The sequence below is a fragment of the Euleptes europaea genome, chromosome 17, assembly GCF_029931775.1.
Source record: "Euleptes europaea isolate rEulEur1 chromosome 17, rEulEur1.hap1, whole genome shotgun sequence".
NCBI lineage: Eukaryota > Metazoa > Chordata > Lepidosauria > Squamata > Sphaerodactylidae > Euleptes > Euleptes europaea.
The window spans coordinates 9,967,140-10,083,795 of NC_079328.1; the positions used below are offsets into that span (position 1 = coordinate 9,967,140).

The following is a 116,656-nucleotide window of genomic DNA, read 5'->3' on the forward strand; positions in this document are numbered from 1 at the left end:
TGTCTCTCCTGCTACATTCCATTGAACCACTTTGCTCATCAGAGCAATGTACAGGTAAAATTGGCAACAGGTAAAATCTGCAACTTCCTATTCATACACATTCTTTGTGATGGCTCCTATGTAATGGAACAATCTGCCTGAGACTATTAGGACGGCCCCTTGCTTACATAATTTCACAGAATTGTTCAAGAGGGCATACTTGTAGAGGGAGTAGAGCCGTGATGCAGTGGATCACCTTGGGAGGTGACCTCTATTAAGAATAATGTGGGGTTTTTCCTTTCTGTTTTTGAAACTCAGCCCCACTGAATTATGTTGTTTTGCTAGGAATCTTTGTCGTTAAAACTCTAATGTCGTCATATTTTGTAATCCACTTGCAGAATGACTGAAGAGCTTTGTTTTACTAGGAATCTTTGCTGTTAGATTCAAATGTTATCGTTCGAATGTTGGCATATCTTGTAATCCGCTGACTGACTGAATAGTTCTATCGTACTTGTAATCCGCCTTGAGTCCCAGTGAGAAAGGTGGACTATGAATGAAAATAAAGAAAAGTTTTTTTTTTAATGTGATGACTGAAAGTGGGATAAGGGTGAGTTTAACTATGTCTCCTAGCCCAAGAATTCAACGAATGCTGAATTCTACCAGTCCTTCAGCAGTAGATCTTTCTTCCCTTTGAAGGATGGTTATGGGAAGCTGTAGTTTATCCCTCTGCTGGCAGTCAGCAATAGGCAGGAAGGGGGGGGGAGGTAAAATCCACACTGTGGCCTCAGCATTCTACCAACTTATGTGTATAAACCAATCCTGAGGTATATATTTAAAAAAACAAATGTGAGAATTGGCCCTCAGGCCCATGTCACAATCCTTCATAACCGCAGCATGTGTGAATAATCATACCTTGGGAAGAATTGTCATATTGCCTCATCACACAGTACGTTTCAACACAGGCAATTCACATATTTGGCTGTCAGACACCAACTGACAAGAAATCAAGTCATGGTTCTGCATGTGTGAATCAATCCTAATGTCATCTTGCAACAAGCCTCATGAGGCGGACAATACTTCCCGAAAGTGCACAGCTGGGACCTACTCGGGCAAGAAATAACTGACTGCTTAAACACAAACTACTTTCTCTCACACACAAAGAACCACACTACAAGGTATTATGTACAAAACTACCCCTTTATTCTTTACAAAATGCAATACAACATAAAAAAGTGGCAGATGTGTGGCAAATCAACATAACACATACATATCTTTATATACAGAATTTGCTTCCAGAGTCATCTTCTTGTAATGTTAGTATATTAAGGTATAGCCCTCCAAAAATTCAGCATACACGAGCATTCATATGGTTTGGGAAATGATAGAATGGTCCAGCTTGCCAGGGTTCTTGAAAATTCTGGGTCTCAATAAGGGATTTCAGAACCAAGATTTTGTCAAGAATTTGTTAAGAACATTTACCTGGATTTTTTGGGTTTTTTTGTGAATCTGAATGTAGATTCTACCAAGACAGTACTGTTCAGCTGCCTAGATTAACCAATTATCTAGTGGGATCCAGGGGTTCAGTGATCTACTAGTGACAAGCAGCATTCCTCCCACCCAACCCAGGACCATGTATTTTCCTCCCCTTTTCCCTAGGCACAAGTTGACTGCCATAATTATACACTAGAGGTTTGGATGAATGGATTAACTTTTTATTGAGAAGACCTCACCTGAAGTCACACCCAGGATTCTTAGTGATCACCATATTTAAGGCTGTGAAAAAACTTCATCCATATTACTGGATGTCAACCATGTTTCACCTCTATGGCATTCTGAAGAGGCCAGAATTCAGATCTGAAAGTTCTTGTGTACTGTCTAAACTGCACACTCCGTTTCCTATTGCCTCTTCATCCTATGCTTCTTTACAGGGAAGTTAGCCTCTCAGTGCACAATGGGCTTTACCCCTAGGGAAGGGTGCATAGGACTGCAGCTTATTCCTTTGGTTTTCTTGCGTCTTTAGATGAAAACAAACTTACAATTAGTATTTCCATACCTAAAAAAACCAATTGCTTTTTAAAACCACCATCAGATACATTTCATGTTGCTTGCATCATGAATACACTAATTTATTTTCTGGTGTTTAGCATAACGCATGTCAAATCAATTTGCACACCTACGATATAACACACATTAAAGTTCCTTCATCACCTCCTTCATCCACGTTCTGCACGCAGCCTGAACCAGCAGACCAGGGGTACCTTCAAGAGAAGCCTTTATTTAAATTGAGTGATTGTCACCCAGTTTCTCTCCTCAGAAATGTCCAAGAGGAAGAAGAATCAGCATTACACTCACAAACATACAGTGAAATCAATGGAGGGTGAAAACCCTCTAAGCTATTCACATTCTTTGACCCCAATTCTGTGTACAAAGAAAGTTAATACATATTAAGGATCAATCGCACCACTGCGACCCTGACCTGAATGGCCCAGACTAGCCCGATCTCATTAAATCTCGAAAGCTATGCTGGGTTGAACCTGGCTATTACTTGGATGGGAGACCACCAAGGAAGAAGATGAGTTGGTTTTTATATGCCGACTTTCTCTATCACTGAAGGAAGACTCAAACCAGCTTATAATTGCCTTCCCTTCCCCTCCCCACAACAGACACCCTGTGAGGTGGGTGGGGCTGAGAGAGCTCTAACAGAGCTGTAACTTGCCCAAGGTCTCCCAGCTGGCTTCATATGTAGGAGTAGGGAAACAAATCCGGTTCACCAGATGAGAGTCCGCCACTCATGTGGAGGAGTGGGGACTCAAACTCGGTTCTCCAGATCAGACTCCACTGCTCCAAACCACCGCTCTTAACGACTACACCATGTCCAGGGTCGTTACATAGGGGCAGGCAATGGCAAACCACCTGTTTGTTTCTTGCTTGGGAAACCCTACAGGATCGCCACACGCTGGCTACGACTTGCAGAGCTGTGATTGTGAACATAACAGCAATACATTTTAATCCTAAACAGGTTCTTTGTGTCCTCTCCCTATATGCATTAATTTCTTTCAAATACCTCATCTCTCCTTCCAAGCGATAAATAGTCCATATACATTATCCATCGGGCCTGCCAAAGACCGTGGGCAGCTGCCATCCAAAATACAAATGGCTTTTGCAAAATCAGTCATTAAAAATGGAAGTTTGATCTTTTTATAAATCCAGTAAAAGGGTAGAAAGAGGCAACCCCCAAAAAACAAAACCCCACATAATTTTTTGATGCAACTCTAAAACCAGCAAGAGATTTATTTTGTATATTAAATGTTTAAAAATATCACATGCATAATTATAAATTTTTATAGTTTAAAAATATTTTAAAAACCACGACAGTTTACCTGCAACTGCTATAAAGTTTCTGTGAAATATATAAAGACATGTCGCCTTCAGTAAAATGATAATTAAAAAAACTATTTTAGAGAAGGCCATTACCATCCATATAGAGTTTACAGATGCCCTGCATCAGACAGTATTGCGTATGTACACTGGTGAAACTGAAGGCAAATCAGTCAGCACACCAAAAGGTCTGGCCTATCAATATATTTAACTGAATAACTGTGCTTAGACTGAGGATGAGAATAGAATACAGTATGGACCTGCAAATGGACATTGTGCAGTGCATTTGAAAAGGTCAGTGATCTAAGGAAGTGGCGCTCCGTGAGCTGTACACTGTGGCATCACTGGCCTGCCTACATTATGCGTGTTATTTACAGTCATGGACAGTGGCTTCTGTTTACTAGGTGGGTGGATTAGAGTCCCGAAGACCGACTCACTGACAAAAACCGCACAGTTGTATCAAAAACTGTCTCCAGCAAATTAACAAAAAAAACCATCAGCTTTATGACACGTGGTTGCTGTTGTCGTTCTGAAAAACAGCCCCATATGGGTCACTGTTGATGCGCTTATAGACAAAATGGAAGACTTGGGGCTGTGGCCGACTGTGCAGTTCGGCTTTAATTTTTTGAGGATAGGTGTCCTCAGTCAGTCGCTGCCAGGTGTCGTCGATGAAAAGAAAGAGGCTGTAGTCATCAGGATTGTCCACTTTGAACTTCTTGGCACAGAGCTGACACACGTCCTCTGTAGTAATATATGGTCTCACTAGCAAGGTTTTCCCTGTGCAGCCGCTAGTTACTTCCTGGAATGCAACTCGAAGATAGTTCTGTGGAACGAGAAAAGGTGTGGGAAAAATAAAAACTCACAACGAAGACCCAACAAAGATAACTCCCTTCCCTGCCACTAAACACCACACACTGAGCTCAGCAATCTGAAATGCGATTACTCCTCTTGCCGCTAAGTCAGAGATTTTCAAACTGTGTTCCAGTGAAACAGAGAGTATTCCTTGGAACACAGTGATGTTTTCCCATGCTTGTGCACTGTAAGAGAAGATCACTAATCTTTCAGGAAAATTTGTCCACTATAATAGATCTTGCTGAGACAGATAAGCTTTTAGGAAACCTCAGGTTAGCTTGTGAGAAAATGAGGCCTTGTCAGCCTGACTGGTGTTGTGTGACCTCCCTATACGTTATACTCACCAGAACTGTGCATGGGATTAAATAGCAAAACACGTTTCTTCTACCCAATACAATCATTGGAAAACACTAAAAGAAAAGAGTTTTTAACTCCAATATTAAAAACAAAAAGGGAAATAAGCATCCTACTTACTGAGGAAAGATGCAATTGGTGATTGTGGGGATTTGAGGAAGGAAAAGAAGGAAGGGGAGGTAAAGAGAGATGAAAATAGAAACCAGGAAGGAAGGAGAAACAGAGAATATGCATGTTAGAGCACTGATTGTCCTCTGACAACGTGAAATGACTCACGAGAGGGGTGGACTAGGTCAAGCACAGGCCAAAACACGCTTTCAGGATGCAACAACCAAAACCTTTGTTTTTATGAGACAAAACATCCCACAAACTTATTTTTGCTGAGGTGTCCTCCAGCGCATTTGCAAAGTTGCAACCAAAACTCAAGGTTTCTGGCCAAGTATACAATGCAGGCAGTGAAACATTAGCAACATAACAAAACAACAACATTGTTTTTCAGAAAATATTCAAGCTGAAAGATCATGGAATGTATATGCAAGGGAGCAGCATGATGCACATGTGCTATTTTACACACATCTGTGAGGAGGGGGTGTCTAACAGGCACATGCAAGAGTGGGCACTCGAGTGGGGGCGGGTTCCAGGGGGAGAAAAGTTCCTGAAGCAATGGTAGAAAAGGTACAGGAGAGGGAAATGTTCTGCATCCTTCAGCCATGTACTCTTTTAACACCACTCTCCACTTTTATTTGCATGGGACAGAGATATGAATGAACCTCCCTCCATCAAGTCTAGTTCTGTCCTGAGGTTCATGGGGAGGGGCTGTGACTCAGTGGTAGAGCATCTGCTTGGCATGCAAAAGGTCCCAGGTTTAATCCCTGACATCTCCAGTTAAAGGAACTAGGGCAAGTAGGTGATGTGAAAGACCCCTGCCTGAGATCCTGGAGATGCGCTGCCAGTCTGAGTAGACAATACTGACTTTGATGGACCAAGGGTCTGATTCAGTATAAGGCAGCTTCATGTGTTCATGTCTGTGGTGGGATACTAAACAACATCATCTAGGTCTGTCCAGGTCTATCACTGTTCTCACTACCAACAACACCACGGAGGCTCTCTGTCTTGAACACATCCCAGTGGAAACAGAAAAGTCATCATCTGGAAACCATAAATTGTACCTGAAAGTCATCGACCGATGGGATTGTTCTGTTTGTTGTCCTCCGCTTGTGCCATTGCCGAAGTGTATTTCGGGCTTCTGAACACAATAGTCGGGCTGCTTGTTCTTCTTGGAAGTTCTTAATTAAAGAAAGGGCTCCGTAAGCACTTGTCAAGTAGTAACCCCCTGTGAAGAAGAGCAAGAGAACAATGTTCCAAGAACAGTTATCATAAGCTTGGTTATGTCATGTATGAATGAAAATGCCACACTCAGAATAGGACCTGTTGGCTTGTCTTCTACCACTCTGCTCAGCCAAATCCAGAGCCTTCCGCAAGTGCAAGGAGCCTTACTGCAATGCATGAGGCTCAGAAGAAGGCTTCAAACTTGTCTTGGAGGAGTGGGAGGAGACAAGCTGTGTTTCCATAGTTTTCCTAGCAGAAAAAACTAGTTTGCTACCTGGTATTAAGTACTAGTGGACCCTGCAAATTTACTGGGGAGCATCTGGCCACTCTTCAAAAACGTGTCTCAGCAGCAGCTACACCCACGTTTTCAAACTGCATTCTAGAAAACCTTGGAGTTCTTCAAAAGCTTGTCAGGATTTCCTCAGCGTGAAAGCCAATCAGGTGGCAAATCTTCCCCTAATGCAGACTGTTTGGCTATAAGAGTCTTCTGTGAAGGACTGGCAGAATTGGAGTTCTACTGAATCATCCCTCACTTCATGTGTGCTTGGACACGTCATGTGGGACAGTGACGCTCAAGAGACTTTGTCGAGATGCTGCCATGCATCGAGCAAAGGCATGCCCCAGAGCCCTCCACCAATGCAACAGCAATTCTGTGGCATATTAACTAATTTAGGAAGTGTTCCCATCGTAGGTATAAAGTCTGAAAACCACTCAGCTACACTAGCCATTAGAACTGTTCTTATTCTCTGGATTTCTCAGCATTCGTTCCATCCCATACATTATGGACTGAGGGAGGGTTAGAGTAGCAAGAATTCTGCCACCCCGTTGCAATGATTTGGGGGGGGGGATCCTAGTAAACACATGGGAAAGTTTGATGCAATTTGGAGAAGGAGATAACAATCTTTATTTTTAATGTGTAGCCTGCTTTTCTACCTACCTAGCCCAGGAAGCATCAACATCCAACCTCTTGGCCAGAAGCCTGGCCCTGGCTGTTTTTATTTTGCTCTTGTGAGGTAAGGACCCTTGCCAGATTTAATTTCCTTAGCACTGGGTTGCTTTCAGCTGTTGTGGGAGGGGAAGGCCCATTGAATCCGTTATGGTTCCTGGCTGGCGATGAGCCAAAAATCTGCAAACGCAGGGAGAGTTTAAGAGGAAGGCAACCAAGTGCTTTGGAAGACAAATCCCAGTTCTTGTTTTAAAATCCGAAATATTTTTGAAAGCATTACCAGAAGCAACTGGAAGTCAAGAATTTCTAAGAATGCACAGATTCTTGTTATATTTTGCAGTGTGTGTGTGTGTGGGGGGCAAGTGAACTCTCTTTTTTGGCTGTGTATGATTGAGGAACTGCTGCCTATGTACTTTTCCAAAACCTGCTTTCTAGACACACCCGTCAAAAAAAGTCAGATGAAAAGGTGGCTGAGGTAGTGCAGTACAGTGGTTAAAACATGGAAGCTGGGAGTCAGAAATCCTCCCTTAAAGCCAGTTTCTGCTATGAACTCACTTTGTGGCCTTAGGACAATTATCGTATTTTAACAAGAGCTCCCCCCAACCTGGGTCTTCAAATTTGGGGATGAGAATATTAGCCAGGCTAGCAGAAGCAAATAACATGAAAAACATGCTGTGTTCTAAGATGCTATATAAATGCATAGTAGTGTGAATTAGATGCTTAAATAACTTTCAATGGCTGTTACCACACTAGGTATTCCCAGCGATGTATGAAGAGTTTGGAAATGTTATAAAAAATATCGCTTTAAAAGGGTTTTTGGATGCCACGGCTAAAAAATAGTTGGAAGATGTCTTCACAGCTAAAGGGGCCAAACAAAGTGTGAACAGTATTTTTTATAAGTTTCAAACTCTTAATACATCGGTGGGGATACAAAGAAAGTGCGAACAGTATTTTTTATAACATTTTCAAACTCTTAATACATCGCTGGGAATACAAAGAAAGTGCGGTAACAGTGTACGACTGAGGAATTGAGCAGAGAATACCCATATCACTGTATTTTTGATTTCTTACATTTGACTTTTAGAGTACTCTACAGAATAGATTTTCTAGATAAAGCAGGTAAGCCAGTCACCACCACTAAAAAGAGTGAAGAGGTCCAGTTTGAAACAGACCATTCCAAAATCCCATTAAAAAACTTCCTAAATTCTTAAGAATCTCAAAGATTGAACTGGCATTTACTGAATTCAATGCCTATTATTTCAGCAGATGTTTCTCTTCGTGTTCCTGACCAATACAGTAGAAGCAATCCTGCATTTAATTCCGGAGGGTGGTTGAAAGGTGTGGCATCATCTTGTGTGAGCAGCAAATACCAAAGTAAGAGGACATTAAACTGGGGAACAGTTTGGAAAGCTCCTTGCTGTCTTGTTGCCAACAGAAAGGAGCCAATCCTTCGACCGACAACTGGAGAACTGTCTTGCTAAATGCCAATATGGACCTGAAGGAAAACTTCTCCTCTGCAGGAAGCCAATTCTAACACAGAGATGAGTTACTCCAGAGGCCTGTAAAAAGAATACATAAAAGACTAAAAGTTTTCCACATTGGCCGAACCAGCATCCGATAAGAGGCATTTCCAGACCCGGCTATAAAACATATGGCTTGACCCTTCCCCTATTCAGAAGCATGTGGTTCAAGCCACACTGAATCCAAGTGGTTGCTCAGCAAACACGGATAAACACAGCTACCGCAGCAAAGACGTGCTGCACCCAGACACCTTTTCCCCCTTCAAGGATTCTCAGAAAGCGCCTCCACTGATAGCAGATTGTTCCTCTTCACACTCTCCAAACAGCCAGGGACGCTCTCTCGGCTTTTTATCTGTTTGGCTGGGATTATCAGGATGTTTTTGTTTGTAGGAATTGCTGGTTGGCAACAAGTTAGGCACTCCGGAATGCCTGTAAAAGCTTCAGACTATCAGCAGTTTACATTCATGGGGGGGGGGGGAATCACCCTCCGAGCTTCGAGGGACTTCACCTTCTCCATGCAGCAGGGACGGGTCCAGCAGCTCCATCATGTACTCTATTTCAGCATCCAGCTCCAGCATGTCGCACTGAGCCACGACATAGGTCAGCACTGGCAAGAAGTCATCTGCTCCATACATTCTCCCTGGATGGGACAGGGGGAAGAGAGAAAAAGCAGAAAACAAAGATTGACACAGCTCGCTGCTGAATCTTTTCACTGGCTTTCTGTTTTGAAGACGACGAAGAAGAAGAAGAGTTGGTTTTTATATGCCGACTTTCTCTACCACTTAAGGAAGAATCAAACCAGCTTACAATCACCTTCCCTTCCCATCCCCACAACAGACACCCTGTGAGGTAGGTGGGGCTGAGAGAGTGTGACTAGCCCAAGGTCACCCAGCTGGATTCATGTGTAGGAGTGGGGAAACAAATCCAGATCACCAGATTAGCCTCCACCGTTCATATGGAGGAGTGGGGAATCAAACTCCACTTCAGATCAGATCTCCAGATCAGACTCCACTGTTCCAAACCACCGCTCTTAACCACTACACCACACTGGCTCCTTCATGCTGTTAAAGCATGCATGCTATGCTCTCTGGATCTGCTACTATAAATTAAGCTGAGGTTTACAAGGACCCAGAGAGGATATGACCTCAGACCTGACAAATTTACAGTATATGACCATGTGTGTTCAGGAATGTAAATATCTTACCGACAGGTTAAAGAGCTGTTAGACTGGCCTATGAGGGACAGATCCCTAGAGTTGGAGGAATCAAAGCTCCTTCCCCACTCTGTCCCCCACCAATTGTGTCGTGGTCTATGAAAGTAGAGTGCTTTAAGGCAGGGGTGTCAAACTCATTTGTCACAAGGGCTAGATATGACATAACGTCACTTGGTCGGGCCATGCCTCGCCAGCCCAGATCGGAACTGGAGGGGAGGGTGTGGCTGCCTCAGTTGGTTAGCGGGCGGGATAAGTGCTCCCAAGGGGCCAGATCTGGCCCGCGGGCCTTATGTTTGACACCCTTGCTTTAAGGAATATAATTTGGCTGCAGCAGAGTTAATAACTTTTTTAAAAACTTCATGCTTTCTCCCCAATGGGGACCAAAAGCAGTTTACATTCTTCTCTCTTCTGTTTTATCCTCACAACAACTCTGTGAATTAGGTTAGGCTGAAGAGTGTGTGACTGGCCCAAGGTCACCCAGCAAGCTTCCAGGGCAGAGTGGAGATTCCAACCTGGGTTTCCCAGATCCTAGTCCGACACTTCAACCACATCAGCACACTGTCTCTCACACTGGTAGTATTGAGGGGGAGACAGACAAATCCTATCTAATATTTTGTTGTGGGCCAAGAAGTCTAGGGCACAAAAAAGCTACACAGGCTTTTGGGCAACGGACACTTGGCTTAGGCCCCTGTTTCACATGGTTACCTGACCCTTGTAATACAAAAGTGATCATGACATACATAAAGAGAAAGAATACGAGATCATGTTTTCCAATGTTCTTCACGATGCACTCTAAAAGAAGAACTTGTTGCAATTTTAGAAGTCTGGATTTGGCCCACACCTTGCAAGTATTGAAAAATCAGAATCACATCTGCCAGTGTCAACAACCTAACCCCCCTCAAAGGATTTCGCATCTGCAAATACCGCAGCATTCTGCAGCCTGAACAGCCTAATGGATGCCAGACATGATACAAAGTCCTCACAGCTGCCAGGAGGACTTCATATCTGGCATGCCATGGGAGCTCTCTGCCTCCCAGATGCACACAGGCCCCAAAGGGGAGGGCCTTTGTATCAGGAAAATGGAATGGGGAGAGGGTTGACCTTCACTTCCTCAATCCAAACCTTCCCACGTCTACTCCCATTGCTGCTTTTTTAATGTTAAAGAAAATCTGAGCAGATCTAAGCATCGTTATAAAGCATGAAATCCAGCTGCCTGACAGCATGCGCAACATTCACAGGCAGCCTCACTCATGCATTTTGCCATTTAAATGATGGGTTAACTTTAAGTAAAATGTGAAACGTCTCCAGTTTAAGAAGCCATTTTACTAACACCACAAGTAACACATACAAGTTGCTCAGCTACACTGTTTTAATGGGAGAACTACAAATACTGCTTCTGTAAGCACCGGGTTGTTACTGACCCATGGGGTGACATTACATCATGAAGTTTACTAGGCAGACTGTTTACGGGGTGGTTTGCCATTGCCTTCTTCAGTCATCTACACTCTACCTCCAGCAAGCTGGGTACTCATTTTACCGACCTCGGAATGATGGAAGGCTGAGTCAACACCTTGAGACAGCTACCAGAAACCAACTCCCGTCGGGATTGAACTCAGGTCGTGAGAAGAGCTTTGGCAGCAGTACTGCAGCTTACCACTCTGCGCCACGTGGCTCCTTATACCTGCTTCTAGGAAGTATTAAAAAACAGATTCAATGAAATTCCAATGTCATTGAAATTTCTTGTTGTTAAACAGAATGTCACTACACCACCGGCGTGGTATAGTGGTTAAGAGTGGTTTGGAGCGGTGGACCAGGTTTGGGGAACCGGGTTTGATTTCCCACTCCTCCACATGAGCGGCAGATACTAATCTGCTGAACTGGATTTGTTTCCCTACTCCTACACATGAAGCCAGCAGGGTGACCTTGGGCTAGTCACAGTTCTCTTAGAGCTCTCTCAGCCCCACCTACCTCACAGGGTGTCTGTTGTGGTGAGGGAAAGGGAAGGTGATTGCAAGCCGGTTTGATTCTTCCTTAAGTGGTAGAGAAAGGCATATAAAAACCTCCTCCCCCGCCATATTAAATGACTTAAACAGTGGTAAGCTGCAGTACTTCAGTCAAATGTTCTGCTCGCGACCTGAGTTCGATCCCGAAGGAAGTCGGTTTCAGGTAGCTGGCTCAAGGTTGACAGCCTTCCATCCTTCCAAGGTCGGTAAAATGAGGACCCAGCTTACTGGGGGTAAAGTGTAGATGACTGGGGAAGGCAATGGCACACCACCCCATAAACAGAGTCTGCCTAGTAAACGTCGGGCTGTGATGTCACCCCATGGTGCTTGCACAGGGGACTACCTTTACCTTTAATGCTCTAGCAAATCCCAATTTTTTAAAATAAAAATACTTCCAGTGGAGCAGGGTGAAATGTTGGCTGTGAGGGGCTGAGGCAAGTACAGTGGAAACTGTTGCGTGAATGCTCTGTTGCCAGTGCAAATGCGTTATAAAATCCCAGAGAAAGAAGAAAAGGAAGATTTCAAACCTCTGCTGGAGACAGAACATTTGCTGATTTCCTCTCCCTCTTCAGAAGCATACCTGGCTCAAAAAAAGCTCAGAGTCCTCTGACTAAGAACTGCCAGTATTTACCTGAATTGTTCTCCATCACAGTGTAAATCAGTTTGCAGACTCTCAGCAACAGCATAACTTTCTTTTCAGGCGAATACATTTTCTGCATGGTCATGAACTTGACTTTAATCTTCTCAACGTCCACAAAGTCTGGTGTGGGGACGAATACTCCCAGCTCCTGAGGATTCCTCTGCCGGACCAGCTGAAGGTTCTCTTTCAACTGCTTCCAAGAGCCATCGGCCATGTGGAACTCTTTCAGCATTGCCTCAATGTGGCCTTTGAGGGGCTTCAAGATGCTCTTGTGCATGGCCTTCTCCAGCACCACATCTGTGAAGACACAGGCAAACCCAGGTCACTATCTGGGGGAGAGCAAAGGGAACGGAAATTATTTGCTCAAGCTGAAATAGCTATTAAACTAAAGTTCTGGAAAAATCTTAATTGTCAAAAGGATTTCCAGATGCATTTTACTCGGGGGGGGGGGAGGGAGGGAAATGCAATCTGCATTTTACTTATGTTCATGTTACTTGAGCAAAGAGGGAAATGTAAAATAAGAAGAGGGCAATGGTGCAAACCAGAGTTGATTTCAAGAGATTCATGTTAACCATTTTTATGGCCTTTGCATTTCCACTTAAATTTTTTCCAAATGTACGATAGATGTTGCTGGAAATTAAATTAAATTAAATTAGAAAATTATATTAAAGTTAGATACACCCCACTTCTTTTCTACCTGTGACCCCATAATTTTGCTACACGGTCACTAGTGACATGAGACAGAAAATTTTCTACTGCTCACTTTTTGTGGAAAATCTTGCACCTTTGATGTTTAGAAACAACACGATTAATGGATACCAGTACAATCTTGGAGTGCAAGAGAAAACCAAACTACGCCTAAAACTGTAACTAGTTTCACTTCTGGTGCAACTTCCTGGAGAGGGTGGAAGAGTTTTTATAAAACCTGTTATCCCTTTTGCTGCTTTTTGTTACTTTGAGGTAGCCATAATGCCTAAACAGGAAAAAAATCACCCTAACCTGGACGGCCCAGGCTAGCCTGAACTCATTAGATCTCAGAAGCTAAGCATGGTTAGCCCTGGTTAGTATTTGGCTAGGAGACCACCAAGGAAGTCCGGCATCACTATGCAGAGGAAGGCAATTGCAAACCACCTTCGAACGTCTCTTGCCTTGAAAATCCTATGGAGTCGCCATAAATCAGATTTGACTTGATAGTAATGGCGGGAAGGGGGAGAAAAAAAGTATGTGGCTTCCCTGACTCTTGCTAGTGCTGAACCAGTCACAAACACAACTACTGTTAAAAGTGACCTTTGCCCACAGAACACGGTTCAAGCAGTTCTAAATCAGGTTGGCCTCGATCCAAACCGCATCTAACAAGCAGTGCAAAGTGCTGGAACAGCCAGTGAAGCCCACAGGTGCCCCCACCGCATGACAGAGCTCAATTTTATGGAAGAAGGTAAAGGGACGTGAGGGGCTTACACATGTCTTTGGTGCACTAAAATCAGAATGTCCACAGCCTGCAGTACCTTGGTTTTCTTTCCTTAACATTTAAATGCAAAACAAATGTGTGCTGGCATTTTTAATCTTTTACAAGTATTCTAATAAAAATATTCCCCCCACCAGCCAAAAAAAGGATTTGAATTTGTTTGAATGCAATACTGAAACAATGTTAAGTGTACTTTACTGAGCTTTTCTCTCCCTAATCAATTATTTTGGTTCTAATACCTGTGGCTATTAGGAAAACTGAGATATTTGTGCAGGACGAAAAATTCAAATGGAATATTTTTTAAAGTGTTGCTTACTAAATACATACGTCAAACAAAGATGCCAAATCAGGTCTATTTAAGGCATCAGAAAAATTTCCAATTCATAATTTTCTGGAAAACACACATCACATCACTGATGGCCACTGGTGTGCATGGAGTGACATGGGAGGACTAAGAGAGCCCAAAATCTTACTGTCTTTTGTTCAGAATATGGAAACAGCTGGGCAGCTCGCCATCACATCAACACTCAGGACATCCCAATCGCAATCCAGGCAAATGAGAGCCAGTGTGGTGTAGTGGTTAAAAGTGGTGGTTTGGAGCAGTGGATTCTGATCTGGAGAACTGGGTTTGATTCCTCACTCCTACACATGAGTGGCGGAGGTTAATCTGGTGAACTGGATTTGTTTCCCCACTCCTACACACGAAGCCAGCTGGGTGACCTTGGGTTAGTTACAGCTCTCTCAGTCCCACCTACCTCACAGGGTGTCTGTTGTGGGGAGGAGAAGGGAAGGTGATTGTAAGCAGGTTTGGTTCTTCCTTAAGTGGTAGAGAAAGTTGACATACAAAAACCAACTCTTCTCCTCACTGATGGAATCCACTATCAGCACTCGCCTATCATCTACACACCCCAAAAGTTGCAAATGTATAGGGAAAAGGCCAGAGAAATACAGCCCTTAAACGTCAATGTATAACTGGACATTGCTTTGCAGCAAACAACCATCCATGCATGTGGATCTCCAGCTAGAAAATGCTTTTCAGTAGAAACTTTGGGTTAGATCTAGCAGAGGATCTATGTGGCAGGAGGGGGCAAATTTTTGGTCGATTCACCCCTTCTGCTGCAGATCTCCAACTCTGCAAGTCCCCTGACTCCCAGGAGCAGCATCTGGGAGGGGCATGTTAGAGCAAGAATGTTATGCCCCACCTCCAGAAACCCTGTCCATCTTCAGAAATTACGGGCAGATCCAAGCCTCTTTGCTTGGCAAGAGTTGTTTTGTTGGGGTTAGCAGCATTTTTGATGTATTATTTGTTTGAAAACTGTTGGAAGAAAATCTTTTATTTTGTAAATGCATATTTGCTGTGCCCTATTCATGGAAACATATCTGTACACAATACTTAGTGTGTGTTGGGGGAGAGTGTTGTACAGTACTACTAATAGTCAGTGCATGACTACAAAAGAGATGGGCAAAAATATTAATCAGGGCTGCATTTTCTTCAGTTTTTATGTTGTGGTTTTTAAAAAGAAATATGTACTGCATTTTCTAACTACTGTGAGCTGCTGTGTTGATCAAAGGGAGGGTCACAAATACTGTGAACAATTATAAATGCAGGGTGCATAGGTACTGCACTCACTTTAAAAAGGTACTCTGCCCCTAAATGCGCACGCACCTTAAGACAAAGCTATCAGTTTGGGAGTCACAAACACTATTAACAAAAATATGGCAAGAGAAACCATGTTGCGTTCTTTTGTTATTAAAGAAATAAAATTATAAATATTTGCTGGGTTTTGATAGCAGGCTAAAATACACACATTCCTCCCCATTCCCACACACAAACTTCCCCCATAGCAAGCCAAGATCTGTGAAGCAAATGAAACTCTGTTTCTTCAATACTAGACTACAGACAATACACAGTCAATATTTGTAACCTTGAAGTAAGATTGGCATAATCCAGAGATAAGGTGCTCCATCCCCGTTTATCAGTTATGCACAGCCTGGCTCCTGCTAAGCGATACGCTTCACATTCCTGTCACCTTCCCCCCAACCCTGGCTCACTTTCCGTCAGCATCACCACGAGGGATTGGACATTCTGCTTCCTAGAAGAGTTTGTAGAGCAATGGAGGGAGTTAAAACATCCATGAATTATGTGAAGGACGTGGACAGAGAATTTTCTCTCTCTCACACTCATACTAGAATTCAGGGCCATTCGATGAAATGGATCAGCAGTGGATTTAGCGCTATTTCACACAACACAAAGTTAACTGCATGGAATTTGCTGTCAGAAAATGTGGTGATGCTCACTGGCATTGAAGAGGAGGATTAGATAAAGTAATGGAAAATAAATGTATTACTGACTATTGGCCAAGGGAAATGAGCAGGAGCCTCTAAGTTCAGAAGCAGAATACCTCTGAAAACAGAGTTGCACTTACCTGTAGAATCAGAGAGTCGGGAGTGACCTCCAGGGTCATCTAGACTAACCCCCTGCACAACCCCCTGTAACTGTTGTTCACTGAACAGTTGCCTGTGCAGTCACACATGGGGTACTGTGCACGTGCAGGCCTGCCGCAGAGATTCTGAAGCTCAAAACCTCTGGAGTGGGCTCCTTTTTCCCTCCTCCGTGCTGCTTTCCTGCCTGAGGTGATGGAGCGCCCTTCCCTTAGTTCCTCCCCGCCACTGTTGGAGAGAGCTTGTCTTGTTATAATTCTTAGAGCTCACAGCGGGACAGGGATGTGTGCCTGTACAGAAGACCACTCAATGAACAACAGGTAAGTGCAACTCTATTTTCATCATTGTGGTTCCTATGCAGGACCACATGGGAGAGTAGAGGCTTACCAAGCCTTGGAAGGAGGGTGTGAGCTCTTTGTTGAATATTGTGTGGAGAACCACAGTTCTGAATGCTATCACCTTTCCTGGCATCAATGTCCATGGAATAATGCTGGCGAAAGTGCAAGCAGAAAACCAGGTTGTTACCTTGCATACCTCTTCTACTGGAAGGCCACGCTGGTTTGCTGTCGACGTCAATTGGACCCTGGTGGAGTGGGCTGAGAGACATAAAGGGCAGTCAACCCACACGAGTTGGTAGTGTAATTGGATGCAGATTACAATCCATTTTGAAAATTATGGTCTGATTTGGGCTTGAATATGAGATGAATAGGTTATCATCCTTTCTGAAACTTCTGGTTCTGTGCAGGTAAAATAACAAAGCCCTGCAGACATCCAAAGTGTGGAGGAAAGTGTGGAAAGAATACATCTTGATTTAGGTGAAATTTCAAAACTGTCTTGGGTCAGAATTCAAGGGACTGATGTAAAATGACCCTTAAGTTAAACAAAATTAAGGAAGGGACGGTCATGATAAAGTGTCTGGAATTCGCTGACTCTCCTAGCTGACATTATGGCCACCAAGAATATGATTTTCATAGAGAGCAGTATGAATGAGCAAGTGGCCGCCAGTTCTAAGGGCTTGCCCATCAGTTTGGCCAGCACCAGTGAGAGACTCAATTGAGGGATAGGGTGATGGACCTGTGGAAATTGGTTTAACAAGCCTTTGAGAAACACTTTGGATTCTCTTTGGGCAAAGACTGGTTTTCCCACGATGTGTATGCGTGGAAGAGGGCTATAGCTGCTAGATGTACCTTGACCGAGGATGAGAAAATACCCCGTGGACTAAGCATTGCAGGTAGTCAAAAATTTGACCTAGGGGGCATGCTGACTATCAAGAGGCACCAGGTTGATGAGGCTGTGCTGCCTTGCTTGTTTATACAGAACAAGTTGTCTGTTGCCACCTGGGTGTTTTTCCCCATTAGGTGGGACCGAAGGGCAGACACTGCTAGGTAGACTGCCTTGATCTCCAAGGCATTTATGTGAAGCAATTTCTTGTGAGTGGACCAAATACCATGGACTGAAAAGGAGTCTACATGAACACCTCAGCATGACAGTGAGGTGTCTGTAGTAAGGGTGACTTCCGGTTTGGGGGGGGTTAGAACAGAACCCCTGGTAAGAGATTTGGGGGAAGGGTCCAACAGGACAGGGAGTATATGATATGTCTTGGGGCATTCAGTTTTCTGGATTGGGGCTAACCCTTAGGAACCACAGTCGAAGGGTATGCATGCATAGTATGGCATATGGGACTATTACTGTGGTAGATGCCTGTCTGCCCTGCTCCTGAACTTATGTCCTTAGGAGACGGCAAGCCTGGCAACAGAGCTGCTGGGCAGCCTCCTGCGACCTCCGCAGCTGGCTGGCCTCACCAGGCGGCAGGAACCTCAGGTGACCGCCCTTGGGGAGGGAAGGTGAAGCACTCCCTGCAGGGGGCAGCTGGACAGCAATGAGGAACTTGGGAAAGGGCAACTACCGGGGACTCCCTGGAGCAGCTGGAAGGCGCAGCAGGCCAGTAACAGCCTGGGAAATACTGGATGGACCCTAGTCCTGAGGAGGAGGGGCTAGGAAAGGCTTTTAAAGATCTGGAGGGGAAATGGCAGGCTGGAGAGGGTAGAGGAATAACAGCCCATTGGCCTGGAGTCCAGTCACTAAAGGGGCTTGGGATGCACTGATGAGAGCCGGGGGAAGTCCTGCCGCAGGTACTTCTTCATAAGGTCTGCCTGGAGACAGCCAAGGAGGAATGACGCCAGGTCTTGTCCTCAAAGCGAAAAGGCAGGCAGAGACCAGGGAGAGAGGGAACTAGGTGAAGGAATACCCCCTTCTCTTTATTACTGAGGTGTTGCTAACAGGCACAGTGGGAAACGAGAAGCTGGAAGGCAAGCCCTTCCTAGACTTCGGCCCCCAACCAGCGGAGTCTGACAATGGTATTAACCCCCGTAGTCTTTGGGAAAATATTGTGGGTTGGAACCTGAGAAAGCTGCAATGAAATACCCCTAGATGTATTGCTAGGATTTTGTCTGGCGGCAGAAAGGCCTTGGCCAGGGATGAGTCTAGTATTGCTCCTATGAAGGACACCCTTCAGGTAGATTCTAGTCTGGACTTTTTGAAGTTGACTTGTAACCTGAGTCACTCTAGGACTTTCAGCAATAGTTGGACGTCTTATAAGATTTTCACCTTGGAATCAGCCACAATCAACCATTTGTCTAGTTAAAGGCTCAAAGCCATTATTCAACACACCACCTGTTTCATTTGTTTTTCAAATGTCTACTGCCTTAGTAAGAGCCTTATATTTTATTTTGTTTTAGTCACAGCCCTGAAGTACTTTGAATCAGCAAACAATCCCCTCCAGCTTCACAAGAACAAATAACTAGGCAGGTAATAGTGGTCATCATACATCATTTTTAATTAAGTCAAGTGACTCAATTGTAACTCTCTTTAGGCCTACCATTAGCCACTTTAAAGTGGAAACAGGAAGTGCTTTGAGGGGGTGAGCAGTTTCCCTGTGATTCTGTATCCTGTCCTAAAACCCACTTATACTATCTTTTGAAGCAGTGTAACATTTTATCAGGGACTGCTGCTGCAGTCGTCTTGTTTGGGGGCTTCCTAGAGGCAACTGGTTGGCCACTGAGTGAACAGACTGCTGGACTTGATGGGCCTTTAAGTGGGTTTTAGTATAAGTGGGACAGTATAAGTGGGATCAGTCATATATAGATGACTGATCTATTCTTAATTGACCTCCTGTTTCTCATTCCTGTTATACTTACAATACTGCCCACCACTGCTTGTAACATCTTGCTAAATGAAACTTCACCCAAACATACTGTAGACTTTCACAGATTCACCGGATTCAAGGGTGGATGGTCACTCTGGTTTTGCAATATACAGATAATGCCACCTATCTTACAGCAGTGTGGTAAGAATTATAACCAAATAAACTCATGCGAAGCATTCTGTACATTCAAAACTTATTTTAATTTCTAATTACTACATGGTACCGAATTGCAGTACGAGTATGTTGTACATTGTTGTACTTGCTTGTTCTAGATGGTTCTAGTTCTCTCATGTATTTTAAGATAGGTCAAGAAAATTACTAAACGATTAGGTGAAAGAAAAACAGACACAACTGAATAATACCGGAACAAAGAGCTTCTCCTAGCTAAACCAAGGACTGGGACCCTGGTTTATTTCTTGTTCTGAATAGAGTTACGCAAACACATAGGAAACTGATGGCGTGGACCAGCTGGGGCACTCTGAACAAGCAGCCACCTCAGTGTTGAGATGCAGTTTTTCCACAATCACAGGTCATGGCTGCCAACTCACCATGGATAAGCCCTGGTTCACCCTCCGCACCCAAGCCCCCAACAAAGTTGACCGTGTGTGAACTGTTCCTTGAGCAGGCTCAGCCTGAACAGGAATGCATTCTTCCAAACACACATAGCTGCTCAGTTGTAGAAACCATTCTCATTTAGCAGCTAGAAAACTGACCTTGAAAATACTTTTCATGAAGTTTTGTTTTTAAGTCATGAGGTAGAATTCTCTAGTTCCGTCTTCCAGAAAGTGTTATTAATATTTTGCTGACTTCCTACATGCCAAAAAACCCAGTCTCTTTTAAGTTACCTGTGCTGGGTCAACAGGCAGCTTTAATTATAATTTTATTGTTTTGTCCACTCATAAGGACTGTCATCGGTTAACATAGTATTTCAAAAGTGGAACTAAGATTCATACCAATTTGACCGTGAAACAGTTTAATTTATTCCTGAATTTGTTGAAACTTTCCTATTTTAATGGTGGCTTTGATCAAATTCTTTGGTGATTTTTCCTAGAGACCACTGGTTCTGGAAAGCCAGCTGAGTTAACAAAATCTAAAAAGAAATTCAGGCTTAATGAAAGACCTCTGTCCGTTGGTCCTGCAACTTCTTTTACACTATACATGTTTCTATAGGCTATAGCCCACCCTCCCTCAAAACGCTCCTCTTTACCAGACTCCTTCTTCAACCACCTTCTGTCTCATTTCCAGTTCAAACTGGAAAAATCAAAACAGAACACCCAACAAAACCAGCCCTTTTAACTGGCATGTCTCATTCCCAGTGGAGGAGGCTGTGGCTCAGTTTGTACAGCATCTGCAAGGCATGCAGAAGGTCCCAGGTTCAATCCCCAGCATCTCCAGTTAAAGGGACTAGGCAAGTAGGGGATGTGAAAGACCCCTGCCTGAGACCCTGGAGAGCCGCTGCCGGTCTGAGTAGGCAATACTGACTTTGATGGACCAAGGGTCTGATTCAGTATAAGGCAGCTTCATGTGTTCATGTGGACAAGTGCTGCTCCCATCCCAAAACTGTGCACCGCGACAGCAAGACCGTGGCTTTTCCCTCACAACCCACCAGACAGCCCACTGTTCCTTCTGTTGCTTCAAATGAAGAGGGCTACCTCACCCACCTTGAGAAGGTTTTCCCTGTCACCCGAACCTGGTTCATCAACGCACTCTTTGCCAGCCATCTCCACGGCCACAGTCCTTTGGAAGGTTTCTGATTAAGGTTGCCAGGTCCCTCCTGGCAACTGGTGGGGGGTGGACTTACCAGCAGCAGGGGCAGGCCTAGGCTGTCATCGTGACTTCCTCAGCAATGCAGCCACATTACTCCCAGCACGCACCAGAAATGCAGTCATCGCATTGCGGGTGATGCAGGGACACTAGTATTTTGGCAAAAATTCTATGGTAGAAAGCCATTGTTACCTTAGAGTTTCAGCTCAAATACCAAAGCATCCCATGTGACGATGATGTCAGTCCCAGTATCTGCCGGAAGAGACACTGCCATGTTGCCACTGCGATGCCTCCCACTGTCAGTAAGGTCCCCCTGCAGGCCAGGTGATTGGCGGCAGGGGGTGGGCCCCCCACCCCCAGTGGGGCCTGGCAACCCTGCCTCTGAGCCAGAGGTGGAGCTAGGCCTCCGCTTTTTGCAAGGCAGCAACACTCTGCCTTCACATTTAAGAGTGCCCCCTGCCCCTGCTGTTGCAGAATTATACCATCTCAAGATGGCATATGATTGTTTCAATAACCACAATTGGAGCTGCAAGGTGGGAACTGCCAATCAAGAGGAGGGGGAGGGTGGCCAGGTTAAGGGATCCTCCAGCTGCTAATGCATTCTTATCTGACCCTTCCTCCAAGGAGGAAGACCAAGTCCTATGAGGAAAGGTTGAAGGAGCTGGGTATGTTTAGCCTGAAGAGGAAAAGACTGAGAGGGGATATGATAGCCATCTTCAAGTACTTGAAGGGCTGTCATATAGAGGAGGGTGCAGAGTTGTTTTCTGTTGCCCAGAAGGTTGGACCAGAACCAACGGGTTGAAATTCAATCAAAAGAGTTTCCATCTAGACATTAGGAAGAATTTTCTAACGGTTAAAGCGGTTCCTCAGTGGAACAGGCTTCCTTGGGAGGTGGTAAGCTCTCCTTCCCTGGAGGTTTTTAAGCAGAGGTTAGATGGCCATCTGTCGGCAATGCTGTTTCTATGACCTTAGGCAGATGATGAGGAGGGCATCTTGGCCATCTTCTGGGCATGGAGTGGGGGTCATTGGGGATGTGGGGGGGAGGTAGTTTGGAATTTCCTGCATTGTGCAGGGGGTTGGACTAGATGATCCAGGTGGTCCCTTCCAACTCTATGATTCTAAGGAGTTCAGGAACATACATGGTTCTCCTTTCTCCACTTTATCCTCCACCCTGAGGTACGTTAGGCTGAGGAAGGCTGACTGGGCCAGGGTGCTTCATGGTACCCTGATCTCCCAGTTTCTAGTGTGGCACCTTCGCTGTTACACTGTACTAGACTCTCCTCATACAGAGCATCAAATGGGACTTTCTAGGCCAAAAGGATCCTGAGACAATGTCCTGGCTGATGCTCTATCCAGGCTTCCCCAATACCCAACCAAGGGTGAACGCCCCACCGAGTCCCTGTTCACTCCTGCTCAAAGAGGTTTGCTGCCCACTCTAGCAGTCCAAACTCGATCGCAAGCCCGGCTCCCGCCACAGCCTTCGCATGGGGGGGGGGGGGAACTCCAAGCCCAACCACGCCGGTCGGCCCGACCGCGCCACCCCCCTCGCTTCCTTCGCCAGCTCTGCCGGCACCCGGTCGCCCTGACATCCCAGCGGTCCGACCCCCTTCTGGAACATCAGCTTCCCCTCCCGCCAGCACGGAGCCCACACTGCCAGATGGGATGGATCTAACAGACTCTTTTTTGACCTCACTTCGTTCCGGTTGCCAAGCCGAACTCTCTGCGCAAGCCCTCCCCACCGCTCTGACTGAACGTGGAGGTTTTTGGTACAAAGACTCTAAGCTGTATGTGCCTAAAGGACTACGGAAGGAAGTGCTACAGCTAGTCCATGGAGCCAAGACCGCAGGACACTTTGGATTTCTAAAAACGTTACATTTGTTACGGAGACAGTTTTGGTGGGCGGGCATGCGAACTGACGTGGATTCATTCATCCACAGTTGCCCAGTATGCACTACTGTCAAGAGGTCCCAAGGTAAACCCCCCGGATTATTGCAACCATTAGAAACCCCCACTAGACCGTGGGAAGTAATTGCAATGGATTTTATGACCGATCTCCCCCTCAGTAAAGGAAAAACTGTACTTTGGGTGATCACGGACCTATTCTCTAAACAGGTGCATCTTGTCCCTTGCGCAGGTATCCTGTCCGCCCCAAAACTGGCCCGCCTCTTTGTGTCACATGTCTTCTGTCTACATAGTTTTCCGCGCAAGGTGGTCAGCGACCGTGGAAGTAGCTATGTAGCTAAATTCTGGAAAGCTTTCTTAAAATTGGTGGGGGTGGAACAAGGTCTCTCAAGTGCCTTCCATCCCCAAACCAACGGCCAGACGGAACGGGTTAATGCTGTGTTAGAATGCTATTTGCGTTGTTATGTTAACTTTCATCAAGATGATTGGGTTGAATTGTTACCCTTTGCTGAGTATGCCTACAATAATGCTGTCCATCAATCCACTGGGTATAGCCCCTTCCGGGCCGTGTACGGTCAGGACTTCAGCCCCATTGGCCACTACGATGTCTCAGGGGAGGAGGGGGGCAATGGTGTAGCCGGCTGGGTACACACTATTCAAACAACCTGGCCCTGGCTGATTAAAAACCTGGAATGGGCCAAACGTAAATACAAGGCTCAAGCTGACAAACACCGCTCACCAGGGAAGGATTATAAAGTGGGGGATATGGTTTACTTGTCCACCAAGAATCTGTGGTCCAACCGCCCGTGTAACAAACTCAGTGCCAGGTACGTGGGACCCTTTCCCATTTCTCGAGTCATCAACCCAGTAACTGTGGAGCTCTCGTTCCCAAAGTCTTTAAGACGGATCCATCCTGTGTTCCATATCAGTTTACTGAAACCGCACATTCCCTCCCTGGAGTGGCACCCTGAACCCCTCCCAGAACCGCCGGTGATGGTGGGGGGGGGGGAGAACATTTTGAAATCGCAAAAATCCTGGACTCGCGTCTCCATCATGGTTCCTCCAGTATTTGGTTCATTGGAAACACTTCAGTTCTGCGCAAGATAAGTGGGTGCGCGCACATGATGTTTCTGCACCCCGTTTGATCCGTCAATTCCATACGGCTTACCCTCACAAACCAGCGCCCATGCACGGGACTGTGGGAGGGGGGCCTTAAGGGGAGCAGAATGTCAGGCCTGCTCTCTGCTGAGACAGCCAGACTGTGGGTGTGTGTGTTATTGTGTGTGTTATGATTCTGCCAGGTGCATCCCAAGGCCAAGCCTGGTAACTGCCAAATTCCTTTCCTCTGTGGGAACTGCTCTCGTAGGGGGGGGGGGGGTTGTCATGGCTGCCTTCACTATCTGATATGACCAGTGCTCTTCCATATAGGCCTTTAGCCGTGCCTTTAGTTCTCATTCGTGCCAATTTACCTGTTATCTCTGTATACCTGTAGGTTTTCTAATAAATCAACTCTCTTTTGGACTACTCGTCTGTGGATGTTGTTTATGGGATTACCACAGGGACAAGTGCTCACATTACCAACCAAATATAAGCAGAAAGGAGGCAGAGGGGAATTGTATGCCAGGTTGACACGGTCAAATGCCTTTCATTCATGGGGAGGTGGGGGGAAGAAGAACAAACAGAAGAGTTGGTTTTTATACCCTGCTTTTCTCTACCTTTAAGGAGTCTCAAAGCGGCTTACAATTGCCTCACACACACACACTATAGGCACCTTGTGAGGCAGGTGGGGCTGAGAGAGTTCAGAGAGAACTGTGACTGACTCAAGGCTTCATGTAGAGTGAGGAATCAAACCCGGTTCTCCATATTAGAGTAACCACAGCTCTTAACCACTACACCATACTGGAAGTGAAGGTTTATTCCACACCTGTACAATGAAAGCACTGTAATGCCATAGCCATTTATATTTAGAGCTCTGCCGTGTCAAAAATCTCTATTTACGAACTTTATAAATAGGACAGGGTTGTTTTGCCTTTGCTATGAAAGTAGCAGAGAAATAAATTTGAGCAGTTGTTCCTTGTGCGCTCTGACACGTGGCGGGCCTGTGAGCAGCAACATGCTTGGCTAAATGGACTCTCAGTCCAATCCGGCAGGGATCATCTTACATCCTTAAGGAAAGCAGCTAGAATCACAAGGACCTCTAGCAGAATAAAGGGCTCCAGATGATAAATAACAATAGTTAAACAGAACTCCCATGTTCAGCGACAGTGTACCTCTGAATACCAGGTGTTGTGAGTAAAGCAGAGGGGAAGACTTTCATCTCCTGCTGAAGAACCTCTCTCCCCACTGTTAGGCAGAGGATGTTGAACAAGATGGACCTCTGGCTTGATCCAGCTGTGCTCCTCTTAAGTTCACGATAAAACACGTGAACTGTAATCAGTCATTTAAAATGCACTACATAAATGCTAGTTATTAGTATCAAGTACTGCATTCATTTGCAAAAGACTTCTAAGTTTTTTCACTGTTATCCAGGAGTGAAGAACTGGAGGATTTTTACACCTGGAGACATCACAGTTCTGTAAGCCAGAACACTCCAGACTAGAAAATTAAAATATCACAGTCTGACCTAGAAAGAAAAGCAAGCAATTATTTGTGAGCCCTAACCTTAGGGGTGCAGAAGTGACAAAGTAAAACATGTAATAGAAAGATTAGGGTAGCCTTTGTTCTATTGTCTGTGCGGAATGAGTCAATCTGCCTACACATAGCTCTGTGCTTCAGTCAGCAAACATCTGATGTTCCTGCTCTGCTGTGGTTAGCTGCATAAACCTCAAGAAGAAAGACTTCTGCTTGGCTCAAACTGCCTCTCTGCATAATCAGAGACTCTTCACACAGCTATCAGTTGCTCAACTACATCCAACCAGCTAAAACATATAGCCATTAACATATGAAAATTACTATTCTAACTAGCACCAACTTAGTTTCAACCACACCCTTGTAACAAGCACCAAAAGGCAATCCAACTACAAGTTGGCCATTTCTTTGTGAAACAAACAAACAAACAAACAACCCCAGAGCCAAAAAGAAATGACACAGAAACAGGAGGGTCTTGCAGTTATACAACACACAGTAATCTCTTTCATATTAAACCACTGAACTATTTTGTGTTTCTTTCCTTTTTTCGGTTCTAATCACAGGATGTGACTTCTTGGCAATATATTCCCTGAATGCTGGATCAACAATGAGTCAGCCATATAGAAACAGCTCCTCGATTCACAACCTGCCAAAGTTTCAGTGCAAAAACACATCACCATTCCCAGAGAAAGCTGTTATCAGCCTGAGCTACAAACAAAAGCCTGCCCCGGACGCCCGGCAAATGAAGCAAGGGGGAGGAAAACAGTTCAGCGAAATGAGCTCACAAGGAAAGTATTTGGCTCTGAGGGACGTTTACTACGAACACAGCCTTCCAGCCTTTTTGAACTAGCGCCACATAGACAGAGAGACACCATCCTCAGGGGGTTAACCTGAATTTCTGGCACATGTCCCTCTGCCGTGGGCAGCTGAACACATGCGTTCCCTCCAGAGACACATAAAATGCTTATATATGCTACAAAGAAGCAAACAAATCCTGATGTAAATCGCTCCCTTTTCCCTTTCAGATATAATCTCTGCCTTGCATTAACAGCCCCCTATGGCTACCCTGCAATCCCAAAGGCAAAAACCAACAAAAAGCCTATATGGGAAGACAAAATACATTAAATATCTGTTCCTACAAAATCACTTGGTTTGGGGGCTGCAATACAGGTATAAAATTTAGGTGTCGCCAGGCACATGGCCTAATCCTAAAGGTGGTTATTGAAAAGCACATACCACTTAACTGAATGTTGCTATGTGTACATAGGATTGCAGCCTAAATCATTTATCATCGTTAGTGTTCTGTATTTGTTCCTGGAATGTGTATCTCCATTCATGCACTCTTAACCTGGCCTCACTCTCTTCCCCTCCTGGTATGTACCCTGTGAGCCTTAATGCCTTTCTATAAGTCCCCCAGCAGACTGTGATGGTATACTTGCTTGTTTTTACAATCTTGTATTTTTCGTAAATTTTCACCTCAATAAGATGGATTTCAATTTCGAAAAGAAGACATCTACCAATAGATGTCTACCAATAAACTACCAATAAGAAAATCTGGCCCCTTTCCAACTGGCGCAGAAATGGTTAACCGCAAGAGAACTTGTCATTTCTCACAGGTGAATTTAGGCAAAAGAATCACACCTTCACTTACCGATTTGGTCTTCTGGGATCAGTGATTCAATGGGAGGATCCAGCTCAGAGCTCTGGGACAAGTAGCTTTTGACTTGGGTCATAAACTGCCGGATCGTCTGAAGCAGGTCCGTGCTGGAAACGTGGCATTCTTTGTTCTCCTGCAAAAAGCTCACGTAGTCCTGCACCAGGCAGCCAAAATAGGTGCGCTTGTCTCGAGACATTTCCGCTATTCTCTTGATCATCCTCTTCTCTGGGGTCATGAAGGAGCTGAAAACCCCACTCATTTTCCGCAGCTGGGATTTGACAATTTTGGGGAGCACAAACGAGCTGCTCCTTTTCTTCTTGGACTTCAAGGGCGGCGCCATGCTCTCCTGGTCGCTCTCCCCTTCGTACTCTTCCAAGCTGCTGTTGGTATCCCCATCGTAGGCGAAGAGCGGCATGCTCCGGTCAAAATCCAGCGAGTCGGAGGAAGAGGTGGAAAGACTCATGTCGCTCAGCCGCTGCCTCCCTCCATTGCACTGAACTTGTGACTCAGAGCATGCAACCAAGCTCTTTCTGCCGCCTGCTAAATTTTGCTGAGGCGGGGCTCCACCTGGAACGCCAGCAGTTTCTGGCCCGGGCGCTGAGTTAGGGCTTGGCTGAGTTCCTCCCGAGCTTTTGGCACTGCTCTCCGCTTCTAAAGAGAGCGCCTTCTTCTTCAGGCGAGGTGGTGGAATAGGGGTTGGCCTCTTCTGCAGCAGATTCAAGCTCCAGTGTTTGTTGCGACCATCCGTTTCTGGCAAGCTTGCCTGGTTTATAGTCCTGGACAGCTGAGGGCTCGCGAGGAGGCTATGAATAGAAGGTGGGGGAGGCCGGGGTGGGGGGGAGCGAGACCTCTCCGGGCCATTCAGGTCTTGAGTTCTTAGGCAGGCCCTTTTCAGATTTCCACCGACATCTTGGCTGTGTACTTTCAAGAAGAGAGGATTAATAAAACACAAGGCTCCGTTGGTCTGGCTGCATTCCAGCTCCGAAGGCGTTCTGGTCCTTATAGAATGAACTCCATTTATGAGGCAGAGCTGCTGGGAGCCTTTGGAAACGCAGTCTGGAGGCAGGGGCTTCTGGAGGGGCGAAGGATTTTGCAGTCTGTCATTAGCCGGAGAGCTCCAAAAACCTGAAAGTCATTATTGAGTTACTGTAAGAATGCTAATATTATGCAGCTGGGTGCTCAGCACAATCTGCTCTCAACAACACTCACACAGGAAGAAAAAAAAAGATCCTTAACAGACAGCTGGAGGCACTTTGGGGCCTGAGGTGGAAAATCCAAATTGCATCACCCTCCCTTCTACAAATTTACTTCAGGCAAGTCCTCTTGGGCAGGGCAAGCTTCACAGGGCAAGCTTCAGTTCATTTCCTAGGAGAACCAGATCCTGTATATTAGGGTTAGACAGGTTCTCCCTTTAACACTGATCTGCTGAACGAGACCACTGTCCAACTCTGCTTTGTGGCAGGCATGCCTGTTACTGTTGCCAACCTCCAGGTGGCGGCTGGAGATCTCCTGCTATTACAACTGGTCTCCAGGCGACAGAGATGAGTTCACCTGGACAAAATGGCCTCTTTGGAAGGTGGACACTATGGCATTATACCCCATTGAAGTCCCTCCCCTCCCCAAACCCTGCCCTCCTCAAGCTTCACCCCCCAAAATCTCTAGGTATTTCCCAACTTGGAGCAAGCAACCCTAATGCCCGTGTTTGGAAAACAAAGGTCCTCAAGAGCATACAGAGAGGCCTAAGAAAGTAGGGAGTTTCTCCGGGATCTCCTACATTCACCTTCCCAGTCTGATTCCTTACTGAATGCATGGGGGGCTGTGTAAAATTTAGACCTCTGCTGTACTCACGATTAACTATCTGTTTCATTTTAGACACGACAAATAAGGTTGCCAGCCCTATGCTGACAGCCAGTGAGAAACAGCAGGGGGGTGGGGACATGTAAAGAATTGTTGCTTCGACAGCACAACGTCACTTCTGTACAAACCTGGAAGGGCTGTCGTTGCTAGGGTTGCCAGTCTGGGTTGGGAAATGCCTGCAGATTTAGGGGGTGGAGGCTGGGGAGAGTGGAGCTTGGAGACTACAGCAGAATATAATGCTTTATAATCCACCCTCCAAAGGCATTCTCTCTAGGGGAATTGATCTATAGTCTGGAGATGAGCTGTAATTCCAGGAGATCTCCAGGTCCCCCCTGGAGGTTGGCAATCCTAGTCATTGCACGGGCACTGCATCCCAAAGCACAGCCCCAACACAATCATATCACTTCCAGGTTTGCTCCTGAACTGACGCTGCACCGCTGGAACAGTGGTGATTTCTCACCCCCACCGTCTTTCCCCACCCCCCCACCTGGCAACGTCACCAACATCACCCACACATTTCCCCACCCCAGCCCTCCTGCCGATTTCTCCTGGGAGTTGCCAGTTGAAGCCTGGCAACCCTTAGCAGGAGACCTGGCAGCCCTGATGCCAAACCACCTTTCAGGCTAGCCACAGTTTGAGCTTCCAAACAAGACAGGCTAACCATGGTTTAGCGCAGCTTGTCTCTTTTCATTTGCCATCTGCTTAGCACAGCACCATCTACGCGCAGCGGCCTCTGGAAGCCTTAACTGGTCAATTCAGACATCATGCCAAACCACTGTCAGCACAAATCATTGTTTGCAATTCCACTCCAAGCCAAAGTTTTCCAGCCGATTGCAAACTAGTACTCATTGATTCAGACGTAATAGTTTGTGAAACCAGGCTTCTGCTCACAATCACTTAAATCCTGGTTTGCTTTGACACAGCCCTGTTTTGTCACCTTCACTGAAGCAGACGCCTTTGTAGCTGGGCGTACATAAGGGCACCCCCTGGGAACAAGCCAGGATTTCCAAGTTTGTAAGTCACGCAACAGTTTACTTAAGCTGCGGTTAATGAACCCACTTCAAATCTAAATTTCTGATCCAGGTTTGATGTGACGGACAGCTAGCTGCAGATGCCTTATACCGGTCTGAGAACCCTGATTGACAAGGGGTTCAAAAAGAATTCTACTATTCATCAGGGAGAGTGGCTGTTAGGAAGGAAGGTGGGAGGAGAGGAGAAGGAGATGAGTGGAGGATCAAGGAGGTTCTTGAAATAGGGAAGTGAAACCAGTAGTCCTTTCCTGAGGGAAATAGTGCCAAGGGAAAGGGGGTGATCCCTATCAAGCGTTTTAAAAGGAGAATTGGAACCTGTGTGTATGTTCCTGCCTCCACAGACTGTAGACATTTTGTGTCAAAATAAGCTTATGCGTGTTTAACCAAGGAGTGCAAGCCAAATGATCTCTCTCAACAGTCACAAACAACTGTAGGTAGAACAAAACAGCTACACTTTTGTGACAAACTATCTATTGTACATAGTTATAACAAGTTTCCCTAATTCCTGTTGCCTTTCACCTGCCAAATTTAAAACTGAAACCTTCCTGGCAGTCTGACTTGACCATTTCCCCATATGAGTGAAATAAAACAGTTTATGTGTTGTGAAGTAATATCAGCCTCTCATGTGCCATTTTCAGACATATATACCAACCAAGGGTTTTTCAGTCCCTCAGCCTCCTAGACTGAGTCAGAATATATATACATTTTAACTTCTGGGGGGACAGAGAAACAAGAAGAAAAAGGAGCCACTCAGTTAAGTGAAAAAGGAAGTGGGGAATCATCATAGACGTAAGCTAAGCAACCATGGTCAGTGGACTGTCATAAATTTGGATGATCATTGTTATCTTAATTAAGCCACGGTTTTCTATTACATATGAACTGAGTCATCTAATTATGCCATCTTAATCATGGTTTGGCATGTTTATCCGAATGAAGCCTCTGACTTTGAATTACACTATGGGATTATTGATAGGAAGAAAATAGATTCCTTTGAAATGTGGTGTTGGAGGAGAGTGTTACGGATTCCGTGGACTGCCAAAAAAACAAATCAGTGGGTTATAGATCAAATCAAGCCTGAACTGACCCTAGAAGCTAAAATGACTAAACTGAGGCTGTCGTATTTTGGTCACGTCATGAGACGAAAGAGTCACTGGAAAAGACCGTCATGATAGGAAAAGTTGAGGGCAGGAGGAAAAGAGGAAGACCCAACAAGAGATGGATTGACTCAATAAAGGAAGCCACAGCCTTCAATTTGCAAGATCTGAACAAGGCTGTCAAAGATAGGACATTTTGGAGGACTTTCATTCATAGGGTCGCCATGAGTCGGAAGCGACTTGACGGCACTTAACACACACACACACACACACACACACACACACACACGGGATTATTCCTCAGTCCTTAAGGGCAGAAGCCAAATCAGCAAGCTTTGTTATCCAGCATTTTTATTCAGTAATGGTAACGTTTGAGAACTTTTGAATGGATGGTTTTCTTATGAGGCCTCCAATATAACTGAAGGGGTGGGGAGAGGTGGGTTACATTTCTTCATCCAATAATTCCTTTAATCAGTTCTTATCTTCAGACTCACTAAAAAGTTACATTTTCAAGTGAAGAAAACATATAGAGGTTGAGTATCCCTTATCTTGGACTTGGGACCAGAAGCGGTCCGAATTTCGGATCTTTCTATATTTTGGAATATTTGCATATACATAATGAGATATCCCGGGGATGAGACCCAAGTCTAAACACAAAATTCATTTATGTTTTATATATGTTTCATATACACTTTATACATGTAGCCTGAATGTAATTTTAAACAATGTTTTTAGTAATTTTGGGTACATTGAACCATAACAAAGCAAACTAGCGGACTGCTGAGGGCCTGTAATGCCTGCCATGTTTGCTCAAAAAGTCTGGTTTTCAGGTCAGTCCGGATATCAGATTCCAGATAAGGGATAATCAACCTGTATACATTTAAGGTATTAATATTGTACCTGATTAAATTACACATCTTGGCTAAATAAAAGGCCACATTCCTAGGTAATGTAAATTTCCAAAAGCCTGAAAGCTCAAATGGCTTTCATTAAAGTTAAGAACATAACGCTGTATTGCTATTTTTATTTGGAAGAAAAAATTCTTTGGGGGGAGAGGCTGTAGCATGCTGTATTTTAACATCTGGCAACCAGGCCGGGCTCCAGTTTTCAACAAGTTCCTTAAAAGCCCCTAGAAGTTCCATGTACACATACAACATGCATTATATTTTACACACACGCACTTTCAACTGCACGTCTACTGTCTCACACAGCCTTTGTGATCTGTTATGTATTATTTCCCCACTTCTCACTAAGATGACATACTTCTCTGCGCGCATTTACACTGACAGCCTCTGTTTAAGGGTGTGTGTGAATGCACTCCAATACTAGTGCATTTAAAATCTTCCTGTAGCTCAGAACAGTGTGCAAGCTTTAAGAACTCAGGCAAAAACATATCACTGGGGGTTACCGCATTATGTATTCCCAGCGATGTATTAAGAGTTTGAAAATGTTATAAAAAACATCGCTTTAAAAGGGTTTTCGGATGCCCCGGCTAAAAAAAGGTTGGAAGACGTCTTCACAGCTAAAGGGGCCAAACAAAGTGCGAACGGTATTTTTTATAAGTTTCAAACTCTTAATACATCGGTGGGAATACATAGAAAGTGCGAACAGTATTTTTTATAACGTTTTCAAACTCTTAATACATCGCTAGGAATACATAATGCGGTAACCCCCTCAGGCTTGATCACAAAGTCGTAACGATTCAAAAGCAGCCAGATGGAAACCATACCGGCATCCCTACTACACATCTATGTTCTCTTGCCTGGTCACTAGTTTACGCCAGCATCAGTGCCAGCACTCACTTCACGTAATATTGTGTTCGGTTCATTCTATATGATTCCCCTGAACTTCATGTACAAGCTTATCCACAGCTAGGTAAGTTACTGCCCAGGGGCATAGTGAGGATGGTGCGATACACCATAAGGGGGGGGGGCTGAACTTGCTTTCAGCTGTCATTACCATGGGAGAGACAGGCATCCCCTACTGGGCCTGTGGCACTGTCACCTGGGTCCAGGCAGGCCCAGGAGGGGATGAGTGTAGTTGATTTGAGGGAGTAAAATACCTCAGAGTAGCAGCTCCGAGTTTGCCTTATTTGCCTCCTCCATGCTTCTCAACATACCCCACCCATTATTGCACTGATTCCTCTTCCTCTGCTTCCATGAAACACAGGTTGAGCTGGCAGATAGTGGAGCAGTATTCCTGGCATCTAACCCATAACTGCATCAGTACTGCTCAGCACATACAAGAAGGAAATTAAAAAATCTTGCACCCAGAAAGCAGCCCAAAATGGAACCACCTCTTTTGAAACTCCCAGAGACAATTCTCTGCGTAGCTTTTGTCGTTGTAACAAATGGACGGGCAACTGCAGTGCCACACAGCAGTTTTCCCTGCAGTTTCCTTGCCTCAGCCACTGACAACCATCATTTCCTCCTCTCTACCAGACATTTTAAAAGGTAAACATCAGGAACTGCTAGACCTCTGTAGCCTTACAACACTGTGGCAATAGGCAGTTCCCAGCTTCCTTTTTTCTAAAAAGTCTCAAGTTCTTTTAGCTGTGAAGTTATAAGGGAAATGTGCAGCATGCACTTTTATCCCAATAACTCCACAAGGAAAAGGGCAAGAGACTTTCTTTTTTCTTCAAATACCCAGAAGTTAGTACACTGCAGCCAGATTGTTATAACCTTATAATGCTATAGTGATGTAGCAATTCCTGCTTTGTTTTTTTTTAAGCCAGTGGAGTAAGGAAAATGGTGGGACCTGAAAAAATGCACAGCTCCCCATCCCTAAAGCATCCAAAGGCTTTCTGACTGCAATCTTTCCTTAAGGATCATACCAAACCAAATTTGAGAAATCGTGCAGCAAAGCAGGGGAGAAGATAAATCAGGATGAATAGAAAATGGCATCATGCGGATGCTCCTGAACACATTGCCACTGTAAGGAAATCTAGGCCGAGCAAAACAACCATGTGGGAACAGCCTTACAGGAACTGGGGCTGGCACCTTCCTCTTCCCCCTCCTTTTCTCCTAGCTGCTTGAGTCTCCATCATGGGAGGGAGGAAAAAGTTTCAAGGCAAGCAACATCAAGCAAGCACAGCCCTTCCCGGAAGGCATGCTGTATGTATAGGGTTGCCAAGTGCCAAGTGGTGGCGGGCACACCCCCGCCAATCCATCTGGCTGCCCGCCAACCAGCTTAGGTCAGCGGGTAACGCATGCATGTGCGCCTGCCCACCACAGCATGTCACTTCTGGTTTACTCCCGGAAGTGCTGCATCACAATGGGCCTTTTACCACTCAAACTCCCAGTTTGTGTGGTGGAAGGCCCCTTGCAATGCGGCGCTTCCGGGTGTAAACCGGAAGTGATGAGATCGCGTAGGCATGGCCGCGCGCGATCTCTGCCTCACCTCCACCCCAAAAACCTCCCATCGGAGGAGAGGGGGGACCTGGCAACCCTATGTATGTACCAATCCCCAGCAATCCTTCTTATTCAGCCCAGACACTTGAATTGGGCTGTGTTGTCCTTGGAGGGGAGTGGGGGGGAATGGGGACCCAGTGTCCAGAGAGGTAGCCAAACAAGGTGGCCAGAGGCTAGGCCTGGGTGAGTGGGTGGGCGGGGGAGGTTTCAGTTCCTTGTGCAGTTGCTCGCCTTTCTTCATGACTAACAAAGCCAGAACAAATTGTGTGAAATAGTACAAATTGCAGAAATATGCAAAAAATAAATTATGCAAACGTCTTTAGCTGGGAAAATTATGACGGGTTGGAGCTTTTTCTTGCTGCAGAATGTGCAGTGCCTGGCTATAGAACTGAATTTTTTTAGTGCGCTCAGCCCTGTACGTAGACATCCTCTGTATTCATGGTGCCATTTAGATGGAGCAGCTACAGCGGCTTCAGAACCATCCCCAGGGACAAAACTCCTCCATTTTTACTCTCCAGCCAGAACGCAGGAAAGAGCTGCTCAGCTACCCCATGCCCATCTTTGGGAATTGGCTAGAACAGCGTCCGAGCTCCATAGAGAATGCAGACTTAATTTTGTGGATATCTAAATTTCCATCAACTGCCTGTGTAGCGGGTAAATAAACACTCTGTAAAAACACTCTAAGTAAAAACACTCTAAATCCAGGCAAAAAATGTACTTCTCGTTAGCATTTATAACAGCTGTAAAACATCTTATGCTTGAAGAACGGTTGTAAACAAGGTGGAAGATCTACAGAGCCCAGCGAAAAAGAACCTATCTGCCCAGATGTCGCTACAAAAAAACCACAGATCCATACCAACTGCTTCAGGACACACAGCTATTCTCCCATATATCCCCCCCCCCCACTTCCTTGTTCAGGAATCACCAAACTTGTAGCTTTGGTAGAATTATGGAAGTGTGAGCCTGATCCACCTGGATGGAAGACCTGGAAAATATATCCTTCCACCAGTATATCTATGAACCTATGCCCTCTGAGAATCTGCATGATGAAGTGGACAAGAATGTCAGACTAATGCAGAGAGTTCAAATCCCTGTTCAGGTTAATTTGGGCCAGGGTCTATATCACAGCCTAACCCACCTCACAGGGTTGTTGTGAATGAGGGACATGGGATAATCACCCTGAGCTTCTAGGGGGGAAAGAAATGGTAGCTTTCTGGAGCTCAGAAAAGCAGCTGACTGACTTACATCTTCCCAGTCTAAAGACACCCAAAGTTTCATTTTGATCCTTCCAAGTGAAGTTGATCTATACTGAACCAGACCATTGCCAATACTGCCTACTCAGACTGGCAGTGGCTCCTCAAGGTCTCAGGCAAGAGGTCTGTCCAATCACCAGCTACCAAGTCCTTTAACTGGAGATGCTGGGGATTGAACCTGGGACCTTCTGCATGCCAAGCAGATGCTCTACCACTGAGCCACAGAGGCGGGGAGAAAGCGGCACCTGAAGCAAGAGAGAATTTTGGCAGATCCCAGGTGCAAGAATCCTGGCTCCACTTGTTTCTCACACCATCTCTCTAAGAAAGCAAGACTTGGTTCACACATGCAGGGGAATAAGGTGGAAATACCATGGAAGAATGGATGGCACCTCTTCAGACTGCTGGTGATATTTTGGAATGCTGCCCTGTATTTAAACACTCCCTGCAAAACAGGATACCAGCATAACCGAGCAAAGGGAAGGGGCAGAAGCTTTCTGTTGGCTGAGCTAGTTTTGTATTTCCATAGAGCCTTTTTAAAAAAAAAACACAAAGAACATTCAAAGGTGAAATCTGCCAGTCCATTCTATCGCTCTGGAGCTCTACCTTCTCCCTCTGCTGCCTGCGTGAACCATGCCTTAATTGCCAGTCAGTGTTCCTGGATATGCATGCTAGCTCAAGAGCTCTGCCCCATCCATTCCAAGGCAACGCAACACAATGCTACAATCACTTTAGCATCCACCTAAGAACTAAGGTCTCCGAGGTCCTTATCCTAAAACTCCTCTTTAGTTTTTGATTACTGTCTGCCGAGGAGGGGGAAATTCACACCGGCCGACCCAGCGAGCATACTCACTCAGTCCCTGCTGAGCCACCTCTTCAAGCTCGGCCTCTGTTGTCGCCGCAGCGATCGCCTGGGGCAGCTTCAAAGTGAACGGCAAGACGTCCCTTGTTTGGAAACAAAGAATTGTTTCTGTTAACTTACTTTTCATAAAATACGCGGTGATTCCAGATATGTGCATTTTGTTCAGAAGCAGAAATGTGCTCTCAACCACTTCCTTTTTATTTCAATGCTAACCTCTCTGTTAGGGAGCCTAGAATGTATTTGTCTGAGGGCTGAGATCTCTGTTTTAACAGTAAAGATGCAGTCCACTTGCAGTTCTATAAAGAAACTTTTGCATAATGAAACTGGCATTCCTGAAAGAATTTAGGGCCTGAAGTGCACAGAAACTGTGGTTCAGCTGAGGGCATGCAAATTGTATGTGTGCAAGGGAGAAAATCTGGATTACAAGAAAGCATATGGCTTCCTGAGACACAGCTCGTTGATGGGCTGTCATTCACTGATATAGCACACTCTGCCCCAAATTAACTCCCTGGCATTTCCAGTTAATGAGCCAGTGTATTGTAGTGGTTAGCGTTTTGGACTACGATCTGGGAGACCCAGGTTCGAATCCCCACTCTGCCATGGAAGCTTACTGGGTGACCCTCTCAGCCTAGCCTATCTCACAGGGTTGTTGTGAGGATAAAATGGAGAGGACGATGGTGCAAGACACTTTGTGTTTCCAATGGGGAGAAAGGTGGGGTATAAATGAAGTAAATAAATAATGGATCTGAGGCAGCTGGGGTTGGAAAGACCTCTGAAATCTTCGGGAGCCACTGATAATCATAGCAGGTCAAGCTGAGTTGGAAGGATCTATGTTCTGACTTGCTATAAGGCAATTTGCTATAAGGCCTTGGCCAGGGCAGGCGGGCAAGAAATAATAATAAAAAATAAACTGCTTATTGCTCATGACAAATTTTATTAAGGAAAAAAAAGCAAGCTTCTAACTTGAGGTCAGAATAGGATTACACATTGTTTTGCTAGTAACTGTTGAAAAGCAGCGGCCCATACACTGGGAAGGGATCACTTGCCCAGATACCAGTGAAATCTTCTAGAACTATTTGATATAGCAAATAGGGGCGGAATCAGCAAATGAGGCTAGCCGCAAAGGGGAGGGCCTGTTTTTGCTGGGGAGCTAGATAAGGTTTTCTGAGCTCTTATCACCTTGTATTTGGAAACTGTGTAAATGAAAAGTTAATTAGAAAAGGGGGGATTTAGTAGAACTGGGATTGTTGCTAGCATTATATTGTTATTACAGGACTATGCCTTTCAAGCTGCAGACTACAATCAGGTTACTGTCTTGCCCAATGTATAGGAACTGAGTTCATTTCGAAAGAGGAGGGAATTGGAAGGGACTTGGAGGAATGACAGGGCTTGCTCACCACAAAGTTTTGCAAACAAGAACCACTTGCATGTTCCATTCCCTGTTCTAACCATATGCTTGGTTATATAAAAATCTGTAGCATTGTTTTGTGTTGTGAACGGTGGTGAGCAACAGAAATTCTGTTGAAACTCATTTGCCTTGCAAGTGTTATTCACAATTTAGCCTCTCAGAAGCCAAACATGCACAGGTTTATATCAATCCTGCAGGAGAACCCAAGTAGCTATGATGAGCTTTAGCAGCTATGAGTTTTTGCCCTGACCTGGATGGGCCAGGCCAGCCTGATTTTGTCAGATCTCAGTAGCTAAGTAGGGTCAGACCTGGTTAGAATTTGGATGGGAGACCACCGAAGAACACCAGAGTTGTTATGCAGAGGCACACAATGGCAAACCACCTCTGTTAGTCTCTTGCCTTGAAAACCTTACTGGGGTTGCTGTAAGTCTTAATGGCACTTCACACACGCAACTTAACAGCATGTGACCTTCACTATGTAGGGTAAGCAAGAAAGAATGTCTTCCCTTTCATAACACATCACTTAGGCCTACGGAGGCACTTTTTTTACACACACCATTTATACTCTGGAAAACAAAACTCCAGCACTCTTATCTTACAGCACATCCATCAAATGTAGCTTTAGTGTTCGGTATGCAAGAAGTCTTGCGTTAAGTAACACCTCTGGATGCAAATGCACTGATTTATCTATCCATCTACTAAATAATCTGCCCTTCTTCAACGGTCATCATCATCATCATAAACCTTTAATGGCATAAAAATTATTACAATTGTTACAAAAAGGGATCATAAAACATAAAATCAGTGAAATAAAACAAAGAACAATATAATCAAATATCAGAGCTTGCAAGTTTTTGCACTTTCATCACATCCACTAGAAAATTGGCAACACCCTCAGTAATCTCCGGTACTGAATCATTCAATAAAAATTGACATTTTACTTTATTAGACAGGTGATGTTTTGAATATAACCAAGTTTTTAACCATTTCCCACGGGATGTTTTGTATAGAGAACAGTCAAACGGTATGTGTTCAATTGTATCCAGGGAGTTGGAACCACAGGGACAAATCCATTCCTGTATTGGGATTTGGTGGTACCTTCCATACAGCATCCTTGATGGAAAGGCATTGACCCTAGCAAGAGAGAATGCTCTACGGAGGATAGGGATATCCAGATTGTAAAAGTAGTGGGGGATACTGTCAATTTTATTCATAAGACCCAACATTGCTGAAGAGCAAACATAAGGTTGGATTGGGTGCATCTTTTGAAGCTCCATATCTAAGAGACGTTGTTTAATAATTTAAAAAATGTGGGCTTCAGTAGTTGGAGCCAAATCTTCCAAAGAAACTCTGATACCGTATATACTCGCGTATAAGCCGAGTTTTTCAGCCCCAAAAAAGGGCTGAAAAAGCCGAACTCGGCTTATACGCGGGTCAATACGGTAGGGTAGGGGAGGGGGGAGGGGGAGGAGGGAGGAGGGAGGGGGGAACTTACTGCCGCCGCCGCCGGGCCCACGCCGCTTCCTGGTGCCAAGAGCGGCCTGGGGCGGCCTCCTGCAGCTGCAGGGAGGCTGCCCCGGCCCTCGCCCGGCCGCGCCACCGCTTTTGGCGGCCGAGAGCGGCCTGGGGCGGTGGCCCCGGCCCTCGCCCGGCCGCGCCGCCGCTTCTGGCGGCCGAGAGCGGCCTGGGGCGGCCTTCTGCAGCTCCAGGGAGGCTGCCCCAGCCCTCTCCCGGTCGTGCCGCCGCCGCCGCCAGGACCGCGCCGCTTGCTCCTGCGCCGGGAGCCCAGGTAAGCCTGCAGTGGGGGAGGGGTTATAAGCCGACCCTCGGCTTATACGCGGGTGCCTAATTTTTCCCCATTTTTGGGGAGAAATTAGGCACCTCGGCTTATACGCGGGTCGGCTTATACACGGGTATATATGGTAGATCTTATTTTGGTCAAAATTATACAATCCCAGGAGGTATTGTGAAGTTCTTTTAACAGTGATAAAAGGGAACCACACTCAGTTCTAAAATATGCCGTAGTTTGAGCCAATATTGAATAGTTAATAACCAAACCTTGGTTTCACACAAATTTTGGCCTAGTTCAGAGCAAATTGCATGATAAGAAACACATTTAGGGAGACCCAGAATTTGTCTAAAAAAATTTGCTTGAACAGATTCTAAATCACGATTAAAAGCATTGACCCAAATAGGAATACCATACAAAGTCTGGGGTAAAATTTTGGAGTTGAATACCTTGACTGCTGCAGGAACAAATTGATTGCCCTTATAGAATGACTTCAGTTGACTTGAAGAGATTCTCCCTAGTTTGGCAGTCCTATTTCTGTGTACTGCCCATTTAAGGTTATAATTGAAGGTAATACCCAGATATTTGTAGCTCTTTATCTGTTGAATTTTGGCCTTTCCAATGTGCCAACTAGAGGATGACCAATTCTTTGAGAAAATTAAGACATTAGTCTTGAAGTAGTTAATTTTAAGAAGGTTTAGATGACAATATTTCTCAAAGGCCCCTAGATAACGTTTGAGTCCAATTTTAGAAAAGGATAAAATAGCGGTGTCATCGGCATATAAAAGGATAGGTAGGTACTGCTTTACCTCCTAGTTTTGGAGGATGACCATTGATAGGTTCTAAAGCACAAGACAAGTCTGAAAGAAATAAATTAAACAGAAGGGGAGCAAGGATGCATCCTTGCTTCACTCCTTTATTAGATGGGATTTTCTCAGTAAGTCCGCCATTTGAGGAGTACTTTACTTGGCTTGTTGTGGATGAATTTTTTTTTTTAAAGGAATAAAAGACGAAGATCAATTCCTAATCTAATCAGCTTAGACCAGAGTTTATCTCTGATGATTGAGTCAAAGGCACTCTTTAAATCAATGAAAGCGACAAAGAGTTTATTACCCAGTTTCATATACTTTTCTGCAACTGAGGCAAGAATCAGACAGTGATCCAAAGTTGATTTATTTTTGGAAAAGCTGATTTTACTCTGGGCCGACGATGGAGTTATCCTTTACCCATCTAAGGAGATGCTGTTCTAAGTGCTTCGCATACAATTTGCCTAAGACTGATAAAAGGCTAATGGGGCGGAAATTTTCAGGTAAAGTAGGATCACCCTTCTTATAAATAGGGATTATTATTGAATTAAGCCAGGAGTCTGGCAAAATGCCATACAAGTCAATAGAAGTAAATAATTTGGCTAGAAGTAGGGCCCACCAATCGATAAACAATTCAACAGGAAGGCCGTCAGGACCTGGGGATTTGCCAGACTTCAGGCTACCTATTAGCTCAATAATTTCTTCCACTTCAACAGCTGGCCATCTAAAGTAAGTGGAAGGGATAATTTCATCAGGGTTGAGCATAATATTGATGTGAGAATTGAATAACTTAGAGAAATGTTCTACCCAAATTTGAGGTGGAATACTAACTTCAGGTAGAGAGTTGTTATTAGCTGAGTTTGCAATTGCCCTCCAGAAAGTCTTGCCATCTCCAGACTTAAGGGACGAGAGCAGCTGGGACCATCTATGTTGAAAATAAATTTTCTTCTTCTCCTTGATTAGATTAATGTACAGCTTTTTAGATGTAGTCGCCATACCTATCATGGGAACCATTCATGCTAGCTTTCCTAAAAAGGGTTCTTAGATGTCTTTTATATGCTAGGCATTCCTTGTCGAACCATGAAACAGACTTGGTGGAATTATTCTGTATAGGCTCGGCCAATGAAAAACAGTGTGTTTCAATCTGAGAAAGAGCAGATAATATCTCAGAATGCGAGTCAGAGTTCAAAATCATTGATTTCTGATCAAGCATTTTCTTAGATTGAAGAAGAGTGGAAAAGGTATTCTCCAGAGAGTCAGACCACTTAATTCTTTTCAAGCTCATATTTGTCTGTTGTACAGCTACAAATTCATTTGAGGAAGAATTTTCAGTCAGACAGAGCCAGGAGATTAAAACCGGGAGGTGATCACTTTCAGTGCGAAAATCAATATTAACAGCTTTGACTAAGGGTAAAAATCTAGGGGAAGAAATTCCATAGTCAATCACACTTCTCCCTTGCCCTGAGTTAAATGTAAAATGCTGAGATGCTGGAAATTGGAGCAGGCCGTTTAAGGTTATCATATCATGTTCTCTACAGAATTCTATTAATTTTCGGCCAGCTTTATTAAGACAGGAGTCTTGAGATTGGCGAGGAAAACCCAACTGTAGTGGTAAAGGCTCGGTGTCATCTAAATCCACAGAAAGGGCCCAATTCCGAGTATCGTAACCTATTCGTGCATTAAAATCCCCTAAAAGGATAATTGGAATCATTGGAAATTTTTGAATAATTCTCGAAACAAAGTTTGTAAGATTTAACCAATTTGATTCTAAAGATTTGTCATTTTCAGTAGAAGGAAGATAGATATTAATTAAAATGAAACAAGGAGAGGAATCAGAAAGTAAAACTGCTTGGGCAATGCAATTACAAGTACCTAGTAAGTCAATCCTAGGAAAGTGTTCACAATGGATTGTGTGGGATTATAATAACCCTGTGAGAAAGGTCTGGTTAAAACACAGTGAATGGCTCCACGCATTTCATGCCTAAGTGAAAATTCAAACCCAGCACCTCCCCATCCAAAGCCCACACTCCAATACAAGCCCAAACATTACTAGAAAAGTGTGACTCTACAGGAAGGGAATATACTCAGGAAGCTCCATCCAGATGAAGACTATGGATTTTCCCCTCCTAGGGCAGAGCCATCTGCAATAAACGTTCCTAGGAAGGCACCGTCAAGAGGAAAATGTGACAGGGAGTGAAGGCAGCAATTTGTGCCAAACCCTACTAGTATTCAGTATTTTCCTAGCGTCCTATTTGGGTAAGAACTATTAAGATAAGAAACACTACTACTATTTATTGAGCAATTAACATTCTACAAAATGCTCTACAAAGAATAATATAGGTCTCTACTAAAATTGCTTGTAGACTAATCAATATGACACAGAAGCAAGAAAGGAACGTGCCTGGGGCTGGTGGCCCCACCCCCACATTCACCCGTTCCAAAAAAAGATGCCAGCAGGGAGCAGCCTCGCCCAGGCATGGTTGGGGCAGGCAGCCCTGTCAAGAGAGTTTCCACCTGTGGCTGAGCGGTAGAGCATCTGCTCGGCATGTGAATGCCAGGTTCAATCCCCGGCATCTCCAGTTAAAGGGACCAGGCAAGTAGGGGATGTGAAAAGACCCCTGCCTGAGACCCTGGAGAGCTGATGCCATTTTGAGTAGACAATACTGACTTTGATGGACCGAGGGTCTGACTCAGTATAAGGCAGCTCCATGTGTTCATCTTGGAGGAATCTTCCAGCCTGAACTAGTTTCCTGCCTCTTGCATGTGCCGAGTGCACTCCCCGATATCAGTCTCTCTCAAGGACATGTTCCCAGGCAGGCTTAACTGGATCATGCACTTCAGCTGAGAATCTCAGCTGGGAGAGGGGCAGTTCACTCATCCCCTGGAAGGTCCCATGAAGACAACCCGATGATTGGTTGTGGGGGGGGGGGTCAGGAGGTTAGGGCCAGCTTCCTCCGAAAGTGTGGTAAACAAAGGTTAGCGTGCTGTAGGATACTCAGCAAACTAGAAACAGCACTTCACAAAGCTAGACACAATGATTATAAAGTAGTGGTATTTAATAACATATCCACCGCTGATAGTATGTAGGCAAAAACATGTGTTGTTAATTATTGCCTGAAAAGTAACGCCAAAGAGAGGACTATGCCTTGTTACAAACAAATAACAGTATTATAGGTAAGTCCATGAAAGGGGGTGCCAACCTGTGGAAGAAAGGGAGGTTGGCACCCCCTTTCATGGACTTACCTATAATACTGTTATTTGTTTGTAACAAGGCATAGTCCTCTCTTTGGCGTTACTTTTCAGGCAATAATTAACAACACATGTTTTTGCCTACATACTATCAGTGGTGGATAGGTTATTAAATACCACTACTTTATAATCACTGTGTCCTCCGTAAGTGTAGCTAGTAAGAAGAATAGACTCATCTCTTTTTCCTCCTTCCCCCTCCCTGCTAACGGAATGACGCTTGTATTATGCTCTGGAAACTTTTTGCCTCAAGAACCAACTAAGCTGTGTTAGGACTTCAGTCAGCAAGTTTGCTTTGTTATTTGTCTATGCATCCTGTCATCGCTGAGCCGTATGCCTCGTTTTAATATCTTTTCCTAATTTTCTCCAATAAAGCTTTTTTAGCTTTCACTGTGTGAGTTTATTGGTGCCAAACCCAGGGGAGCTTGGTTACGTTACCGCACCATGGCTGCCCTGCCATGATAAGCCCAGCCAGAGGCTGTGGGGAAGGGCAAGGGTGAAGCCATACCTGGAAATGCCCCAGCAGCAGCAGCCACCTCAGAGCTGGGAAGGCTCAGGCAACAGTCTGAACCGAGGAACAGCCCAGAGGAGGAGGCCCGCAGCAGCTGGGGTCTGTGCAGGCAGAGAAGCCATGGGAGAAGCAACTAGCAGGAGAGAGAGAGAGGGATCAGGATGGCCAAAAAACCCTTCTCGCCCTATTCTGAGGCTCTTCTTGGGGAAGTCCTATAAAAAAGAAACACTGGAGGGCACTACAGCCCCAGTCTCCATCCTGGCACAGACAGAACCTGACAGAAGGGGGAGAAGGTTAATCACTTCCAGTATGGCCATTACATGCTGGGTAAGCTATCAGATGTGGCTGGCCAGTTCTCAAAAACATTAATCAGGGATAATAAAAAGGAAGTGCTGTCAAGTCACAAACAACTCTCAGTGACCCCAGGACCATGAGGTTTTCAAGGCAAGAGATGAGCAGAGGGGGTTTCCCATCGCCTTCCTCCGCAGAGCAACTCCAGTTTTCCTTGGTGGTCTCCCATCCAAATACTCCTCATGGCTGACCCTGCTTAGCTTCTGAGATCTGACAAGCTCAGGTCAGTCGTGGCTATTCAGATTGCTTACAATAGTGATTATACATTTCATATCTATGTTGTTAACCGCCCTGATCCCCGATAGCCAGTGATGGGAGTTTTCCTTGGAAGGGCAAAACCAAACAGCCACTGGACCCATGGGGGCCAGTGGAGAATGTCTCCCAGGTGGAATGGCTGCTGATGGAACTCAGAGACTCCCGACCTTTGTACCTGTATTTGACATCTCTACAACAGTAGCAATAAGTTTAATTTTAAGGCTAGTTTTAAGTGAATTAAGCCTCACCTGCTAATACAGTAGAAAGCAATCAGCCTGAATAAATCAGCAAAACTTATTCCAGATCCTTCCAAGGAAAAGGCTGAGAAGAAAGAGAAAACAAGCTCAGTTGCTCAAAACACGTTCCAAGAAACATTGTCAAACATGCTTTCTATGTAGTAATGAATCTGCAGAACACAAACAGTTGTTAATAAACAAACATCTGGAATAGCTCAGCCAAAATTCTGTAGCAAAAGGCTTGGCTTTTTAAAAAAAAAATTCTGAAGATGTCAACATTTCAGTAAATGGGTCACAAAATCTGAATTGCACAACAGCTGCAATCAGAAAAACTGGTCAAAAACAGTTGGCACATCCACAGTCTTCAGGTAGCCTGCACTGGCAGCTTCTGCTGCTGAAATCAGTAGAGCTTCCATGAATTACACCTCCCACAAAAACCCTTTCAAGGTCACAGGGGTGCCTCGAGATGAGCTTTGTGCATCTAGCTAAATTTAGTAAAACACATTTTACAATTATTTCCTCATTAGCTTTCTAATAAATGCGACTTAAATGGAAAGTGACAGATTAAGATCTAGACAATCACATGTTCAGAACAAGCCCCAAACTGGCGGTATATCCGTCACCACAATTTTACAGATGACTGTTTCCACAGACTTTTCCAGCCTATGGCTCAGACATCCATGCCATTCAGTTCGTAATTTTCATTTGACCTCATCAGAAAGAATGGCATGTGCCAGCTACTAAAAGAGGGAATCCGGCAAGCACTTGCAGGGAAGGGGAAATCCAGTTTTCCCTTCTCACTCCCTCCACCATGGGGCGCTTTTACATACAGAATTATGCACTTTCACTCCACTTTAAGATTCGTGGATTTTGCCGTTTCACAAAGTAAAATCCGGCGGCAAAGTGCCTTGAAAGTGCATTATTTGACATGTGCGAAAAGTGCAACATGGCCAGTTCCTGCTTCACTTTTCATCCTTCCTGGCAGCCTCTACTGCTGCCTCATCATCCTACTGGCCTGTTTTCAAATGCTATTTTGGGTTGCCATAGCAGCTCCAAATGCCACCTGAACTTTGGTGGTTTGGCTTTTGTATCATCAGTGCACATGTAGATAGCATTAACTACCTTTGGGCAGGATAAAGGTAGTCCCCTGTGCAAGCACCAGGTCATTACTGACCCATGGGGTGACATCACATCACGACGTTTACTAGGCAGACTGTGTTTACGCCCGTTTTGCTATTTCCATCCTTGTAACATGTCTTACAGACCCCCAAAAGGGGCAGACTGGTAAGCTGCACTACTGCAGTCAAAAGCTCTGCTCACAACCTGAGTTCGATCCCAACTGAAGTTGGTTTCAGGTAGCCGGCTAAAGGCTGACTCAACCTTCCATCCTTCCGAGGTCGGTAAAATGAGTACCCAGCTTACTGAGGGTAAAAGGAAGATGACTGGGGAAGGCACTGGCAAACCACCCCGTAAAACACAGTCTTCCTGGCAAATGTCGTGATGTGACGTCACCCCATGGGTCAGTAAAGACCCGGTGCTTGCACAGGGGGACCTTTACCTATAGCCCCCAAAACAGAGTCTGTAAATGGAAAAGGGACATTCCAAACATGCAAATACTGTGAACAGATGAAGGAGACTAAAAGAGGTTCGTCTCCGCCAGCCAAGCACTTTGACTGAGGGATTCAGGGCTCAGAGGCTTTAGAGGGGTGCCCACTGGCTCAACTGGTTTCACTGGAAATCCGCTACAGAAAACTCTTCTGCCCATGACAGCAGAGAAAGGGGAGGTAAAAAGTGTGAGTGTCTTAAATTACTTACTATATGTGCTCTCTTTTATTGCAAATTCCTTGAGACATGAACCAAAGTCAGCAGTTGGTAGATGCAGAGATAAGACCTTCTTTTGCATTCTTGTGGACTTCCTAACTAGGAAGGTCTATTAAAATAAGAATTATACACAAAAGGTCTTAAAAACAGAGGTATTAACAATCTTTTGAAAAAATGTCATTGCTCTCCTCTCTTCTGGCTGAGTCAATATGATTAATCATTAAGAAATTCCAACAGAGAGGCCAGAAACTTGGGAGATCTGCACATGCCAGAGGTTAATATTCTACTAGGCTTTCTGTCCTACGGTTGGCCCATTAAAAACTTACAACACTTATTTCAATTTGAGCTTTTGAAAGTCAAGGCCAACTTCTTCAGATACCTATCTGAAGAATACACACTCACACACATATATATCTGAAGGTACATATCTGAAGAAGTGGACTCATAAAAGCTCACACTGAAATAAATGTTGTTAGTCTTTATCGCGCCACAGGACTTTCGTTTTACTTTGCTACAACAGATTCAACACGGCTGCCCTTCTGCAATAATCAATGGTTAGTCACTCTTAGAAATGCATCAAGTTCTACTTGCAACTTCTACAACTCAAATCTTGTAAAATGTGCATGCAAAATGAAAAAAGAAATTTTAAACCCAACCCAGATGTTAGTAAACATTTCTGTGGAAGCCCTGCACCCTTTACCCAGGATCAGCTGCCACTTTAAGCACAGAGTTTGGCTCCCTTCACTCGCAGATCTTGGCATGTATCCTACCACCCTGCTCAGCTTTCCTCCAGCTGAAGTGGCAGGTGGAAACCAGTGACAGAAAAGGTAATCCTTAAACCGGAGGAAAACTTCCTATTTTGCGGAGCTGACTGGTAGGATACATATCCCTAAGTTTAGGCTGTGGCTGTGGCTCTACAAAGATATGCTTTGCATGCAGAAGATCTCAGGTTCAATCCCTGTCATCTGCAGCGAAAAGGATCCGGTGATTTGAAAGACTGGAGACCTTGGATTGCTGCTACCAGTCTAAGTAGACAATATTGACCTTAATAGGCCAATGGTCTGATTCAGTATAAGGCAGCTATGTGTGTTCATGTGAGTAGCAGGACTCACAGCGCTCAGCAGTAGCAAAGCTGTGGTAATTGCCCACCTGATCCTTATCAGGAGCCACAGGTATGGAGGGAGGGTCCCCAGACAACGACAGAACATATGCTTTGCATCAGAAAGTCCTAGTTCAAAAGTTCTCAGGAAAAAGGGGCCGAGAAAGACCCCTGTCTGAGAGTCTGGAGAGCTGCTGCCATTCAGAGTAGATAATACTGGACGAAGTGGTCCAACAATCTCATCCAATGTGAAGACACCATTATAAAATGTGTGTGGGATGTGCGTATGTGATGGTCAACTTGATTTAGTACTCTCCAGTATTCATATTTGTTACCCAGCAATGTGGGATTATTCCTCAAGGGAAGGAGATCTCACTCACTGGGAGGTGCACATGTGTGAGCGTATGACAAGCAGCTGAGCAAGAGAGATGGAAGGAGTCCTGGGTGCGAGGTGAGTTTCAAGATCTCTACAAGGCAGCACATTTGGGGTTCTCAAACAGGGTGCTCCAGAACAGCATGCCTCTTGCTTTTAAAAGCTGAATGGAAGATGATTCTTACTCCCGGAGGCTGGGCCTGCAGGACTTCTGCTGCTTCAGCATCATTCAAGCCGAGCTGTAACCAAACCGGGTGCGTGTGAAGAAGTTTGTCGAGTATGCTGAGCTTATTGGGGGGGCTGTCGTATCCAGAATCTCGCGGGAGGCTTTTAAAATCTTTCTGATCTGGACACAAATCGCTCATGTCTTTCTCCAGGCTACAAAGCAACAGAAAGAAAAATGAAAAAGCCACAATTACCTCTCTCAAGACGACACTGGTACTTTCAAGACATGCAGTTCTTTCAGTACTGACCTTTAGTACTGACCTCATACCAGCATACCTCATAACAAACATTTTTAGGATGCTGGATGTGATCATAAATATGATTACATAATAAGCAAATCCAGCCAACCTTGATTCTCTCAGGTTTAGTGGTTTTAGTTGTAAAATTCTCTATACAATAACTCTACTATACAATAACTACCTACCTCCCGAGTGCAGATTTGAACCGGAGTCTCCTCAACCCTAGTCTGACCACCACGCTGGGCTCTCTCTTCATGCTTCTGGGCAGTCTTGGAAAGCCAGATCCATTTCCAGGCAACTCTTATGCCCATTCACTTTTGTAAGGCAATCCTCGTTAAAACATACACCTATCTTTACCACTCGAGCATATTTTTTGTGATGCAATAAATGGTTGTTTCCAAAAGCTTATACCACCATAAACAAATTGAAGTCTCAAGGCAGCTCAACACAAGCATAGCTTTCAAAATGCAAGTGTGCACGGATCACGGCTAGACTTGCCAAAGGTACAAGGGCAGAATTTTTTGCATTCCTAAAGAATTCCTGAACAGTGTCTACGGACCTAGCTTAGCCCTCTATGTTACTACCTCTGATATGGAACAGCTGTTTGCACCGAAATTCCTGCACTGAAAATGCAGCCTTATGCGGAGCTGAGCAGATATTTCGAGCAGCATCAGGCCGCCAGGATCAGCATCTACTTTGTAAATCAGGTTACGGTATTTTTACAAGGATTATTCCACGGCCCTCAAATGCGGCATTTTCTGAGGTACAGTACAGGGCAGAGGGGCACTTTCTAAATACTCCCTATATCACATTAACTTCTGTTGGGACAAAACTGTTGTCCAACCTAATGTATGCATGGTAAATCTTGTGTTGCATTGGCATTTATTTATATCCCACTTTTCTCCCCAACTAGGACTCAAAATGGCTTAAAACATTGTTCTCTCCCTCAGTTTCTCACAGCAATAACCTTGTGAGGTAGGCCAGGCTGAGAGTTTGTGAGGGGCTCAAGGTCACCCAGCCAGCTGCCACGGGAGAAGTGGGGACCCCAACCCGGGTCCTCCCAGGATCCTACTCCGCCACTCTATCCGCTGTGCCACACCCACAAGGAAAGTTGTGGCGACGGAGCCGATGATTGTGAGCCCAGAAGTCTCACGTCAGCCCTGATCTCACCCAGCTGCCTTAGGCGAGCCACTGTTTTCTCAGGCCAAGCCCCCAAGGGGGACACGCGTAGCCAGCACAGGTGCAGCATCAATAATGCACACCAATGGCCTTGTGCTATGCAACAGACAGCATGCACTGTCAGTCGCATCTGGTCCTACCAACGGCAATGTATCGCTTTTGTATAGCTGACAGGAAGTGAGTTGTCTCCTCCCATCAAGTGCATCAGGCAGAGATGGATGGATTTCCCAAATCAAACGGGAAGCCAAGAGGTATGCAGTATTTCCATCTCCATATTCATTCCCCACACTGTGCGTCCAAATCTTGCCCCAAGCCTCCAAGCTAGCCAAGTCTGTAGGCTTGGACACCGGCCCCTCCTCTTAAGAAAACATGCGCCACACTTCCTGGTTTTTCTGAGCCATGATGCAGCAGAGAAGTGTCTGGTGCACTGCCATCTTCAGCAGACTCCCTATGCCCTTTATATGCATCTGAAGAAGAAGAGGTGGTTTTTATACCCTGCTTTTCTCTAACTTTAAGGACTCTCAAAACGGCTTACAATCTCCTTCCCTTCCTCTCTTCACAACAGACATCTTGTAAGGTAGGTGGGGCTGAGAGAGTTCTGAGAGAACTGTGACTGGCCCAAGGTCACCCAGCAGGCTTCATGTGGAGGAGTGGGGAAACCAACCTAGTTCACCAGATTAGAGTCCGCCGCTCATGTGGAGGAGTGGGGAATCAAACCTGGTTCTCCAGATCAGAGTCTGCCGCTCTTAAGCACTACACCATGCTGGATCTTAAATTTAAGGTTGTAACAACTGACCATATAAAACACACAAAGGGCCTTGAACGCTCTGGGATATACCGCCCCCCAACCCGAGTCAAGATGACCACAGGGATTTAAGAAAGAATCTGCTCAAGGGAGAAAGCAGCAGGAAGACCATGAGGACCTAGCAATGGAAGAAGGAGCCTGCTGGAACAAGGCAGGGACAGGAGGCAGCACTTGAAGCCGGGCAACCCGATAGGCTGGGCTGGGGTAGGGGAGGCTTGGAGCAGAGGAGCACACCCTGCACACGCTCCATTCCAAGCCTCTTGCTACCTTTGCCGGCCCGCTTTCTTTGAGGCTTTCAATGCACTTTTCAGGGGTTCCATGTCCTTCAGCGGAACACAAGAAATTATATGTGCTTTAAAGCAAAACGGATGGTGCTCAACTAAACTCGCAGTCCAGAGGAGCCCACATTCCCCTCACAATCCAGAGACACATAATCCCGCAGTTTGGACCGTACAGCTTCAGTTTCCTTACCTCCCGACTGAAAGGCATCATCCTGTAATTCTTGTGTCAAAAGCAGGTATTATAGAACCAATCTAGTGGGATTGAGACACGGGACAAGAAAGCTGTGAGCTTTACCGGCATGTTGACAAGCTGCCCTTGAGATCACAAGCAAAGGTTATTCCCACCCTAAACCAGTATTTCCTGGCACTGACTTCACAATGGGCTCATTAAGTGACTTCACATTGAAGGGCTGCAAGGCACGGCGCCAATGCCAGAACGGGAAAACCGTAGGGCTCGTGGTTGATGCTTGCCAGGGACAGGCACACAGTCACTAGAATTACCCAGCGGATCAGTGCCTGGCTGCAGAAACATCTCTGCATGCTGGGGGAAAGCAAGCTGTTTTTGACTAGTACCTACCCGTGCCCCAGAAACAAAGTCCCACGTCTCAAGAACACCTAACCACTGCAGGTTTTAGGTCATGCATTTGGCCACACATTTCAGACTCGTCAGTGGGAAAGGAGCGGCACCTCAGGTCTTCTGTTATACTCCTCTCTTCTTGGAAAGTAGAGATGAGTAAGACCAGCACATTAGTGGTGGCACCTTCCTGTGGAACATGCCCTCCCTCTTTGGGGCTCTCCTACAGCCCACCTTCCTTATTGGATTTAAGATACCAGGCAGGGTGGATAAAAATCAATGTTTGTTTGTTTTTTTAAAAAAATCAGATTAAAAATTTTTTTAAGTTGGATTTTTTAAATAAAATGCTTTTTGAGGAAAAATCTATCTAAGGATTGTTTTGTATTTAAGATACGTTATAGTCCAAAGGACAGTCATCATGAAATAAGGATTAGCTTTTAATTATGTAGAATGAGACCGTATATGTTCTGTTTTGTTTTTTGATAAATTAACTCCATTAATCCATTCACACTGCCATGCTCTTCCAGAGGTTTCTGTAAGATTATTTTGGGCAATTTTTTTATCTAGAAGATATTATCCCAGATGCCTGGCTTTGCAGTTCTCAAAACTGTGAATTTGTGGCTGCAGAGATAACATGCCTCTTCTTCGCAGCAAAAATGTTATAAAATAAGCATACAACGTTGAGAAGACCTTAATCTCATTGTTACTTTACAAATCTATGTACACAGAATCAACCCTTTACCTCTTAAGTGCTAAGTTTCAAAACGTTCAATGAACAGAAGATTGTTTGCAGTGGAATAGATCTGAACAAGGAGCTAAGTGAGAGGAGGAAGGGGCAAACAGTTAAAATGAAAGTGAAACCTTTTGAGCAGAATACTCCACAAGTCTTTATGTAGAAAACCATGATTTAAATCTACTAACCACTTATATTCTGTATTTGTATTTTGAAGCCTTGAGAAACATCGATAACCCGTGCTGAAATTATAGCCGATATTAGTCTGCAATGGACCTATATACTCCAATATTAAATATAACAGGTGTTGGATATCGAGCCGTTCCTTGAGTTCAAGGGGAAAAAATTCTCACAGCACAAGGCATTGAGGCTATCCTAACACTATATGGTGAGTTAATTAAATTCTTGAGGCTCTTCTTGATTAAGAACGTTAGAATATCAAATGAAAGACGGTGATTTAAGAACTGGTTTGAGAAAAACTGATTTGACACTGAATGCTTGAATATAAAAGAGCATCTAAGGTGTGCGATTAGGGTGTACAACCAGGCCCACGTTAACTGCTCACTTAAGTCCTTCTTTGAGCTCCATAATAAGTATAAACCCCTACTAAGATTTTTAAAAAAACTTGCTTTAGTAAGAGAATCATGGCAGCAACTCATCTTAACCTTAACTCAGAAAGATATGCCAAAGTTTTGGCGCATACTTGTGACTTCGGAAGAGAGAGTATGACATGAGCTAGACTGTTACATATCTAAGGACTGCATATCTAAGAACACTTTAAAAAAATTAGTAATCTAATTCAGGAGGACAACACAGTTGACTTTCCCAAGATAATGCCATCAACTGATTCACCAAAGTGGCCACCTGTATTTTCTAGTGAAATAAAATTACTAATTTCTGCAATCAGGGATAATAAAGCCCCAGGGAAAAATGTTATTCCCCCAGACTTGCTAAAAGAGTCCCAGGACTGGTGGGCACCTGTCTTAGCCACCCTATTTACTTATATAGATAGCCTGGTAAGTTTCCCCAGGAACAGACCTCTTCGATTGTTGTGCCAATTTATAAGAAAGAGGAGCATACTGAACCAGCCAGCTATAGGTCAAGAAGTCTGCCGGATGCGACAGGAAAACTCTATGCAAGGCATCTTCTACTGAAGCTGGAGGCATGGGTAAATGAAAACGACTTGTTAGTGCCAGAACAAACTGCATTTAGACAGAGGCATTCAACCCTGGACCACTGCCTTCTGTTACAACATCTTATTAATAAAGACTCAAATGGATTATCTAGACCAGTGATGGCGAACCTTTTAGAGACTGAGTGCCCAAACTGCAACCCAAAACCCACTTATTTATCGCAAAGTGCCAACACAGCAATTTGACCTGAATACTGAGGTTTCCTCCCAGCTCAGCAAGGGGGGCGGCGGCGGGGAGTCCAGGGAAGGGGCGGCGGCTTTGAAGGGCTCCACGCTGCCTGCAAATCCGCCCCCCCTTTCCTGGACTCCCAAAGCCCCTTCCCCCCCTTCCCCTTCAGCTGGGCGGCAGGGGCTTTGAAGGGCTCCGAGCTGCCAGCCCTTCAAAGCCGGGCAGCGGGGAGTCCAGGGAAGGGGGGGGGGTTTGAATGGCTCCACACTCCCTTCAAAGCCCCCGCCGCCCCCGCGCGTGCCCACAGAGTGGGCTCAGCGTGCCGGACTTGGCACGCGTGCCATAGGTTCGCCAACACGGATCTAGACAATTATATGAGGCATTTATCGATCTCAAAGCTGCATTTGATTCTACCCCAAGATCTGTTGTGGAGAAAATTAATTAATATGAACATCGATAATAGGCTGTTAGAACATATTAAAGGCCTTTACACAGACACCAGGTGTCTATGGCCAATGGTCTAGCTCAGTTAAAACCTCAAAATGGATACGTCAAGGTTGCATCTTGACCTCATTAATCTTTAATTTATACATAAATTATATGGCGGAATACCAGTCAGGACCCCAATTTTTCCCAGCAAGAGTAGATGGAAAGGCCATCTCAATTTTACTCTGTGCAGATGAAACATTACTGATTTCCCACGTCCAAATTGGTCTCCGAAGGTTTTTGAAACAGTTCAGCTCCTACTGAGAAACAAGCCTACACAATGTAAATTATGATAAAACTAAGATCACGATCTTTAGCAGAAGAGTAAATCATTACAAAAGGACAACGGGTGAGAAGCCATTTGAACAGGTGTCTAGTTTTAAGTATTCAGGGCTGGCGTTCCATTAGTCAGGCTCTCGGACAGCCCATATTGATTATACTAAGCATAACCTTGAAAAGACTGTCCTAGGTATACTTAGGTTTTATAGGAAGAGAGGAGGTTGCCTGGTTTCTCCAACTTTGGAAATTTCTAAACTGAAATCACTGCCCTAGTTTCTATATGGAGCAGCAATTTGGGGCTCTGGAAATCTCCAGTCCTTAGAAGGTGCTCAAAACAAATTTGCCTGCTTTCTGTTTGCTGATTCCTTCCTCAACAACTTCAGCTGCAGTCAAATTAGAATAATCTCTGCCTTCGATAACAGCCTTTGTTTATAAAGCACCCATTAGCTGTTGGCTGAAAATTGTCTTTTCTATTTCTCCAGGCCTTCTAACCTTGGCATATTGGGAGATGAAGGCTAAATCATGGCGTGGATTTGTACTGGGATTAGTGGCTAGCCTTGGATTCTCCGAAGAATACCTGAGGAGCCTTGGCTTCCACGCAGCCAAACCTTGAATAAAACAAAGATTGTTAGACCAAAGTACCCAAACCAACGTTGGATTAGTAGGAATTTTGAGAACAACCCTCCTTTAAAGACAGTTACTTCCTTCTCCCCCCAACTCTTCCAGCATACTTTACTGATATAGTGAATTATGACTATAGAAAGGTTTTCACTGAGGCACGACCAGATATTCTACCTAAACTCCCTGTGTAACTATGACATCTTATTTTTACAGGAAACCTGGATCCAGGAGCCATCTTCTCTACCTCTTTAGGGCTACACAGCATTTGCTACCCCAGCGTTAAAGATCCACTCAAAAGGGCATGGCGGTGGTAGCCCTGCAATGCTCATAAGGGTTGGCTTAAAGGCAGATGTACAAGTCCTAGAAAGTTTTTGTCCTAACTATATTCAGGCACTATTAGTTAAGGGACAACACATAGGCTCCCTGCTTTGTATTAATGTTTACCTACCTCCAAAACTGTCAGGACAAAGGGAATCTATGGGACAAATTATCTGCAATCCCTGAGAACTTAATGTCCCAATTCCCTAGCTCTAAAACGATTTTATGCAGAGATATTGTACCGCTCACAGTTTTAGAAGGCTGCTTCAATGGGATTCCATACAGTGAAAGATTTTGCCCCTGTGACTGCAGGTCCATTGAGGATTTGTCATGTCACATTCCATGCCAGGGATTTGAGGCTGAGCGTAAAAGATTTTTGAGGACTATTATATCTTGTTTCCCAGGAAGGTCAGGTCAGGTCAGTTTAGATTAGCATTATTACTTGCAGATAAGGATAGGGTTATTACTTTCCAAATGGCAAGGTTTGCTGCCTCCATCATAAAGATAAAGATGATGATGAGGCATGCTGAAGTTAAGTACAGTTGACCTGCACACCAATTGCTCTACTCTGCGTCTTTAGCCATGTGGATGGCCAGGTGGTTTTATTCTGAGATATTTTAAATGATCATTATGTATTTTAATTTTTCCTATCAGAACGTCTGGAAATTTCTTGTTTTTATTTAGATGGAATCATTGTTGCTGTGGCTTATTTGCTGATGAAATAGACGGACCGACCAAGCCTGAAGCGAGATTAATTTCACATTCAGTTCCTAAAGAAGATTCAGCATGCTTTGAATTGTCTGATTTAAAACAGTATTTATGTATTTGAAAAATTTCTGTGTTGCCTCTCCAGTGAACCTACCCAAGGCAGCTTACAAAATATAATAAAAACATAAATAATCACAAAAATTATGAAAACCAACTATTTAAAACAAAGCAGAGCACAAACTAGTGTAAAACATGAAGCAACTTAATAAACTTAAAACATTTATTAAGCTAAAAACAGTCTATCAATTTATGTTAAAAAGATCAGTCCATTAGTTAAAAGCCAGATTAAACAGAAATGTTTTGTCCTGGCAACTAAAAGAAAGAAGTGTTTGTACCAAGTGGGCCTCAAGGGGAGAGGCATTCCCTAGGCAAGGTGGCACATATCTATGCCCCAGGAATCACCCCTCATTTCAGAAAGCTGGGAGTCCAAACGATGAACACACTGGTACATCATTCCAGCACCAGCCACCAACACAAGAAAACTGCTTTAAAGCTTATCCAGAGCACCAGACATTATTTCATAACTGCAGAACGAAAAACGAATGAGCAAATGAGAAAATATCATGTTCCTGACTAAATCTCAGACACTTCCCACAGAATGTGGGAATACTATACAGGCTCACCTTTGTATACTGGTGGGCCCATCTTCCCGCACCAGATCCGTCTGTACCATTTCTTGTTTCAGTTCTCCGATTTCCGATGCGATTGTGTCAATCAGCTAGAAGAAGAGCAAAAACAGTGTGATGTCAAAAGAAGTAGAAGGGGCGTGGAAAGGGAAGCTCAGGCTGGATGAATCACTCAAGATTACAATGCTTTTGACGCTGTCAGATTTGGGCTTCCCTTTCCTGGGGGGAGGACAGGGAGGAAGGATGAAAGGCAAGTCAGTCTTCTGCCTCAAGGAATTATTTATGCTGAGTACAGTTGAGAAGTTGTTGGGAAATGCCACTGTATTAATCATGTAACTAGATAAAGAAGTGTTGATCGTATTTCCTTTGTTATCTAAAAAACAATTTACATGCCCCCTTTCTATAAAAAAAAGTGATCCACAAAACAGCCAGAAGAAATAAAAAGTCCGCTCCAGTCACTAGGAAATAAATAAGGCCAAGGCCAATGGTGCAAAATAAAGTAAAAATTATATTTTATTACTCAGTTAAATTTCCCAAAAATTCCCTATGTTTCTCCAAGAGACTTGTACTCTTTTTGGAAAATCACTGCAAGACTGAATAAGCCTCTTGGCAAAACACACAGGGAATTTTAACTGAGCAATAAAATATATATTTACTTTATTATGCACCATCAAACCTGGCCTTATTTTATATCTACACAAAATAGCTTATACACACAAAACCTTTAATAAAAGCAACAAGAGAGAGGAGCAAAGTTAAATGAGCAAAAAACTGCAGATTTATAGGTTAAAAGGCATGATTCAGCATTCAAAGGGTTCCTATTGCAAGAGTCTCTTGCAACATGGGCATTCCTGGGGAAAGCACCACTGTTAGCAGAATAGATCCACAGGATCCAACCAAATTGGAGAAACGGTAGCAGTTGCTTAAAACTTTCACTTAGATCAATGGGACTTCAACACGGTCCGTTTTGGCTGGATTGTGCCTTTAACATTTATCGAGCACATCTCAAGTGTTCAAAGCACTACATGGATTATTTCAACAATCCTCATAACAGCCCCGTAAGGCAGGCTAGCGTTGTTACAGTTTTGCTGTGGAAAGGGGCCACATATCTGGGGTGAGGCAAAACAAGGGCTTGCTCAGACCAAGTGACGCTGCCGCACTGATCTCAGACAGCTTTAATACAAGCAAAAGAGGAAACAATGTATCACCAAATCAAGAAAGGACTATATGGGATGCTGTGCTGGCTGCAGTGACCTCTGGGGCACTCTTCCCCGGTGGAACTCGGGCCAGTGGGGTCTCCTCACCCTCAGACCACTCGGTGGGGGAGTCTGAGCTCTGCTCTCCCTCCGAGTCTGACAAAGTTTCGGGCTTACATGGAGCTAGCCCTACCCGTGGCACTCCTCCCTGGCCTCTATCCTTACTGGCCTTTTATAGGGCCCGGCCCCTGTAGTCCTGCCCCCCCCGACCCGCAATCCATAAAGGCAAAGTCTGGGCTTCCATCAGCTCCAGCCTGCCTACTCCTGTGGGGCCTTGTTAAGCCTTGGCCCTGCTTGTTAACCAGCTGGCCGGCAGGCCACTTGGGAAGCAGCAGCGGCTGTGCAGGCTCTACGCCAGCATCTCTCCAGGGCGCAGCGGGTCCGTCCGGCATCCACCAGGTGGTCCCAGGGCTGGACCCTGCGTCCTCCTCTCCCAACTGGTCTCCTGCAGGGGAGAGAGAACACATGGGCGAGGGCCATGCGAACCGGGTGCCTGCAATGGCGGCGGCGGCAACGGGCCTCCCCAGCCGAGGTGAGTGGAGGGGGAAGTGTCCAAGACGCCCGACTCGGGGCCGTCACAGGACACAACTCCCCCTTTTGGCATTATGTTGCCGGGTTCCCCTGGTGGCTGAAACACGCTGGATTGGTAATCTTGCTAAGAGATGCTGGGTCCCCGGCTGATTCTGAACGGTAAACCAGAAGGGCAGGAAGGACGCATACCACAAGAGTACCCTCGCATGGTGGTCCTTCATCCGACCCATCCACTGGAGGGGAGCGTGGTCCGTGATCAGCACAAAGGGATTGTCCGTCAAATAATACTGCAGTGCCCCTACAGCCCATCGGATGGCTAAGGCTTAAGTACAAGACGGGATGTTCCTGCCCATCATGCTCCTGCATCAGGACGGCTCCTAGGCCGGTTGTGGAGGCATCTGTGTGGACCATAAAGGGCTAGCCGAAGTCAGGATTCCAGAGGACGGAGTCTCGGGAGATAGCCGCACAGAAGTCCTGGAAGGCCTGAGCCTGCTGAGGGGTCCACTAGAGGCGCTAGGGTTGGGTTTTGCGGAGGCTGTCAGTGTTGGGACTGCGCAACTGGCATAATGGGGTATGAACTGGTTGTAATAGCCCACGATGCCAAGGAACTGCCAGAGTTGCCGCTTAGTACAAGGCAGGGGAATCACCTCCAGGGAGGTGACCTTATCTGGTAGGGGTCTCAGTTGTCCCCTTCCCACCACGTAGCCGAGATAACGGAGTTCCCTAAATCCCAGGTGGCTCTTGGATGGGCTGACTTTCAGGCCGACGGCCACTAGGGCATGGAGGACCATTTCCAAGTGCCATAGGTGCCGCTCCCAGGTGGGGCTGAAGATCTACCAGTCGTTGGAATGTGGTAGTGCTCCTGTGCAAGCTGAACAGCATTGAGTCGAAACTGATAGAGCCCAGAGGGAGTGGCGAATGCTGTTTTCTCCCTGTCTGCAGCCCGCATTGGGACTTGCCAGTACCCTTTTGTTAGGTCAAGAGCCGACAGGTACTGGGCAGTGCCCAGCTGATCAATAAGTAGGTTGGCTCAGGGTAAGCATTGAACTGGGACAGTTTATTAATCTCTTGATAATTGATAATGGACACTCCCATAGGGTTTTCAGGACCAGTACTACAGATCTGCACCACGCACTCCAACAGGGTTCGATGACTCCCATATCCACCATCTTGGTGACCTCCCCCTCTACCCCCTCCTACTGCCTCCGGGGGATAGGTCTCCGAGGAACCCTCGCCACCTTCCCCTCAGGGGTCCAGATCTCGTGTTCGACCTCCTGGGTGTGCCCTGGCGTGAGGGCAAACACCCTCTGAACTCCGCCACTTGCAGCTTTTGGTCCCCCGTCAGGTCCTTGTCTACCTGGGGTGTCAAGCTGCCGCCTTTGTCGGGTCCCCAAGGCACCTCCCCTTCCAGTAGAACTAGGGGTTCCTCCCCCAGGTTGCAGCCTACGTTGACCTCCTCCCAACCTACCAACTCCTTTAGATCGTTAAGGTGCACCTGCTTCTGGTGCCATCTCTGGGGCCCACACTGCACTTCGTATCACCAAATCCCTGCCAGGACCACTGCTGAGTTGCCAGCTCTGGGTTGGGAAATTCCTGGAGATTTGAGGATGGAGCCTGGGGAGGGCAGGGTTTGTGTAGGTAGGGACTTCAGCGGGGTATAATGCCACAGAGTTCCCCAAAGCAGTTGTTTTCTTCGGCAGAACTGATCTCTGAAGTTTGGAGATCAGTTGTAATTCCAGGAGATCTCTAGGCCTCACCTGGAGTTGGCAACCCTAGAAGGCCCCTTCAGAGACTCAGCCCACCAGCATTTGAAGCCCTTTGCCATGATGGGGGGGGGGGAAACACGCTTGAAAACAGGCATCAAAATGTGCACACAAACCCGTGAAACTCACCAAATGCCAAAACATTAACAAGTGTTTCAACCTGAGGCTTTGAGCCGGTAGACCATGCCAAATGGCCCTCCTGCCTGCCCCCCAATCTGGACCCTCGAAAGTACATAAGAACGTAAGAAAGGCCCTGCTGGATCAGACCAAGGCCCATCAAGTCCAGCAGTCTGTTCACACAGTGGCCAACCAGGGGCCTCTAGGAAGCCCCCAAACAAGACGACTGCAGCAGCATTCTCCTGCCTGTGTTCCACAGCACCCAATATAACAGGCATGCTCCTCCGATACTAGAGAGAATAGATATGAAGCATGACTAATATCCATTCTAACTAACAGCCATGAATACCCCTCTCCTCCATGAATATGTCCACTCCCCTCTTAAAGCCCTCCAAGCTGGAAGCCATCACCACATCCTGGGGCAGGGAGTTCCACAATTTAACTATGCGTTGTGTGAAACAAGTAGGCCATTGTTTGCTAAGAGTCTTCAAAAAAAATTGCTGGGCTACTTGGACCTTGCTCTGAACCAGCCAGATCTTATAGTCTCAATCTGTGCTTCATTTGCACAGATTAATTATGCCTCGTCTATCAAGGGATCCTGAGAATTCACCCTCACGTGGCACATTTAACGTCACAGGGATTTGGTGGGTGGGCAGGAGACCACTTGAAACTGAAGTCAGCCCCACTCTGTGTCATCGCATGGAGCGACCATTACACAAACTTAGGAGATCTCATATGTCAGCCAACATTACATATATAAAACCAGCCACGTGCATTATCATTTGATAGCAATACATCAAAAGCCTAGGAGCCTAGAAGAGTAAAAGGAATCCTTTCACACAAGTGTTTTATTTACTTCATTTATACCCCAGTATTCTCTCTAGTGGAGACCCAAAGTGGCTTATAAACATTCTTCCCTTGTTCATTTTATCTTCACAACAACCCTGTAAGGTAGCTTGGGCTGACTGCGTGTGACTATACTACAGGAAGAAGGCAGTCGCTTTCTCTATGGTGCACCATAGTGTCCTTTTGGATGAGAAGGCCGGGGAGTCAGAATGCAACCGTCTCTACCGCTGGTCCCCCGGCCTCAAATTCCAGGTCGATGTTTTACTTGTTTGTTCAAATGGGCCTTCCAGTGCCTATCTGCACCCTGCTGGACACAAAGACACATTGAGCTGCAAATTTACAACCATGAAGTGATTAGCTGGCGATATGTTTTTGTGTGTGTATGCCGTCACATCACAGCTGACTTATGGTAGGGTTTTCAAGGCAAGAGATGTCCGGAGGTGGTTTGCCATTGCCTGGCTCCACGTCACGGCCCTGGCATTCCTTGGAGGTTGCCCATCCAAATTCTAACCAGGGCTGACCCCACTTGGCCTCTGAGATCCGATGAGATCAGGCTAGCTGGGGGCTATCCAGGTCAACTGGCTATATAAGCAAGCCAGTCGTTATGCAGGTAAGTGGTCATGAAATCCCCTAAGATGCAGATTGGGGGGGGGGGTCCCTGTCTGTGTGGGGCCATACCACCCTACAGTGCAGATGAACCGCAAACTTTGGCTCCAAGTATAAAGTTGCCCCCAAACGCTGTAGTTTCTTTTCTCTTTTCTAGAATTGCATGACAAATTCATAAGGGACGGTGGGTGTCTAGAGTCTGCCCTCGGCTCTCCCAGATTAACCCAAGAAGTGCTGGGGTGCACCCTCACCCTAAGCAGTGCAGCAGTGAGAACCCACTCCATATTAGGGGCTCCCTCAAGGGACTTGGGGACTTATGAGAGGAGCACAGAGCCACCAGAAACGCATGGCCCTGCCTTCATCCTAAAGAATCTGCTCTCACCCAGCCGGCGAGAGGAGGCAAATGGAAGGCAGGATCACCTCTGATGAGGCCCGCTGGGTCTCCATGTCCTGGGAAATGGGTGGGAATTTCCCCATTAGCAAGGGCAGGGCTCTCCTTCCCAGGGCATTTCCCAGGTGATGCCGCCTGTTGCAATGAGGAGGCTCGGGGGCCTACGCCATCCCAGGGTGGGGCTCTGTAAAGGGAGCTCAGATGGCCAGGACGACGTGGGTGACCTAGATGGTCTCTGGCAGCCAAGAGACGCCTGCCAGAAGGAGAGCCAAAAAGGAAAATAGGAGTGACTGAAGCTCTTCCCTCAAGATAGTTTCAGAGGGTAGCCATGTTGGTCTGCAGCAAAACAGTTAAGATTCGAGTCCAGTAGCACCTTGGGAGACCAACAAGAGTTTCGTGGACCCTCAGAAGCTTGTCCCCTGGAACTCATGTTGGTCTCCAAGGCGCTACTGGACTCGAATCTCACTGTCTTCCCTCGAGCTAGCCCTGTCTGCACTGAGGCTGCCCCTTCCAAAGGAGGTTGGCTGCAGCATCAGAGGGGAGCCCGGCTCATCAGCTCCTCACAGTGGGACTGCTAGGAATGAGAGCCCAAACCTCCCAACTTCCCGGCCACGAGTTTATCTAAAGTAGGTCACAGCAGAAGCACCATAACTGTCTCTCCGGGAGGCCCATTTTGACCTTCCTGATACTCCCAACCCCTTTTTCTGATTCTTCAGCTTTTTGTTTTTTTTTTATCGACCCCCTAATTCTTTTAGCTGTATAGCTTGGAGGCAGCGACCTGAGCCAACCACACAGCTCCAAAGGAATTAAAAGCATTTTCTTAAGAGAGGTGATGTCTTTCAGGTTTCCCTGTTTCCGCTGCGGTCTACTGAGCCTTCTGAAATTATGTTCCTGGGCGTGGGGTATCAGTGGACCATGAAGAACGCCACAGAGGGCAAAGTACAGAAATCGCCACCCCCTCTCACGTGTCTTTCAGTCTTCAGAATGTGTGGCTGGATATCAGCCGCTGGCCTGCCCAGTTGTTCAGTGAGAAATGAAGCAAACCTGCAGACACCTTCCCCTGAGATGGACAACAAAGACCGGCACTTCTTTTTACATGTCAGTGTGCTGTGTTTTATTTTATTAATGTTTAATACAGTCAATGAATATTTTAGGCTATCTGCATTTTGGTCTGTTTTTCCTGCATTTATTTCCCCTTTCCCTGCATACCTTGAGGCTGCCCTCAACACAAGATTTCTGGCTACAGTCCCTGAGAAAAAGGAAAGCGAGTAAAAACAGATCTACATATAAAAAGGGTCCCATATTGCATGTTGAGGTTGAAAGGGAGACCCTACGGCCTTCAGTTTTCCCAGACACCAGCTCTGAGCAGACTGCTTCGTGAGAAGAGAGATACGAAGTTCACCAGAAGTCTCACTTGAAACTCAAACACGTTACATTTCTCTCTCGTCTCACCTTCCATCCTGAAATTCAAGGGACAACACGCCTCCAGGCACTGCTCAGATCCAGACCTGCAAGACGGCAGGTGGCATCACGTACCTGCCACCCATATCATGGGACATGTACCCTGCAAGAAAGCCTTGTAAAGAACAGCTGCTTTGGTATTCTTAGATGTCGCAAGACATCTCTAATGCAGGACCACATTATGCCTGTCTTTGCTTGTCTGTATTAGTTGTTCCCTGCCAAGATCAGATCCTCTTCACTGAAACTGCAGTGCAGCTTAGAACCATAGAAACATAGTTGAAGGTACCTCCAGGGTTATCTAGTCCAACCCCCCGCACAATGCAGGAAATTCACAACTGCCTCCCCCCTCACATCCTCAGTGACCTTGACTCCATGCCCAGAAGATGGCCAACTCCCCCCTCCAGCTTGCTACAACTACCTAGAAGGGTTTTGCTGACCAGATCCAAGCCAGCCTTCTTGAGGTACTACTCTGGAGAAACAGCAACCATTAAAATGATGTCCAGCATTTCTGGTAAATGATGCCCTTTTTCTCTCAGAGTTGCGAGATTTTGCTTTCTTCTTAGAACTTCACATCCTCTCTGGCATCTTGACTGTTTCCTTCCTATTTCAACAATTGCTGCACACGGAGCTACAAAGGCAAACTTGTTCCAGGGCTTGGCAGAGAGCCAATAATGGAAGCACATCTCTCATAACTAGGAGTTTCTATTTGTGGAGTTTCCTCAAACCTTTATCAGCAGCAAAGTATTTTTTTTTTAATATCGCAGCATCCTACTGTCACTTCAGTGTTGCAAAGCAGAAATTTATTTCTAGCGTTCTATCTCCTGCAAACAACACAGGGTTAAAATCTTATCAGCGAACAAACAGAAAAGTAGAGGGCGAACAATTTGGAGAAACAGGAGTGGCCACATGCAGGGTTTTTTTTTTTTCAGAATCCAAGATCACTCAGCAGACATTAAACAAACAAAAAAGAACACCAAAACCCCTAAAAGAGCCAATAGACAAGCTTCCAGATCCATTTCAAGCATCGTGAAAGTGGGCAGAAAACATTTTGTTAGCATATGGACAAAGGCTGACATCACACAGTCAAAACTGTATCTCCATCCAACCCTTTCACACAAAAAATGCATTTGCTGCATAAACACCAGTATTTCATGCATCAACATGCACACCTGGGAATCCCAGCCCAATCTGGTTATGTACATTTAAAAACATATGCATCTATTCTACATTTTCGGTATGCCGCAGGAAACATTTGTGTATATGCAGAAAATACATTTGCTGAGTTAAGCTGCTTTTAAGATCTGAGCTATCTTCTTACAGGTTCTCAAGAACTGTCCTGTTATCTCAACTTTCATTTCAATCACTAAACAGTTTTAAAAAACTGTTTATTTCTCAGCAAGGTATCATGCACACTGACGGTGCTACACTGGTGAGAGCCAGCATGCTAGTGGATAAGAGCGCCGGTTTGGAGCCGTGGACTCTAATCTGGAGAACTGGGTTTGATTCCCCACTCCTCCAAATGAGTGGCAGACTCTAATCTGGATAACTGGATTTGTTTCTTCACTCCTCCACATGAAGCCAGCTGGGTGACCTTGGGCTAATCACAGCTCTCTTAGAGCTCTCTCAGCCTCACCTACCTCACAGGGTATCTGTTGTGGGGAGGGGAAGGGAAGGTGATTATAAGCCGGTTTGATTCTTCCTTAAGTGGTAGAGAAAATCGGCATATAAAAACCAACTCTTCTTCTTCTTCTATACACACAACAACAGAATGCTTGAATACAGCTGCAACTATAAACAAGCAATGCAAGAATCTTCCCACAGGAATTTTGCAGAGTATAACCCCATGCCACCTATTTCTTTAAGCATCTGATTCTCTGGTACATCACTGCACTACGGAGTGGCAGGACCCAGGCCTTGCGTATTTATTTGCTTCATTTAAACCCCACCATTCTCCCCTGTGCCAACCCAAAGCAGCTGACATCATTCTCCTCTATATCTTATCCTCACAATAACCCTCTGAGGAAGATTAGGCTGAGAGTATGTGATGGGCCAAAGGTCACTCAAGCAAGCTTCCATGGCATAATGGAGATTCGAACCTTGGTCTCTCGGATTCTAGTCCAACGCTCTAGCCACTGTACCACATTAGCTCTCTTAAGGGTCCTTATGATGGCAAAAGGACAGATCTCAGCACTAGCACCGATATGACAGATGGATTTAACGCTGGGGGCAAGGAAGAGCTGGGAAATGGGCACAGTGAATGACTCCACCATAGCATGGGAAGCCTGTAGCTTTTACAGTCTTTAGCCTATTTTTCCCCCATGAAAAGGTAAAGATTTAAATGCTCGGACTGCTCTGTCCCACTTGCCAAGCACAGAAGCCGGCTTCAGCTACCACAGCGAAAACTACTATTCCACAGCTGAAACTAATTTTAAGAACTCGACTGCAAGGAAAAGGGGAAAATCTCATATTTTGAATCTTCATACGTTTCCGAAGTCTTCTGACTCAGAGCAAAAACAGCAGCACGTCGCAGCTCATATGAGTATGTTCTCAAAGAAAGCCTATAAATTGTCCTAAGCCAGAAAAGGTTTGCAAATGGAAATGTTTACAGTCAGCTTGTTACTCATCTTCCAGCTTTACACTACCGCTGTTGTGCGTGGATGCAATTATTACAAAGGCATTCTGAACAAGAAGCAGAGAACGACATGAGAATTATCGGCCTGGGGGGGAGGGAAACGCAGATCCAAATACACACAACTGGAAATTCATACAATGAAAATCAGTAATATAGCAAGAGGCTTACAAAGGAACATGTTTAATATGCTCCTTACGCAAAACCATCGCTTTCTGCAGCATCAGGTTCAGATAAAACACACAGCTTTGTTTATACTGTTCTGTGAAACTACAAAGCCCTGAACCTGGACAGCCTGATTTCAGTAGTTCATAAGCCAAGTTTCCTTAGAGTAGCTCTGTCAAAACTTGGAAGTTCAAGCATAACTAGCAACAAATTGCCTTACGCACCAAAGCAACATATACCTCCCCATCACCAAAATAAGCAGCAATTTCCCCCACTTACCTTAAAAAAGCTCCCCCTTTCATCAAGACACTGGGCTTCCATGGTTAAAACTGACATTTTCTCCGGGAAAAATCCAGTGAGCTCCTCCTAGAAACAGAGACATTTTTAATGGTTAGTCCAGTCTGTAGGAAATTCCTTTCTAAGCCACAGAAACAGTCACAACAACAGTTTTGCCAAGACTTTCCTTCCCCCCCCCCCCCCACAACTCAGTGCCAGTTATTTCCTACCAGAGTCTTTAACATACTCTTTTGGTCTATTATTTCCCGAGAACTGCATTTAAAGACAGAGCCGCTGGTATTTCCCGCTCGTCCCAAACAATCCCACTAGTTGCTTCTGGTGGATTTTAACAGGCTCGTTTTAAAAAGAATGCAAAAAAAGACATAATACTTGCTTTGTTTGCTTGGCCTCCGCCCAAAGTTCACACAGAGAAAACATTAGAGGGTAACTACAAACCTCTATTGCAGATTACAGATTTAATGAGTTCTCAAGGAAGAAAATGCTCCAGGAAAGTAGCACAAAATAAGTCACTTGAGGTATATGGGAAAGGGAAGGGCTTCCCTAAGTATGGGGCAATTACAGAAAAGTACACTAAACCCAAAACTCAATTTCAGTGTCAAGACCAAGCTCATTAAAGGACAGAGCTTCTGGGGATGTACAAAGAGCCTTTCCTCTGCCCTTGTATCAGCCATGACCGGCATCCACAAGTGAAGTCTCACAGTAGTTTAGAGTGATCCATAAAGACCTCCTTTGTGCCTCTAAGCTGACAAAGCTGTGTTTAGGGAATGTGCCAGGTCCATCTATAAAATGCAAAATGCAGGTTTGCACTGGGGCCATGCAAAAAAAGGAGGGGGATTTAACCCTTCAACCTCCACTAGGTATCACTAACCAAAATTGCTCCCTGCTTTAACATTAGTATTTTAAAAGGGGGGAAAGTTTCAGTTTGTAGAAGGACACTTTTCTCCCTTTAAATGCTAATAGGGATACAGCTGAGTTGGAGGGGACCACCAGGGTCATCTAGTCCAACCCCCTGCACAATGCAGGAAATTCATAACTACCTCCACCCCCCAAACCCCAATGACCCCTACTCCATGCCCAGAAGATGGCCAAGATGTCCTCCCTCTCGTCATCTGCTTAAGGTCATAGAATCAGCATTGCTGACAGATGGCCATCTAACTTCTTCTTAAAAACCTCCAGGGAAGGAGAGTTTACCACCTCCCGAGGAAGCCTGTTCCACTGAGGAACTGCTCTAACTGTTAGAAAATTCTTCCTAATGTCTAGACAGAAACTTTTTTGATTTAATTTCAACACGTTGGTTCTGGTCCGACCTTCTGGGGCAACAGAAAACAACTCGGCACCCTCCTCTATATGACAGCCCTTCAAGTACTTGAAGATGGTTATCTTATCCCCTCTCCTCAAGTTTGAAGGGTTAAACCCCATCTCCCTTCCCTACTTGGCCCAGAGGCCAAGTGAGGCAGCATGAGCCTGCAATTTACATTTTATAGAAAAATAGAGATGCACAATCTTGTGTTTGCCTTTGGGCGCTCCTTTGGGCTGACAGAAGCAGAGTTGAGCATACTGTGCAGACCACATTCTACATCAAGGTCCAGATCCAGCCAGTTGTTCACAATCTCACCTAATTCCCCTCCCTTTTACAGACCCGTCCTACGTGTTTTTTGTTCATGCAGGTCCCATGATCCCCACCAAAGCTGTTTGAGAGGTCAAAGGGAACCCCTTGTTCCTTTTTTCACCTGATGAAAAATAGTTGGATCCAACCCAGATCTCCACACAGTCAATTCAGTTGGCTTGTAAACACTGAAATGTCCTCAGCTGCTAGTTACATGTGCCATGGAAAACAGTCCTCATTTTACTGCAGTTAAACAGGTCACTCAAAAAGGAAAAAACCCTTACAAGCCTTGTTTTACAAAAATGAAGCCTGGATCACTGACAGACCATCAGGACTTCACAGTATTCCAAATGAGGCCCCACCATAGATCTATATGGGGGCGTTATCATATTTTCAATCCATTTCCTAATACTCCAGAAGAAGGAGGAGGAGGAGAGTTGTTTTTTATAATCCAGAAGAAAAAGGAGGAGGAGGAGGAGGAGGAGGAGGAGAGTTGGTTTTTATATGCCGAGTTTCTGTACCTTCCCTTCCTCTCCCCACAACAGACACCTTGTGAGGTAGGTGGGGCTGAGAGAGTTCAGAGAGAACTGTGACTAGCCCAAGGTCACCCAGCAGGCTTCATGTGGAGGAGTGGGGAATCGAACCCGATTCTCCAGATTACAGTCCTCCACTCAAGTGGAGGAGTGGGGAATCAAACCCGGTTCTTCAGATTAGAGTCCACCACTCTTAACCACTATACCATGCTTGCATTTCCTTTGTCACTGCTGCAGTACACTGGGTTGACACTTTCATTAAGCTATCCACTGTGACCCCATGGCCCCTTTCCCTCTCAGTTTCTGCAAGTGACTCCGGCACACCCTGTCCACATCCAGCCACATAACTGTACAAGAAAAAGGCAACATAAGCACCATCAGCTGCAAGGGAACACGTGATTCACTAAATTCCTACGGGGTCTGCAAATGGGGGGGGGGGTGTCAAATCTTTTGACAACTGGACACACAGGAAAAGAAGTATGGCTACTCCAGCTATATCACCCAGACACTTCTTCCATTGCTCACTTGGCAGAGGAAGCCCTACCAAAAGACCACAGCCTTTCACACAGAAGGGTTCCGTTCTGGGGGAAATTATGCCCATGGCTAGATGGATACAGGCCCCAGGTCAGCAACAAGAGACCACACGCGCACAGACAACAGTCCTTTTGTCATCCCAACAACTCTCTGGGGAAAAAGGACTCATGGGAAACAGGAGTGAGGGGCTGGAATCTCATCCAGGGGAAAAACTGGGAATAGGGCAAAACCTACTTTTGGCTAGCAATAAGCTGATCAGCAGCCACAGAGAACTAGGCAAGACTAGAACTTGCACACTAAAGATAATTCCAAATAGGAATGCAGGAAAAGATATTCCCCATTGGCCCTGCTGTCAAAACCCAGAGCAGGAAAGTCTACTGAGAAAAGCACAGAGCAGGGGAACAGCACACTTTCCATATCCCTGGTTCAAACCCAAGATGGGGTAGCTACAAGACAGCCCTAAAAGAACTCCCAGGCACAACTGGGATTTTGCACTGCAAGGCCCATTCACACCGGATAGGCATGCTGATTGGCTGCCCCAGACTTTAATCATTTTGCTTAGTTCTTTTCTGCATAGCCATCCCTCTGCAGCATACATAACGTTCATTATCACGGCCTGCTGCTTTTCATCCCAGCAGTCCTTGCTCTCCATCTTCCCTCACTCCCGCCCCATCATGCAACCAACTTGCAGTGCAATCCTAATGAGAGTTACTCCAGTCTAAGCCCATTCATTTCAATGGGCCTAGACTGGAGTAACTCTCTTTAGGATTGTACTGTTGGTTTATCACTCACCAGCACAGATCAGGGGGTTGTTAAGTGGAAGGTACCCTGCCCCCTTCCATGCTAAAGAACAACCGTGCAGATAGTAGGGGGGCCCTCTCAGCCCCTCCCATCATGAATCCCATGCTGAAGACCTTAGTAATGAAAAGGGGACGGGCACAGATCTCTGTCTACCAAATCCTGCTCATGCCAAGAGACAGCCCAGAAGCAATCTGCACATTTATAGATCTGCACCGGGAACAGAGATCCAAAATCAAATCAGATGAATGGAATTGCCAATACTCTTGTTTCTAGCACGGCTCCTGTGCCTTTGAAAGCCGCATGGATGGACTGCAGAATCACAGGGTGAGCTGCATGCCCAAGATAATTTATTCCATCACAGATATAGGACCATAGTAGGTGTCGAGCAGTTCCAGGATGGATTTAAGATGCATTTCAGCTCTGAACTTACAGCTTTTCTATTTCCCTGTCAGAAAGGCATAAAAGCTAAGAGAACAAACTGACAAGTCTGGTTCAATCTCACCATCAGACCTGCCATCTGCAGGTAGTGATATTGGCCTATCTTGAAGGGCTTATGTGAGGATGTTTTTTTCTTTTGCCATCAACTCACAACTGACTTATGGAAACCCCGTAAGGTTTTCAAGGCAGGAGACATTCAGAGGTGGTTTCACATGTGCCTGCCTCTGCGAAGCAACCCTGGACTCGCTTGGTGGTCTCCCATCCAAATACTAACCTAGGTCCACCCTTCTGGGCTTCTGAGATCTGACCATAGGCTAGCCTGGGCTACCCAGGTCAGGGCATATGTGGGGATGACTAAGAAGATATATATGAGCTATACAAATATATTTATTATTGAACCTGCACACAAAGTAATCCCTAAAAGTAAGCTCTATCCCTAATTACTGTAATACCTTCCAGGTATAGTAAAAAACATTTATTTTGACAGAAAAGTGCATTCCCCTGTCAGAAAGGTTACGTTCTATATCTAGTCTGCAAATCTTCAGGCTGAATAAATAGCATTTTAAAAAATCTGGACCTTGGCAAACTGCACTTCTTTTGCAACTGTTTCCCTTTCAGTGGTCAGCTGAAAACCTCGCTCAAGCAGTCCACTGATATGGCTAAACACAGGATTACATTGAAATTTAAGGGTCAAAATACAGGAACTGTTGCTGGTGCCAGTACTTAACACAGACCTCTTAATTCAAATGTTGCATTGTGTTACTCCAGCTGTAGCCAAAAACAAAGTACGGGATTTGTATGGGGGGGGGGAGAGGAAAAAGCCCCAACTTCCGTAAGCAGCGCAGAAAGAGATTTTGTTCATTCTCACAGGGTGGAACAGGACAGCATGTACAGGCTCACTGGAAGCCAAGCACAGCACAGAGCAACCCAGAGGCAGCTCACCCGCCTACATGGCCTTGTGTGTATTTTATGGATGGCTTTCTGAACGTATATTTTTTTAAAAAAGATTCAGCAAGAAAACTGATGGATGCATGAATCTTATCACGCTATCTTTGGGTTTTACTATCCAGTTGCTTAGGTTCTATTCATGTTCAGTTTATGACTTTCAGGCATGGCACGAGCATGGACAGCTGCCTCCTTAGGCCCACAGTTTGGCCAGTCCCCCCCCCCCCATTGACTGGAGACATCAAGAAGAGCTTGTTAGGGAGACAAGTAGGATTCAAACACAGAAGCCATCTCCTACCAGTTATGAAGACCATCCCAAACAGCAGAACATGGTGCACAAGCTTGCAAGAACTCCAAGTGCAAATTCAGCTAACTGCCATTAGACCAGGGGTGTCAAACATAAGGCCTAAGGGCCAGATCCGGTCTCTGGAGAGCGCTTATCTAGCCTGGGATCCAGCCAAGGCAGCCACACACACACACACACACACTCAATCCGGGCTGGTGAGGCATGCCCTGGCTCGGCCTCACCAAGTGACGTTTATGTCCTAGAATAATTGCTTTTTATATGCCGACTTTCTCTACCTTTTAAGGAGAATCAAACCAGTTTACAATCTCCTTAGCTTCCTCTCCCCACAACAGTGAGGAGAGGTAGGTGTGAGGTAGGTGGGGCTGAGAATTCAGTGAGAACTGTGACTAGCCCAAGGTCATGCAGCTGGCTTCATGTGTAGGAGTGGGGAAACCAACCCGGTTCTCCAGATTAGAGTCCGGGGGAGGAAATGTTCTCTCACGAGGTGAGCCAATTACAGACCAGCAATTAAAGGGGTGGGACTTGATTTGAACTTGGGAGACTGCTTTCCTGTATGCATGACCCCGATCCGATCTGCACACAGTTTATTCCCTGATCATTCAAGCCAATGCACACAGTTTTCCCCAACCCATGTTGCTTTGATCCTGGCTGAAACGGGGAATAAAGAAGGGTAAAGTGAGCATGCATAATCGCATGTCTCCTCTGCTTCAACAGACTCTGATTACTTTCTATTGTCTGCAAATTTAGTTAGACTCAAATATACACCAGAGAATGAATCAAACCATCGGCGAGTCACTGGCCACGGCAACTTCGTTTTAAAAATTTGCACGTCACAGTAACACCCCGCTCACAAGCCTAAGCAGTCAGGCAGGGTGTGAGCTCCAGGCCTGGGAGCGCAGCTGGCCTCCAAGGTTGTGTTGCTCAGAAGTATGTTACGTCTGCTAGCTCTCCGTTTCCGTGATAACTGTAATCTACCAGGAGAACCAGGCTTGGCCTGGCACCATCCAACTGTTTGGTTTTCTGTATATGTTCTCACCTGCTCTTTACCCCCCCCCCCCATTAGAGTCCTCGTACCTTTCCCTGTAGGTTTCTGCTATTCACCTCCTGCTTCCTAAATAAACCAGCTTCGTAGAAAACTCTGGACGTCTGGTGATTGGGATTTAACAGGTGAACTCAGACCTCCCACAGGGGTCCTCAACATGGTGCCAGCGGGGGCCAGGGCCCCCGCCAACGCCATTCCTGGTGCCCGCCAAGGGCTTTTATAAAGTGGGTGGGGCTAAGGTGACTTTTATCCAGCAGGGCTTCCAGTTGTGCGGATTAAAAGGCACCCTTTTCTGCCTAAAATGTTTAAGTGTTACTATTAGTTATATATAACCTCACTCCCTGACCTTCTGTGCCTGGGTCCACCTCCTGAGGTAGCATTTTCGTGACCGGCTCTGCTGCCCTCCGTCGAAGTTCCCCACGTGCCCATAGGCTCCAAAAGGTGGAGGGCCCCTCCAGTAAGGCAACTCGGACTAATTAAGGCCAGTGGCAAAAAATTTAAATACAGATAAAGCACAAACGCAGATCTGACAGAGTTTGATACACATCACCAAGTGTCCACAGCCAGAATTTTTTTTCCAAAATGTGTTCCAGTGAACTGCTATGCAGCATTTCAACAAAAATGAGGGGTCTCTGGAAGCTGCAGGGCAGGAGCCTCACGCAGGGGGTCATAAAACATAGAAATGAGTGCATAAATGTGAGGGTGGGATCTGGCTCTCAAGCTCCATCCCATAACCTCCATGTTCAAGTCCCTGTTTGGAAAGAAGCCTACACATGATCCTGGACATGCAAAAATGGGGGGGGGAGCGCATTTCTTCTCAAGCGAGCAGAACTTTGAACTTGTGGCTGTAATCTCTCCCCATCTCCCAATCCATTTCTTTACTTCATGACCACAGAGGTACTGAGGCATGGCTTCAGGAACACGGTACAGAATTTCTGCGCCAATATGCCACATCTCCTAGGCTACTGAGTAAGTGAACAGAACAGCGTCATGAAGTTGTTATGTACAGTATTGAAACCTTTGGAATACCACACGCAGACCTTTTCCACGAAGTCAACTTACTCCTGATTTTCTTGGCAGCCTATCCACAAGCATTGGAACCGGTTTGGGCACGGTTCTTTCGCATGTCTGCCCTCCCTGCACATTTTCACAATCGTGAGTCAGTTTATTTTATTCCTCACATGGCTTAAATAATGAGGATTTTCAAGGGAGGATGCTGTCATTATAGCACTCCCCTTATTGTATTTAAAAAAAACTGCCCTGAAATATCAATATATCGATGCAGTGTTATGATAGTTTAAGCAGTTTGTCTGAATTGCCAGCTTTCATTTAAAAACAAAAAGTCTCTAGCTCCTTCCCTTGCGGAGATATAAGGGAAAAGGCATATCTCCACTAGGGAAATGACTAGAGACTTTTTTTTTTTAATGAAAGCTGGGAATTCAGAGAACTTGCTTAAATTATCATTACAATACTACATCAATATATAGATATTTGGGGGGCTTTTAAAAAAATAAAAGCTGAAACCACTCATCTTCGGATGGAGGAGAGATGACAGTCCAATTATTGAAAAGTGGGCTGGAGGTGGGTGGGACCAAGAAAACCTATAGGAACATTACACACAAGGAAAAATCTGACTCAAAATTGGCTTCCAGACAAAGATCGGGGTAACAGTGGTATCAAAAGAACTAGATAAAACCTGGGAAATAACCAAAAAACTGATGTAGAAATTAAAGGCACAAAGATTTGTGCAGAAATCAGAGGATAAACCACAGCACTATGGGGCCAGAATTGACAGAAAAAAAGCTATGTGGAAAAGCCCACAGTTTTAGTCACTGCATGTCCAAAGGGCATTTACAACCAAACAAGCCTGCAGGAGCTTGATCAAACCAGGATCTGAAGATGGTTCACTAACTACAGTTAATCTCAACCATGGTTTTGCATAATGGTTGAATGCAGATATCCTGGTTTAATCCTGGCTTGTTCTTTGGGTGCTGCTTCACACGTTAGCCAGGCTCAAAATCAAAACCTAAATTGCCTTTCACCGCCTCATGCCAGCATTTTCCCTGTTTGTGCTTTCTGCCTGGCAAATGGTGTCATCTCTCCCCACTGCCTACGCATTCCACCAACTTCACAACAGGATTTCAGATACTGGTTTGAAGGTCCCTATGCCACCATAGTCATCACAGCAACCTGCATTCAGACAATCACACTAACCAGAGTTCATTTACACAAACCTAAGTTTCATGTTATGTCTGAATTCAGCGTTCTTTACTGTTGAGCATAGTCCAAGAGCTTAAAATACCTGGATTAAATTTTATCTATCCCTCAAGGGCATACCTTTATTTTACAGAGCTGGACCACAGTTCCATTTCATAGTCCACTTTAAACCCTAAATACGACTTATAATATTTACTGCTTAGGGTGTTGTGCTGAAGTTCTTCTCCACTGGTTGATATAGACCTATTTATGCATAAGCGTAAACAGACAATATCCATTACAGCTAAAAATATCCTAGTGAACTTAACCCAATGCTGAATTTTAAAAAAAGAAAGAAAGAAAGTAGAACTGTAACTGCTAGAAAGAGCCATAAAGAGGAAAAAATTATTGGAGTGGGATACATTTGCAAGGAAAAATATTACACCATCAAAGATGGTGTTGTCTGTAGTTATAGCCCTACTGGGATGTACTTTTCATAACCTTTCCCAATTCTGTTAGGCAACAGACTTGCTACGGGTGTTTCAACAAAAGCCTACGCAATAATTCTGTTACGCTGGAATCTACTTTTAAGTTGCAAAGCCTCATGCATTCAGTCATTATACAAGAAAAAGAATTAAGAAGCAGAAAAAGAGCGCTGAAGAACAAGATGTAAAAAACCCCCACAAGGATCAGTGCGCGGTGCTTTCACTCCTGGGGGTGGAAAACGTAAACGGTGCTTCCCCACTGTGCGGTGAACAAGACCCTTCCCCAAAAATTTGGTAGCAACTAGTAGCTAAGAGTTGGCTATTAATCAAAGAATTCCCTTCTCAGATCTCGCCTCTGCCTTGAACTCACTGGGTGGCCTAAGCAAGCCGCACTCTCTCAGTCTCAGCTCCCTCCCATCTACAACATGGTGATAAAAATAAAACATTTTATTATTACAAGTGTTTTTACAATACATACACAAGGTGGCTTACCATATTAAAATCCATACAACACATTTAAAAGAGACAGCAGCCATTAAACACCTACAAGGATCAGGAAGAGATTTAATTAAAAACGGGACAATTTGTTTATATGAGGCATATTACTTTCAGCATATTAAAATGTATTCCATAAATACTAAACAGCATTATTCAAAACAGTGAAAACCAAATCCATCTATTACTGGGACAAAGTGCATTATTAAAATAATTTGTTTACATAGCAGTCAATTTCCAACTACACAAAAGAAATATTATTACTATTACTATTAAAGTGACAGAGCAATCCTAAACAGAGTTATACCCTCCTAAGTCCATTGAATTTGATGGGCTTAGAAGGGTATAATGCTGCACAGAATTGCACTTTGAATTACTAGTGATCTGCTGCCTTCATGGCCAATTCCGAGAGACTGAAAACCATAAAGCTAGAAGGACAAAAATGTGTACAGATGACAGATGTGCAATGTGGAGAGTTCGCTCACTTATTTGATGTGTGCTAAAATGATACAACAGGTAACAGTCAATGGTTTTGCAGTGATTGACGAATGTCAGGTAGGATTGCCAGGTCCCCCCAGGCCACCGGTGGGGGGTAGGTTGCCACCACCAAGTTGAGGATGGAGATTTGGGGATGGAGCCTGGGGTACAATGCCATAAACTCCACCCTCCAAAGCATCCATCTTCTCCAGAGGGACTGATCTCTGTAGCCTGGTGAAGAGCTGTAATTCCAGGGGATCCCCAGATCCCACCTGGAGGCTGGTATCCCTAGTCACAGTTACTGACTTGCGCTGTTGTTATGGAGTGCCAGAATGGCACTTGTATTAAGCTCTGGAAACTTTGTGCCTCAAGAACCAAGTCCTATGTGGAAAGGCTGAAGGAGCTGGGTATGTTTAGCCTGGAGAGGAGATGACTGAGAGGTGATATGGTAACCATCTTCAAGTATTTGAAGGGCTGTCATATAGAGCATGGGTGGGAACTGTGAGGCCCGCGGGCCATTTAAGGCCCACGAAATAGTTTGGTCTGGCCCTTCGTGGGTCCTGGCAGAGCTCTAGATTCTGAAGAGGGAGGAAAGGGGTGGATCAAATCTGATGGGAGTAGAGAGGAAAACCAGGTGGTCGGCCTGCTGGCTGAAGTGGCTCCAGCCCGGGAAGGGTTAGCGGCCGTGGCAGAAGCAGCAGCTCCTCTTTGGTGCTCTCTGCAGAGCGAGTTGGGGCCTTTGAGGAGACGCTACTAATGCACTCAGCAGCAGCAGCCGCCCCCCTTCCTTGCTTGCTATCGCTGCCGCCTGCGCGACAAGCACAGGGTAGGCAGAGCACGGGAGCCTTCCCCATTTTTTTTCTTTCAGAGCTGCCTGCAAAGCCGCGGCCGGCAAACAGACGGAGCCCGCCCGCCTTGGCTGCTGCCCGTTTTGCCACCCGCCCTCGCTGGCTCCTCAGACGCTGCGCTTGGGATAGGGTTGCCAGGTCCCTCTTCGTGTCAGGCTGTTATCTCGGTTTAGATGTTTCCTCTCGTTCCTTTGCTGAACCGTCCAGACTTCAAGGACGGCTTCACATACCAAAGCCTGGGAACGCCACTCCTTGGAAATAATGCTCTGTTTATGCTTTGTAATCTCCCGCCGTTTCTCTGCCTTATATTTCCTACTAACGAGCAAGACAACTCATAGCTGTCATCTTATCCTCAATGCACTGTATTGCCTATTTGACCAGTAAAAGCCATCTGCTTGGAATCTAATTGTCTCTGTGGTGATTTCTGGTTCTTTGGGTCAAGAGCTCACACTTCGCCACCAGCGGGAGGTTTTTGGGGCAGAGCCTGAGGAGGGCGGGGTTTGGGGAGGGGACTTCAATGCCATAGAGTCCAATTGCCAAAGTGGCCATTTTCTCCAGGTGAACTGATCTCTATCGGCTGGAGGTCAGGTGTAACAGCGGGAGATCTCCAGCCACCACCTGGAGGTTGGCAACCCTAGCTTGGGATCGCCCGCCAAGCTTGCAAACAACAGAGCTGCTGCTGCTGCTACCGCCGCGGCGGGGAAGGCGCGGGCTGCCCTCGCCAGCTTAATAAATGGGGCTGCGGGGGCACGAGGAGGCGTGTGCAGGCCCCACTGGAGTGCGAGCCCCGGATTCCACTTGGGCTGTGCTCTTTGCAAACATGGGGGGTAGACTGGGCGGGAATCAGGGGTGCGCGGGCAGGCGTGGGAGGAGAACCTGCCTGGAACCCAGGGGGGGCTGTGGACAAAGGAGGGATAGGCGAACTGTTGGCTCAGTGCAACCCGAGAGTAAAGGGCACACCTGCCTGGCACCTGGGGGGGGGAGAGATGAAGGAAGGGCCTACAGGAGCAAAAGCCTCTCTCTGTATTCCCCTCCGCCTTTCTTTGTGGTTTCAGATGCCTCCCCCTCTTTCCTCTCGGTCGTGGTCCTAGGCTGGAATTGGGAAAAAAATGGCACCGGGGGGGGGGGGATACTCTCGTATGTGAGGGAGGGGCGCCTTGGAAACTACACTCCCTGGAGAGGATTTTGTTTTCTTTCTCTCCCCCCCCCCCCACAATTGTATGGCCCACAAATGATGTTACAAATATCCAAATGGCCCTTGGCAGAAAAAAGGTTCCCACCCCTGCCCTAGAATCATGACTCCAGTGATTAAAGTGACGGATAACCAGGCAAGTGTTTCTAGTGGCGGTGGAAAGTGCAGCCAAGGCAACAGATGAACAGAGGGGGTTTGCCATTGCCTGCCTCTGCGTAGCAACCCTGGACTTCTGTGCTGGTTTCCCATCCACAAACTAACAAGGGTCGACCCTGCTTAGCTTCCAAGATTTGCATTTCTGCCCTTCCACAATACTTAAATGATTCAGACTTGTCAGCTATATAATGCTCAAGAGCGCTGACGGCATTAATATGAACGAGTATAAAATTTCCTTCACGCTCTTTCCTCCATGTTCGCCACCCATTTAGCAGAACCTGAAACTAATGTCAACATGTTATCTACTTGAATATGCAGTTTACACTTTTGCGTATTTTGCTACGTTTTCCAAAGTTGTAGTACATTTCTCTAAGAGGTACACTGTATGTACACAGACACACCTACAGAAACTCATGATATAAATCAGTGGTTCCCAAAGTGGGCAGTACCACCCCCTGGGGGGGGATTACCTGGGGGGGCACTAAGAGGCAAGGGGGAAGCAGCGGGGCGCTAGAGGTGGGCCCCTTCAACTGTGTTGTTCACTAATTTACAATAGATCAAGCGATGGCACCATACTGGCAAATTTGGTGGAAACGATCAGAATTTGTTTCCAGACTTGGAAGAGCTGGTACCACTGGATCAAGTTCATCAGTTTTGTTGAATAAATTTAAACTAAAAGGTTTTAATTTGATTTTGAATAGATGTGCAATTAATTGTTACTGTTTTGACATTTTATTGTTATCTTCTTTAGTGAGTCACGCAAACCCCTATTTTGAATAATGGATAGGGTAGGGGGCACTGGGGTTGAGTTTGTGGAACCAAGGGGGCGGTGGCCTGAAAAGTTTGGGAACCACTGATATAAATGAATACTCTTCTTCTGTGATGTTTTGCTTTGCTACAAAGGGAAATTGTTTTTGCTGTGCTAATTTCTTACAATCTGAGAATACGCTGGTTTTTGACTGACAACAAATTCACTTAAATAGATTCTGCCTCCTCACACATGGGATAAGAAACCAACTTCTTCCTATTTCCCCCCACTCTATTTATATGCCCATCGCCTGTGACCTACAGCTTCACAGAGCTGTTTGTTTTCCAGAAATTCTGAAGCCCCGGGGAGAGATCTTTTCCTTGAAGAAACAGAAGTGTGTTTTACTTCTTTAGCAACATGAAATGTATTATTTGTAATTTAGCTGGCATATAAAACTGTATTATGGATTTCTGAAAAGGGGACATGCAAGTTACTGCATGGCTGGAATAATAAATTACTGCTCTGCTTTAAATTTTGGTTGCAAGAAATAAGAAACTCATGCCCCACTGATTTCTACACTATGGATGGGATCTAGTATAGCTTTTATTTATTTTATTTTGAGATTTATAACCCACCCTCCCTGGCCATGGCCAGGCTCAGGGCGGGTAACATCAATTAATATACACCAAAATATCCACAATAAAATCAATTACAATTTATAAATTAAACAGTAAAATCCCAATTAAAACCTTAAAACTCCAGATGGCACCCAATTCAACTCATAAGTAAGTAATAGCTTTATTTGCATTTAGCCATAGGCCAGTACAGACATGTCCAGGATACCACAGATATGTAATAAAAGGAAATACAAGGTTATTAAAATGCTGGATTAATAATAGATATACATAATAAAACTATGCTAAATTGATGCATACAGAGAAATAATAATACTTAAAAGTTGCAGTGGTGTCCCAATCAGCCTATGGGACCTTAAAGGTAAAGGTCCCCTGTGCAAGCACCGGGTCATTCCTGACCCATGGGGTGACATCACATCTCGACGTTTACTAGGCAGACTTTGTTTTACGGGGTGGTTTGCCAGTGCCTTCTCCAGTCATCTGCCCTTTACCCCCAGCAAACTGGGTACTCATTTTACCGACCTCGGAAGGATGGAAGGCTGAGTCAACCTTGAGCCGGCTACCTGAAACCAACTTCTGTTGGGATCGAACTCAGGTATTGAGCAGAGCTTGGACTTCAGTACTGCAGCTTATCACTCTGCGCCACACACACACCCCACACCACCAATGGGACCTAGCAACCATTAAAATCAACTCAAAGGATCAGCTCTCCTAGCAACAATATTGGACCTTATTTTCTTTGCAGCCAGAGCATACAGGGATGTCCTATAAGAAACAAACCCATTGGTATCTTTTAACAAAAATACTAATTTCTTAGCACTATGACAAGTGTTAAGGCCAGAAACCAACCTGGCAAGAAATTTAGCCCGGGGCTCCCCATACAGAGGGCATTAATTCAACTCATAATGCAAAGGCTTCTACCTGTGGAACGGGACTTTTGCCACTCAGCCCTCCTGTGGCAGCCCAAAATGCCTTCCCAAAATCTGCAGGATTTCAGGAGAGTATCCTGAGCTGCCATGGGAGCTGGGAGCACCAAAAGTCACACACAACAGGCAGAACGCCTTGCAACTGCAGAAACAGGTGCGCTGGGTCTAGTGAAACATCTGATTGGACATCCTGAGAATGTTGCTGACTTCTTTGGATTGGGTCCCATTGGCTGGATGCATTTTTCCAGAAAGAGGAATGGTCAAGGTCAACACTGTAAAGTTAAACAATGCACAGTTCAGCTACTCATGCTATCGACAAGACATACCCCAAATAGTTATTCTGTACTGGGGAGAAGGAGAGAGAATGCCTGTCGGGGGAACTTGTGAACCCAATACTCAGAACTACTGAAAACATGTTTAAATTCGCTTAATTATTAATCAGGTACTGTTTGCCAAAGTCAGCATATCAGTGGAGGACAGCACTTGTTGGGCCAATTTAAATAGTAACCACTTACTCCTCCTCTCCCCTGTCAAAGGCCCTTTGAGAAGCTTCTAACAACTGCCGTTTAATAATAAAAGCACAGCTCCTGCAAAAAAAAAAAAAATCAGTTCAACCTCCTAGTTTTATCTCGCTCTCACCTACATACACAATTTTGTACCAATAGCTCAGGTCATCTGTAAAGTTTCACTTCTGGATTTCCAGAAACAGCTGTTGCCCTTCTTGTATATGTTCAGTCCTGCAAGGAAATGCCACTACAATGCCTTTACCTGAGACAAATAGCAACTGTACTTGACCACGGGCATGGATCTTACCTCCAGTGTGAGAAGCGGAGAAAGCTAGCATACTAGTAACTAAATAGGCCAAAGAGAGAGAGATGGATTCAACTCCTTTTAGCCAAGACAATGTAATGCAATTACAACTTGAACTCTGCAGGATGAACCACAAAACAGCCTGTTTTCTTCAACGGCAAGCTGACCCTGGCCATGCATGCATGGGAGGTTTTGTCTTGGATTTGCCGCTCTCCAGATGCACATTTTCCCCATCCGAATTCTCAAAACTCAAAAATAAGCCCCCATGCAGAGTTTTGAGAATTCAGATGGGGAAAATGTGCATCTAGAGAGCGGCAAATCCAAGGCAAAACCTCCCATGCATAAATGGCCCCTGTTTGATTACCATCCCCAAAAAATGAAGGACAGTGACCTTCTTGAGAGCCAGTTCCTATGTCCAAAGTGGCAAAAAAGGGGCTCTGGTTCCCCTGCTTTTATTTCCAACATTATCTAGGAAGTTGGATCCGCAGATACCCACACAGCCGAATCCAGAAGGAATAAACGACTTCTAGGGTTCACATATTTCTCCACCACCTCCCAAAGGAAATTGGCAAGCCCTGGCTTTCATGCTGTGTTGAAAATGAGATAGAAAAAATGTTGAGTTCTTGGCTTACACACCGCATGGCTCTCATGAGAAGACAGCTTACGTGTATGAATAGAGAGAAAATAAGTGGCCAAATAGATCAACCTGCCGTTCCTGCCTTAAAAACGCAGCAGAGTTTCCAATTACTCATCTCATATTTACATCCTTCCAAAGACCACCTTTCTAATCTCGATATTCATATTCAGAATTCACGTTTGATTCCTTTGGCCACACGTGTTTCTCTTACGTTCATCACAATTTCCCAAATGCATCTGTAAAGCTTTAATTTTCTTTACTACTGATTATCCAACATTTCATACAATGTATCATTACAGGACTGCTTTTGGCTTGGGTTGGTACCCACCCCCTGCCTAGGCGTCTCCACCACCTCCTTTCCGTGTGTCAGGTAAGGCCAGTAAAGAGGTTTCTGCCCATGACCACAAAAAAAGGGTAGGCAGCCAACCAGAGAAGCAGGACCACACCAAAGGACCACGCACTTACTTGAGTAGAATCAACCTGACTACACCCGGTGTTTGGCTATCAGACTGTTAATTAAGGTTGCTCCATTATTAATTATTGTGTCTTTAGATGCAATCAGAACCTGTTGCTTCAGAATTTGCCAAAGAAAGATATTCCTACCTTAGACTCACCGGTCCCATCGATCAGATTTCAGCTACCTGAAATGCCCATGAAAGTCTAATTTCCTGGATCAGACCAAGAGAGCCTTCAAACACATCCCCTCCCCACCCACATGACCTTTCTCTAGCACCTTAGGCTACACCCAGGCCTGTTACACCCCTCATTCTCCCACATTACCCCCCCTTTCCAGGCTTTGAATGAAACTTGTTTGCTTTTAAACTCTGCAGCTTACCCTATAACAGGGGCCAGAATCAGCCCCTCATGTGTACTCTGACTTTGCATACTTTGCCTGGTGTGTGATCTTACTGGCTTCAAGCCACCGGTCCTTGCGTAGCCGACGATTAAGTCCCTGTCTACCATGATGACATAAAGATTTGGCCTTTTCCTCTACTGGATTATTTGCTGCCTGGATACTTTGCGTGCCCCCATGCCTTGGAATTCAAGCCTATGCTTGCATGTGAACAAATGAGTTTCCATGGTCATCTTTACTTTGTCTTGTACACTCTCTGGTTTCTTACCTTCCATCCTGAGCGAAGTAACTTGCATTGTATTGGGGAGAGGCTGTGGCTCAGTGATAGGGCCTCTGCTTGGCATGCAGAAGGCCCCAGGTTCAATCCTCGGCATCTCCAGTTAAAGGGACTAGGCAAGTAGGTGATGTGGAAGACCTCTGCTTGAGACCCTGGAGAGCCGCTGCCGGTCTGAGTAGACAATACTGACTTTGATGGACCAAGGGTCTGATTCAGTATAAGGCAGCTTCATGTGTATGTGTGTTCATGTGCATATTGTTTGTATTCTTGAAATCATTGTCTCTCTGTAAAGCTTTCAAGTCCTGAGTGCTTGATACTGTTTCTGACGGAGAGTTCCTGATTCAGCAGCCCAGATTTCCACAGTGACCTTTATTTCTCGTTCCAGTCTACCCAGACCACAGTGTTCCTGCCAAGGCTGTAGTGGCCCTTCACCATTCAGTCAAAGATGCCTTGCTGCCTTTAGGAGGGTCACTGGTTAGATTTGAGGGTATCTTTAAGCTAGAACCCAAGCCAGCCACGCCTTGTGTTTAGGTGCCACAGGAAAGAATGGATTTCTGCCTTACTCTCAAGTTGCCTTGTGTGGATACAGACTGAAGCTGGGAAGTGGGTTACTGACCATTCTTGGTAACACTATTACTTAATGTGTGCACCCCCAGGCTGGTGTCCATTGTGCTACTTCTACAACTGTCAAATTTGTTTTTGTGCCCATTAGAGACTGGTCCCATAGATGCTAAAGCAGGTGTTCTGTGTTTAGTTATATAAAGTTTTCTGTATTATACTGATTCAGGTGAGCAGGTACGAGCTACATAAAAAGAGAAACGAATGTACCAAACAGAAGGAAAGGCAAAGCTCCCTTAGGAATAAACCTTTCTCTTCGGCTCATCGATCTTCTTGGCTAAGCGACAAGAAAGCCTACCTGCTTTGCTGAATAGAAGACCTGCAAGGGAGTTTCAGAAGAAATGGAAATTTTATTATATCTATGCACAATTGCAATTGTAATATTGTGTTGTAGATCACACTGAATGCGAACAATAGCAATTGAGTAGGCAATAATTATGAAGAGGATATGGGTGGCTTAATTAGTAAGGTACTAATTGATTGACTTTATATGTATTAGCTAAGAATGATAGCTTCAATATATATTAGTTAAGAATGATTTAAAGCAAACAAATTTTTATAATATAGTCTTATAAGAATGATATGTTATTGCTCAGCTGTTATTAAGGCTGTCAGAATACAAGACCTTTGGAAGGTCTGATATATTGTATGTCTGGGTATGCAAGTATGTTGTGTTGTGTTTTCTTATTAACAAAAAAGAAAGAAAGCCCTGCCTGCTTTTGTAGCATCAGCAGCTGATTCACCCACAGCTCATGCAATTAATTATTGCAAGAAGCCACAACAGCCCCTCTCTCCTGAACTCAGCAATCTTCAGTGAGAAGTACCTGCCTTTTCTTCTAGATCCTGATATAATTTATGTACAAGAGAGCACACCAACCTGCTTTTTTGAGCACATAAAACACTGAGGTATTAACCTCTTTGTTCCAGAACTCATGTCCTTCAACAATGCAAAGAATCTCATCTCTCTGCAGAGAAGCAGTCTGGCCTTTTGAAATGGTAACAGGAAATGCACAACAGCACACATCTCTACAGTGGCTTATGATTAGCTAAATATCCATTCAATCTGATGGGAGGGACTCGACCCTTCCCCACCCCAATACTTCAACCCCTTTGTCCATTTCATTGTCCCACTTCCCTTAACCCCCCATGGTTAGTTCCTGGGTTTCGCTCCCTCCCCCCAAGGTTAGTTCCTGGGTTTGGAGAGTTCTGATAATGGTAAAACTTAAGGTGTGTCAGCTCTCCCCCATTTTTCCCCGGTGAGTATGAAAGTTTTGCTTGCAGGGGACTCAGAACATGCCACTGGGGACCCCCCCCCCCCTACAGATCCACCATGCACACACGCTGGAGCTACGAGAGGGCTGGGTTACTCTCACCATAACGTTACCCACAAATGCACTAATTTACTTTTTCCATAGGGTGCATAGCAACCACTCCCTTACACAGAGAGATTAAAGAAGCACGCTTGGGGGATACCACTGGGTGAGCAGGCTAAACCCACAACCCTACTCTGATGACCCAAGCCACCAAGAATCAAGCCTGTTCCCACCTACTTAGGTCTATCCTGGTTTCAGTTTCTTAGCCACCCCATAGTGTGATAAACTTGCATTTCTACTACCTGCTCCATATTGTCCTCCTTCCTCCCCACACTCAGTCACTCTTCAGGAAGAAGGAAAACCACAGGTGCCAAGGTGATCTTGGGCAACTACAAGGTATGCCCTGATCGCCAAAGACTGCCTTTGTTTACTTTGATTACAGTGACACAATGCTTCTAGAATCTGGCCTCGGACAGAACCTGTTCAACAGCATGAACAAAGAAACCGAAACTGGTGCTCATTATGCAGACGAAAATAATGTTGCGTTCAGCCATGCAGTCGCTGTGGAGACAGCTGCGTCCAAGAGACCATCATGACCTGACCATCTCTGATCCTATAGTGGGATCCTAGGTCTACATTGGCTCAGTGGCAGGGTAGTCTGCAAGCTAGTAGGGCCTTAAATCTAAAAACTCCAGATGTACCGGTATGTGGCTTGCTTAGTTCATTATCCAGCTCTGAAGAGATTTTAAAAAGTGTCACTTAAGGATAGTTTGGTGGTGGAAAGCGCTGTCAAGCCACAGCCGACCTATAGCGACCCCATAGGGTTTTCAAGGCAAGAGACATTCACAGGTGGTTTGCCATTGCCTGCTTCCACATAGCAACCCTGGACTTCCTGGGCGGTCTCCCATCCAAGTACGAGCCAGGGCAGACCCTGCCTAGCTTCCAAATTCGGATGAGACCGGGCTAGCCTGGGCCAGGGAGGATTTCATTTAAATCAAATCGATTTAAATCACTAGTCAGTAAACTAGATTTAATTTTTTTTTTTTACATAAAGACTCATTCTTGCTATAACTTCATTAAAATATTCCCAAACAGAGTCTCTTTTACGGCCTGCTGCCATTATAGATTTTCTCCTCCAGAGAAAGAATATATGATGAACCTCAGGCTATACAAACAAAGATCAAAAGGCTTGTGGAGAATTCTGCTCAAAAGGTTTCACTTTCATTTTTACTGCTTGCCACTCCCTCCTCACACTTAGCTCCTAGTGCAGATCTATTCCACTCCAAACAATTTTCTATTAATTGAACTTCTTGAAATTTTGCACTTAAGAATATACAGCCTCATGATACAAACTTAAAAACTAATCCTTATTTCATGATGTATAACCTTTGGGCTATAATGAATCTTAAATAGAAAATGATCTTTAGAGAGATTTTTTTCTCAAAAAGCATTTTATTTTATTTTTTAAAAAACAATTTAAGTAAAAAACCCCGCTGATTTAAATTTTTTAATCTGTTTTATTTTAAAAAATAATAATTGATTTATATCCACCCTGGCTGGGCCATCCAGACCAAGAGAAGGATGGTTTAAGAGACATCTATTTCCTACTCAAGATATATATTCAACCAATTATAACTTGTTGTTTCATTTATTTGTTACATTTCTATCCTGCCCTCCTATCAAAAGGTGCAGGGCAGCACACATTAAGAGTGCTTGACCCAGCGTCACCCAATGCGCAAGGATTAGAACTCACGCCTTCCTCTCCCAAGTCTGATACTATCCAATATACTATCCTAGGTCACAAATGTACAGTTCTTAAAAAGCATCACTTATACCCTGCCTCTCTCAAGTGTTTTACACTGCTTCCCTCTCCTCCTTTTTATTCTTACAATAAGCTTGTAAAATAAGTTATGCTGAGTGTGCGCGTGTGACCAGCCCGAGGTCACCTCTTGATCCTCATCCCACACTGAAACAAAGCCTACGACCGGGCTGAAGAACACACTCCTTCCGTTAACAGTGACTTCTTCCCCTTTCCTTCATCTCCCACGTCTCAGCTTTAGATCGTCTCTGTTACTCCATGAAACACAATATGTATAATCACCACCACTACATTCAAGTAATCCTTAGACTCATCTAAGTCAGTGGGGCCGTCTATCCTCGCCCCGGTACTCCGGTGATCAGCTTGAGTATTGTTACAAGAACCTAATCTGCTGGTAATTTGGTCCAATTTGTTATAAATCTTCTGTATAGTTTCTGCTATTAGAAAGGTTTGCGAAGCTATAATCTGAAGTACACCTGGGGAAAGAGTAATCAATTTTGCCTGTGTGTGTTTTGCTATATCTGGGGGGGGGGGGGAGAACATGGCTGAAGCCCATAAACGGTTTCAGCCCCCCCCCCCGTTCTTCTTGCTGCAAGGTCTCAAATCTATTTGTAACCACCACTACATTACCTGCATCTTACATGGAAGAAGATACTCCTCACTATGATTGCAAACTCATAATTCACAAAGTCAAGGTGTATCAAGTCATCCTCACAACCAGCAAAGCTGCCGAGGACCTCTTTGCTAGCTTTAAAGAACACTTTTAAGACCAGTTTGTGAAAATCCAACAAGAATGCGATGTATCGTCTGTCCTAGAGGTGAAGTGATACTCTTCAGCTTCAACAGCCAAGACCAGTGAAAAAGCTTATACACAAACGTGAATACAAGTGAATGCCTACAAATGCAACATCTACTTGTGATTATTACACTAATGAAATACTGAACATTGTAATGCGTGCTGCACTGGATCAGACAGTGGTTCATTTGGACTAGGAGTTTCTTTGCCTTACTGCAACATCGTTCCCATGTACAGGGTTTTATTTTTTTTTATTTTTTTTTTGCTGTAAGTAAGAATAGCAACCATTTGCCAGTCCGGCAGAAAAAAAGGGGTCATTGCAGTAACACCACCATGAGGGTGTGTGTAAAGTGCTGTCAAGTCGCAGCTGACTTATGGCTACCCCAAAGGGATTTCAAGAGGTGGATTGCCATTGCCCGCCTCTGCATAGCAACTCTGGACTTCCTTGGTGGTCTCCCATCCAAGTACTAACCAAGGCTGACCCTGCTTAGCTTCCAAGATCTGACGAGATCGGGCTACTCTGGGCCATCCAGGTCAGGGCAACACCACCACAGCAGGGACTAAACCTGCCCTTGATGATTAGTGAAAGAAAAAAGATTCTTGCTTTCTCAGTTTCACCCAGTTTGATTTGTCTGTCAGAAGCAGTGAGAACTGGACCGACCTGTGTAGCCCCATAGATTTATCTGGGTATCCCTACACTGGTTTCCATTTCTTTGTGTGGCACTAGTGTGAAAGAATCTTAGGTGCTCCTTTGGATTCAATTACCATTGACAACACATTGCACACACCTTAACTCACCAGCCCTTCTAACAGTCACAGAAATCTTGTGCACGGCGAGGCCATTAGGCAGTCTCTAGGTGGAATGCAACTGCCTTAGCTCCTCAGTGCAAAGCAAAGACGTCTAGAGCTCTGAAATTTGCATAGCGCTACATAGTGCACAGGCATTCCTGAAAGCCTTCCTTATACGTGCAATTAAACTGTTTCTGTTGACTGGGCGGATTTCTGCAGCTTTCAATAACTTGCACGTAGCTTGTGCTGTTCACTGAGACATTTAATCTCTTATGCTCACATTTGGGTGCTAATCTGCAACAGAGTCCCAACTGGTACTTCGCTGCAGAGTTAACTAGAAACAGCACAGTGGTGTGCTGCTAAATGTTGAGAGGATCACCAAGTTCCTGGATGAACCATTGTTATGGGAAAAAATTATCCGTTCTCCAGAAGTTTGACCCTGGACACAAGGCTATTTCCTAGTCTTGCTTGAAAAGGTTGTCTTTAGCTTTGGACAGAAGATCAAGCAGAGATGTCATGAACTTTTTTTTACCAAGAAGCAATAGCTAAGAAAGTATAAAAATCCTTCCAGACAGCAAGGCAAGATTGAAGTGCTTCACCTCCTTCAACCTAATAACTAGAAATTGAAGTTTATTTGTTGCAACAAATAACAATTTATTTGCCACCAATATTTACTCCTTTCTTCTATTTTATCACTGAATATTTGCACATTTTACCTTTTGATGGGGTGAAAGCTAACAACGATTCAACAGGTTCATCAAGGCAATTTTACCATTCTCATGTTGGAACGAAAAATTATTTCTGGTGTCATTTCTACAAAGGATATCTGGATGGAAACACCAGTGGTTTTAAAACTGTGCCCAGGTAAATCCAGGGGTTCTTCAAAAGCATACCAGAAGTTCCTATAAGATAATTGCAGTGATGTAGAAGGATTCCCGAAAGCCCACCACTGCACAGCAATGTGGAATTGAAGAGAATCCATAACAAAATGTCACTGGCATTTAGCTGCATTTCCAGGCAGTATGATGGAACGTTAAGGGGCAATAATTATACCCTGATTGTATGAAAAGATGTCGGGCATTATGATGCAAACACCACCCCAAACTTTCCTGCAAATTTTAAGCATGAAACCAAGTTGCTCTCACAAAAAAATCTGCTAGAACCATGTCAACAGGAGTGCTCCTTTGGAAAAAGAGCAAACTTTAAATTCTTCCATCATTGTCCTGTAACAAATTCTTTATATCCACACTGCTGAAGCAAACAGAATGGGAAAGGAATCACAAGGCTGTTCCAGCCTGATTTTCCTTCATTACTTCCACTTCGTTGTTGAATGTTTACATCTCCAGGAAACACTGCAGCATCAAGTATTAGCACGCAAAAGATGCCTTGCAGTAAGAGGTCAGTAAAGTCCCAGGGGCTCACGGCTAACCATGATCCAGTGTTCTACTCTAGAGCTCGTACTAACTGGGGTAGGGAAGGAGTAGACAAGGCCATGGGAAGATTAGGGAACCTGCCGAAACAGATTCAAGGAAACGTAAGAGTTTGGCAGACAGCGTGCACTTCAAAAAACCAACATTAAGGTTAAGGCAGGAGACAGATGCCAAATTATCAGCTTCCCTGGCACTTTAGCAAAAAGGACGTAATGCAAGGACTGGCAATCCTGTCACTCTTCCAAAGCAGAGCGCATAGAACAGTCAGCCCAAACATTACTGACTAGCTGTGAGTGTGGACAAGAAAACCCTTTCTGATATGAACAGTTCACCTTAGAGGCAGAAAAAGATAATGACATAGAGGCTGGACTTCTGGTAAAATGGAAACACTACCAGGGGCCATAATTCTGTTTGGGTACAGGGTATTTTATACCTATGAAGCCACAGTGGTAAATAAACTTAACTTTTGATAGGAAGGGCTGGAAAGAATTGAAAGAGACTCTAGTCTCTATCTATGCAGTCCACACAGCAAGGGCTAACATTTAACAGTTTCTATCAAATGCACATGTCTAAAAGCATGCAGCATAAATAGTCACAGATTTAGGCAATAATTGTGTGCGAGTGCTCCATGCGTTAGCTCTTTTTTCTTTTTTGCTGTCAAGTCACAGCTGCCTTATGGCAACCCCATAGGGTTTTCAAGGCAAGAGACATTAGAGGTGGTTTACTATTGCCTGCCTCCGTCTCGTGATTCTTGTGCTCCTTGGAGGTCTCCCAACCAAATACTAGCCAGGGCCTATCCTGTTCAGCTTTTGAGATCTGACGAGATCAGACTAGTCTTGGGCTATCCAGGTCTGGGCAAGCGTTAGGTCTACACTGCACGAAATAGCCTAAATTGCTCCCTGCCCTGTGGACTGTTAACTGGCAACTATCTAAGGGTGAACAACATCCAATAACACTATTAATTATGCTTGTTCTGTGCCTGTATAACGCCCATTATTCCATTAAAGCCAAAAAAGCAAATAAAATCATCTGACATTTTTTGGTACATTTTATACACTCTCTGGTTTAATCCAAATGCTTTTGCTAATTGGTTTATTACACTTTGGCCCCACATTAGAGAAGTACTGTGACAGTTATTGATGTTCCCATAATTTGAGGCTGACTGTAACGATCAGTTGATAGTCTGCATTTTTTAATGTGCCTTGACAGAAAAAGGAAGTGTTACAGAAAAGTTTAGTCCAAGGTCCACAATCAGCAAAAAATAATAATAATAAAAATCACTTTTCACATTGATGGAACACATATTCTAGGAACATATAACTCTCTCTTATTATGAAAGAGGATGAGGCAGCTACCTCTGGCAGACAAATCTGAGCCACAGGCTCCATGCTTTCCTGCACCCACCTTGACCCAATCAATGAGAGCTGCACATTTGGCAAGCCACACCTTTTGTGCAAACCAAGCAATCAGACATGCCACTGGAATCTGTCAGGGCCCATTCAGTATATTTATAGGTGTATATTAACAAGCGGATCACAATCAGGGGTGGTCAGCTGTTAGCAAACTCAGGAGTGCCGAAACTCAGGATGGAAATTGCACTGTAAGGTGTTTGTAAGCATAAATGCATCAACAAGGTGTTTGCAAACATCTATCCTGCACAGGCACGCTTGCGGAAGAGCCAAGACAGGACTGCCGCTCCATGTTGAGCACACGATCAACGGCAAGCATGACCTGGCTTCTTCACATGGCTGTGGAACGGTCCTCAGAAGCCCACACCACAAGGACCCTTTTCTCAAGGCCTGCAGATAGAACTTGGGAAACAAGTCCACCCCAGAGCCTCTTTGGTTACCTTCTTCCTCCATTTGTATAGCACTATTATCATTATTAAATCCAGAAGTACCATGCATAGATTATGTGCAATCTGTTTTTTTCAAGTCTGGGTAGATGTGAGAATGTTTGAAAGAGAGGCGGTCTACCGGCAGGTTGGATAAAAAATATTTTTTCAAAAACACTGCTTAACCTATAAGTTTTCCATGATTTACTCGCATGAATACATGAAACCCACCTTATGCTGAGTCAGGCTACTGGCCCACCAATTCATTTATTTATTTTGCAGTTTCTAGCCCTCTCTCTCCCTCACCCCCCCCCGTCCCCCGGCAGAAGCCTGGCTGGGGCGGGTCACACCGTCTACTGCGACTGACAGAACCTGCCCAGGGTCTCAGGTGGAGGTCTTTCATATCACCTGCTACCTGATCCTTTTAACTGCAGCTGCTGGGGATTGAACCTGGGACCTCCTGCATACTAAGCATCCCCCCTCCACGTGGTCTGCCTGCCTGTACATATTATCTGACAACTCCTCATCTCTGTAGAGCACTGGTTCCCAACCAGGGGTCCGTGGACTCCCGGGGGTCCGCGAGAACTAAATTAAGGCCCGCGAAACAAAGTTATAAACCCATAATAAATTAATATTTTCAATTAAAAGTTCTCTATTATAAAAATATATATTCAAATATTATTCTAAGCTGAATGTTTAACTAACAGTTCTGATTAAAGTTTATTTTCAAATCCTCGGGATTTTTATTTTGAACCTTGGGGTCCCTGCACTGAACAAAAAAGTCCTAGTGGTCCCTGGTCAAAAAAAGGTTGGGAACCACTGCGGTAGAGCTTTTTGCTTGGCTAGATTGAATGATAACCCTTCTATGGTGATGCAGGGCAGAATTCTGAATATACCCTACTCAGGCAGGATCTGCCCTTGCTCCTCTGGCTCTATTGACTCATTAGCCCTTTGGGAAGGCTGCTTTTACGAGGAACTTCGATCGCACTATATTTCCCCCCTTTCAACATCCAAATCCAATGCCTCTGTGACTGACATAGTGCCTTTTTTACTAAGCGACAAGGACCCCAAGGCTACATTGTCAGTGGCAAGATTTGTTTCAGTCCTTGTATCCCTCCAACACTAGATATATGCTGCTCAAGATCAATGGATCAAGGAGCTTCTAAGGGATTAAAGCACTGGTTCCCAACCGGGGGTCCGTGGAACCCCAGGGGTCCCTGAGAACTAAATTAAGGCCCGCGAAACAAAGTTATAAACCCATAATAAATTAATATTTTCAATTAAAAGTTCTCTGTTATAAAAATATATATTCAAATATTATTCTAAGCTTAATGTTTAACTCACAGTTATGATTAAAGTTTATTTTCACATGCTCGGGATTTTTATTTTGAACCTTGGGGTCCCTGCACCGAACAAAAATGTCCGAGTGGTCCCTGGTCCAAAAAAGGTTGGGAGCCACTGGATTAAAGGAAGGAAGCATGCTGAGCAGCTGCTCCACCATGCAGCTACAACACCCCCCCCCCCAAAGAAACTGCAGGCAACTGGTATGCAACCGTACCCTGACCCCACGGCGCTGGAGCCAATGCCGGACAACGCTGCACCCGCCGCCCGGGGGGAGCGCTGGGCAGACCCCTCCGCGGCATCCCGGACCAGCCCTTCCCAGCGCAGCCCCAGTCGCCTCCAACCCGCTCCCCGCCCTGCCTGCCTGCAAGCCAAGGTTTGGGTCGGGGGAGGCGGACAAAGAGCGCTCAGCAGCCGTCGGAGAAACGCCTTACCTCGCGGAGCCACGCAGGAGCCGCCCTCTTTCCCTCTTTCCCTCCCGGGGGGGGGACGGACGGCCTTTGTCTCGGCCTGCCGCGGCTCCCCCCGCCCCGTCGGGGTCGGGGTCTGCGGCGGCGCGGGCCGGGGCCGGGGGGCGTCGGGGAGGAAGAGGGCGCGGCGCCTGGCCGGAGGGAGAGGCCGGAGGGAGGGGACGGACCGACGGACGGGCCGACGGCCAGCGAGGGGGCGGCCACCGGGGGAGGGAAGGGGGTGGGCGCCGTCGGAAGAGGCCCGGCGGCGGCTTCGTGGCCGGGCAGCCCCCCGGGGCGCGCTCCACGGGCGCGGGGGTGGCCTGGCTGCGCTGGCCGCCGGCCCGGGTCAGCCCCCGTGCAAGGACTGCCTCGGAGGGCGGGCGGAGCCCGCCCTCCGAGGCAGTCCTTGCACGGGGGCTGACCCGGGCCGGCGGCCAGCGCGCAGGGGTTTATGTTGCATTTTTGCATCGTCCTGGAAGTGCCCTCGAAGCTGGCGCCTACCTGCTTGGCGTCTCTCAAGAGCCCCTTCAACGCCCCCTTGGGCTTCTGCTCCGCCCCGTCACCGAAGAATCCCCTGGAGGAAGCATGCAAAGTCACAGCCCCCCCCGCGCGCGCGTGTGTGTGAAGTGCCGTCAAGTCGCTTCCGACTCCATGCGACCCTATGAACGAAAGTCCTCCCAAACGCCCTGTCTTTGACAGCCTTGCTCAGGTCTTGCAGACTGAAGGCCGTGGCTTCCTTTGTAATCCCTTAGAAGCTCCTTGATCCATTGATCTTGAGCAGCATATATCTAGCGTTGGAGGGATACAAGGACTGAAACCAATCTGGCCACTGACAATGTAGCCTTGGGGTCCCTGTCGCTTAGTAAAAAAGGCATTATGTCAGTCACAGAGGCATTGGATTTCGATGTTAAAAGGGGGGAAATGTAGTGTGATCGAAGTTCCTCGTAAAAACGGCCTTCCAAAAGGGCCTGGGCTAATGAGTCAACAGAGCAAGGGCAGATCCTGTCTGAGTAGGGTATATTCAGAATTCTGCCCTGCATCACCATAGAAGGGTTAGCATTCAATCTAGCCAAGCAAAAAGCTCTACCGCAGTGGTTCCCAATCTTTTTTTGACCAGGGACCACTAGGGCTTTTTTGTTCGGTGCAGGGACCCCAAGGTTCAAAATAAAAATTCTGAGAATTTGAAAATAAACTTGAACCGTAACTGTTAGTTAAACATTAAACTTAGAATAATATTTGAATATATATATTTTATAATAGAGAACTTTTAATTGAAAATATTAATTTATTATGGGTTTATAACTTTGTTTCGCGGACCTTAATTTAGTTCTCGCGGACCCCTAGGGGTCCACGGACCCCTGGTTGGGAACCAGTGCTTTATGGAGTCCGTCCATCTCTTGCTGGGTCTTCCTCTTTTCCTGCTGCCCTCAACTTTTCCGAGCATGGCGGTCTTTCCCAGGTAGGAAGTAGTTGAAGGCAGAAAACAAATTCCATAGCAAACAAAAGCAAGTATATTATTTGGACAAAAATTGCTCTCATACACTCACAAGAGGCAAGACTGTGTGTGTGTGTGTGTGTTAAGTGCATTCAAGTCGCTTCCAACTCCTGGCGACCCTACGAATGAAAGTCCTCCCAAATGTCCTCTCTGACAGCCTTGCTCAGACCTTGCAAATTGAAGGCTGTGCCAAACTTGTTAGTCGGAAGAGCCGAATGTCAGCAGTACCACGATTGAGATTTCTTTTGAGAGCCAAATTCCTTAAGCTTGAACTAGACAGGTAGGTACGCTGTTTATTAATTTAAGAGACTTTAATTAAAGTTTTCAGTCTTAGTTAAAGTGTAGGTACGCTGAATAAACCTTGATATCACGCTTAATAGTGATCTTATTTATTGATAAAAATTAAATTGTGAGTCCCTGCCATTTCCCCCTCCCCGTCCGGAGTCCTCGTCTGGAGGCCTGGTCTACCGCCATAAAAGCCTATTGGTAGACCTGGCCTCCGGCTGAGTCCCATTGGGAGGCCAGGTCTACCCATTGGCTTTCTTGGCAGTAGACCTGGCCTCCAGAGGCCCATAGAAGCCAATTAGTAGACCTGGCCTCTGAAGGGGGACTTTTTCCCCCTCCTCGGAGTCCAGGTCTACTGCCAAGAAAGCCAGTGGGTAGACATGGCCTCCAAAGGTGCTGCTGGAGTCCAGTTTAGCTGTTCTACTGCAGACTCACCTGGCTACCCTCTGAAACTGTTTTTTCCTAGTTTAATCAAGCACAACACATGGATTTGGTTTACATTCTGAGCCTCTACCCGTTATGTTGATAGTCATTATCACAAACAACACATTTAAAATGAGTTGCAGCAAACATAGACATGAGAACCAGTGTGGTTGGTGTGGTTACAGTGCAGGGATGCCAGCCTCCTAGAGGGACCTGGGGATCCCCTGGAATCACAGCTCATCTTCAGGCTAAAGAGATCAGTTTCCCTGGAGAAAATGTGGGTGCTTTGGAGGGTGGACTCTGTGGCATTATACCCCACTGAGGCCTCTGTCCTCCCCAGGCTCCACCCGCAAATCTCCAGGAGTTTCCCAACCTGGAGAAGACAAGTTGGTTTTTATATGCCAACTTTCTCTACCACTTAAGAGAGAATCAAACCGGCTTACAATCTCCTTCCCTCCCCCACCCCCACCCCCACAACAGACACCCTGTGAGGTAGGTGGGGCTGAGAGTGTGTGACTGGCCCAAGGTCACCCAGCTGGCTTCATGTGTAGGAGTGGGGAAACATCCATTTCACCAGATTAGCCTCCACCGCTCATGTGGAGCAGTGGGGAATCAAACCTGGTTCTCCAGATCAGAGTCCACCACTCTTAACCACTACACCACGCTGGCTCTCATCCCTATTCATCCCCTCCCTAAAAACACACACACAGAGCAAACAGGAGTCATACCTACCTTTAAGGAATTGGTTGATGGCCAACAGGTGCAGGCAAGGCCTCCAGGTGGGACCTGGGGATCCCCCGGAATTACAGCTCATCTCCAGACTACAGAGATCAGGTCCCCTGGAGAAAATGGGTGCTTTGGAGGGGGGACTCTGTGGCATTGTACCCCACTGAGGTCCTTGTCCTCCCCAAGCTCCACCCCCAAATCTCCAGGAGTTTCCCAACCTGGCGCTGACGCCCCTGCCCCACCGCTAGCTATGGAGGACTTGGCAACCCTAGGAGCTGGGAGAGCCAGGTTTGAATCCCCATTCTGCATGGAAGCTTGCTGAGTGACCTTGGGCCAGTTGCACATCCTTAGCCTACACTACCTGGTGAGGCTGTTGTTGAGGATACGCTGGAGGAGGGGAGAATGATCTAAACTACTTTGGGTCCCCATTGGGGAGACAAGTAGGGTATAAATAAATAGTGAGGCAGCAGCACATATACCATAGAAGTCAGTGGGGTTTGCTTCTGAGTGAGCTTGCATAGGGTTGGGGTTGTAAAATTCCTTACAGTGCTGATACAACATTCATCAACTACAAAATTACGGTTTCACAAAATGCCAGGTAGAGAAATGATACTTGGTGATAATTTAATTACGGTACCAGGTGAAAAAGGGAAAACCTTCAACTGCTAATCTGACAAAAGTGCCACCCACCGTGGTCTTCTTAACAATTGCTCTTTAACAGAAACTTCAAAGAGGTGTACTTACTGTGCAGAAATTCCAGAGATGTGAAAGTGCCCTTAGAGGAGCAGCACAACCTTGTGGCGCTTACTCTTAAGATCAAAGGTCTCTGTGCTTTTCAGGCTGAAGCAGAGTCATGTTTTTAGTAACGCTGCAAAGTTCAGTCCACCAATTCGGAAAGGGTGGAGCTGTTTCCTGTGACTTCATTCTGTTAAATTTTCCTCTGGCGTTCTCCATCCAAGGATGTTGTGCTGTCTGAGGAATGCTCCTGGACAAAGGCTTGATGGACGCGAAAGGGATTCAGGGGTGCCAGCTTTGCAGAAGAGAGCCAGGTAGGTCTTTTGCCCAGCAGGGCTTCTGATTGACGATTGGAGATCTGTTTGGCTGTGCAAATATTATAAAATGTTGCAGCAGCTGCCACCACAGCACAAGGATCTCCACTCCTTTTATCTTTTTACCCAGGCTTTTAATTAGGGGTTTTATCTTACCAGCTTTATAATGGTCTCTTCTAATGGTTTTTTTAAGATGCTGCTAATGTCCAATGCCTTGTGTTTTAAAACTGGTTTTTAATCATAAGCTGCCTCAAACAGCTCTCTGAAGACATGGCATAGAAATATTCTAAATACATAAATAAATATGTGTTGCAAGGTTAGGAACCGCCGAATTAGCAGATGTAATTTCTGCATTGGAAATCCCATACTTCCCCGCTGCGTAAATTAATCAAAGTAAATATAAAAAAATTCAGACCATAAAAATTAAAATGCCAATAGATTTCATTAGTGGGATATGATTTTGGGTTCCTTTGTCCCCATAGCAGCACCACTCTAGGAAGCTGCTCACTATGGTGCAGTGCACAACGTGCAAATACGCTAGCCGTGGTGCATCAAGACCAAGCCCTCATTCCTCGTGATCCAGAAGTGAGCCACACAAAGAACAGGCAAGGGGTCGCAGGTTGCCTTCTTCCTGCTGCCAAGACAGGACAGGCGGCTGCCGGGATGTCCTTGCTCTGCTCATCTTTCCATAGCATTACTTTACTTTAATGATACTGTTCATGTGGGCAATTCGGCCCTGAACAATGTCACACTGAGATCAAAATAAAAAAAGGGGAGGGGAAGGAACTATCTAAATAACCAATAAGGAAATTAGTATTTTTTAATCTTAATTGACTGGGAATGAAATTTGGCAACTGCCAATGTAGCATTAAAATTCACCCCTGCTAAAAGAACCTCCAGATTATCCAGTTCAGAGACAGATTCCTGAATAAAAGGCTTTATCCATCTGTCTCTAGCCTCGTTGAGCAAGTCACAGCTGAACAAGAAATGCTGAAGAGTGGCTGTTTGGCCAGAACCATATTGACATACTCTCTCACAGTACTGTACGCTATTTAAACGACCTATTAACTCCCCTGATGGGATGGCATTCAGTCTAGCCCCCATAAATAATCGTCTGTATCGCAGGATTATCAGAAAATCGAAGTACATTGGGAGGGATTGCAGCAAGTTTAGACCTAGGTATAGAGGTGAGCACACTATACGTGCTCTTATTGTAGTAGGTACTTCCAGAAACCAGTTTTTGCAAGCAGCTCAAGATGGAAGAAAGCTGTCGATGACCCATCCATAGCATTTTAAAGTACTTTCGGGTGTGGCATATTTCAGGGATGTATGACTCACACTCCAAAATGGATACTCCCTGCGGTTAATTCCACAGTAGCATGAAAGCAAGTATGGGCTAGTCCAGGGGTCCTGAATCTTTTTGAGCCTGCAGGCATTTTTGGAATTCAGACACAGGTGGGTGGGTGGGTGCAAATTCAAAATGGCTGGTGCAGGAGGTGGAGCCAACCACAAAATGTCACAGAGTGAGGTCATGCATAACTCCAATAATTCCTGAACATTGCAGGCAGAAGCTGTTAAACAGGATGCCTTTTTAAACAGACGAATTGTTTAATAATATTTTCTTGTGTACACACAGCTTACCTTCAGTCACACCGTGAGGATCCTTGCACTGTGGTGTCATCAGCTGTCGAAGTGACTTTTTAAAAAATCTGCACAGCCAAGCAGATCTCCAGTGGCCAATCAGAAGCCCCGCTGGGCAGAAGTTCCACCTAGCCCTGCCTACTTTCTAAAAATACTTGCCTGGTGCAAGGAAAGGTGTTGATGCCCACCATGTTGGGGACCCCTGGTGTAGTGGTCCTGTTGGGCTAAGATTAAGGAGTCCTGGATTCCAGTCCCTACTTCATCATCATGCTTTGAGTCAGTCACCATATCTTTTCCTAACCTGCTTCCTGAAATGCCTCAGTTACCTTTAATTGCCCAATAAAGTAATTCAGGAGAGGTTATCAGGAGTAAACGATTCTTTTATTAGGCCAATAAAAGACAAAGCGCGTGTGGAGCTGTTCTCAAAAAGAGTCAGAACAGTCCACCCAGAACAAAGGCGTACATAGTGGTTTATAGACGTTAGGATGGACAGCAATAATCACAGTTGCGTAGAACATTAGAGCCAATACACATGAGACTGTGTGTGTGTGTGTGTGTGTGTGTATATATATATATACACACAATCATTAGCATATCCAATTAAAGTGGTCTTAAGGCGTTCACTTTAGGTGGCCATATGATCCCTAATGAAGAATCGAAACTTAACATTCTTGTCTGACACTCCTGGTGTCTTAAATCACTGCGCTAGGCCTTGTTAAGGGGGCTAGTGGTACCAGGCCTGCAGGATGATATCACTGGCATCTGATAGCAATGGGTGCCAGCTTATACTAACTCATATTCACACACTAGTGAACATGAACCAAAGATTAATTCGTTTGCCCCTTATACATGGGGCAGTGCCTTTACATATGTGTGCAGAATATATATGTGCCTGATGCTATGCTCTTATACCTGAGCATAGCACCTCATGAACCTATGAATATACATACATGTGAAAGAATATACGTTTTCTCATAAATGAAGTTTATAGGCACTTCATTCCCAAGGCTGTTGTAAGGATAAAAGAGGGGTAGGATCTGGCTGCACTGCCCTGAGCTCCCTGGAGGAATTGTGGAACGAAGATCTAGCTGGATATAGAGAGATCCGGAAAAGGGACCTATGGATGGAAGTAACACACACAAAAACGTAGAATAGAATATCGAAGGACGTTTCAACTCTCAAGGAATGTGGAGATCTGAGTAAACTATCTGAAGATATAGATGGCATTTTACCCGTAGCCAATTATCTAAGATGTTTGAGGGAACTTCAGATCTCTGTTGAAGATTAAATTCTAAATGAGATCTTTTTTTTTCAGAAGAAGAAGAGTTGGTTTTTATATGCCAACTTTCTCTAGCACTTAAGGCAGAATCAAACCGGCTTACAATCACCTTCCCTTCCCCTTCTCACAACAGACACCCTGTGAGGTAGGTGAGGCTGAGAGAGCGTGACTTGCCCAAGGTCACCCAGCTGGCTTCGTGTGTAGGAGCGGGGAAACAAATCCAGTTCACCACATTAGCCTCTACCGCTCATGTGGAGGAGTGGGGAATCAAACCCGGTTCTCCAGATCAGACTCCACCACTCCAAACCACTGCTCTTATCCACTACACCACGCTGGCTCTAGTGGTAGGAGTCCCACATCAGTAGAGAATACTGGAATCAAATCCACAAATCAATCTGTGGGATATTAAATTGTGATCTGGATATGACTATGATGCTATATCTGCTGCAGGAAATATGTGTAAAGCACAATCTTCTGGAGGCAGCTAATGGTAGCTAGAATGCAGCTAGCTCAAAATTGGCAACAGCAATTTTTATTGAAAGTAGAGTTGTGGTTACATCGGACATGGTATGTCATGTTAATGGATAAGATATCCATGTTTGTACAGTGCTGGTTACTGTTTGTTCAGTATTGGAACAATAAGTTCCCTGAGGAAAATGCAAAAAAATTAATTAGCTTTATAGAGTAAATATATTAATTAGAGTAAATATTAAATACAACTTAAAGGAAACATTTTTATATTGAACATACATTGTATAGCAATGGTATAATATGGTATTTGTTGATATATGAGAGATACTCTTTTAAACCCCCCTTTTAAACCTTTCTAATAAAAAAATCTAATGAATTAGTTGTTGTCAAGATGCCTTGAATTTAGAAGACACTTGTGCTTACCTCCCTTTCTTTACATTGATCTGATCCATGTAGTACCATGATCCCAAACACTGTGGCGTGCACCATGGTTTCCTGGTGCCTACTTGTTTCTTCCCCCAGAGCAAAGGACCATTTTTGGCTTTCCTCCACCTCAATGGCACAGGAGATGTCACATTTGGGTCTTCAGGGAGCATCCATTCAGAAATAGCTGCCCCCGTCATATGAAGATGTTTGGTTTAGGACTTCCCAGCCTTCTGTAATTGCCCCTTATGATGGCCATGTTGTGACTGACCCTGCCTCCCGTGGCAGCCATATTGTTGTGGTACCAACTGCCCTTTCACAAAACTCTAAAAGTGCCCATGGGTTTAACAAGGTTTGTAGAGGATTGTGGAAAATCCATTTTTTTAAAAGAGGACTATATTAATTTCATAGATCTTGAAACTGCTCTGGGTTATTTTTAACCCTTTAATCCAAGAGCTGGCTTCTCAGATGTAAAACTTGGGGACTTTATGCTACCCCAATTAATGAAGTAGGTAAGGATTTCTGGGATTGCAGAAGTAACAGTATTGTAGATCTATCCACACCTGTCTTATTAAGGTTAGGTAGCTTTCCACTGTACTCTTTAAATCCCTCTGTAAAACAGCAGGTTTCTTTTCTTTTTAAAGCCTGTAGACAGTTATTGGAGACCACCTTAAAAGGAGGAAGAAAGGGTTCGGGATTGGTAGATGTTTTGAAGGCTCCAATTGCATGATAAACAATCAAATTAATAATATAATAAAAATAAATGTAAACACTTCCATCATTGCACTGACTTAATTGCAGATGTTAAGTACAGAGGCAAAAGTCAATATTTAAACTACAATTAATAACAAGGTTAAGGAGCCCCGTGGCGCAGAGTGGTAAGCTGCAGTACTGCAGTCCAGGCTCTGCTCATAACCTGAGTTCGATCCCAATGGAAGTCTGTTTCAGGTCGCCGGCTCCAGGTTGACTCAGCCTTCCATCCTTCCGAGGTCGGCCAAATGAGTACCCAGCTTGCTGGGGGTAAAGGGAAGATGACTGGGGAAGGCACTGGCAAACTACCCCATAAACATCGTCTGCCTAGTAAACGTCGGGATGTGACGTCACCCCATGGATCAGGAATGACCCGGTGCTTGCACCTTTACCTTTAATAACAAGGTTGCACTTGGCTTTAACTGTGGAACAGGATTTTTTTTTAGCTTCCATAGAACCAAGAGGGCACCCCTCCCCTCAAGAGCAAGGCGCAATGGTTTTCCCCACCTAAACTGTCATGTGCTATATATAGTATTCCCTATTACTATGTAAGAGTGTGAAAGTTGGACAATGAAGAAAGCTGAGAGGAGGAAAGTTGATTCTTTTGAAATGTAGAGTTGGAGGAGAGTTTTACGGATACCGTGGACCGCCAAAAAGACAAGTCAGTAAGTTCTAGATCAAATCAAGCCTGAACTCTCCCTAGAAGCTAAAATGACTAAACTAAGGCTATCGTACTTTAGTCACATTATGAGAAGACGTCACTGTAAAAGACAATAATGCTAGGAAAAGTTGAAGGCAGCAGGAAGGGGAGGGGCTGTGGCTCAGTGGTAGAGCATCTGCTTGTCACGCAGAAGGTCCCAGGTTCAATCCCCGGCATCTTCAGTTGAAGGGACCAGGCAAGTAGGTGATGTGAAAGACCTTCTGCCTGAGACCCTGGAGAGCCGCTGCCAGTCTGAGTAGACAATACTGACTTTGATGGGCCGAGGGTCTGATTCAGTAGAAGGCGGCTTAATGTGTTCATGTGAAAAGAGGAAGACCCAACAAGAGATGGGGTGACTCTATAAAGGAAGCCACGGCCCTCCGTTTGCAAGGACTGAGCAAGGCTGTTAAGGATAGGACATTTTGGAGGACACTGATCCATAGGGTTGCCGTGAGTCGGAAGCAACTTGGCGGCACTTAACACACACACACCAAAACCATCATGTGCTCTGGAGGCACGGCACCCCCTTCCCTCGGTTCCTCCTAGCTGCCCTGAACGCTCATATTTGTTTGTTTATTATTTTATTCAGTTTATACCCCACGCTCCTCTGGCAGGATCCTGGGATCAGGAGGGCTTCCAACAATGCATACAATCATAATAATAACTTGCAACTTTCATTTTCAACACATCTCTTCATATTACATCAATAAAATCACTTCTAATTTAGAATAAAACCACTTCTAATTAAAAGACTCAACATTTTGTTTGTATTGTCTCTAAACAGTGTGGCTTCCCCAGTGCTGTAGTAAATGTAACTTCAATGGGGGGGGGGGCTAAAAGTGGGCAACCCAAAAACAACTAGCCAGGGATCATATTTATTAGTTGGATCCAACAAGAAAGGGGAAATGGGGGGAGGGGAGGGAAAAGAAGGGAGGAGAAAAGGAAAGAGGGAAGGAGGGAGGTCAGCGCATGTAAAATCATCGTGGCTTTGTGGGACATTTCTGTCTTACAGGCGCTGCAGGTCCCACAGGGCCCGGGTCTCACTAGACACTTCCACCAGGCTGGGGCCAGAGCCAAAAAGGCCCTGGCCCTGGCCGAAGACAGCCAGATAACTCTGGGACCAGGGACCGCCACAAAGTTGTTTCCCTTTAGAGCAAATGCTTTTTTGGGTGGGGGGGATATCGAGAGAGGCAGTCCTGCAGATACAATGATCTTAGGCTGTTTTGGGCTTTAAAGGTCAGTGCCGAAACCTTGAGCTTGATCCGGTACTCAATCTGGAGCCAGTGGAGCTGGCAGAGCACTGGTCGCATATGTGCTCTCCATGGGGTCCCTGTCAGGACTCGCGCTGCTGCAGTCTGGAGCAGTTGCAATTTCCCCGAGCAGCCTCGAGGGAAGCCCTGCACAGAGCGAGTTACAGTAGTCTGATCTTGAGGTGACTGTTCCACGGATCATTGCGGCTAGATCAGAGCCGGTCAGGTAGGGGACCAACTGCCGGACGGTGGAGATGGAAAAGTGCAGTCCTGACGGTGTTTGTGTCCCAAACCTCTAAGGACAAAGAAGTATCCAGAGTCACCCCCAGACTCCTGGCAGGAAGTTGGTGTTAGATCAACCCTTTCAAGAGTGGGGAATTAGATTCACTGATCTGGACCACCCCGCCCCAGCCCTAGGACCTCCGTCTTTGCCGAGTTTAATTTCAGACGACTCTGTTTTAGCCATTCCACCATGGCACCCAGACGGCCAGATTCTTGGGGACAGTGCCCGGCCAGCCGTCCATCAAGAGATACAGCTGGGCATCAGCCATATATAGATGACACACCAGCCCAGACCTCAAGAGATACAGCTGGGCATCAACCATATATAGATGACACACCAGCCCAGACCTCAAGAGATACAGCTGGGCATCAGCCATATATAGATGACACACCAGCCCAGACCTCAAGAGATACAGCTGGGCGTCAACCATATATAGATGACACACCAGCCCAGACCTCAAGAGATACAGCTGGGCATCAGCCATATATAGATGACACACCAGCCCAGACCTCAAGAGATACAGCTGGGCGTCAGCCATATATAGATGACACACGAGCCCAGACCTCCTGACCAGCTGGGTGAGGGGACGCATAAAGATGTTAAAAAGCACTGAATCACCCCTTGCAGGATGCCACATACCAGTGGATATCATGGTGAAGCTCTCTCCCCAAGTGACACCCTCTGTCCCCAACCTTGAAGGTCCGTCCCACGTAATCCAGTGCCAGCGAGGGAGTGGGTCAAAGGATCGTAATCGACTGTGTCAAACACAGCTGACAAAGAAGCATCAGCCACACCGGCCCACCCCAATCCAGCTGACTCCAGACTCCTAAGATACAGGTGAGGACGGAGAGAGCTGGCTCTGGATCTCAAAATCTGATGCCGCAATAAATGAGGTAGTCTTTAGGCTACTACAGGGCTCTTGGCTGCTTTCCCGAAACAGTGAATATCATGCTTGTCTCTTTGGCTTCTGCAAAGTTTAACAGGACGCAGGGAACTGAAGAGCAGAACTCCCAATGGCAACCCCGGCTGGAGCAGATCCATACAAACTGTGAAGTGAAACTGGTGTAAGAGAGCAATCTCCAGACATCTTTCTTTCTTACAGCTCTTTGAGCACACCTTAGCAAGTCAAACAGATTTTAGAAATAACATGTTTATGGCTTCAGTACACAAGTCATAAAATAATCAGCCATCAAAGAAGATAAACAATGGGACAATCTGTTCACCATTTGGCAGAATTCCACCATAAATATAGAAGTCTGAATGAACCAATCTTTGTTGCTAAAGAAATATATTTCTTGTATATCAGGCTGGATCGGTGTGTACTTTGCACTTTAAAAAACTGTAATGAGGTAACCCTGTTTTGTGGTAACAAAAACAGAGTTTTGCAATTTATATGAATCATGCAAATTAAGCAGCTTTCCACGGCTTCTCTTACTTTGTCTCATTTGTCTTTCATTTTTGGGGGTAGTTTTTAACACTAATTTAGGGAGCAACTCTTAGTAGGTTTGCTCAGAAGTAAGTTCCATGTTATTCAATGGGACTTTCTCTCAGGAAAGTGTCCATAGGATTGCAGCCTTACAATGCAATCCTACTCAGGTCTACTCAGCATCCTACTCAGGTCTACTCAATGGAGTTCACTCCTAGGAAAGGTTTAGGATTGCATGGCTCTGCTTTTGCTAACGGGAAGGAGCCAGGATCCGTGCAGGGCACTGAAACCCCACTACTGGTTTTCCCAGCCACGATTGCTTTCAAGGCTCGCTTTGCATATTTAGGGCTGGAAAGTTGCTTTAAAAAAGCAAAAGCAGAAGCCTTCAGAAAAAGTGGAAGTTTTTCCACATGCCTGCAGAACCACAGCATAGATATGGCCCTGACGTGTCTCCAAATGGCCACATTTGTTTTCACTTGGCTTGAGATTCAAGATGTATTCTTACCAGTAGGTGTAATTTGCCATTGCAGAGTATATTCAGAGGTAACTCAGTTCAGCACTGCTGCCTGAACTTCAGGAAAAGATCTTCCTCTTAGGATTGGTGGCAAGCATCTAGTGGATAACTGCGCTGCATATGTGCCGTCAAGGATTCTTACATTGCTTTTAGTATTCTTTGCTGCCCTGTAATAACTTTGTGTGCTCAGCCAAGAATGGCAGTTCTCAGCTGAAGGATGGCCTTTCTTGTTCTGCTGAATGCTAACTTTGTCCTACTTTCAGCAGCTGTAAGGGAAGTGGGTTAGAGGACTCATCCTTCTAAAAGGAAGAATCACCAATTGTTCTGGCAGTGGCTAAGAGGAAAGCTTATTTATCTGTGGTTTGTCAGAATGGTTTCCCTTTACATTTTGTCAGATGCATTTGGGGACCGGGCTTCTGCCAGTGTAGCACAGCAGTGTTTAAATCCAAGGTTCAAGTCCCGACAGTTACCATGCTTCCTGAGTGAGTCATGACCCTTCCCCTGCACGGCAGGATTGTTGAGGATGAAGGGGAGATGGGGAGAGTGTACACTGCTTTAATCTCCTTGGAGCAAGTGTGGGATAAATATGGAATATGTCCTCTCCAGCCCCTTTTCAATACTTTTCCAGAGTGCTGGAGAGTTGATTTTGAGCTAATAGCTGCCCTGGGGCTCTGCCAAGCTCTGACAGGGTATATATTAAGGGGAATAAATTACATTGCATTCCCTTAAATGCAAGCCACTACAACAAACAGCTCACAAAGAATGGATAGTGTGTTAATGCCACCCTACAACCCCCTCCCAGTTTCTTGGACCACAGAGACATCTTCTCCAAAGTTATCTATGGATGCTTGGCCTTGAAAGCGTCCAAACATTTTTCCAAGACAAGTGGGTGAGACTTGAGACATGGCAAGTATTGATGAGAATTCTTGGCTGCTTTGTCCTTGAACCTACTGTTGTCAGTCAAAGACTCTTCCAAGCCATCATGGCAACTGACAAGTTCCCAAAACAACGTTGGTGTCAGACCAGGATGTCCGACCGTGATAGGTGAAATCCTGTGATAGCAGAGAACAGACTTGGGTCCATTTGATGCCAGAATGCTACAGGTTTTAACAGGGCAATCATTCCTTTTACATGCCAGATGAACATTTGAAGTCTGCAAATATCTAAACCAGGGATAAGTTAACACGGAGCCAAATTTGACCCTGTAACCTCTGATTTAAGGGCTCCCATTAAGTGCTATCTGTTGCACAAGCAGTAACACAGGCAAAGAGTCTTGAAGCCCTTTATTCCTGCTGTGACCTGCAGCTGCTACTTTAGCATAGTAGGGTCCTTCCCTTAAGTCAGGAGTCCCCAGCGTGGTGCCCATTGACACCTTTTCTGGCACCCACCTGGTGTTTTTAGGAAGTGGTAGGCTTTTGCCCAGCAAGGCTTCTGATTGACTATTGGAGATTTGATTGGCTGTGCAGATTTTAAAAAATGTTTTGGAAGTAGCTGCCATCATCGCACGAGGATCTACACTGTGTTACTGAAGTTAAGTTGTGGTGATCATTTTGTGATCCTTTGTGACCCATTGTTTCTTCAGCATCCCATAATGCAAAGACTGAAAGTGAGGAGGTCCCAGGGCGGCCAGTCTGCCTGTCTGCAATGGCAAGGTAGTAAGCAGAGGAAAGTGTTTATTCATAAACGCTGTATTGTTATAGTCAGATACATCACTAAATCAAATGACGGAACACTGAAAGCAATTCGTAATAGTTCTTTTTTTTTCCTGATATGTTCAGAGACAATTATGCTGTCACTTGTTTATAATTATATAACACCTTTCAAAAAACAGGTATGCAAAGCTGTGATTTCATATTACAGCAAACAGAAAAATGCATGCAGTCATTTTCTGTAAAAGTTGTACCTTACACAAGCGAGTGGAACAGCTATGCGGACTAGAAACACCCTACCACAAACCGTAAAAACAGACATACAAAAAACACCCCCAGAAATGATAAATACCTGTACAAGAATGACGAAAATTATTGAAACTTATCTTTGAAAAAACTATTAAATATTTTAATCTGCAACTCCACCAGTTGAACGTTTCAAAACAGCTTTAGGAAAGGGTATACAGAATAAAACCGATACTGATTACAAACGTTTGAGTATTTGTTTCGGCAGGACAGAGCCGGCTGGTCTACATTAACAGGTAGGTTACATTCCTTTGCCCTGTTCAGGTCTACGCTTGGTTTCACCTACATTTCCCACCCCACCCCCCAATAGTGTGAAACACCAATTGAGTCTTCAGTTGTTTAGGAAAAGTTACTTGATTTCAAAGATGCTTCAGTGTATTATATTTATTGCTCTGTTTACTGAAGCATTTAGGCAAGGACCAAAGCATTATTAGGGAGGAAGGGAATTAAGCACATTTACATGTGTTTTTTTTTAAACAACCCTCTGTACACATTTAGTTTGGTTGTTTGAGAATGGAATTAAGAGTGGAGGAACTGCACTCAATAGTATAAAACCAGACAGTGGTCATCTTGAAGCACATCAAAGCAACTGTTTCCCTGCAAAAACAAGAGGAGGTTGTCAAGCCCCCGCTAAAAGCCCACCCCCATGCAACAGGTGGCTCAGATGGGGCCAATGGGTGACCAGTTGCCCATGCCTGTGATGGACCTCTACAAAAAGCAAGAGCAGTCTTCTCCTGAGCACCTGTCCCTTTGAACCTGAACTTCAATGGAGCTCTGGCATACGGTTAGGTGCTCATTGCAAAGATCTGCAGCGTACCTGCATCAGGTCCAACGGTGAGCTGACTGCAGCGATGCAGAAATGCCCGCTGATTGCAAGGGGTTACATGAATCTCAGTGAGGGGAATGTTCCTGAGGATCTTTGAAAGCACTGCCTATGGCTAAGAGGCAGATAGGAAGAAACACAGCCTTCGGAAGGGACCAGAGGGCACGTGGGCCTTCCACATTGTGTGGTGATTCTCACGTCTCAGCATCCATACATGTGCTTCAAAATTCCTTGGCCCTAAGAGCGCTCCAATACCTGCACAAACTTTAGAAGATCAAGAAAATAGCTTTCAGTATCCAGATCCATATGGCCCAACAAAATATTCTGAGAACATAAACACTGCCATTTCCAATATCTGGTCAGATGTATTTGCAAGCTCACAAGCAGGCTATGAGGGTGATAACCTTCTCCTGTTCTGGTCTCATTCTGCATCTGGCAATCAGTGGCATTCTGCCTCTGAACATGGAGGCTCAGCTTAGTTCTCATGGCTTGAAACTGTTGATTGGCTTGTCCTCCACACATCTGCTGAAGCCCTCTTAAAGCCACCTTACCTAGTGTCCATCAATGAATTCCATTCTGTAGGTTCAAGATGGGAAATGAAATCAGAGTAAAGATGTAATCTTTTCCATGCTCCTTGGGAGTAAGTGCCATTGAACACAATGAAACTTACTTCTGAGTAAATATTCTGGGACTGCATTGTATGATTCATTTGAAAACACTGCCAGAAACAAGGATTAAAAAGCAAGTGGTGATTTCTTGGCTTACCAGAGTAGCCTTCTTCTCAGTGGGCCCCACTCTTCCTCACGCCAATGTCCTATGATAGTGTTCTTATTTTTCCATCCTACGCACAGTCACATCCTTCTAAGTTCATTGAAGACAACGGGCTTAGAAGGATGTGGTTCATCTCTGGATGGCACTCCAGTGAGGAGCAGACAGAACTTCCTCTTTTGTAATTGAATCACATTCTGCTCCTTGGACTTCAGTATCCATGACTGAGAAGTGTCCACTTTGTTGACTGTGCAGGGGGAAGGGAGATACACTAAAAAACGAAGCAATAATTGTCACACACGCTGCCGGCTTACTCCACTGTAAGACTGTCCCGTGCATGAGATGGTGGAAAAGCACAACATTGCTCTAGCAGGTAAGGTAAAGGTCCCCTGTGCAAGCACCGGGTCATTCCTGACCCATGGGGTGACATCACATCCCGACGTTTACTAGGCAGACTATGTTTACGGGGTGGTTTGCTATTGCCTTCCCCAGTCGTCTACACTTTACCCCCAGTAAGTTGGGTACTCATTTGACCGACCTTGGAAGGATGGAAGGCTGAGTCAACCTTGACCGGGCTACCTGAAACCGACTTTCGTCGGGATCGAACTCAGGTCGTGAGCAGAGCTTTGGACTACAGTACTGCAGCTTACCACTCTGCGCCACGGGGCTCTGTGGGGCTCTAGCAGAGCTCCCATTAATTTCAATAAAACCTATTTATGAGGACATCCTGGAAGATTATACTCCTCAATTTTAATTCATTGTCCCTCTTGATCCCATAATCACATAAATAATTTACTACAAAGCTGGGGGGGGGGACCCAATTCAAAATTGGTGAGGAGTGTAAAGTACTATAAAGATCAAACGTTATTTTCAGCAAAATCACTACAAAACTACAACTCTACAACAGAATGGAGAAACTGCTGAAACTAATCACAAACCATCTTTTCAATTAAAAAAAAAGCTGTATCATTCATTCTCACGGGCTTTCCACTTGTGTTGTGCAAAACATACATTTTTCTGCGCTTGCAGATTAATTACAAACTCCAGCCCAAAGCTCCAGGAGCATTTTGACACACAGACCCCAGAACACCACAGACTTCCCCATTCAGTTCGATGGAGGGGACGCCCTAGAAATTCCATCAGGAAGGAGCTGCCATCCTCATGGACGTGAATGGGGGAGATGTTGAAAGTGCATGAAATTTGTGTGCAAAGCTTTATATGGGGGGAGGGGGGCTAACAGGGGTTGAGTTTATTTTCTCAGTAGTTGGGCACTGCAGCATGTAAATATGCAGGTCAAGGTAAGGATGGAGGGAATTAAAATCCTCTGCCCTGGACTGGGAGAAGAGCATGAATTAGTGGCCCCCTCTGCTCTGTTACAGTCCAATCTTGATAATGGCAAAGAAGTGGCATCTACAAGTGACCTCTCTACTCCTAGCTAGGCTTGACCAACCTCCAGGTACTAGCTGGAGATCTCCTGCTATTACAACTGATTTTCCAGCCGATAGAGATCAGTTCCCCTGGAGAAAATGGCCTCTTTGGCAATTGGACTCTATGGCATTGAAGTCCCTCCCCTCCCCAAATCCCACCGTCCTCAGGCTTCGCCCCCAAAACCTCCTGCCAGTGGCAAAGAGGGACCTGGCAACCCTACTCCTAGCTCATCCAGCAGTTGGCCAGGGGTCCCCAGTGTGATGCCCACCAACACCTTTCCTGGTGCCTGCCAAGTGTTTTTAGAAAGTGGGCGAGGACAGGTTGGGTTTTTGCCCAGCCACACTTCTGATTGGCTGTGCAGATTTTTTTAAATCCTTGCTTTGGCTGCAGCTGTCACCACAGCACCTTCACTGTGTGACTAAAGGTAAGATGTGGCAGCCATTCTGTGGCTGGCTCTGCCTCCTGCAGCAGCTGTTTTCTGGCTGTGCCCACCATGCCCACCCAGTCAGAATTCCAAAGGTGTCTGCAGGCTCAAAAATGTTGGGGACCCCGAGCTAGGGAGGAGGAGGAACTGGAGGCACAGCTTCTACTTATATTCTAAAACCTCTTTTAGCTTTCTTCTTTGCTTGTTTTTAAAGTAGGATACCAGCCAACTTCATAGGGTTGCCAACCTCCAGGTATTTAGCAAGAAAAGAAACAACAGCACAATAAATAAATGCAATTCAATATATTAAGTGTAACAAACAAACAGATAAACAACAAGGTATTAGCTGGAGATCTCCTGCTATTACAACTGTTCTCCAGCCGATGTAGATCAGTTCACCTGGAGAAAATAGCCGCTTTGGCAATTGGACTCTATGGCATTGAAGTCCCTCCCCTCCCCAAACCCTGCCCTCCTCAGGCTCTGCCCCAAAAACCTCCCTCCTGTTGCAAAGAGGGACCTGGCAACCCTACCAAATTCACACGTATTGGTATTGTGGAGAGACGTTTGAACTGTCTTTTAAAAATTATGCACAGTGTGGTATAGTGGTTTGAGTGTTGGACTAGGAGTTGGGTGGCCCAGGGTTGAATCTTCCCTCTGCCGTGGAAGCGTGCTGGGTGACCTTGAGCCAGTTGCTGTGAGGATAAAATGGAGGAGAGGAGAATGAGGTAAGGTGCTTTGGGGAGAAAGGGTGGAGCATAAGTGAAATAAATAAATAAAAGACTGAAGAGGCAGTCTCTTCTGCCTTTCCAGATTCCTAAAGAAAACATGGGCTTCTAACACATTTCAGTGCCATTCCAAGAGGTATACAACATTTCCTTGTATCTTTTGAACACCGGCCTGCATGAAAAGCCTGAGACTGAATTGCAAGGGCATTGTTGATTTATTTATAAAAAACGAATGAGCAGCGGAATGCATAGGGAAACAGCTGGTGTAAAAAAAAATGATATTACCACTTTCATTGATCCACCCTTGTCAAAGCAAGAAAGGGCATTGCAGCTGGAGCTGGGAGAATCTTCACCACCCTCCTAGGAGACCCTGAGCAAGTGTTACCTCATGCAGCTTATAGAAAAGAAGAAGAGTTGGTTTTTACATGCCCACTTTCTCTACCACTTAAGGGAGAATCAAACCATCTTACAATCACCTTCCCTTCCCCTCCCCACAACAGACACCCTGTGAAGTAGGTGGGGCTGAGAGAGCTCTAAGAGAGCTGTGACTAGCCCAAGGCCACCCAGCTGGCTTCATGTGTAGCAGTCAAGAAACCAACCCGGTTCACCAGCTTAGCCTCCGCTGCTCATGTGGAGGAGTAGGGAATCAAACCCGGTTCTCCAGATCAGAGTCCACTGCTCCAAACCACCGCTCTTAACCACTACACCACGCTTGGTGAAAGTGCTATCAGTGTATTCCGTGAGAGGTGTGCCTGCTCTAGACTCTGTATGTGCATGTTAATGTTTAGGTAATGGATTAGGGTTGCCAGCTCTGGGTTGGAAAATACCTGGAGGTTTTTGGGGCAGAGCCTGAGTAGGGCGGGGTTTGGGGAGGGACTTCATTGCCATAGAGTCCAATTGCCAAAGCAGCCATTTTCTCCAGGGGAACTGATCTCTATCGGCTGGAGATCAGTTGTAATAATGGGAGATCTCCAGCCACCACCTGGAGGTTGGCAACCCCATAACAGATGAATATTGACCAGCTTGGAAGTTGGCACAGATGATATAAAGGGCCCAATCCACCCAGGATTTCTCCTGCACGAGGCCCGTTGCTTTGCACTCTGGTCTGCCTACCGTTAACTTCGGTGGCGGCACTTGTACCGGAGAAGGTCCTGGCAGGTTATGCCCAAAGCATCGAAACTCCTCAAATGTTAGGCTTTGATTCAGGAAAGCAAATCAACCAATGGCTCGCTCTGAGTGATGTTTTTACAGAGCTACAACATAACTTTCAAAGACAAAAATTGGCTTACACATCCTGCCAGTGAAAGAATGACTTCCCTGATACAAAACTTACATTCTCAACGAAAAATAAATAAAAATAAATATATAGGTAATTTTTGAGGCCACTAATCACAGTTTAAAATGTCCCTTACATTCAGAGAAAGGTCAATTCAGCATTAACACTAACTTTTAAAAAGTTACAAAGATGTGCTCAGTTTGCCCTATACATTATACATAACGCCTTGTTATTGTTCATTCCTGATACAAATAAGAAAACTGTCATTTTTTACGCTTATAAATATGAGCAACTGTCTCAAATTAATGACCCCACTGACCCACACATCAACAGCCACGGCTAATTTCTTTTGCTTTTCAGACAGCAGCCAGCTACCATGGGGTGGGGCTTCATATACTACTAAGTACATAACGTACAAATCCGAATATAAATCTATGCCTCCCAGTTTTTTTTTAAAAAGGGACAGAAATGTGTCCAACAAGCTACATGCACAAACAATTTCCTCTAGTGAAGATAGTTTAATGCAGGATGTCCAGTTCAAAGGACCCACAAAAATGGCATCACCCAACTGGATCCACAAAACATGCCGTTTGCCAGCGCTGTTTCTTCTGTTAAAAACAGGACACACCTCATTTCACTCGGTAAACAAGCAGAATATGAATTACATAAATTAGATTATCTCTGTTTAGCGCTTGGAAAATGTCACTTTCTACCCAGGGAAACCTCGTAACACAAAAAGTACCAACTGCAGTTTTTTTCTGAGACCTTTGTGGACAAACATTCTGTTCAGCACCATGACAGAAACCAGTTCATGCCATGTGCACGACACCTTTCCATAAACCCAACAGATACATCCCAGCATGCAAAAGACAATACATTTGTCAATGTGCAGGAAGACTGCAACCAAACAGATGGTGGTAGTAAAACTTCAGCTCGAAGATTGGCACACCAAACCACAAAGGAAGGGTCAAGGTTGAAGTTTTGGGATTGGGCTCTGTGCAACGGGTGTTTACTAGTATCACAAAGTGAGTTCCTTCTTCCCAATGAAAAACAGAGACGTGAAAACTCACAGGCTATTAGACATATGCAACAGAAAATGCTCCTGAGAAGCCTTTATAAGTTATATAGTCTAATAGCCAAGTAGGGAGAGCCAGACTGGTGTAATGGTTAAGGTGTCAGAAACCTTCCTTCAGCCTAAGAGGTCTTCCTCTGATGGAGGAGGAGTGGGAGAATACAAGCCGTTTCCCCCATATTCCCACAACAAGCATGAGGAATTTCAGGATGTAGCCTGCCAAGATGGCCATAGGGGTTTTAAACAACTGCCAACTCGTTCTGTTAATTTGCACAGTATACTTTGGTTCAGATTTAATGGTGAACGAACACCTCCGCTTTCGTGGTACCCATAGTCTGCCTCAGCATCTGTGTTTAAGCAAACAATAGTATTGCTCGTGTGCAGGAAACCAAGGGCGTTGATGGGAATCTTAGTTTGCTGGACAAGACTAACCCTGGTTCACTGGATGTAAGGACAAGCAACAACTCCATAAACATAAAGTAACTAGTCAGATTGCCAAGTGCAAGGAGAGTGTAGATGAATCTGAAGTAAGGTTGCCAACCTTCAGGTGGGGCTTGGATATCTCCCTGAATTACAACTTCTCTCCAGACTACAAAAAATCAGTTTCCCTGGAGAAAACCAATGCTTTGGAGGGTGGACTCTATGGCATTAGACCCTGCTTAAGTCCCTCCCCACCCCAAACCCCACCCTCCCCCAGTTCCACCCCAAATCTCCAGGAATTTCCCAACCAAGAGTTGGCAACCCTAATTTGAAGCTCTTTTGAGTCTCATTAACATAGTACCAAACCATATTTTGGCCCTTATGTCTGAAATAAACTCTGTACCAGGTCTAGACAGGGTTGCTGGGTCCCTTTTCACCATCGGCGGGAGGTTTTGGGGGCGGAGCCTGAGGAGGGCGGGGTTTG

At 45.3% G+C, this 116,656-nt stretch overlaps 1 protein-coding gene and 1 non-coding gene across 3 annotated transcripts; one reads left to right on the top strand and one right to left on the bottom strand.

The window, feature by feature from the left end:
* Positions 1–3,853: 3,853 nt before the first annotated feature.
* RIN2 (Ras and Rab interactor 2) lies at positions 3,854–67,311 on the bottom strand. Of its 2 annotated transcripts, XM_056862241.1 has the most exons (11): positions 67,216–67,311; positions 57,169–57,263; positions 48,862–49,054; positions 47,199–47,313; positions 45,396–45,468; positions 36,773–36,864; positions 27,272–28,402; positions 12,206–12,511; positions 8,867–8,998; positions 5,733–5,896; positions 3,854–4,180 (listed from the first exon to the last, which is right to left on the bottom strand). In XM_056862241.1, the coding sequence occupies exons 1-11, from the start codon at positions 67,270–67,272 to the stop codon at positions 3,860–3,862; spliced, it is 2,679 nt and encodes an 892-aa protein (XP_056718219.1). In that variant the 5' UTR covers positions 67,273–67,311; the 3' UTR covers positions 3,854–3,859. The 2 variants fall into 2 exon arrangements, with proteins under 2 accessions (XP_056718219.1, XP_056718220.1); XM_056862242.1 differs by lacking the exons at positions 47,199–47,313; positions 48,862–49,054.
* Positions 67,312–103,918: 36,607 nt separating this feature from the next.
* Positions 103,919–103,990, top strand: TRNAD-GUC (transfer RNA aspartic acid (anticodon GUC)). Its single transcript has one exon. It is a non-coding gene; the product is annotated as a tRNA-Asp (tRNA).
* Positions 103,991–116,656: the final 12,666 nt, after the last annotated feature.

Excerpts from the sequence above, each read along its gene's own strand:
- RIN2 (XM_056862241.1), bottom strand. The coding sequence starts at position 67,272 with ATGTCAGTTTTAACCATGGAAGCCCAGTGTCTTGATGAAAGGGGGAGC. Across the intron at positions 28,403-36,772 it reads GGTGGCTCAGCAGGGACTGA|GTTTTTGGAGCTCTCCGGCT; the intron begins GTGAGTATGCTC and ends AATGACTTTCAG. Across the intron at positions 4,181-5,732 it reads CATCGGTCGATGACTTTCAG|AACTATCTTCGAGTTGCATT; the intron begins GTACAATTTATG and ends CTCGTTCCACAG.